We start from the raw sequence: 144,179 nt of genomic DNA, 5'->3' as shown, positions 1-144,179 counted from the left end.
TTAACACATGAACAACTCAAATCGAATACCTTGAAGCATGTGAGATAGTTGGGTTTGACACATGGGACAACATACTCTTAAACTATAAAGAAAATTGAGGTTTGGCCATGAAACCAATTGACAATATAGAAAGTCGTTCATTACTTATAAACACATACAAAGTTCAAAGAAATAAAATTATTACTCTCAACATAACTCCTTCCAAAAGCTGCAAGTGAGGCTTATTCAGGTGAAAAATGTTTATGAAATGAACTTTTTAACAATGCATATCAGCCCACGGCATGTGAAAACATCACCACATGGATGACCTGTGCAATTTTTTCATTGATTCGAATTGGAATTTATAAGGCCGCGTGACAATAATGTAAACAGATTTGTTTTGGGGAAACAAACCAAGAAGGGAAGGCCGCCAAAGGTGTGTCATAAACTTAGTTAGGAGGAAGCAATTAATCTCACCAGTCCCCAAACCGAGAAGGGAAGGCCGCCAAAGGCGTATAATAAACTTCCAGGTAGAACAACTGCATGTATAATATAAGTATGGTGAAGAAACCTGTAGAAGGCCTGGCTTTTTAAATCTTGAACGTTCTTTAGTCCTCGATACTGCAAATTTTCCATTGTTAATTAAAGAGTTCAACAACATATATATGTAAGATGGTATTCTGTTTATTTTTGGTTTCTAATCTTTGTTGTATTTCTCATTATTAATATTACAAGAAATGAAGGCCACTCTTATAGAGAGTCAAAAAGAAAGCTACCAGAATTGTAGGCAAACAGCTAAAACACATTCCCTAAAATCTGCCCTAACAAGTGGAAAAGTGAAAACTTTATTACAAGTAAAGAAGCTCCTACAAGCAACAAAGGTTGACAAAAGAGGTAAGGTGAATGACAAGGTATGGGAAGACATGAGAGTAGGGTTAAGACCATCACTTTAGCCAATGACTTACCTAAAGTGAGGATGACAACCCATCCTTGAGATCTATACAAATCGCCTTCAATATATTTCAACGTATGCGTGAGAGGGGAGATATATTCCAACTTATGCGTGAGAGAGAGAAGGGGGGGGGGGGGGGGGAGAGAGAGAGAGAGAGAGAGAGAGATAGTTGTATGCTATTACCTTTCCAAACCAAGAGCCGCTATCGATGATCCACCCAATGTGACTAAACCAAAAACCTCGAATGTGGCTATATCTTTCTGAGTGTCTGTATACTGGTGGTGGTAACGGTGTGAGCTCACCCATTCTATTGGACTACTCAAACATTTTCTCTAATATTATTGACCAAGAGAAAAAGCATTTTCTGTAATAATTTTGCAAGGAAAAACAACTATTTAAACACGAAATGATGCTAAAAAAATGAAACAAACCGTTGCTCAGGACGCACACATATATATAATGTACCTGAAGTGATAGAACTCCCATGTAGGCAAATAAGTATTCGAGCCATCTCGGAAGCCTGAAACTCTCGTGTGAAAGATTTCTATGGAAAGACACAGTGATTCCTAAAATGTTTAACTGATGGAGTACAAAGGCCACCCAAAATGCACCCCAAGTGAAATAAAAGGGTGCAAATAAAGAAAAAAAGTGCATAGACGAAAGGATAGTCGCTATTGTTAGAACCCATATGTGAGAAGTGAATCAAAACACCCAATAAAGATATGAAATAACATGACTAAAAGGAGATATAAAGTAATGAATCTTATACATGCTGATCAATGTATAATATAAGGTGAGAAAACTCTAAGTATTGTACAAAATGATGCAGAGGACAGTTATAAGGAGATGGAAAACTGAAAGTAACTGCAATCATGATAGGTGGAGCAGTTACATCCTTATAACAAGGGTTTCGACCCCCTTTCTTGGGTAAGTTACAACGTACTCATAGTGTGAATGCTCATCCCATTAAGAGCAAGAGTTCCAATACATTTCCAAGAGAAGGGAAGGTCTTAATCACTTCTCAGACATCATGGCTTCATCCTCGAGTGAGTACCTTCCATAATCGTTGATTGTAACCTGATGCATTTGCAGGAATTAGGGTTAGTAATACTGCATGCATTTATTACATTACATAGTTCATATGCAGTGCTATTAAAGATCTCTATATGCTTAAGTAAACATATATATACATCGAAAAGGGCCTCCATGTGGTATCAGAGCCATCAGCATTTGCAATGAACTCGAACAAGGAAACTGTATAAGTTTTACTTAAATTTTTAAACTGCTTTATTATGCAGCAACTCTTCTTTCACAATTCTTTCAGAAATTTTGTTGCTGAAATTTTGTTGTATCACATCTTCTTCGAATTGTCTTAATTTGTATGAATGAGTCACCAAAGTGATTTACATTCATTAATCATGGTTCTGTTATATCAGACATTTAATTTCAAGAGTGTGCTGCATATTGAAAATTCCGATCAGGTTCTATGGAACCGTGTTAATGTCTTTTGCAGACATTAGAAGTATAGTCAGTTATGAAAGATGATAGTTCATGTATTCAATTTTTCCCAAAGGCATGCAGATTACATTGATTATTGTATTTTGTAAATGTTTATACAGATCTGTCATTCATATATTTCGATTATAAACAGTTTCTTGCCCAAAGGTGATACTGATTCTATGAGTGTAAGCATGATTTCATGTCATTCCATATGAATTTACAAATCATTATGTACACCTTACGCAGATTTCAATATGTTGAGCATGATCAACATTGAGAAACTGAATGGAACAAACTTTAAAGCTTGGAAACAAAAAGTTGAAATGCATTTGGGAATGCATGAGTTCGATATTGCCATTAAGTTGCCTCAGCCATTAACACTTGCAGATAACAGTACTGCACTACAAAGGGATAGCTTTGCCAAATGGGAAGGGGCTAATCAAATGTCTGCAAAATGCTATGGAAGATCACATAAGGGGAGGGATTTTAGTCTATGATCTTGCAAAGGACTATATGGCAAGGATTGAAGAAAACTACAAGAGATCAGACAAAGTTGAAGCTGGTGTATATCTTTCTGAGTTAATTAATACCAAACTGTGCTTCACCAGATATCTTAGAACTTGTTGCAATAGCTACAATACCTCAACATCAACATACAATGGCTTTGAATCATCCTATGCACTCATCTGCATCAATTACAGAAGTACCAGAATCATCTACACAGTCTCTTGCACCTTTGTTGAAGAAATCAGTGAGAAACAAGAAGCTTGCTATTCCAAATGATTACTTATGCTATCTGCAAGAGGTTGAGTATGACCTTGGTGATGAAGATGATCCAATAACTTACAAACAGGCAATGGAGAGTACTAAAAGTGATTTGTGGTAGGCTACAATGACTAAAGAACTTACTTCCATAGAAAGTAATAATGTTTGGACTTTGGTTGATATTTCAGACACTAAGAAGGCCATTGGATGCAAAAGGGTATTTAAAACAAAGAGACATGCTCATGCGAAGATTGAAAGGCTTAAAGCCCAGCTTGTAGCTAAAGGTTTTACACAGAAGGAAGGGTTGGATTACACATAAACATTCTCTCCAGTTTCTAAAAAAGACTAATTCAAAGTCATCATGGCACTCACAACTCACTTTGATTTGGAGCTTCACCAAATGATGTCACAAGACTGCCTTTCTTAATGGTAGTCTCAATGAGGACATTTACATGGTACAACCCCCAGGATTTGTTAAAAGGGGGAAAGAAAATCTGGTATGCAAGCTAAATAAGTCTATCTATGGTTTAAAACAGGCTTCTAGGCAGTGGTATAAACGTCTTGATCAAATTGTGCAATCTTACTAATAATTGTATCTACATGAAGCAACACAAGTCTCAATTCATTTTCATGGTTTTATATGTGGATGACATACTGTTAGCAAGTTCACATATGTAGTTGCTCAATGAAACCAAGCAAATGCTATGTAATAGCTTTGACATGAAAAATTTTGGAGAGGCTTATTATGTTTTGGGTATTGAGATTGTGAGAAATAGGCAGCATAGAACCTTGGGGCTATTTTAGAAGAGTTACATTGATAGAGTCTTGAAGAGATTCAATATGGAAACTTGCAATAAAGGTGATGTTCCCATTGGTAAAGGAGATAAGTTCTCTCTTTCACAATGCCCTATAACTAAACATGACATTTAAGCTATGAAGGACAAATCATATGCATCTCTAGTTGCCAGTGTTATGTATGCACAAGTATGCACCAAACTTGATTTAGCTTTTGCATTAAGTGTACTAGGAAGGTTTCAATCAAATCCTGGAACTGCACACTGAAATGCAAGCAAAAAGGTATTGAGGTATTTAAAGAAGACACAAAACTATGTATTAACCTATCATCGAGTCCAAAACTTGGAAGTTGTTTGTTATAGTGATGCTGATTTGGGAAGCTACATTGATGATAAAATGTCCATGAGTGGATATATTTTCATAATGGTTGGGGGTGCAGTGTCATAGAGAAGTAGAAAACAAACCACAAGCGTTATTTCTACAATGGAGTCAGAATATATAGGATGTTTTGAAGCAATGAGGCATGGTGTATGGCTGAAAAATTTGATCTGTGATATGAAGATAGTTAAAAGCATTGAAGAGCCAATCATTATTTATTATGATAACACTTTAGCTATGTTCTTGGCTAAGAACAACAGAAGGTCTGAGGCTTTGAGGCTTGTGGACATCAAATACTTAAAGCTCCAAGATGAAATAAGAAATTGAACTATTGATTTGGAGCATATTAGTACATTTAATATGGTTGCAGATCCATTAACCAAGGCATTACATGTGACAGCATTTCAAAGGCATCTGCTAAACATGGGACTACAAACAACTACTGATAATGTTTGAATGTGGGAGTAACGTAACTTTTCACAACTTTAAGTATGTGTTTTGATAATAATTTGTGCTTATAATGAATACGAATTATATTACATGACGATGTAATACATTTGTGAAAGCTCAATACTAATCAAACATATGATGATGTTCGCTATTTTGCAGCAATAAAGAAAGAATGGCAGCTGCAATGCCATTCCTTACTTAACAAGCAATGTGGGAGTAATGCTTGTAATGAAGAGTTCTCTTGTCCAAATGTTTTATTCTCACATATGATCTCATTTCTATTCGATTAGTTTATGATTTTAGTACAAATGGTACTCTAAATTGTATTATACTATCTAAAGTTCAACCAATGCTTCTTTGAGTATGTTTGAAAGATTTATTTCAACATATTTATCTCAGTGGTAACTTGTTAGTTATTTCATTTAGATGTTTTGATCATTCTCATGTGGGAGAATGTTAGAACTCATATGTGAGAAGTGAATCAAAACACCTAATAAAGATATGAAATAACATGATTAAAAGGAGATATAAAGTAATGAATCTTATACATGTTGATCAATGTATAATATAAGGTGAGAAAACTATAAGTATTGTACAAAATCATGTAGATGACAGTTATAAGGAGTTGGAAAATTGAAAGTAATTGCAACCATGATAGATGGAGTAGTTACATCCTTATAACAAGGGTTTTGACCCCCTTTCTCGGGTAAGTTACAAGGCACTCATCGTGTGAATGCTCGTCCTATGAAGAGCAAGAGTTCCAATATGTTTCCAAGAGAAGGGAAGGTCTTAATCACATCTCAAACATCATGGCTTCATCTTCGAGTGAGTACCTTCCGTTTCATTGATTGTAACTTGATGCATTTGCAGGAATTAGGGTTAGTAATATGATGCGAACTAATTCAGCACACAAATTAAAACCCTCTTGTGACAATTGTAGTAAAGATGCAAGTAGGGATCGTTTTAGACCGGGGATTAGGAGGGATTACTAAATCACTTGGAAACTGACTCAAAAACGTAAAACAAACGTTAAAAACACTAAACTAGACTCAAAGAATGCAAAAATAAACAATAAAACACTAAAACAAATCAAAAGACTCAAAGAATACAAAGCACTTATAAACACAAACTAAGACACTATCTAACTAAATTAGACACGAAGGTAAAGGGGGATTGAGGTTTTGACGAAATTAAACTAAATACACAGATTGTAATTTAAAGGCAGAATGTAAATATGAATGTGATGAAAATATGGATGAATGCTAGCTAGAAGGTTCTTCTCCACACATGTCACACTTGCATACAAGATGATTTTCGGTTGGTCTTTCGATAAATTATGAAACTCAACACCCCGGGTTAATTAGGTCCGCTTAAATTAACCGTCAAGTTTTCCTCAAGTTAATGAATTGGATGATTGCATGCGACAACCCAAAGCATTCCCCACAAGTTCCCTACATGAATTGCATAATAGAGATACAAGCAAGAATCATTAAGCATCATGAAAACTATAAGTGTTGACGAGGCATTCGTTACTATGATTGCATGAAACTTATGCCAAGAATTTATTTAACGCGATTGTTTATAAGCAACCTCCACTACTTGTGAATATAAGTTCATAACTATTAGGTGAAACTCACTTATATTCTAGCGTCATATTCATGCATGAAAATTAAGCGTGCACTCTCAATAAACATACACAAATAAGTTATCGATCAAGCAGTTAAACAAATTGAATTCACCATTCATGAAATTCCAACCAAACGTAATCAAATCATATTGCAAGCATAAACATGGTTTCGAATCACCCCCTAGCTAAATAGGGGTTTAGCCTCTCATGTTCACAACAAGAAAAATAAAATTGAATTTAAACATAAAGAACAAAGGATGGATTACACCTAGAACGCCCAACGAATCCACTTGAATTTCTGCGCGTCTAAGTCCTCTTTCCTCTTCTCCTTGCTGCGGCAGTGAGGTTAAATGGATGATTTGGATGTTAATTTGGGTTGGGGATGGATTTAGGGTGGTAAAGGTGTGCGGCAAGATTGGTGGAAGGTGTGTGGAGGTGTGGAAAGTGGCTGGGAAGGTGGAGGAAGGCACGGCAATAATGGGAGGCTGCTGGAATTTTATGGGGTATGGTGGCTGCGGCACAAGTGGGAAAATTAGGAGTGAATGGGATAAAATCTGTGATGGTGGTTGCACAGTTTTTGGGAGGAAAAATGGGAGAGAATGGGTGATGCGGCTTGGTTGTAATTTAGGGTGAATGGCATCCAAAAAGGGGTGACGGCTTGAATGATATTTTATGTTGAATTATCATGGAATGCACGGCAAAGGTGATTAATCATGTATGGTGGCTGCACGAATGGGAAAGAATGGGATAGGGTGCTACGGCTGGGAATGGAGAAAAAGGGTTATATAGGCTACGGCTTAGGGTAGAATTAGGGTGATAATTAAAATGGGGGGGGGGGGGGGTGGCACGGCTAGAAAGGCAAAAAAAATAGGTTTTGTGGCTGTTTTGTTTCATTAAATATTGTTGCTGAAAAATATGAAAAGAAAAATAATAAGAGGTCCCTAAGGTGCGGCTAAATGGTGGAAACCCTAGGGTTTTAGAAATTTAAACCCTAGTTTATTTTTATTAACTAAAATTCACCTAAAGGCTGCTAGAATTTAGGAAATAAAATCAGAAATTAAAAAGGGAATAATTAAAGGGTGCGGCTAGGGTTAGGTTAGGAGAGGGAAATAGGGTTTAATTTCACAACATTGGACAAAAGTGCCCCCCTTGCACGGCAAGGGAAGGGAATTAGGGTTAAGGCACGGCAAGGTTGTGTAATTGGGCTAGGGCCTTGGTTTTGTGTCCTAAAGCGCCTACAAAGACTTCAAAGTGGCTAGAAAATACGGACGTTTAAGATTAGGAAAGGTTACCAAAACGGGAAACTTAGGATTAACTTTCCTAAAATAGGAAACCTTGTTTGAGTAGGATTCCTCGTTTTGGTAAGAATTCATCATTGGAGTAGGAATTCGTCGTTTCTTCAAGTCTTCAACTCATTCATTCCTCTTTCGCTCCAAAAGACTCCAATTTGCATCTTCTTGCACACTTTGGCCTTATAATCTGAAAATACACAAAAATGGCCTTAAACACTAAAATAGCTAAATAAACACAACATAAATGCACGAGAACAAGCTAATTAAGTCGCATGAATATGCTCCTATCATAATACTGCATGCATCTATTACAGTACGTAGTTCATATGCAGTGTTATTAACAATCTCTATACGCTTAAGTAAACATCTATATATACATTGAAAAGGGCCTCCAGCTATGACTAAGTCCTGCAACTTCCATTTTCTCCCCAAGAATTCTCCATAGGGCATCATCCCAATCTTCACCCAATGTTCCATAATATATGGTAGCAAAGCATACTCTCACTTATCCTCATCTTTTTCTTTAACTCGTTGAGTAGGAAGTAGAGCTACTACTTGATCTAAAGAATGTTGTATGAAAATGCTTTTGAGTTTGGAAAATGTTGGTCGGCGAAACATTAGATATATAGGGAAGCAATTTAATAAGGTGGTGCTATCCACACAGCTCATTTTACTTCTCACACATGCTTTATTAATTTTTGTCCTTTGATCTTCTTCTCTTTATTCGATCCAATGGCAAGAAATCGAGAGAGTTGTGTGAGAGGTAAAAAATGATGTATGGATAGCACTACCCATTTAATATCTCACTGCTTTGTGATGGTTGGGTACATTCTGTACAAATTTTATAAAAAAAAACAAGGGGCATAATTGATATAACTCTATTTTTGTGTTATTGTTGAAATAGATCCAATCACTATAAAAAAAAAATTAGGGGTTGCTCTACAAACTTTTGCCCGACGAACAGGTCTTCATCGGATAAAGAAATATTAAGTTTGTAGGGCAAAATTGGTCAACATTTAGGGTTTACTCAAAACCTTTACGGGATAGACGTTATTATTATTATTTTTTGTTTTTTTTTATGCAAAGAAATTCATTAAAGTACGAAACCTCTAGTACATCCGTTTCCAATACAATCAAAATTAAAGGCAGGAAGAGTAACATCAGGTAAATAGAAATCTTAAAAATGAGGATTTGAGAGGGAGAGACCAAGGTGATCTAAAGCATCCGCAACAAAGTTTGCCTCCCTCAAAATGTGCTTCCAATCAAAATGACTAAAAGACTGAGCCAGGACACGAATATCATTGATGATAGAACTAATTCTCCAAGGAACTCCCCAATGAACCTGCACAGCTTCAGTGATGAGTTTAGAGTCCCCCTCCACCATCACTTTAGTGAAACCCTTGCGCCTAGCACACTGAGACCCTCTCGTAAACTCATCGCTTCTTTTACCGAAATAGTAACACCATCAAGATTAAGAGCCCCTGCCCTAATCACCTGATAATTACTGTTACGGAGCACAAAGGTAGCAACAACACGGTTGCTCAAAACTGAACAATAAAAATTGAGTTTAACTTGTCCTTCGACTCTTGTAAAGGGCGGGGAATACAAGAATTTTTTCTAGGGAAATTCAACAAATTTTTCTAGTGATGTCACCATCAACTACAATAGCTAATTTAATACTAGCCCAATTATTATGAACTATGTTACTTTAAGATCCCAATCAATATTATTTCTACCATTCACGGGAATTATATGAAAAAAGAGGTAAGGAAAAACCCACTGATGGGTCCAGAAGAATATGTCTTCACCATTACCCATAATCCATCTCATTCCCTCATGGATGATGTTTCTATTAGAAAGAATGTATTTCCAAGCAAAGGAGTATTTTTGTTTAATCTTCTAATTTAAAAAATCAGACTTACGTAAGTATTTACTTTTGACTATTTCTACCCACCAATGATCTTTATTGGTTAGAACTTTCCAACCTAATTTGGCTAAACAAGCATTGTTAAAAGGGAAAATTTCAAAAAACCCCTTGTTAAAATGATCAATTTGTTTGATTCTTAAACCACCTTGATTCTTCAGGGAACAAACCTTTTTCCAGGCCATTGGTCTAAGTTTAGTATTTCTTCCCCAAAACAAATCTCTGCATTCTTTATCAATTTTAGTTGTTACCCTATTGGGGCACTTAAAGCAAGACATTACATAAGTCGACATCCCGGTGAGATTAGAATTAATAAGAGTTAGCATCCGAGCCTTGGAAAGGGTTTGCCCTTTCCAACTAGCAAGTTTTTGCTTCACCTATAATTATATCTCATTAACTAAATCCTTCCAGAAAACTATATTATGGATCCCTAAGTACCTCCCAATAGTGATTTTATGTTGAATGCTCAAGATATTCACAATATTGTTCCTATCCTGGTTGATAGTATTATTTGAAAAATAAATAGAAGATTTATGAAAATTTACCTGTTGACCTGCAGTCAATGCAAACATCTCAAGGGGATGATAGGATTCCTACATGAGATTTAGGGGTAGAAGCCAAACGATTAAAATGTCTAATAAGCGGTTCCATACATAAAATAAAAATGTAAGGTGACTAGGGGTCACCTTGTCATATACCATGTTTAGGATAGAAATATCCATGCGGAGAGCCACTAATTAAAATGGAGACAAAAGTTGATGAATGCATTCCATTATTAAGGTGATCCATTTCTCGTTAAAACCAAAATGAATTAGAACATACCTTATGTAATCCCAATTTAAAAGGTCATAGGCTTTTTCCAAGTCCAGTTTGATATACATGGTCCCCGTTTTGCCTTTCTTTACCTTGAAGCTAGAAAATGACTCATGGTCAATTAAGATATTACTGTGAATGGAATGCCCAGAGTAAAGGCACCTTGATTAGCAGAAATGCACAGGTCAAACAAAGGCTTAAGCCTTTTAACAATAATTTTCGTTATAATTTTATAACATTACAAAGACCAATAGATTTACAATTGGACACAGTTTCAAGATTATCCACTTTTGGGATTAAGGCAATATTTGTATGATTAATAAACCTTATTTGTAGGGCAAGGTTGGCACAAAGAGGGAAAAATGGTGCATAATATCTAAAGGTTCGTCGGCTAGGTTACCGTTGCTCAACAGCCCATTTCGTCATCTAAGTGTTATTGTCATTGGGCAAAGGTCTACAATTACTTTATTATTTATTTATTTTTTATATCAGTTTTTCCCCTTAAGTAATTAGTAAAGTAATTAAGAGCATCTCCAAAAGAAGTGTCAAATTCAAACCACCAAATTTCAATTTGATGGCTGACTTGGCAATTTAACATATTGTCAATACTTTCCTTCCACCTGATATGCCAAAATTTTGTTTCATTTATATTTTTATTAAACAAAAATAATACAAGTTGGGTTGTTGTTGGTTCAAAAATAAATAAACATTACTTAAGTATGTTAGCATTTAAGGTAAGGTAAGTGGAATGCCTTTGGAAATAGCGAAACCTTATTTATCTCCATAAAGTAATGGGGTCAATTTTGACATCTTGGTTGGAGTAAATGGTACGTCATTTGTTACTGTTATATGTCTATGTAGTATTTTTGACATCTCATTTGGGATGGTCTAATATTGTCTTTTAATTTTAGCATTATCTTTCATTAATGATAAGTTATCAAAATTAAAAATCAATCTCTATAATTTCTCCTCATTCTTTTTCTTCTTCCACTCGTCCATCCTTTTTCAAATTTCTTTTCAGATTGGGATTGATGATGTGCTTGTAAAAAAAAACAGCTAATTTTTGTTGTGCTTTAAGAATAATTAGCTATAAAATAAAGCAATTAAGCATATTATAAACTATATTTTTAAAAGTGTTGTGACTATGAAAAGCAGTGCAAAAGCGTTTGGCAAATTTTAACGTTGAAGTGATATAATTGTATATAATGATCAAAATGGATATGGGAATGAGTGGTGGTAATTGTGGAGCCAAAAATAATCCAAAAAATAATGGAGGCGACACTTGGACTTTATCCCGAAGAAGACAAGATTGCTCTCAGTAAATGGGCAGGGCACACAAATATTCCCACCCGCTGCCTCAGCATCCCTGGAAGTTCAAGCAGTGGACTACACTACTTAAGCTCCTATGCTCGTGGCATGGAAAAGTCAAAGGCATTAAAGATAAGATTAATTACCCGATCATATCTTTAATACATTCCTAATTGAAGATCAACTCAAACAAGTAATGAATCCTCATCACAAACAATCAGGCATACCTCCATCATCATCTTAAGATATTATCTCCTAACTAATATCTTGGGATATTATTTCTTCATTCATCATAAGGATAACATAACTTTGGCCAATAGGAAGTCGCCACGAATAGGGCAGAATCCTACATGTAGGCCCGCCACCTCCCTATAAATGCCTCATCTCCACCAAACTTTGGTAAGTTTTTGTTATGCATACAAACCCTAAACACTCATTCTTTTCAGAGTTACTGAACATAGGCAGTAGAGATCCATTGGCCAAACCCCTAGTGCGTGAGGTTTTGGTCTTTGATCAAAGGTGTTATTTGTTTTATAGGTACAATGTCGTCTAGACTAAAAACGACATTTTGCTAACACATTAATGGTGGTGGTGCTAGTGATGATGATAGCGACAGAGGTAAGGGTATCTTGGCGATGTCAATTGGGGTGAGGTGGTTAGGGTACAAATGTAAGAATGGTGGTAGAGGTGGTGTTGGTTGTGGTGGTAGTGGTAATGGTGGTGGCGATGGTGGTAGTTGTGGTTGTGGTTGTGTTGGCAGTTGTGTTTGTGTTAGCAATGACAGTGGATGTTGTAGTTGTGGTGGCGGTGGTGGCGGTTATGGTGGTAGTAGTGGTGGTGGCAAGGTGAAGATTGTGGTTGTAATGGAAGTGGCGGTGTAAGGTTAATGTCTGTAGTGGTAGGTGACGGCAGTCACTTTTCTCCAATGAATAAATGTGTATAGAATGAAAAATAATGTTATTTTAAAAAACTAATGCGGGTATTATAAGAATTAAACTATTCATTAAATGCTCAACTCTACTTTTTATTAAAGAAAATTTCAAAAGCAATCTGTAGGCTGCTTTAAAAGCTGTTGTTTGGAGTCCATAACTTTTAAAATAAGCAAGATATTTTATTTTTACCAAACACTTTTGTATTGCTTAACTTTAATGTGAGGTAGCTTTATTAAGGCTGTACCACATCTTGTTTTTAATCTACCCCTGCCACATATTCTTTTTGCTTCTCTACATTATCTACCTCAACAAGCCATTAAATAAACATATAACCAATTTATTATAGCACTGCTTGCTTATCATGTAAAATCTAAATAGCCAAGAACCCTTCTAGGTGGTGGAAGGTGTTATGTTCTTGCATGATAGCGTAGGTTCGAACTCCGTCAATAGCTATCTGACTTCTAACTTACTAACACTATTGCTTGACTCAAAACAAAAAAAAAATAAAAAATAAAAAATAAAGAACAAAAAAAACCCTTCTAGGTTTAAACAAAAACAAAAAATCACATCTAATACTTGGTAATATGTTTTTCCCCTCTTTTTTTCCTCAAAAAAAAAAAAAAAAAAATCTAATCTTATTACAGATTTTAGCCAAGAACCCTTTTTGTTTTATTTTTTATTTTTTACTATGTTCATAAGATATAAAATATGTAAGAAACGTTTTAAATTTTAAACAAAAAAATTATATCTTTTTTTTTTTTTTTTTTAACAAACGATTGCGTTATTGAATTAAATTATTATTTGTTAGAGGATGGTGGGATCTACCCGCACTAGGATTAATAATTTTCATTCATTATAACTTCCCAACCAAGTACTTGCAGAAAGTAAATTTTATTAAATGCTAACTATATATAGTACATAAGAGTAGGTAGACTGTTGATTTGAAGAACTGCTGAAGATTCTCCGCCACAACTCCTTTTACGACCCAATGGCTTGTTCTGCCAGAAAGAGGAAACGAGACACTTGCAGAAAGTAAATTTTATTAAATGCTAACTATATATAGTACGTAAGAGTAGGTAGACTGTTGATTTGAAGAACTGCTGAAGATTCTCCGCCACAACTCCTTTTACGACCCAATGACTTGTTCTATCCTTTTACAACCCAATGACTTGTTCTGCAGGAAAGAGGAAACGAGACACTTGTAGAAAGTAAATTTTATTAAATGCTAACTATATATAGTACGTAAGAGTAGGTAGACTGTTGATTTGAAGAACTGCTGAAGATTCTCCGCCATAACTCCTTTTACGACCCAATGACTTGTTCTGCCGGAAAGAGGAAACGAGTGTTGGAAATATGCCCTGAAAGTCAATCTTTGGAAGAAACCTTTCAGGACAATGAATTGATGTATATATGACTCTTATACATCGGAAGGCAAAGATACTAATTAGGACTATCTCAATGAACAAAATATGTCCTAAATAATGAATCCATGGACAATGGATTGATGAAAGAAGTAATCTAATGATGTTAGACTACAGAGACCTTCTTCCCATAACCATCATGTCCAAAAAAGGTTCCTGGTCATAGGATTGTCGGAGGGATACTGACAATGCATAGACTGGTACATACTATGTCCGCTTCAAATGGAAGGATGGAAAGTCTCATCCCATTCGTGTAGTGACACTAAGACAAGTATGTAGGTGCTCATTAAGGGAATGAGTTCACTGAACACAATCGAACGAGAGTACTTGCATGGAGGTCTACTCACATGTCAAGCAAGTAACTCTGAAGTTTGGAATAATGTAAGTAATCCTTTGACCTGAGACATCATAGATGTCTAATGGTTAGGTCCTTGATCTTTGATCATGTCAAACGACATTCCATTGGAGTGTCCACGGCATTGTTGGGGTCAAGTTATCTAAACATGTAGGCATGTGAATGATCAACAAGGGATCTCTGATCCTCGTTATGAGAGGAAGAATACTTTGAGATATGATTCGGGAATCTTCGGCCGAAGTCTCGAGCGTAATAAAGGAAAGCTTTCCTATGCGACTCAATTGAATCATATAAGAATGCATAATCACATTAGGGGTTTGACATAGTATATCCATACCCTAGTGATGTGATTGAGAGTATTGTTTTAGAGAATGATCGAATTACATTATAATTCCAACTGAATAGGTTCTCCGAATAAACTTTTACATTAGCTTGGGTAGCCATGATATATGTTTAGATGTCACTCATGGCTTGTGAGTTCTTCTAGATGATTAAATGTAGTCATCAAAGAAGAAGGTGAATTAAAAGTAAGTTTTAATTCACTAAGTGGTTGGATTAAATATAATCAATTGGATTGGTGCCAATCACCTCACTGCCTTGCTAATTAGAACCTAAAAGATTGTTCACCAATACACTCTTGTAGTGAGTAACTAATGGATGATGGAAATAATTAATTGGATTAATTAAGTGTTGTGATTAATTTAGAAAGTCTAAAGAAATCATAAAAGCAATAAAAGATCGTTTTGGGCTTAAAGAAATGTTCGGGTTTAATTGGGCCCATTGGGCCTAAACCCATTGGGCTTTTATTCAAGCATTGGATGACTTGAAATAATAAAAGCCCAAAGCCCAAACAACACAAAGAAGGCCGGCCAAAGAGAGGGAGAGAGAAGGTCAATTGTTGACTTGTTTCTTTATGTAATAAAAGGAACTTTATAGTCAAAGTTTCATTAGGGTTTTTTGTGTGTTCAAAACAACAAAAGAGAAAAGAAAATAACTCTCTCTAACACTCAAAGGGCCGGCCACCATAGGGGGATTTTAGCTAATCATTTTATCACCCCTTTGGTTATTCCTTCATCCTTCTCACTACACTAGTGGGTGAGGATCTTTACAGGTTTTCAATTTTGGAAACTTGAAGAGGACCTAGGAGCACTCATTCTCAACAAAGTGGAGGAGGCAAGGAGGGAGGCTAGGCTCAAGGAGTTCAAGGAGCAAAGAGCTTGGAGGTTGTCCATCCTTGGTCTAAGATCTAGATCAAGAGGTATAAAACTACTCCTAAACTTTGTTCTTCAATAAATTGTTTTTGATGCATCATAAATAAACCTATGAATCTTGAAGGGGATTTTCATGACTAGAGCTTTGATATTAATTGATGACATGCTTCCGTTGTTTTCGTATATAAATTTTGAATTGTATATGCATGCTAGTCAATAGAAATCCCACATAAATCTCATATTTTCCCTTCAACGAGACACTTGCAGAAAGTAAATTTTATTAAATGCTAACTATATATAGTACATAAGAGTAGGTAGACTGTTGATTTGAAGAACTGCTGAAGATTCTCCGCCACAACTCCTTTTACGACCCAATGACTTGTTCTGTCGAAAAGAAGAAACGAGACTCTCTTAAATATTTTTTATGGACTCTTTGTCATTTTACAGTTTAACATTAAATTTCATGTCAACGTTAAAAAATATTGTACCAAAAATATGAGGTGGCAGAAAGTTGCGAAGCCAGGAATAAATGAGGGAAGGGGAGAAATTTAAAAGCATTAATAATTAAAAAAAAAATACACAACCAAATCCTTTTACATGTTAGACAATATTAATGTCATTTATAATGTATCAATACAAAGAAATATAGTTACAATTCTGCGGCCGAGGTTTCAAGTCATAAAAACGTGGCATAATAAGTTCATTATTAATAAAAGCAAAAACATCTATTTCAATGTAAAAAACCAAGCTATCACTTAACAATGGATTTCCATTTTGCTACGCAGTGGTGTTTTAGAATATTCATAACACTGCTTCTTATAGTTTTGTTCCATTACGTAACTGTATAATGAAAAAAAAATAAAAAAAATCTTAGACTCTTAATATTATAGTACAGTCTACTACATGACTAATAACTAATTAAACTATATGACTAATAACTAATTAAACTAACAATTTAATTAATCAATATCAATAATCACATAAATTATTCGATAATCATTAATTCAATTCATCAGTAATAAACCATTTCATTCATGATTATAATTCATATCAATAATTAATAATTAATACCATGAGCTATAATTCCAAATCAATTAAACACATTTTCATATTACATTATCAATTAGGAATTTAAATTATAAAAACTAGAAATTTAACTTAAAAATTGGCTTTAAAATCCGGCTTTGAAGCAAAAGCTGCTGACTTGGTTTGGAACTGGAAGCCGCTGGCCTTGGCTTGAAGGCTGGAAAGGAAGGGGGTAATCTAGGTAGAATAATTGATTTGGGTGAGGGGATTGGGAATTTAGGACTGGGAGAATGAAGGATTAATGGGGTCGAGTGGTCCCCATATTGTATTATATAGTTTTTTTCATTAAATCAAAGGACACCGTGTCTTCCTTTTGTTTTGGGCTTGAACATTTCAGAAAAAAGAGCCACCGTGCATAGCAGCAGAAGAAAACATATCCCTCACCTACAAATTTTTCGATGGACCAGAGGGGCGGCTACTCGCTCCTGGGCTTCATTTCTAGCGAGAGGAGGGGCGACCACCCCTCTTTGCTCCTCTATAGCTTTGCCATTGGTGGTAGAGTTCATATAGAGTCCCACTTTTGAGAAAGTCTCTTTAGCATTTCTCACAATATTGTGTAATTATGCATTTTTGGTAAAATGGTCTAGAATTCCTATGTAATCTAGTAATTCTTTCTTATTAGGTTTTGTACTATTTTGAGAGCAAGTTTTTCTCTCCTCAAGGTTTACTATAAATAATGGTACTATTGTAGGGGAAATATCATCTATAAGTTCACGGCTTTTGTCTCTCTGATGCTGCACCTCCTTCTCTCCCTTCAAAAAATTGGTCACAACACGTTATCAAGTACGCTTTTGACACTACCTTAAGGAATTTGAAGGATATTTTCTATTATAAACCAGTTCACAATTTTCATCATATAATCTCAATTCTTCTAAAAAGCGATCTAAATTGTCCACATATTTTCAACCTTGATTGCATGAAACATTCACTAAGATGCATGTATCTCAACTTTTCATTTTGAATTATAGATTCCGCTTAAATTGTAGTCACGTTATTCTATTATATTATATTGGGAATTTAATGATTGTTTGAGAAACCAAAGAAAAGAGGCCCAAAGTCAAAATTTAGGGTTTTCTACCTTAACCGCGCGAGCTACGGTTTGAAGCTGTTTGAGCCGCGTCGCCGAGCCAACGAGCCATGGCCTGAAGTCATTTGAACTGTTGGAGCGGAGCCGCTCTTAACCGAGCTGCTGGGCTAACCTCAGCACAAACTCAAGTTTTTTTTAGCTTCGTCTACACTCGGCCTGCACCACAAAAGTTCCATTGGAATTTTCCCGCGCTCGGCCTACCAAGCCCTGGCGGCCTTCTCCTAGCTTGCATGCAGCAGTTCAGCCCAGTTTTGGGCCTGGGACCCCTAATTGTTTTCCTTACGCTCAACGCGTCTGCAACCCGGCTAGTTGTGGGCCTCTAAACTACCCTGCATAATACCTAGCCCAAGCCTTGGACCTGGGCACCAGCTTCTTCTTCTTTAGGCTAAGGCCTACCCTGAACCCAAACCAAAACAGCTCAGTTCTTGTGGATGGGTTTTCTGCCTGTGGCCTATCCTGCTAGGCTGCAACCCAACAGCATTCGTAAGCCTAATATTTTTTCGATTTTGTGATACATTTGCTTTGCTTGTACCGACCCATGAACTTGCGGTTCATATTTTGAACCCGAAGTTACGCATAAACGCCATAGAAATCCGAGATATTCTTAAAACACGACACCGATGGTTTCCCAAAGTTTTTATGTTAATTTAAACCAAACTATATCTAATAGAACCTGAATGCTTTATTCATGAACAATTTTTATCCATTGAGCTAACCATAATTTTGTTCACATTGTTACAACGACATGTCGAACTTGAACAAACTCAACTTTACTGTTTTGTTAGTTTCTAGAAGAAAATATCTAAAGTGGATTCAAGGTGATTTAACTTCATGTCTGTCGATAATGGAAGACTAAGTTGCTTTTAAATTAATATCATTAACGGTTTGTGAAAATGAAGAGGAGAAAGAAAAGTGGCCACGGTTAAAAGACGTGCTATGAGAGCTTGAGAATATTAATTTAATCCAATTACATTTGACTAATTTGCCCTTGATTAAATTTGTTTTTGTTTTAGACAGAAAGATGGAACTTGTTAAATTTGAATAGATATGTTTACATCCTTTGCCAAAATATTGAAAAGAAATCAGGACCGATACAATCCCACATCACATTTTCTTGTGTCTTGAAGACATCTGCTGCAACTACATGCGCAGTGTTGTTGGCACGATGAGGAGAGTATGCGAACTCCAAGACACCAACATCCGCAGCTCCCAATTGTAATTCTCTTGTGATCATGTTTAGGACAATCTTAGCATCAGATACCACAATAATTCCTGTGATCCCTTCCTTCAAACAGGCGTATGAGGTTGCTCTCACCGCAGCAACCTCCCCCGCCACTGCAGAAGGGGAAAACAGGCCTCCCGTGCCACCTGAGAAATGCCACATGCCCGCAAAAATTCGTACGACCCAACCAACTCCTCCTTTCTTAGTTTTTGAATCCCACGCTGCATCACAATTAACCTTGAGTACCCAAAAGCTTGGTTTCTTCCGGCCATTTCCATCCACATACGATTTTTCTTTGTTGGCAGGCATCATAGCAGTATGTAGGCCATTATTGGCCTGTGATTCCACTCCTATTGCTTTCTTAAACTCTTCAATCCTTGTTTTCCATATTTACATAGCCTCAACGGGATCACACTTAATCACTTTAAACACTGTATCGTTTCTGCATTTCCAGGTCCTCCATAGATCGAAGACGATTCCTTCTTTAATCTCGCTTCTTCTCTAATGTTTTCGAAACCGTTGGCATATATGATTCTAGCAAGAATAAAGTTCGTACATTCAAGATTGGTAAAGTTTAGTTGAACGTCGCAAGATAACCAGAAAGCCCTACAAAACTCGCAATAGAATAGGATATGCTCCACTGTCTCATTCTCCGTTTCACGGAACGCACAAAGGTTACACACCTTCATTCGTCATCTTTCCAAATTACTTCTCACCGTTGTGGCATTGTTACAACACTTCCAAATAAAAATTGTCATTTTGTTTGGGACCGACAAATGCCATATTTGCTTCCACATATAGCAGCTAGTTCGGCAGGTACTACTCACACCCATTCCCTTTTTATAGAGCTCATCGTTTTTTAAAAAATCCATTGCCACCTCATATCCAGTTTTGACGCTATACACACATTTATTTGTACAGTGTCAAATCAACTGATCTTCACATCCCTCATAGCTAATTGGGATGGAACAGATTAACTCAATTTCATCCAGATCGAACCATTGTTCCAGATGATAAGATATAAATCTCTCGGCCTTTAATCAGCCTGCAAGTAACACATAGGATAGAGAGGAAGAGGGAAGGAAGATGAAGGAGTAGAGCTCCAAATATTTTTGTATTTAATTTCTTTTGTGTAAATTCTCATCTCATTTGTTTTCTGGGAGCTGGGCTAGCTTTTATTCAAATGCCAGCTGGCATATTTAACAGTCCTTAATACTAAAAACTAAAGCATAAATCCCCCATTAACTCTCTAAATCATCGATTAAGACAATCACAATTGAGACCTATTATGGGTTCATAACAATACTTCCCCCTTGAAAATTAGCCTTGTCCACAAGGCTAAAAAATTTGAATGTGGAAACTTGTTTGAAAGCAGCAGCACATTCCCTTATGATGGATATGTTCTCAATTCCAGTTATGCTCATTGCAATCCCAATATTAGCGAGTTTCAAAACAGGTGCATCATTCAGTGGTTTCAAAGCACTAGTTGACATCTCACAAAAAGCTTGCACGATATAGTTCTTTGAGCTATCATCCAGTGGTACAACAGTGTCATCATGCAACTGAACCTTAGTGCTTTTCTCAAGCAAATTCTCTACAACACCCTTCACTAGCAATGACTTCTTTCTTGAAACAGAGTTGACCATTACATCCGTGGATTTCTTATCACGATCAAACTCAAGGGTTGCAATTCGGCGTTCAAATTCACTCCACTTTTGGCAACAACCAAGCAAATCCCTTCCACTTGATGATTCCCAAAATAGATTCACAAAAACGCCCATTCGCTTGCCGTCCTTGTACTGAAAATAGAGTACCAGCTTGACAGCTTTAGCCGATGTGTCTCCCGAATCCCAATCAGGCCAAAAATCAAATTTTCTAGTGAAAAACAAAGAAAAATCAGCGTGTAAATCAATAGCCAAAACACCAAAATTGCTTTCCAGGTGACCTTCGAGAGAGCATGCAAAATCCAGATAGGTACCCCTAGTGCATTCACTCATTCTCTTCAATGTATTTGTTATTCTGTCACCCTCAAAGTCATTGGTCTTGCTGAATACCTCTCTAATTCGTGCTTCACCAATAGTTCCAATGTCGTGTGGTAACTCAATAGCTCTGCCAAAATTGACTCCTTCATTCATAACTTTAGGACTACCACACTTATCTAATACGACATTCCTTCCCCTAGGACCAAAAGTAAGGCCAATAACACCCACAAGCTTGTCAATTCCACCTTGTAGTGCATATTGCAAATGCTGATCAAAAGCAATTTCTTTTGTAGAAGACTCCATAATAGAACGAAGCCTTGATTACCAGTAATTCACCCTACTATTTTGTTGCTAATTCACCCCCCTTCGCAAATTTCCAACAACCACAACTTTATTTTCAAGTGAATTCATAGAGTAGGTAGAGTACACCATTCGTCCATGGTCTAATGCACCCGAATGCCCGCACGCAGGTCTTACACACACACCCATTGCCGCATCCAAGTCATCTATAACCCAAGGTCGAGGGATAAGGTTTTGACAACTAACAAAAAAGGACATACCCTCCTTTGAGAAAACTTCTGCAAGCTGTGCAAAACCAAGATCAAACATATTTCCAGCAATTATTCCTCTAATCAGATCATCTACCTACTTGACATCGCCTTCAATAGCATCACTAAAGTCCACTACCTTCTCAAATAAGGATATGGCCTTGGCATTCTCTTCATCCACATGTCTAAACTAGTTCAAAGCCGTAATTCGTGACAAAGCTAAGATCACATCCCCAAAAGCTGGAAGAGATTTATTGATGTTTTGAGATTCCTTAAGGTTTTCCCCTTGAACTTCAGTTTTTGCTAGATGCTCACTGCCACCCAAATTCATAATCCAAAGCTTGCTCATTGTGGACCCTTCATCCAACTTAAGCTTAAGCTCATCGGACTGTGTAAGTGTAACCATCGCTGGAATTGTAGAAACCATATTGTTGAATTCGGAAATTACAACAGCAAATTTATGCACTTCAGTAAAGAGTTGACAATAGTCTTCCTCCCTCAACTTGGCTTTACTTTCTATATTATCAACAAGAGATATACAATATTCACGAGATAGAAACTGGTCAAGAGATTGAAATATGCCTTCACATATCGATCGTAAAGAAACTATCGAACTCAACAGGGAGGCTACTTTTATTTTCTCGATAGATACAATATCAATGTCTTGAGAATCAGCCAAGGGCCTAAGAAAAGTTTTTCCCATACGATTTTTTTCAAGTGGAGATGCAAAGGCACAAAATGCAAGTATCATAAGGGTAGTGTCTTGAAGGGCTTCCCACACATAAACAATAAATCCACGGAATGGTTTTTCAGTGAATTTATTAACTCCAGACATTTTGTTTCTTTTATGAAGCAATTTCTCAGAAGTAGAAATTCCATTGATACTTGAACATGATTGAGCTACCTGATTGCAGTCTTTGTTAGCCAAATATGCAGTAACTTATGTAGCAACCATTGTATCACTAGCAGAATTTGCAGATGTTTCAGCAGCTGATGAGTTTACAAACTGCATATGTCTTGTTTCAGACCACATTATGCAATTCGCACCACAGCTGGGACGTGCATCAACAGCCGCAGATACAAAATCTTTACCATACTTTTCCTCAAAAATATTTCTTAGAACGATCAGTTCTAAAATCTCAGAATACCTGGAAGAGGCAAAGATTAAACTAGCAAATCCCTCTTTGAGATTACGTAGACACTCCCCTTGCTTTGTGATGATAGAAAGTCTGGATACTACTAATTCACAGAAGAGCTCAATGAACTCATTGGTGGTCAAAATTTTTTGTGCTCTAAACACATGTTCAACCCAGATATCATGACCAGATTGTAGGAGCAAGGCAATCTCACGCCTCATTTGCTTCACCACCGCCTCCTTCTTGTTCCTCAACAACTTTATTTGAACCACCGCCATCTTCAATTACATTTTGTGGAATTTAGAGCCTCCACCCTTATCCCAAATGCCATTGCAGTAGCACATGTCCCGATCGAGAACAACATAGCAACTTCAGTCTGGAATTTCATCAAACAATTTCCATGCACCAAAATACTTCCTCACAAATTTACCCACAAGATACCAATTAACCCATCCAAATTTATCTTTTAGGGTATGCACGATAGTTATCAGTCAAAAGAGAAGGGAATTTAGCCTTCGAAGTTGTTGAAATGATACTCAAATTAAGAACTACCTCAGGTCTAGTGTCCGTAATATCGGAGAACGAGTGTTCATGAAGTAGGCACGGAGCAAAGGTCATCGTTGAAGCATGAATCCCTCTCTTTGATTCCGGCAAAGAAACTGTGGCTGCAGTGGAATCGTTCGACCGTGGCTTGACGACCAAAGTTGTCAGTGCTTGCAACAACAGTGAAGATGAGAGCAACGGTGGAGCTTGGATTGCTGCCGGAATAAGTTGCGATTGGGCTCCTCCAGCACAGATTGGGCTTCAAGGTAACTGGATACGCTCAATCGCGGGAGAAACTTGATGATCAGTGGCAAGAGGAACAGAGATGCCTTCCCAGGCACTGCGAAAGTGCAGCTCTCTACGAAATTTGTTGAAATAGGCAGGAAGCTTGGTTGAGAAGGCCTTTTCGATAGCAGCCTCAATAAGGGAAGGTAACGAGGCCATCGTAGCCTTCAAGGAAGCAACACGATCTTTCAGGGAAGAGAAATGAGGGGCAGCGGTTTGGCGGGTTTGTACGGGAGGGAAACCAGGATTCGAGAAGGATGATACCATTGATAAGATCCAAATCTCTCGGCCTTTAATCAACCTGCAAGTAACACGGAGGATAGAGAGGAAGAGAGAAGGAAGATGAAGGAGCAGAGCTCCAAATATTTTTGTATTTAATTTCTTTTGTGTAAATTCTCATCTCATTTTTTTTCTGGGAGCTGGGCTCCTTTGATACAGACTCCATCCCTTAAAATGCCAGTTGGCATATTTAACAATCCATAATACTAAAAACTAAAGCATAAAACCTCCCATTAACTCTCTAAATCATCGATTAAGACAATTACAATTGAGACCTATTATGGGTTCATAACACCAGAAGCTCCATCATCCACCTTCATGTATTCTAGTCAATTAGGTTATAGACCATTGGCAATACATTAGTGTTGAAGGATCGTACTTAAATGTGCAGGGCAATAGGATCCACGGGTCCAAGCATGTTCATTTTACCATTTCCTACCCGTTATCGCAAACCTTTCTCGATTATCCATCTCCCTTCCAATATTCCTTTCCACCCCCACGAGGTGACCATTTTTTGCCTCCAAGAAATAGCTCCCTGGATAGTACTTCCCTATTAGGACCTTGGACAATAACATCTCCTAATTGTGAATAAGCCGCCAAATCAGCTTTGCCAACATCGCCAAGTTAAAAAATTGCAAGTCCCGGAACCCTAAACCACCAAATTGCTGAGTTTGAGTTATTTTGCCCCAAGAGACCCAATGCATTCCTTGCTTGCGTCCTTGCCCTTGCCACTAATATTTTGCAATTAATTGTCTCATCTCTTTGCACAAAGAGATAGGCAGTTTAAAGCAAGACATAGTTCGACATTACCATTGCCACTACTTTGATCAGCGTTTCTTTCCCTAATGCTGATAGAAATTGTTCAGCCCAACCAGTTAGTTTTTCTTCGTTATTCCTTCTCACCTCTTCGAACACTGCTTATTTGGAGTGCCGAAAATCTGATTGAATCCCTAGATACTTCCCAAACGTCTCCTGAATCTAAATATTCAAGCATTTAGCGACCTTCCTTATATTTATTTAGTAGCCCGCACCAAAGAAAATGGAGGTTTTTTCCAAATTGACTAGCTGACCAGAGGTGCTAGAATAGCAATCTAGTACATTCAAGACTTATCGATCTTCTCCTTCAGTAGCACGGCAAAACAACACAGAATCATCCGCGAAGAATAAATGTGAAATCGTAGGACCATCATTCGGGATTTTAAAACAGTGAAGAAGACCCAAATCCTCACTTCTTTTTAACGAGGCTGAGAAACCTAGCTTCCACACAAATGAGAAAGAGGAAAGGCGACCGTCGATCACCTTGTCATAACCCTCTAGTCGGTTTGATGAATCCAGTATGATTCTCGTCGATTAGTACAATATAGGAGATGGATAAGATACATTCTTCAGTTCTAGCGGAAAACTCTCTTACGAAACCAATCTTCTCCATCATACTCGTTACAAATTTCCACTCCACCCTATCATACACATTTTCCATGTCAAGTTTGATGACCATGTCTTGGGTATTCTCATCACTTTGGCACTTCAAAGAATGTAGGATTTCATAGACCACGAATATGTTGTCATGGATTTGTCTTCTAACAATAAAGGGGGACAGGTTTTCACCAATCACCTTTGGCATTAATCCTTTGAGACGGTTTGTGATGATCTTAGAAATAACCTTGTAAGACACTCTAGAACCTCCTAGACTCTACATGATTGGGCAGAAGCATACAGAGCTCCAAAGTGTTAGACCACGATTTGGCCGATCCTAATCTCCTCTTCTTGCCAATTTCCCTAGGTGTCTTCCAAGCCTCGATCACAGTTTATCCTTCTAAGGTTCAAAGTTTGCGGTTTGCACATGAAAGAACTTAGTATTCTTATCGCCTTTTTTTAGCCATTGTGCCCATAATTTTGACTGACAGTAAATCTCCTCCGCCTTAATAGCTTTCCTTTAACTCTCTCTTTTTTCCTTACCCACTGCTAATTGGTCTTCTCTAATTGATATGCATTTTAAAGCTCTCCTTTAAAACCCACGATTTTCTTCTTTCTATTTTTCCCATTTTGTCTTCACTAGTTTGAGAAATCCCAGGGGACTTCCTTTAGTTTTTCACAAAAATTAAAAGCACACGATCCTTCAAAGCTTTTCTTCCATGTGTCACCGACGATGCTCTTACCCTTCGTACTTTTCCTCCAATGTCCATAGTACAAGAACCTTTTTATTCCTTTTGGTAGCAGAAGTTCGATTTGCAGGATTAACATGGCATGACCCGAGCCTTCTAATACTTTATGTAGAATTTTTGCTTCTGGATATAATTGGATCCACTTCATCGTTGCTAGTCCACGATCAAGTGTTTGTTGGATGAATCTGTCATCTCTTTTATTTTTGCATGTAAACGGAAAGCCCTCATAGCCCAAATCAATTAGGCCGTTTTTTGTAGTATATTCCCAAAAATCCCGCATACTAGCAGTTATTTTTTTACTCCCTCCATCTTCCGTTCTTCTAAAATATCATTGAAATCTCTAATGATAAGACGAGGGTCTTTTGCACTCAAAATTCTTTTACTGAGGAATTAACCACTGTTCTTTCCTTTTTTTCTCCTTCGTACTAGCATACACTGCCATCATTCTTTAAGATTATTTACATCCCCTAATACCCTGACAGTTCTAATATATAAGTTTCATGGCAACCGTGGAGTCCTCTCTAGGCTGGTCTCCTCCCCTACTTCAAATAAAGCCAAGTTTCTGGGATGAGGAATTCGCTGGCATCCCCTTTTAACATTCTCCTTCCACCCTGTTTCCATGCGTATTCTTTCCTCAATTTTCTCTCCTCTTCAACTGTTGCTATAATCAACTCGAATTCAAATGGATTTGAGTTTTGTGTCTTCACATTATCATTCAGTATCTGCTTACGAAAACATGTATTATCATCAACCATGTGTACTACAATGTTTAAATATATTTCCAAGCCATTCTTTTTTGAGACTTGAATTTCTCTACCAAGCTCCATCACTTCCTCATGCAGTTCAAGCATGACATTTTTCACTTCAGGGGCTATGGTTCCCCCAAGGTCAATGAAGCCCGTGTCAAGGCAACTTCCTTCGCACGCCTTGCTTCTTCCTCATCTTCTTTCTGTTTCTTCAGTTTTTCCATTAAGGCTTCCTTGTCTATGTATTTCTTAAGTGCAGTTTTCTTCACTTTGTAAGGGGATTTCACAGTATCAATGTGTCTGTATCTTCATCGGAGAAAGTTTACTATACTATAAACTTTTTCATCCCACTTCTTTCCTTCATCGCACTTTCTGCAATTAGAACTATTCAATCTCTACATCTTCCACTGATCCATTTTGATTTTTTCTCCAGACCTTTGGCAATACCTATGGCTCCATCCTTTTTCTGAGAGTTTACTACTGCCGAATTTGGGACCCACGTGATAGTGGCTTCCCAAGTAGATCAACTTCAGCATCAAGGCCTTTGAAAGCAAGTAGTTCCTTCAACTAGTTGTCTTCATTCTCATCCATCCATCTTTCCCCCAACATTTTTTTCTTTGCATACTCTCATTACATGCCCTAGTAAACCACAGATGAGGCAATATCTTGGTAGACATTCGTATTTAAAATCCAACCAGATCACCCCGTCATCAGGCACATTAGCAAAAGTTCCACGCGTAAGGGGCTCTCGTACATTGAAACGAATCCTCACTCTGAGGAATTTTCCAAAACAATCTCTACTAAGAGACTTATCAACCTTAATAATTGTACCCATCCGTCCACCTATTGATAACTCCACAGACTTCGTCATACTTCACATTATGAATGTGTACCCACAGCGTCCCCAGACTTAGGGGCTCCCAACAATTGTAGCCTTTCTTGGCTCGGTGTGCCACCATAACTAGGGCCTCCTTAAACGTCCATGGTTGCTACACATCAATAACCCTGAACATATCTTTTTGACTGATAAACCTAGCCATGAATATTCTTTGTTCTCCTACTTCACGAATTGATACACCATCTCTCCCTCTCCACAAGGAAATGAATCTATCAATGAAGGCCTCTTTATTAACTTCCTTGTCTGTAAACACTTTCGCCACCATACAATAATGAAAACCCACAAGGGCTTCCTGGATTTCCTTCCTCCCTATTGTAACGTCGCACTTTTCCTTCTATGAGAGTTGAAGCTTCGCCCCAAAACACCGCTCCAGGTCCTCCATGTTCATAGCCTTCCTCGTTGCCCCCATTTTTCACGAATCAGAGATCGGTATTCCGTCTCCTTCTTGTTGCCCAAGTCATGCGCCGTCACATTTGCATTAGAAGCCAAACCCTAGTACCGTTTTTTCTTTGTGTCTTTTCGTTTTCTCAACATCCTTTCGAGGACTATTCGGGATGAGAGAGGGTCTGAATCGGGATGTAGTGGATTGAAAAAGAGTCTCAACTTTGAAAAGGATGCCCTTGATTAATTTGATTGCTTGTTTCTTGCGTTTTTTTTTTAAAGCATGGGTAATGTAGGGGTTTTGGAAAAATTAAAGGAAACCATTTAATATTATGGTTTAGTGGTATTTCGCTTCAATTGTAAGTAAGAGGTCTTAGGTTCGATTCTCGTTAAAAGCGAATTTGAACCACATCATTGCTAACCCATTGTGAGACCTAGCCCACCTCCTCCCTAGTATAGATAATATCATTTGTTTTAAAAAAAAATTAAAGAAAAGGCATTATTTTCTTCCTTCCTTGTTTTATATATGTAATTAAATTAATGAGACCCATATAATACGTTGAATAATTAAATTCTTTGCATTCGATCAAATTTTATGGTTCATTGTTTGATTTTGATTCTAATATTGGTGTAGTCAAACTCGGATTTGAGAGAATTTTAAAAGACTTTAAAAATCCTAGTGTAGTCAATTAAAAGATTTTAAAGGATTTTAGAATCCTTTAAATTCTAGGTGTAGTCAATTAAAAGATTTTAAAGGATTTTAAAATCCATTCAAATCTAAGTGTATTAAAAAAATTAAAATTTTGGAGGATTTCTATAAGTTGTGTATTTTGTGGGATTTGAGAGCCAAAAGTATATATAACCAAGACTAAAAAGAATCCAACCTCACCACCCCCTAGGATTTCAAATCCTTCCACCACAATCCACCACAATCCATTCAAATTCTTTAAAAATCCATATGAATTTTGTAGAAGTCTCTAATCCTCTTAAATCCTATCAAATCTATCACTTTTAAAATCCTTTTAAATCTTAATTTGACTACACCCCCTAAAGAACCAAACTTGGATTTTAGCTTAATATCGTGGAAGACCTGATTTCTGGTTCACATATTTTTTTCTCTATCAATCAAACGCGATTGCTAAAGATTTATATATATCTTGGTCCTAATGCACTGCAACAACTTTGGGTTAACAATTTTTTTAAAAAAAAAACAATATTACCTACACTAAGGAGTAGGGGAATGGACTAAGTAATAATATAATTTAAATTCGCCTTTAACTTAATATTTGTGATATTTAGTTTTTAAAAATTTTAAATAGAATTTCTCTTTAAAATAATTTAACTTGGGTAGGTTCAACTTTAAATGTACTAGGATTAATGTTTTATAAAAATGAGTTGAATTGGTCCGTTCCATTTATTAAGCACATGAGCCGACTTTAAATGAGCGGGATGGTCTAGACCATCCCATTTGACACCTCTAAGACCAACTCCAACTTATGGGATAAAACTTAAATTATAAGCTTTAAAACCTTCTAAATCATCTCCAACTATGGGCTAAAATAAGCCATGTAGAGAAAATATATATCTGGGCTAGATTACTCCCAAAATAAAACTTAAATTATTTTAGACCCACCAAACTGTCATATTTCAAATATTTTTTTGTTTTTTACTTGTAATCTAACTGCTATGATAAAATGAGATCAAATTTAATAGTAAAAAAAGATTTGACGGCCTAAAACTAAATCTAACGTCTAAAATAATTTAAGAATATTTATTTAAATCAGTTTAACTTAAAAATGCATAAATACCTATGTGTTTGTATGATTTTTGAAAGTTCTAGGATGGTACTAGTTTAACCTAGAGAGGGGTGAATAGGTTCCAACTTAAAAATCCAATTCAATTTTCAATTTAATTTTCAGTTCTCAAATTAAATTCACATTCACATCACATATCAAACTATCATACTCATATGCAATTAAAACGATAAATAAAAAATGCACAAGGATGTAGGATTTAACGAGGCAAAACCCACCACTGGGAAAATCCTCGGGCTCCCAAGCCAGGACAAACACTAAGAGAAATAAGTACAGAAAGACTTACAAAACTCATCAACTAGACACACATACTAGTAGGCAGTTTTGTCTCCGCGCTTTGCTACTCGATCTCTCTTTAGTCTTCGAGTGGAAGTGGCATGACACTAACGCAGCCGTCAATCACTGTCTCCTCGAACTTTGCAAGATACTAACTCGATCATGCAAAATGTATGTAATGAAATGTTTTTTTGGAAATCAACCAATTATGAAAATCACAAGGCACATTTTCATAATTGATTTCAATTGAAGCGCATGAAAAATTAGTGAACAAAAACTAATATTTTCTTTGAAAAACACTTGGCAATAAACTGATTTTTCTGAAATGAAAAATAACTCTCATTGCACTTAGGGCTGCTAACAAACGTTTGCTTTCAAATGATATATCATGTGTTAAAAGCAAACTAAAAAACACTCTGATTCATCAAGATGAAAATATAAACCGACTTAACCCAAGGGCATGCGTCACATGAATTTTCTATCTGTTTAATGCATTGCTGCTAGTGTTTATATCATACGGAAACAACCTAAATGCATATGCAGCAGCAGTAGGAAAAACTCTAAACTGATCTAATGCATGCGGCAAACAAAACATAAAAACATATTCACTTGGTGCTGATGCTCTGTTAACCGGTCTGTGTTATGCGGCAGCCCCCAACCAGGTAACTAGGACTTCTATTTATATGTGCAGCAGCTAGACTCTCTTATCCCTATCATATACGCGTGAGCCACAAGCCTAATAAGACCTAATCACTTACCAGTTAAGATATAATGAGATAACTAGGTGAAGGGATATATATGCAAAACCCGAGACATTAACATCAAGTTAAATTCTTAAAAGTAAAACAAGGTTATGCGGCAAGACTAGGATCCCAAAGGTATATATGCATATATATGCTAGGGTTTTAAGCTGACTTAAAATTATGGGCTTAAACTAAAGCATAGTTAAACTAAATGGCCCATTGAATGCAAATTTAGACTATATGAATATGCATGCCAAATTTACCTGAGTGAATGTCTCTGAAAACGTTTATCATTTTGTGATCGAGAGCATGTGAGACAAACTTAGACTAAAATAATTACAACTGAAAACAAGCACTAGTCTAAGATTATAGACTCAGGCGTTTTGTTTAGGAATAGCCAATTTTATCCTAACAATTTTTAATTACTATAAATACCTATGTGTTTGTATGATTTTTAATTACTTATCAGAATTTCAATATTTTTAAATTAAAATGTTCATAAAAATAAATTAGGATAATCTTCAAAACTTTTATTTTCAAAAAAAGTTACCTAAAACAAAAAGTTAGGCTAAAATCATTATTTAATAATTTGGGCTAAAATTTTAAGCTACAAGGATTGGAGGAGAAAAACAGTTTCTAGCTTATGACTTAAATTTTTAGGCTTTATCTCCAAGGGTTGGAGATGGTCTAACCGTGCTGTAATGTACTATTGTTTCTCCATCTTTATCTGCAAGAAAAGAAAATAAAGCTTTGCATTGCCTTTCCAAATGGCGGCTATACAAAAATAATCAACATGCAATTTCTAAGGCTTTCTCCGTTATAAGTCATTACGCGGGGTCCTGAGTCGTCACACCAAACCCCTGCGACAATGGAAAAAGTTTTTTGCCTCAGCTTGCTTGATGGTGTCCGACGGAATGGCCCAGACCATTTCACATCGAACCCCTGCGATATTCAAACACTCAAGTTTACAGGTGTCAAACGGAACAGCCCAATCCATTTCACACCTTTAACCAGGGGTGGTTGTACATTGAGGCCAAAGTAGTATCAAGATCGCCTGGATTAAAGAAATATACATGTGAAGGTATTTTAAGGACTCTTCGAATGTTTGGTATGCGTTTTTTTTTTTTTTGTGCTTGTCAAATGTTTGATGTAATGTCTGCTAGGCATATCTTAACAGCTTGCGTCGACAGTAATCAACAAATTCTTTCGATATCACTCATCATATTGCTTCGGCATATGTCAATATCTGTTGACATGTGCATAACATTGTTTGGCTAATGACAACAAGCTCACAAGTGTTCGAAGAAACACCTCAGTGAATAAACTGAAATTTTTTGTTTGGGAGTTTCAAACTCTATTTCTATCTAGAAAGCTTGGACCTTTAATACTTGGACCTTCACTGACTGTGTCGTGGCTTTCTTCATTATCACCGAAGACATCCTGTTAGCCCTCTCCCACTTCTCAAACTTGCTCCTTTGGTCAGCAGTGTTTGCATCAGTGAGAGCTGCACGCTGATCCTCTCTTAGTGCCAGTCTAAGTCCATAACCCCTAGTACTATCTCTACATCGTCTTTCGACTTCTTAAAATTTGAACCAATCAATTTCTCAATGTTAATGAAATTAAGTGAAGTCATGTGAGGAGGTGCAGGTATCAAAACAAGCAATTTAATCAGTATTATTCTTATTGATCTTTTAAAAAACGATGAAAATCTTTCCTTAGTGCTTTTCCCTTAACCAAAATCATATAAACACTACAACATCTTTGGATTGAAACTATTTATACTAGGGTTGCATAATCCAAACACAAAACACAAAAGTGCAATTTATATATCTCCAACACATTTGAGCAAATGAAGTACATAATCTTGACAGTTTCATGCTCCATTATACACCAACTTATTTAATTGAACTTAAAATAATTAAACACTTTTGAGCAGATTAGCTAATCATGTTTTCATATAAGTCAGGTCCAATTGCTTGGACAACAAGCAATCTCAATGTTCTAAACATTTTTTAGCAGATTAGAAACTGCCATCCTTGTATTTGATTTACACAGCACTCATCAGTTCATTATTGATGAGTTTTATGGGAAATCCTTAAATTTTTTATCCATCTCGATGTCATTCTGATAACATCCTTCCTTCAAAAATAGCTAAATTGCAGGAAATCAACAAACGAGACTGCATGCATACATGAAATCATAGATTACATGCACACATACATACATATATATCTACACAGAAATGTAATATGTAGTTTATGATTCAAATCATCAATTATAGGATCGAAAATATCAGAAGACTAGTTTGAACCCTAAACACGTAAGTGGCTCTGATACCGCAGGTAAGAAGGCCACGGAATCGATCAACATGAAACTAGGATTACAGGCCTATTATTGGAAGGGATATCAACCCAAACTCTATTAAATCAATTAGAGACCCTTCATGATTCTAAATCTTTGTGTTTACTTAATAAGGATCCTTGTTGATTGCATATGGTTAAGACTCCATGATTCTTACTCCACTAGGGCACCGAGAATCCTTGAAAGTCCAAAGACTTTGTAAGCCAAGTCATTTATCCTTCCAAATATTCTCGGTATAACTCATTGTCCTTCATATTAGGATTTACAATTTGGCATGTTTAATATATATTCACCAACTTGAAGGGGATGTTAAAATAGGTAATTATTATAATTAGGGATTCCTTTCCTTAATAGGTTACCTATATTTTATATATTCGTCGCAATTAGTGTTTGTACTATTTTATATATATATATATATATATATATATATCCCTCCTAGTTAGACGAATACAACTAACGACCTATTTCAACTAGGAGGCCAAATGTTCTTTTTTTAATTAAAATATTTGCTCATATTCTAGCAAAATTTGCTCATTTTTTTAATGTGTTGTAATATTTGGGTTGAGGAAGCTCCTCCATGTTTGAAGCATTTCCTTGTTGATCATCTTCTGTAAACTCTTAGCATTTCGATGAAAATTTCTATCAACTATGAAAAGTGTTTCTTAATTCAATAATCACTCTCTTTAGCCAATAATCCAATCCAATTACATTTTTTTATGTCCCAAATTGAAGTTGCATTTCGGATTAAATGGGAGAGCAAAAGCGGAGGGTGAGAGGTTAATCAGTGTTTACATTGTCGATTTTGGCTCCTATAAATGAAGAAAAACTAATAGGCTTTGACGGAATGACTGATAAGACCTGCTTCAACCTCAACCTATAGCTCAGTAACAATGGAGGAAGGCGTGGGGAAGAAGAAGAACAAATGCTCTCAGATGTATTTTTGTATTATAATTGTCTAATCAAAATGACTGTTGGCCAACTTTGCCAGCTGGCAATTACAACCATATTTCCTAATTATCAGCAACCAACTCATTATTAACTAAGTAAAGCTATTAAGTATGATTAAGCTGAACTTAATTCATAACATTACCCACTCCTCGAGAACAACCTTGTCCTCAAGGTTATAATTTAAAACTAAAAAGTAGGAAATTTCAACACAAAATCTTCATAATCTTCCCAAGTGACATCCTTCTCATTGCTTCCTACCCATCAAACCAACAATTGCACTCCAGCTGCATTCCCTTTCTTGTACATTCCTCTCTGCAATATTGATAGAGGTTTTGTTGGCACCATTCCAACATCAGTACTTGTGGCAGCACTGGTACCAGAGAAGCTTTAGAGCCAAGGTGCTTTTTCAAACAGCTAATATGAAACATTGGATGAATCTTGCAACCCTCTGGCAATTGGATCATGTATGCAATTGAACCAACTCTTTGTTTGACTTCAAAGGGACCATAGAACTTAGGGTATAACTTATGGTAAGAATGTGTAGCCAAAGATTGTAATTTGTATAGTACCAACTTCAAGTAAACCCAATCCCCCACCACAAACTCTCTTTCACTTCAATGCTTATCTAATTGCTCCTTCATCCTATTTTGAGCAACTACCAAATTTGTTCTGAGCATTGACACAACTTATCTCTAGCTAGCAACCCTTGTTCCAGAAGTTCCAATTTAGCAGTTCCCAACTCATAAGCTGATAAGTGTGGAGGGGGATAAACAATCTCAAAAGGGTTAAATTGTGTAGAGGTACGAAAAGAGGTATTATAGCTCCATTCAGCCCATGGAAGCCACTGTAACCATTTTCTAGGTTGATTGCTAGTGTAGACCTCAAATAGGTTTTTAGACACCTGTTGACTACCTCAGTTTGACCATCACTATGAGGATGGTGTCCAGAACTCATGCATAGCTTGGAACCATGAAGTTTGAAGAATTCCCTCTAAAAGGTACTGAGAAATACATAATCCCTATCACTAACTATGGTTTTGGGCATACCATGTAGTTTGAAAATGTTCAACACAAACTCCTGAGCAATTGATGCAGCAGTGTAGGGATGGGATAATGCAATGAAATGTGCATATTTTGATTACCTGTCTACCACCATAATTACTGATTTTCCCTTACTCAGAGGTAAACCAACCACAAAGTCCATACTAATGTCAAACCACACTTGTTGAGGAATAGGAAGAGGTTGCAGTAATCCTAGGGGTGCAACAGTTTCATATTTATTTTGTTGACAAATTATGCATTCAGCAACCTAATTCTTAACATCCTTTTTCATTCCCAACCAATAAAAACCCTTTTTAATTCTGTGGTAGGTCTTTAATACACCTCGTGTCCTCCCATTTGGGTACAGTGGTGCTTTTCAAAGATCTTAGACCTCCAAGGAGATGTAGGACTCACTACAATCCTGGAACTGTATTTGAGAAACCCATTCTCAAACTGGAACTTTGGTAATTGGTTGTTCAAGCTGGTATATGTGTCTGCAGTTTGGGAAATAACCTTCTGAATTATTTGCAATATCCACTCATCTTTCTCATTGGTTCTTCTTAATTCATCCTTCCAACCACAATATGGTAAGTAATTGCCTTGCACTGTAATTCACTCCCCAGTTGATCATTAGAACCCTTAAAATTATCACCAATTCCAGATTGTCTTGATAAGGCATTTGCTTGCACATTGTCATTGCCATGCTTGTATTGTATTTCATAGTTATAACCCAGCAATTTGGTAATCCATTTTTGTTGAAAAGTGGTGTTAGCCCTCTGATTGAGAAAGAACTTAAAGGTTGTTATGGTCTGATTCAATCACAAAATGATTTCCGTACAGATAATTGTGTCATTTTCTCATTGTATGGGCCACTGCAATTAATTCTCCCTCATAGGTTGATAATGCTTGATTCTTTGGGCTTAATGGTTGACTGGTGAAGGCAATAAGCATGCCCTGCTGTTGTAGAACTGCCCCAATACCCTGACCAGATGCTTCATATTCAATCTCAAATTGCAGGTAAAAAATAGGTAATGCAAAGACTTGTGGTGACATCATAACCTTCTTGAGCTGCTAGAAAGCATCCTTAGCTGCTTGAGACCAATAGAACCCATCTTTCCTAGTTAGCTTTTACAAGGGTTTGCAAATCTTGCCACAACCTGGAATGAACTTCCTATAGTAATAGTAAACCCTAGGAATCCCCTTAACTCCTTCACATTGCTAGGTATAAGCCAGTCTACAATAGTTTTTAGTTTAGCAGGATCTGCAACAACTCCCTCACTTGATACAATGTGACCAAGGTACTCCACTTGACTTTGCCCAAAACTGCATTTCTATTTTTTAACAAAGAGTTGGTGATGTATGAGTACTTCAAAGGTAGTCTATAGATGGCTTAGGTGATCACTCTAGGACTTGCTATATACTACGGTGTTATCAAAGAACACCAAGATGATTTCCTCACGTGGGGTTTAAATATGTCATTCATTAAACTTTGAAAGGTTGCAGGAGCATTAGTTAACCCAAAGGGCATAACTAAGAACTCATAGTGGCTTTCATGGGTTCTGAAGGCTGTCTTTTCAATATCCAATGAATCCATCCTTATGTGATGATAACCAGATCTTAAATCCAACTTGGCAAGGTACTTGGCCCCAAATAACTTATCTAGCAAATCATCAATCAAGGGAATTGGATACTTGTCTTGGATGGTGATTGAATATAACTCTCTATAGTTCATAAATAGCCTTTAAGTAACTTCCTTCTTCCTTACTAAGAGCACAGGGAAAGAAAATGGGTTATGACTAGGCTTAGTAAATCCAGCCCGCAACAACTCATGAATAGCTTTTTCAATTTCAGCTTTATGCAGAGGTCCATAGTGGTAATGCCTAATTGCTAGCAGTAAAGGAATTATGTGATCATGCTCTCTTTGAGAATGAACGGCATTGGGAATCACAAATATGTCTTTGGAAGTTCCCTGGTAACTTCTGCAATTCAATGGGCTGATAACTATCCAAATCAGAAGCCTCAAATTTACCAGATTCCATAGAATACAAAAACATACCCAAATTGGAACTGTAAAATTCCTTGTCAAGTTGTTGGAATGACATCTCCTGCATTGGTGATGGTACATGATCTGTATGACTGAGCTTGTAGTGCACATTACCTTTGGTAAATTCCATAGTTAACAACTAAAGTCCTATAAGACATGACTGATGGTGGATAACCATTACACTTCCAATACCACATCACAACCACCTAATGGTAGAGAGTATAAATCAGATGAACAAATATAACACTAATTTCCAAGGATGCATTCCTGCAGCAACCCTGACTTCTTACTTTTTTCCCCATTCGCAATCATGACATCAAAAGACTTGGTGTGTTGCGGTTGCCAACCTAATTGTTTAACCAGTCTTGAATCAATGAAGTTGTGAGTACTTCCAGAATCTAGCAAATTTTTCACAGGCTGTTTGTTCACTAACCTTTCAACCTTCATGGTTTGTATCTTACTAGTTGTAGTACCATAAAAGGCTACTTCACTTAGAGACATTTGTTAGAACTCACCCTGAACTTCTTCATTGATCTCAACATCCTCATCCTCCCCTTGAACCACATCTAGCATGAGTAATTGGTTTTGGTTGCATTTGTGACCACTCACCAACTTTTCTTCACAATACCAACATTCTCCTTTTTCTTACACTAGACTTCAATGGGAGTGAGTTTCGTAAATGGGAGTACTACTTGTCTATTTTTTGGGTAGACAGCATGAGGTAAGGCCAATGGAGGAGGTTTAACACTCTGTGATGCAACATATGTAGTGGTTTTAAGCTCAGCTAATTTCTCATCTAATTGCACAGAAATGGCAATTGCCTCGTGAACATTAGCAGGCCTAAACAACTTAACATCATACTTCAATTCACATTTCAAATCCCCTGAGAAACAACTCTTAAGTGGACGTGGACCAACTTCTTTAGTATGATTAGCAAGACGTCTAAATTCAAGTATGTAGTCCTTTAGAGTACCTAATTGACGGAGTTTGAACAAAGCTTCAGAATTATCCTCAAATTCAAATGGACCAAATTCTCTACAAAAGGCTTTGGTGAACTCTTCCCAACGTGGGGTGGTTTGAAGGCAATTCATCTAGCGGAACCACTGAAGTGCCTCTCCTTCCAAGTGAAAGGAAACTGTCACTACTTTCTGGTGCTCAGATGTGTAGTAGTAGGCAAAAAATTGTTCTGCCTTGTAGATCCAGGCGAGAAGGTCTTCTCTTTCAATGAAACAGGAAAATCAATGCATTGTTGCCACTATGGTTGCAGTGATTGACCTTCACTGTCATAGATCTCGCGATGAAAGCCCAATTCTTGTGGTTCAACTTCATCAGATGCACCAGTTGGATTAGCATGAACGGTCTCCGAAGAAGAAGCTCTACCTTTCCCATAAGGGAGCTCGCGACGAAATTGATTAAGCAACCATTTTAGCATCAAGAGCGTTAGGAAGGGTAGATATGACCTCAGGAATCACAGCAACAGAAGATTCAATCGCAACAACATGAACGTCCATGGTGGAAAAATGTGAAGTGTTTGTGTGACGGGGCATACAAATCAAGGGAAATCCAAGATCGATTGGGTGATCCCAATGATAACACTTGCTTCAACATCAACCTATAGCTCAATAAGAATGGAGGAAGGCATGATGAAGAAGAAGAAGAGCAAATGCTCTCGTTTTATTTTTGTATTATAGTTGTTTAATCAAAATGACTGTTGGCCAACTACACACACTAGTGGCTGTATATAACAACCCAAGCAACTATTGCTAGCTGGCAATTGCAACCATATTTCCTAATTATTAGCAACCAACTCATTATTTAACTAAGTAAAGCTATTAAGTATGATTAAGCTAAACTTAATTCATAACAAGGGCGGAGGTGACGCGCCATTAAATTTGGAAAAAAAAGTCAAAATTTAGACCATAAATAGAATTTTAGTCAACCGTTGTAACATTTAATAATTCTAACCAAAACATGGCGTGAAAATACTACAGTACCCTTTCTTAACTAAAATAATTATAAAATTATATCTTCTTCATTCATTGTGCAGTATTTCCAGCTTTCTTTCTCGTAACATAGTTTTGCTTCTGTATCAATTACAGGGTTCAATTCACCGTAACTCGTTTTCGCCCCCGAGAAATCAAATTTGAATTCTTTTATCCTCATGATGACGTAGTCATGTATTACGATTTTCAATTCTCCGTTTTGAGGAATGATATTAAGTAGCTCCAATTTGAGGTGCTACAAGGAGAGCGTGAGATGGCTTCTACCAACAAGATGTTGGGAGAGTTTGAACTCGTAGGCATTCCTCCAGCACCAAGGGGCCTGCCTCGATCGAAGTCACGTTTGATATTGAGGCCAATGGTATTGTCACTAATTCAGCCAAGGACAAGGTCACCAACAAAGAGAAGAAGATTACTCTCCGCTCATCTGGAGGTCTTACCGACAGGGAGATTGAAAAGATGGTCAGGGAAGCAGAGCTGCATGCTCAGAGGGACAAGAGAGGAAAGCATAGATTGACTCAGAAATAGTGCAGAACAACCTTCTACAGTATTGGGAAGAGTTTGAACGAGTATTCTGACAAAGGTTCCGAGTGAACAAGATTTAAGTATTTTTACATCAAGTTTTGGTCAAAATTATAATGATTGGTTACATTTTGACCATTTTTTTTTCTTTCCAAATTCTGTAAAATCCAAAAATCAGAACCAAAAACAAGCTAAGCAGTGATGAGAAGCTCAAGAACTCCACAATCATTCTTTTTATCTTTTTGGTTGAAGACCTATCGATGCTATTACCATGTTTTCTGCAATCAGGTACCATACAAACCGACGCTATTCTAAAAATCCCCACCTAGCACAGCCTAAGAGCTAGGCTGCTAATCACCACTCCGATTAACTCTTAGGCATTTGAAAATTAAGAAAATGCGCCTAGACCCGCCCAGGCTCCTGCCTAGCTTGCCCAAACTCCCACTTAGTCAGCTTAGGCATCCGCCTAGATCATGACTCACTTAGACAGAAAATAAATAACGTTCATTTTGCATTTTACTTTTTTCAATAAATTGTAGGCTTGTTCAATACTTGGACGAACGCACATTAAATGCTCATTCTCCATGTTTTCATTATGTTCTAATATTTTATAATTATATATCATTCTATGTTGGAATTTATGTATCTCAATGCAATTATGTAATTTTTAAGTATAAACAAACACTTATTTATACGATATATATAATAAAATTACTCAAATCCACGTAGTCCTATTAGGCCCCCGTCTAGCCGCCTAGGCACTAAGCCCTATCCTGCCGCCCGACAAGCGCCTAGTGTCTTTTAGAACCTTGCAAACCGATTAGATAATAAAATTGTCTGCGTCACCTTAGGACAATTATAAATAATTGTCGAGAGAAAGAAATCGAAAAACAATTCCAATATAATGTTGAAGGCAGAAACATCAGAATTAAAAAGGTACTCTGATCAAACAACTGGTCGCCATGACACACCTGCGTAACATCTAACTTCGTGTCCAAAAGCAGAACATTGTAAACAGAACAAAATTAGTTCATCTACGACTGGAAAGAGCTCAATATGACTTCCCACAATGTATCAAGCTTCCAGCACCTAAGAAAAGACCGAACAGAGCCGCACTCGACACTGTTCTTTGTCCAATGTGCCTGATCTTCAGAAATCCTGGCACCTGCAACACGCAGTACATGTGTGTTCAATTTTTCATTTGGACAAGCATAATTACAACAATAAAATTAAATGCATGGCAGACTATTAACAACAATGTTTGATACTTTTAACATGTGAAATACAATTGCAATGATATTTGGTCTTATTGCATCCTAATCACAAATGATAGGATCGTTAACAATTTGTGTTCTGAACATGGATACCACTAATGTTAATTGAATCATCATAAATGTACCATTCGAAGTTTTCATTGATCTCATGCCACTAGCATAACCATCACATAGATTACGGCCAATACTTTTGTTGGATGAACCTTGCATTACCTAAAGGAGTAGTGGGTATAAAACGTTTTCTTTATTTGAGGTCGTTGGTTGATGCCAGATCCAGTGGGATTGTTACTGGCTGGGTGACATGGGTTATTTCTGAGCAAAAATTGAAGGTATTTCTGGAAGGTCACTCCATTGTCTCTTTTGGCGTTTGTGGCTTCAGAAAGTCCGCAAACTTGAGAATGGTTGTTTTTCAACTGGTTATTTCACTGACTTCGGACTCCAATCACATATTTTCTCTCTTTGATTTCAAAGTTAACCCGCACCCCAAACAATACCTGACTTTTGTCTCTCACCATCTTAGATATATATATTGATCTCAAGCACATAGTTTTTAGATAGACATTCCCATATGCTCAGTTTTTATACATTAGTCGTGGCAGCTTAAAAAAGTATTAATGAAAAACCATGAGACAAAAGATGAAAATAAGTAGAGACAAGATCTGAGGATGTACCTTAAACCTTAAAGCTTCGTACGTCCCATACACTGAACCTGAACATATTCAATACATTATGATTAGGCAAGGCAAAACAAACATCCATTTCTTCTCAAACTAGCTGACTAATTTATCGCAAGTGATTCTGGATCTATCATGTTCCAGATTAATATAATCAACAACTCTTATGCTATTATGGTCCCGCGAGAAATCTGTGGACTAAAGTCATAATGACTCATCAGATTTAACAAGAAATTGTTTTCAGATGAAGCAAAATGTTATTTGTCAACATAATATTACATAACATGCCAATATCACACATTACTTGTACCGTCTAGAAGTGCATGTTATACAACAAACTCGTTACCAAGGTAGTATTGAAAACTGATGACTGACTACGTGATAAGGCTGTCTTTTCACACAATTTCAGGGTTAGCTGTATAAATACTGTCTGGAAAAGAGTTGGTCAAGATGTCTCTCAACTCAACTTGACGATAAGAAAGGCGAATACTATTAGCAATAGATAACAAAACAGGCTTGGAGAATAACATGAGACAACGAGAAAGACATATTCTATCGGTACCAAGTGAAGGATTCATGAGAGATTTGTTAAAAATCAAAAAGGGAAATAGGTGATCAGCTTTTGACAATTTCAGGCCAGCTAAAGTTTGCTAATAATAACATGTTGGCGTTTCCCATTCCCTTTTTTTTTCTCTCTATGCATATCTATGCATATTTTGTCACTTAGCAAAGGATAATGAGGTATAAAGAATCTTGAGCCTAAAATTCTTTCTGATCCCCGTTGAGGGACAATAACTTGTGCCGAAAATTATCTTCTAATTCAAAGCACAAGCTCAGCATAAAACAAAAAAGCTTAGTCCTTCAACTTCTACATATGCACCAGGACGACTTGGAAACTTGGCAACATAAATTGAGCTATAGTTTCTTTCTACACGAAGAATGTGCACATAATTCAAGTCAACCTATTTACTGAAAACCCCAAAAAAGTGATAGAAAGAAACCCCAATTAACCGCTGTTCTAAAAATCCCCACCTAGCACCACTTAGGCCCAATCTAAGTGCTAGGCAGCTGACCAGCGCTTCGATTGATTCTTAGGCGTTTAAAAATTAAGAAAGGGCGCCTAGACTTGCGTAAATGCCCGCTTAGACCGCCTAGGTGCCTGCCTAAGTCAAGACTCTCACTTAGGCAAAAAATGGATAACTTTATTTTTCATTTTATCGTATTCAATAAATTATAAGAGAATTGTTGATTACTTAGATGAACACACATTATATATTTGTTCCCCATATTATCATTCAGTTCTAATACTTTATAATTTATATGTCATTCTATTTTACAATTTATATATCTCAATACAATTATATATTTTTTAAGTTTAAATGAACACTTATTTACACGGATATATAATAAATTAACTTAATCCGTCTAGCCCACTTAGCTGCTAAGCTCTAACCCACCGACTAACTAGCACCTAGCGTCTTTAACAACCTCACAATTTACAAGCTGCATCAAAAATTAGAAAACCCAAAACAAAATTCCTTTTAGTTCCACATATGCTCGTCAAAACAAACCGAACAAGAAGCATTTAAAAGATGGAAGAGTAATCGAAGAGATGAAATAAGAACATCAAAGGATTATTCCACAACAAAGCCAAGATACGGTAGGGAAGAAAGCGAAAAGTAGAACAAAAACAAGGGTCTTGAAGCAAATATGAAAAGTGGGTTTTGGAGAAATACCGACGGCACCGCCGATAGCTCCGCCAATTACAGCGCCGGTGGCAACGCGAGTCAAGCAGCTGTTTTCCTTAGCCATCTGTGAATCCCTGTGTCAATCGTTGTGCGGATTCTGCGCGATGATGGATGAATGAAAATTGATATGCAGAGAAGGAAGTGGGTAGGGTAATGATTTGGTGAGGAAATAATTAGGGGAACAGAAGTGGGGGCACACGTTGCTTGAGGCAGACTCAGAAGCAGAGAGCAGGGTTTTGGGCTTTTGGCGTCCGGCCGTCCGTCATTATGTATAGTGTCGTAAACTTTGCTTTTATATTAGAATAAAATCTTAACTTTCATAGACGAGAAAAGGATTAGATGGGCCTTGTGCCTCTACCAACTAAACATGATGACACTATTACAAAAGCACATCTTCCCATGTATAAAACAGGAACCCACCAACGCTTAGCATTACGATTTAGTGGATTCTTATATATATATATAATGTTTGTTTACCTTAGCTTAAATCTCCCACTCTATAATGTAAATATATACTTGCATACTTTCATTCATAGTAAGTAAACATGTCATTAATATTAGTATCTTTAATTCTTGTCAACGTCTTTTATGTACAGTTATAGTTTATAGAAATTCAATAAAATAAAATGAATTTTCTTTAATAAATTATTTTTAAAATTAAACCCTATTTTTGAACTAATTAACATGGAACTTGCCCGTTAAACTCCCTTCTTCCTATTCAACACCACAAGAAAGCTTCCCCTTCCCCAAACAAGTACAAAAGGTCATATAATTCCTATTGCCATTGAACCAAAAAATAAAAATCATTGCCCTCGTAACCACGTAACACTTTATTTCTATAAAGGTTCTAAAAGACGTTAGAAGCTAGTTGTGCGGTGGTTGGGGTCTAGCGCCCAAGGCGGCTAGCTGGATTTGTAAAGTCTATACTTTAGGTTTGGCTTTCCTTATCAATATTGTAAATGGGTTGTGTTTGCTATGAAGAAATGTACAAGGATGGGACGCACCTCACTTCAAAAGTTTTGTCCATGCATGTGCATTTCACGTCTACATTCCTACTTCATTTTCACTAGCTTAGTTTTTGAGTCAGGCTTGAGTGCTAATTTCTAGCAAGTTGGGCAAACAAATTAAGACCTACCCACATGGGCTTCCTGATAGCTTCTGCTGATAGTCAGATCTCAACCCGTAATCTTTTCTGATCAGTTTGTAAGACAACATGTGTCCTTTGTAGGTGAAAAACAAGCCAAAGCTTTTTGGGTTAAGATCCCCAGCCAAGGTTCTTTGTTTTTGGGGGTTTTCAAATTATATTTCTAGCGAGAAGTTAAAGTGAGAAAGGCCTTAAGACCTTACTTTCCTCTTTGTTCTTCATTTATGAAACCTTAGTTGCAAAACCTTCTTTCGTGCATTAAACACCCAATCATTGAAGAATGGGGTTGCATTGTCTTTGGTTTTGCATTAAATTAGTGGTTAAGTGTTTCTAGTTTCAAATCTTTAAAACCGACCCACTGTAGGAATCTCGTTAGTTTCTTCCTTCAACTATTTGATTGGAGAAACTAACTAGACATCTAAATCCAGATCTGCATATCATTGTCATATCATCATGTGCATAGTTTGTGAGCTGGTCTCGGTGCCACAAGGTCAAGAGCTCAGGATGAGCTGCCACTTCATGAAGACCGAAGGAATCTATCTTGTGTGAGGTAAGGTTGCACAAAGGTAAAGCTGCTCCATAGATAAGGTTCTAGGAATTGAGCTTTACGTGGTACTTTGTAAGAACCTTGATTATACTAGTGGATTGGACTCAGTGGTAAGTCTGCGGCTTTTTAACCTAGAGGTGGGTTTTTCCCGCCAAAAACATCTTGTGTTCATAGTTACTTATATTGTGTCACATACCTCACATATACATGCTACATGTATCACTTGAATATTTAGTAAGTATGTGCTCACAATCATGCTCACTTGACATGCTAATAACTTAGAACAAACTGAGAGCTTACTGACTAAGATAACTATTGATAATTGAGATTGGTAATTTAATCTTTGGTTTATTAACTAACATATCTATCTTAGTCGACTAGCTGGCTTAACTAGTTAGTCCAACAGATTATTATTTTTATATACCGGATGTTCTGCCTAATACCAATTTTAGGATTTAAGTAAATTTATTATATATTGTGTAAATAAGTGTTTATATATAGTAAAAAAGACACATAACTGTATCGCAATATATCTATTGCAAAATCAAATGACATATAAATTATAAAGTATTAGAACATATTGAAAACATGAGGAAGAAACATATAATAAGTGTTCATCCAAGTATTTAACAAGTCTCTTACATTTTATTGACAAAATAAAATACAAAATGAAAGTTATCGATTTTTTATTTAAGTAAGAGTCGTGACCTAGGTAGGTTTAGGCAGGCAAAGTGGGTGCCTAAGCGAGCAAGGCAGCCGCCTGAGCGGGCTAGGCAGACGTTTAAGCAGGTAGGCAGACGTTTAAGTAGGTCTATGTACACTTTCTTAATTTTCAAACCCCTAGGGACTAATCCGGGCGGTGACCTGCTGCCTAGCACCTAGGCCAAGAGGGGATTTTTAAAACAGTAATTTTTATCAATAAGGTAATATACAAGGCACCACCAGTGTAGGTGATGGGAGGTGACTTTCGGCCAAGCTGAAATGTGACGGTCAAGTGAATTTCGTCGACAATGGTTGACAGGCAAAGTTTGGTGACTGGTAACCCATGTCCACGACATGGGCATAAAGGAAAACTTGAAACAAACTATCATGTCCACAAATGTCATTGCCCACATGAAGTCTTCAATTGTGTCTTAACTGATGCGAGAATTATACACACACAAATTAAACCCTATTTGTGACAATTGTAGTAATGATGTAAGTAGGGATCGTCTAACCGGGGATTAACTAGGGGTGCTAATCTAATATAAATTTACTTAAAAACACAAAAACTAAACTTAAAGGGCGTGTTTGTTTGGCCGGATTAAGTTTCACTGGATTGGACTACTTAGCTAGGATTTGTAGTCTAGTGTTTGGTGTAAATTAGGATTGTGTTTAATGGGATTAAGCCGGACTCGTGCCGACTAAATCCTGCCGTAGGTGGGCTTAGCGAGAGCCACCAAAAACGAGGGGATTCGTAGTCCCGTTTTTGTTCTTCGCTTCACCTCGTGTTTCTGTTCTTCGATTCACCGCTTCACCTCCTTTTCTGTTCTTCACCTCAGGCTTCACCTCGTGTTGCTTGCTTTGCTTCTCTCCTCCTTCCTCTTCTCCATCTCAGAGGATCTCCAAGTCTGCAATATTGGGTTTGACAGAAACGGATCCAAGAAATCCAAGCCATCACCATCTCTCACTTCCCTAACTCCACAAATCCCGACTCGTCGCCGGTCAGCTCGCCAGGCATCGCTGCAGGCCGGTTTCGCCGCTCCACAGACTTGCGGCTCCAATTGAATCCACAGACTTGGGAAGCTCTCTCCAGTTCGAATCTTACACCGAATAAAAACCTTCAAATCTTGCACCGAATAAAAACCTGAAAAATAAGGGAGGGAAGGAGAGCGTGGGACGGAGAGAAAACCTTGGAAAATGCTCTCCACCACTTCCCTGTGTTTCCCCTTTCCCCAATCTCTCAAACCTCAATCCGAGGGGAGGGTTTAGGCTCTTCTTGGTCTTGTTCAATGCTCACGCTGATGTGTTAAGTGCTAGCTTTCTTCACTTTGCTTGAAATCTTCACGGGTGCATTTGGTGTGAAGCCAAGTCCAGCCTTGTTGTTGTCAACTCCATAATCATGCTCCTTCAACTTCTTTTGAGTCTCGGTGAGGTCGCGATCTTTGTCGTTGACGGTGTTTGAAACCTTCTTTCCAAGATTTGAAGAGGAAGCAAAGTCATGCCTAGCCTTTGACATGAGTTCGTAGGCATTTGGGTTGAAGCCTTCTTCGGTCCTCTTAGTTGGAAGAGAGCTTGGTTTCACTTTAACGCCATGCTGTGCCTCCAGACGGTTGATGAGTCCGGCGGTTTGCAAGTTTTTCTCCTCTGCAGTCTTTATCAGCCTTGCAATTGTTTCCTTCATCTGAACCAGCTGTCTTTCAATGGAGGTAGTGCCGATAGTCATGACTTGTTCTTTGTTTGAAGCCATGAACTGTGCTTGAATATCTTGAACGGAGACAGAAATGAGAGGTAGAGATAGTCCCACTGGGCGTGCCAAATTTGTAAACACGGAAAAGTTCCTGAAACACAAGAAACAAGAATACGTGTACAAAATATATTTTTTGTGTTTAATGATTTTGGTGTTACAATCTCTTTGTAATTTGATCCTCTGATTCTATCTTCGTAGGGTGTAGGTTTGTGGATGAGCTGTTGATCCAAAGGGTCGTCGGGGCTTGATCTAAGGATGAACAGTTGATGAATGGATCTTCAAGGGGCGTTGGGCTTGATCTTGAAGAATGGGTGTATGAGTTTGTTGAGGTTGTTGATCCAAAGGGCCGTTGGGGCTTGATCTTAGGATGAACGGATGATGAACACTTTCTTCAAGGGGCCGTCGGGGCTTGATCTTGAGTTGGTTGTGTGGATTTCTTCAAGGGCTTTTGGGCTTGATCTTGAAGGTTGATGGATGAGCGGATGGGCTTTTGGGCTTAATCTTGAAGAACGATTGGATGTGTGGATTTGTTGAGGTTGTTGATCCAAAGGGCCGTTGGGGCTTGATCTTAGGATGAACGGATGATGAATGATCAACACTTCTCTTCAAGGGCCGTCGGGGCTTGATCTTGCAGAATGAACAGATGATGAACGATGAGCACTTCTCTTCAAGGGCCGTCGGGGCTTGATTTTGAAGGAAGATTTGACGAAGAACGAAGATAGCTTTCTTGGTCCTTCGAGATTTGCTTGAGAGCTTTAGAGTTTCAAGGCTTCAAGGTTTTGGTGTGATGTGAATTCCCTTTTTTCTTTCTCTTTTTCCTTTCCCCCCTCCAAAATGAATGCCTTGGCTTCCTATTTATAGAATTCCAAAACTTGATTTTTTTGGATTTAAATAATCAGATGAAATAAATCATTTCTGCCAGGTATTGACACGTGTCCTATTTGATGACTTTTCCAATTTATTTCGATTTTTCGTTGAGTCACACGCTACATGTAAAATTTATGTAACACGTGAGCGTTGAAATTTTAATTATTGGTCAACATTCATTTCACCGAAATTTCGATGTCCACAAATGCCCCCACTTCAAGGCGCGTCGTAGACATGTGCTTGTCACGTGTAGAAGATGCGTTTTGAAGTCCCTTAATGTAGATGTCAACCCAAGGGCCGTCGAGGCTTGATCTTGAATTGAGCTGGAAATTTCTTCAAGGGCCATCGAGGCTTGATCTTGAGTTCGACTGGAAGATTTTCTGGTTTCCTCCAATCGTTGATTTTCCTTTGTGCTACTCTTGAACTGGGTTGGAGATTTCTTCAAGGGCCATCAAGGCTTGATCTTGAGTTCGACTGGAAGATTTTCTGGTTTCCTCTAATCGTTGATTTTCCTTTGTGCTACTCTTGAACTGGGCAGCAGGATTCTTTTGGTCTCCCCCGAAGGTCTGAGCTTACTCCTTTTATCTGTTTCTTTGTTCAATCTCTCCAATTCGTATTGAAGAGGGTGAGAGGATAGCTCAGCATATGCAGTTGTTGCTTGTCTCTACATGCTTCAATGTATCATTTTCACTTGCCTTACTTGCTCCCCTTTGCAGAAGTGGTCCCTTCTCTGGAAGTGTATCAACTGTTGAAGATGACTACTCGAGAGCAACGCTAGGTAAGCAACCAGGGAATAGCTTCCAGGCAGTCGGCTCCAGATCGGAAGACTGACTCCAAGTGCCGGCTGATTGCTTCTTTCACTTTGCCATGCGAGTAAGAACAAGGACAAAGGAAAAGACAGGGAAAAAGCATGATATGAGATACCTTTGCTTTCAAAGAAGCAGCGAATGAATCAGCACATATATTTGTTGTGCTTGTCTCCACATGCTTCAATGTATCATTTTCACTTGCCTTACTTGCTCCCTTTGCAGAAGTGGTATTTCCTTATGCAGGTTTGGCATCTTCTCTTGTAGTATTTGTCCTCTAATGCAGGAGTTGAATGCAAACCTTGCATTTGAATGGACCATCACTTCTTGGTGGCAGCGCAAGTTTGAGTGGAGGTTCCGCCATATTGCTTTCTCTGTCCTTATCCTGGCAGGTGAGAACAAAGGCAAAGGAAAAGACAGGGAAAAAGCATGATATGAGATACCTTTGCTTTCGCCCTTGATGATATGAGATACCTTTGCTTTGGAAGAAGCGGCGAATGAATCAGCACATGTATTTGTTGTGCTTGTCTCCACATGCTTCGATCTACCGTTTCCTCCTGGCTCATCTGTACTCCAGGCATCTGGTATCTTCTTTGGGGAAGAAGAAAAAATTGAGTATTTCGAGAGGCTTTGCTGGGAGTGCGCCCTCAGAGGTGAGGAAGAATTGGGCATTTTTTTGCAGGTCTGCCTTGCCATAAAAGATGAAGGTCGACATATATAGGGATTTCTCAATAGCAAGTGGTGGTACTGTTCTTTTACCCTTGTCGACAAACGTCTTTTCGATATCTGAACGACGCCTCTTTGATTTCTGAACGACGCCTCTTCGATTTCTGAACGACGCCTCTTCGATTTCTGAGCGAGCGCCTCTTCGAAAAAGTAGTCACAGGTGCGGCTCTGTCACCACGCTTGTTGGCCAAGGCGCGTAGTTGGGATGATAACCTTCACGTGTTTTCAACTTTGTCAGAGATCTTTTGACAAAGTTGAACGCGTTATCTAAAAAGCCGTGAAAGCGTCGCCGAACTTCACGCAGGAAAATCCGGTTTTTTGAATCGGTGGTCGTGTCGCCTTGGCTTTTTATAGAGGTATCGATCACCTCCAACATGCACACTTTGAAGATCGCCCGTTTGTGAAAATCGTCTTCGGCCCTTTCTGATTTTACTCCATCCACCTTTCTCTTTTAACCCTTTGACAATGGCTAACCCGTCTAACATTTGCTTAGATTTGAGTCTCAGCACTGATCCGAGTGCGCCGCGTCAGGTAAATGTATGGTGCCCTTCTTTCTTATCTTCTAATGGCCCTTTGACATGTGAAAATTCTGTGATGAAGGACGCAACAACAGCTACGATAGTAGCTAGGAACCTCCTCACTCCGAAGGATAGTAGGCTGCTTTCAGGACGGTCCGATGAGTTGGCCGTTCAAGAGTCCCTCGCTCTCAGTGTTCAGTGTGCAGGCTCTGTGTCCAACATGGGCCAACGCCTACTTGCTCGATCCCGTCAAGTGGAATCATTGATGGCGGAGGTGGAAAGTCTTAAGCAAGAGATCAAGCAGCTTAAGTACGAGAATAGAAGTTTGCACGTGCTTGCAAATAACTATTCGACGGGCATGAAGAGGAAGCTTGATGAGCTGCAAGAATCTGAAGGTCGGATGCAAAGTGACCGTCAAAGGCTTGCGGCTTATCTCCAGAGGCACCTTTTTCCTGGGTCATCCAGCATTCCACCAAGTATTGTGGCCTCGAATGATCTATCTTCGATGCCTCCCGCTCTGATGCCTCCCGCTCCTAGAGTTTTGCCAAGTAATGGGGCTTCACGTGAACATCCTTTGTGAAAGCTCCATTTTTTTTTTTTTTTTGTACGCACATATCTGTAATTTATCCGAGATATCAATAAATAAACTTTATTTTATTTAGCGTAATGTGAATTACCCGAGATATCAATAAATAAACTTTATTTTATTTAGCGTAATGTGCTAAATAGAGCGCGTATATATATATATATATATATATATATATATATTTTTTTTTCCACATGGTGCCGGTGCACCAAGATCCCTTTTTTTTTATTATTATTATTTTTTTCTTTTCTTTGCTTTTGGTGGTGCTGATCCACCAAGATAGACCCTTTTTTTTATTATATTTTTTTTTTCTTTGCTTTCGGTGGTGCTGATCCACCAAGATAGATCCTTTTTTTTTTTTAATAATATTTTTTTATATATATATTCCCCACATGGTGCAGGGAGGAAATGCAAAGGAGCTTGGAGTAGTAGGAGGTAAGAGACGGAGAAAGTCTTTGGATGTGAGTTGACAAACTTTGATTTTGTTAATCACATTCAAAGGCAGCAGCAGAGGCAAGAAGATGGATGAGGTCTTTGGGTGTGAGTTGACAAACTTTGATTTTGTTGATCACATTCAAAGGCAGCAGCCATGGCAGAGGTCGATGATCGAAGGGAGGCTAAAGAGCTGAGAACGCCATCCGTGAGTCCAATGACTGCAGCCTACTCCCTCTTCTCAGCCAACAACAGCAGAAGGGAGTCCCCAGGGATCTAAGACGTGGCGAACCGACACCAACCCAAGTCACAACCTTCAAGTCAAGTAACCGAGCTTGAAGATGGAAAGGATGAATCCTCATGTGCAACATCAACAACCTCTACAAGGTCCTCGACCTTCGAAGCACATAAACTGCGCAAGCCTTGCACAGCCACTACACACCCGTTGTACTGCCTATCGTCGATGTTGAGCTTGAAGTGGAGGAGGTGCAGCAAATGGTGGCGATCCTCGTCGGTCTCGCGGCGCCGGTGGTGATCATGAGCTGTTGTTGGCGAGATGAGAAGGTGACTTGAGAAGCGAAAGGTGACGGGATCCATGCTGTGGACAATGAAGGACTTGAAGTAGATGTCGAAGATGCTGAGCATGTAAACGGCATAGAGAACTACGTCAAGCACTACCAGCCATTTCTCTTTCCTCTTTAACCATGTCCGTCGTCTTCTCCGCACGCTTGCTCTGTCGTGGACAATGAATAGTGCTGGAGTTGTAACTGATTGCGCAATTTGAGCTGCACAGGTGGAAAGGGACTACACCTGCAGTAAAGATAGAAGTGGTGGGGACACATCTAGCTCCGCAGCAGCTTCGTTTTAACGTAACGGCGATGATCGGCCGGCTAGAAAGCCAAGAACAATTGTCCCGAGACCACTGGTGCTCCGCGTGAGATTTGCCAGTTCCTAGCCACATTATGTAGTTCGTCATCTTTGACCCGAAGTGTCTCCTTCATAATTGCAAAATCATTCATTGGACCATCAGTTGGCTTATTGGTTATCACTCCCAAAGCATTTCTCAAAGAAATGTGCATTGCTGCTTCGATTTCCTTAGAACTCTCCGAAGCAGTTGAATTGGTAGCAGCAACTACTGCTGCAACCGTTCCTAGTTTTGCAGAGCCATTGCCACTCAAGGAATTCACAGCTTCTTTATGGGCCTTTAGAACCAAATGCCGCGACTACTGGAGATGGCTGGACTCCGACTTTTGTCCCCTCGAATAAAATCGTGGCGGTCGGGTTCGGATCCGAGAATAAATAGCTCTTGATGACGTCGCTGTTTCTCTGACCCACAGACGTGGCCGGTAACAAATGAGCGTCGGCCACCAGTTCTTCGCCGTTGAGGAGGGACTTGAGTTCCACCGACGACGAGGAGTCTGACTCGTCCTCATCCCCCGAGATGCGCCACACACGGAGGAAATCGCTGGAGGTGGCCAGCAGGTCTGGCTTCTGGCACTCCTTGTCCGGGATGAAGATGGTCTTCATGTGCACCTTCTAATCGGACTGCACTGCGTATTTCTTGGAGCACTGCTCGCACTGCCACTTCTTCTCGCCGTGCTTTCGACAAAAGTGCTTCTTAATCCCCGTCAGGTCGCCTAGCGCCCGGGTCGGGTTGTTGTGTACGCAGGAGGTCTCGGGGCAGACGTAGACCCGCTTCCGTACTTCTTTGCTCGTCCGTTGCTTCAGCTTTCATGGTAGGTTGTGGCCCCGCCGGTGGAGCTGCAGGTTCTGGTCCTGTTGGAAGCCTTTGCTGCAGATCTCGCACACGAAACGGTTCGTAGCAAGCAGAGTCGTCGGCGACAGCGCGATCTCATCCGCTTCGGGATCTGGCATTCCGGGAAGGTTTCGCTTTTTCTTTTGCGGCGGCTCCGAACGAGTCATGGCTTCGCGAGCGGAGGAAGTTAAACTGGCTTCGCCGCCGGAAGCTGTTGAAACCTTCGGTAACGGTGATGAGGAATTATCCAGCTCCCCCATTTTCCAATTTTTAAATCTCTGAGCTCAAAGCCTCTCAAACAAGCTATAAAAACAAGCTGACTACTTACGGTTTTAGTTCTGATTGATTAAAATAAACAAAAACTCTCTGATTGTTCCCCGGGAAAAGAGAAATTTTTTCGAGAAAAACCGACAAAATTGCTCGAGCTAAATTAATGGACTCTTTTCCCCGGAACGCCGAGTCAACTCAGTCCTCGAGGTCGCAGACGGAGAGCCAAAGTCCCATTAGGCGGCGCGGCTCCATAGCTGGAAATGGAAGAGAGGGGAGAGAGAGAGAGTGTGTGCGGCTGATGATGATGTTGTGTTGAGCGACATTACGGCCAAGCGGACGACTGAGAAGAAGATGGAGGAGGAGAACGACGTGCCCCTTTCGGATACCTATGTCGAGAATGATTTAGAAGATAGGGCTCGAGCTGGGTGCTTCAATAAATGGGTCTTCGTCTTCATCAATCCAGCCCACCATGAGAGATTTGGGCTTGCCTTGGATCCGGCCGAGACCAGTGTAGGCTTTTGAAACATGGCTGCTTGGGTTGGATTTGTAGATGGGTTTGTTGGTTTTGGAAAGGAAGCAGACCACAACTGTGTGAGCCAGAAAGTTGAAGCGAGAGGACAGAGACGAGGCTTTGAGCTTGTGGTGTATTCCATTTGGATCTGGTGGATGTTTTGTCACGGGCCTGGATTTGGGCTGCTCCTTTTTGTGGACTTCAACTTTTGTTTCTTCGAGTTGGCATGGGTCTTAAGTGTAGGCAAACCCACTTTAACATGTATATATATATATATATATATAATTTTTTTTTTTTGGATAGAGAATATATATATATATATTTTTTAATACATAGTAACATATGTATTTTTTTTTTCTTTTCTTTTCTTTTGTAATAAAATTGACTTTCTTTAATGAAATATTTATTTATTTATTTTGATGTGACTGTACTTGAAGTTTTGAAGTTTCAAGTTGCCTACGTACTCTTCCAAAGAAGAGATCAAGTCATAACGTAGTTCGAATGAGTGATGGTTTTGATGATGATTTTACCGTACACAGTTTATGCTCTTGCGGGCCAGGAGCGTTTGTTGTCACCTTTTAGGCTCGTGCAGACCAGGAGCTTTTGGTGTCGTTTGCAGTTTTAACTCGTGCAGACAAGGAGCTTTTGGTGTCACCTTTTAGGCTCGTGCGAACGAGGAGCTTTTGATGTCGCCTTTTATGCTCGTGCAGACCAGGAGCGTTTGATTGTCGCCTTTTAGGCTCGTGCGAACGAGGAGCTTTGGTTGTCGCCTTTTAGGCTCGTGCGAACGAGGAGCTTTTGATTGTTGTTGTTTTGTCAAGCGATCTGGGAGAGGCATTCCTTGCAATCTTCATAGCAAGGAGTCTTGACTGAGTGATTGAAGAAGTCTTTGGTGAAGAAATCGCGCATCGTGATGGCAACGGGCGATCTTTGTGTCATAATTTCATCATCCTCAACATTTTCATGTAGCTTTGAAGGTTGACGGTAGCTGCTTTGCCCCCTTTCCGATTGGTGAACTTGTGGAGGAGACCTATGTTTCTTGTGCATTTTCTTTGGAGTGACATAAGTCCATCCTTCAACTTCACTTGACTTGACTGACATGGTTTTGGAGCATGCCCCCAGCGGTTGAGGTGAAGATTTTAAGTTCAAAGAGCCAGAAGTGACGGTGGTATAGTTTGACTTCACCACATCATTAAGATCTAGCTCGATGATCCCTTTCTGAGCCAACTTCATGATGAGATCTTTTAGCACAAAGCACTTTTCCGTCGGATGACTAATGAAGCGGTGGAATTTACAGTACCTTGGACTGTCAGTACGGTTCATATCTTCTGGTCGTTTGCACTCAGGTAGGTCGATCACCTTTTTGTCAAGCAAGTCTTTCAACATGGCAACCACGTCAGAGTCGGGGAATGGATAAGTCTTTTCCTCAAGCTCCTTCAAAGTGCGTTTACGTATCTCTTGATCACGAAAAGCTTCGGTTTGAATCGCCTTGCTTCGTGTATGGATTTTGACTGGAGTTGTGTTGACCGTCATTGCTTCCTTGGTGGGTTTCCACGTAGCCTTATCCACCTTTGGCCCCAAAACTTTGTCATTCTTGTAGTCGGCGATCTGTTCTTTCTTCCCATGACGGGTGATGCTTAACTCCATATCATGGGCGCGGGTGGCTAACTCCTCAAATGTTCGTGGTTTGATGCCTTGAAGGATGTAGTGTAGTCCCCACTGCATGCCTTGAACGCACATCTCAATGGCAGAGGTTTCAGAAAGCCGATCTTTGCAATCCAGACTTAAAGAACGCCATCTATTTATGTAGTCGACGACAGGTTCATCTTTGCACTGTTTCGTACTGGTCAGCTCTAGCATGCTTACAGTACGACGAGTGCTGTAGAAACGGTTGAGGAATTCCCTTTCTAGCTGGTCCCAACTGTTGATAGACTCAGGTTCGAGGTCAGTGTACCAGTCAAAAGCGTTACTTTTCAGCGAACGCACGAACTGTTTGACGAGGTAGTCTCCCTCTGTCCCAGCATTGTTGCAAGTTTCAACGAAATGGGCGACATGTTGCTTTGGGTTGCCTTTTCCATCGAACTGGATGAATTTTGGGGGCTGATAACCCATTGGCATCTTCAAAGCATCAATCTTCTTGGAATAAGGCTTTGAGTACAGTACTGAGTCATGTGAGCTTCCCTCGTATTGTGTCTTGATGGTGCTTGCGATCATCTCTTGTAGCTGCTGGATAGAGAGAGATTCCATGAACGCCGTTGCTTGGTCTAGCTTCAGCTTCTCTTCGACTTTCTCCACTGGAGGCTCCTCTTCTTTGTCGACTTCTTTCTTTAATGGACCAACATTTGGGTCGACTTTCATGTCGAGCCGCGCATCTAGTTGGTTGATGAGTGCGGTAATCTGCAAGTCCTTCTCTTCCACAGTCCGTGTGAGCTTTGCGATTGCTTCATTCATCCGAGCTAGCTGCTCCTCGATTGAAGTTACTCTAGTGGTCATGACTTGCATGGTTGTACTGCCACTTAGATCAGGGTCGGAGAGTAGGGACTCTGAGTATTTCCTCGGGCTTTCGTCTTCTTTACCTTCTTGAACCGTGATGTAGAAAACATCTTGGATCTCCTCTTCAGTGCCGTTCTCTTGGGTTTGTTGGCATGAAGATTTGCCAGTGTGGACGATGATGCGCCTCCTTACCTTCAGTGGTCCTTTTGTGTCGACCTCTAGGATTGCTTGGCACTCCATCCTTGAAGGAATCAAGCTTCGAGCGTCGTCTTTTTCCCCTAACCCATCGAGCTTTTCTTCCTTTGGTGTTGTCTTCCTCTTTCCAAAAGGCTTACCATTATCTTCAAATCTTTCTGAAGCTGATCGTCGCAGAGGAGAGATAGCTGTGTTGCTTTGTTTCTTAGGCTTTAACAACCTTTCAAAAACAGAGCTTTGGGATGTCGGCGCGTTAAGCCTCTTGAAGACAGAGGTTCAGTCTTGACCACCAATGCGATTAAGCACTGAAGTTCTGGAGCTTGAATGGCTCATCCTATCGAAGACCGACGTCCGAGGGGAGGGTTTAGGCTCTTCTTGGTCTTGTTCAATGCTCACGCTTATGTGTTGAGCGCTAGCTTTCTTCACTTTGCTTGAAATCTTCACGGGTGCATTTGGTGTGAAGCCAAGTCCAGCCTTGTTGTTGTCAACTCCATAATCATGCTCCTTCAACTTCTTTTGAGTCTCGGTGAGGTCGCGATCTTTGTCGTTGACGGTGTTTGAAACCTTCTTTCCAAGATTTGAAGAGGAAGCAAAGTCATGCCTAGCCTTTGACATGAGTTCGTAGGCATTTGGGTTGAAGCCTTCTTCGGTCCTCTTAGTTGGAAGAGAGCTTGGTTTCACTTTGACGCCATGCTGTGCCTCCAGACGGTTGATGAGTCCGGCGGTTTGCAAGTTTTTCTCCTCTGCAGTCTTTATCAGCCTTGCAATTGTTTCCTTCATCTGAACCAGCTGTCTTTCAATGGAGGTAGTGCCGATAGTCATGACTTGTTCTTTGTTTGAAGCCATGAACTATGCTTGAATATCTTGAACGGAGACAGAGATGAGAGGTAGAGATAGTCTCACTGGGCGTGCCAAATTTGTAAACACGGAAAAGTTCCTGAAACACAAGAAACAAGAATACGTGTACAAAATATATTTTTTGTGTTTAATGATTTTGGGGTTACAATCTCTTTGTAATTTGATCCTCTGATTCTATCTTCGTAGGGTGTAGGTTTGTGGATGAGTTGTTGATCCAAAGGGCCGTCGGGGCTTGATCTAAGGATGAACAGTTGATGAATGGATCTTCAAGGGGCGTTGGGCTTGATCTTGAAGAATGGGTGTATGAGTTTGTTGAGGTTGTTGATCCAAAGGGCCGTTGGGGCTTGATCTTAGGATGAACGGATGATGAACACTTTCTTCAAGGGGCCGTCGGGGCTTGATCTTGAGTTGGTTGTGTGGATTTCTTCAAGGGCTTTTGGGCTTGATCTTGAAGGTTGATGGATGAGCGGATCTTCAAGGGCTTTTGGGCTTAATCTTGAAGAACGATTGGATGTGTGGATTTGTTGAGGTTGTTGATCCAAAGGGCCGTTGGGGCTTGATCTTAGGATGAACGGATGATGAATGATCAACACTTCTCTTCAAGGGCCGTCGGGGCTTGATCTTGCAGAATGAACAAATGATGAACGATGAACACTTCTCTTCAAGGGCCGTCGGGGCTTGATTTTGAAGGAAGATTTGACGAAGAACGAAGATAGCTTTCTTGGTCCTTCGAGATTTGCTTGAGAGCTTTAGAGTTTCAAGGCTTCAAGGTTTTGGTGTGATGTGAATTCCCTTTTTTCTTTCTCTTCTTCCTTTCCCCCCTCCAAAATGAATGCCTTGGCTTCCTATTTATAGAATTCCAAAACTTGATTTTTTTGGATTTAAATAATCAGATGAAATAAATCATTTCTGCCAGGTATTGACACGTGTCCTATTTGATGACTTTTCCAATTTATTTCGATTTTTCGTTGAGTCACACGCTACATGTAAAATTTATGTGACACGTGAGCGTTGAAATTTTAATTATTGGTCAACATTCATTTCACCGAAATTTCGATGTCCACAGAATTATGAAACTCATCACCCCAGGTCAATTAGGTCCGCTTAAATTAACCGTCAAGTTCTCCTTAAGTTAATGAATTGGATGGGTTAGCGCAACGCAATTCACAACATTCTCCAAAAGTCCTTTACGTGAAAAGCACAATAAAGATACAATCAAAGATCATTAAGCATCATGAAAACTATAAGTGTTGACGAGGCATTCATTACTATGATGAGCATGAAACTAGTACCAAGAATTCATTTAACGCGATTGTTTATAAGCAACCTCCACTACTTGTGAATATAAGTTCATAACTATTAGGTGAAACTCACTTATATTCTAGCGTCATATTCATGCATGAAAATTAAGCGTGCACTCTCAATAAACATACATAAATAAGTTATCAATCAAACAGTTAAACAAATTGAATCCACAACTCATGAAATTCCAACCAAAGGTAATCAATTCATATTGCAAGCATAAACATGGTTTCGAATCACCCCCTAGCTAATGGGGGGGGGGGGTTTAGTTCCTCATACGTACAAGACAAAGATAAGTAAATTTAATCATTGAAATCAAGGAGAGGAAACACCTAAAAATTCCAACAACTCAAACTTGAATTGTATGAACGTTTAGGCCTCTTCTCCTCCTCTTTGTTGTGGCACAAGGTCTAAGGAAAGGTTTTGGGGTGGTGTTTGTATGTGGAATGGAGTGGGGAGTGGTTGGAATGGATGTGTGATGCACGGCTCTCTTTGGGAGATGGTGTGAAGTGTGTATGAATTATGCACGGGTTCTATGAATGGAATGGGAGAGAATGGATGAATTTCTGTGGTGAATGGAGGTGTGGAATGCTGGAAAGCTGGAGTGGGAGTGCACGGCACAAAGGGAAATGGTTTTGGTTGGAGTGGTGCTTGCGGCTCAATGATGTTTGATGGTGTGTAGTGTGTATGGTTTTATAGGGAGAGAATGGGAGAGAATGTGAGAGAATGTGGCTGAATGATTAAAGAGGGAATGCATGTGGAATGACAGCTAGGTTGGTTGGTGGCTGCAAGGAAAAGGGGGAAAGCTGGAATGTGGAGATGCACGGCAAATGATGGTTTTTTGGGATTGAATGTGGCTGCCATCATGAAGAGTGAATATTTAATGCATGTAGGGTGCAGCTAGGTTGGAAATGTGTGGAATATGGCTGGAATTGGTGGTGAATGCACGGCAATGGTGGTGGAAAGTGTATGTTATATGGCTGCAATATGAAAAGAATGACTATTTAATGCATGTAGGGTGCAGCTAGGTTGTAAAGGTGTGGAAGATGGCTGGAATTAGGGGAAGGAAATAGGTTTAATTCAGAAATAAAAGGGCAATGTGGCTGCAAGGAAAAGGATTAGGGTCTAGGTGCATAGAATGGGCCTAAAATAGGGTGGTTTGCACGGCAATGGTGGTGGAGAAGGGATAAGCCCATGGCAAGGTTGTGTAATTGGGCTAGGGCCTTGTTTTGTGTCCTAAAGTGCATACAAGGCCTTCAAAGTGGCTAGAAAATACGGACGTTTAAGTTTAGGAAAGGTTACCAAAACGGGAAACCTAGGGTTAACTTTCCTACTTCAAGTCGGAAACCTTGTTTGAGTAGGATTCCTCGTTTTGGTAGGAATTCATCATTGGAGTAGGAATTCGTCGTTTCTTCAAGTCTTCAACTCATTCATTCCTCTTTCGCTCCAAAAGACTCCAATTTGCATCTTCTTGCACACTTTGGCCTTATAATCTGAAAATACACAAAAGTGGCCTTAAACACTAAAATAACTAAGTAAACACAACATAAATGCACGAGAACAAGCTAATTAAGTCGCATGAATATGCTCCTATCATTAACCATATGGTCCATATCACAGTGCGCAGCTGAAACGTCATGAATTCTAACTTTATGTTTAAAACCAGGACTTAGTAAACAAAACAAAATTTTGTTCATTTTAATTCAACAAAGTAGCTTGAAGGCTTCTGACAATGTATCAAGCTCCGAGCAACTAAGAAAATACCAAAACAAGCTGCATTACCACCATTGTTTCTCCATTGTGCCTCCATCCACCTTTTGCCAGAAGTAAGTAAATGCCTAATCCTACATTGTACAAATTAAGATGCAGGAATTATACTCTATACCCTAGCTCGTACAATTAAATAAAAAAAATAGAGAAAATGCTAATTAGGTGACCACGAAAGTAACCAGAAACCCTAGATCATCACTAATAGAGAGGCAAAACCCCTTACCAAATCAGCTAACCCTTGGACTGAGCACTTTCTACTCATTTTTTGGGTTATTGGGCTGTACTTTTGAAGGAGTTTTATGTTTCCCCAAAAAAGGAAAGTAGAGTATTGCAGAAGCACAAAATTTGTGCTTAGTGCTTCTTCCAAATTACCTTCTTGAAGACAATTGTTGGTGACACACCCTGACCCGGAATGTCCACTAGGACCCCGAATCGAGGTGTGCTGGCTGACACCAGGAAGGTGATGAAGCCATAAGTTTGATAATGTATAAAATGTGAATAAATTAAAATTAAAAGGTGCCTAAGTACACGAGTGCACGGTGAGAGGGTCTGGACCCATTTCACGCGTGGTATAGAGCATAAGTAAAGTACAGTAAGATAAGATAATGATTATACCATCAAAAGAAGCCACCTCTACTGGGAAGTGCCACAAATCCTCGTCGATATGGAAACTCTGCTGCTAGTACCTAGAGGGGTGCATAAATAGAAAATGTGAGTGAGTGAAACAAAACTTTTCAAACCAATTTCAATTACCAAAGGCAGTAACCCCTCGCCGTAACACCTGTATACTTTTCTAGAAAATAGAATATACATATATATATATATATATATATATATCTCAATACCATGCTCAGAAAAGCAAAATTCATAAATATGCCATGCCAAATATCTCACTAACACAGAATAAGTAACCCAGGTGAAATAAATTAATATGAAATGGTATGTCAACCGAATCCACTTTTGGTGGCCTGTACAGCTGAACTAATAGCTCATCAACATATTAGCCGGAGTCATCTCACATGACCTGTATGGCTAAATCCATATCTCATCAATTATCTCATCAATCATTGTTAGCATATAAGTCAGAGTCACCTAAAGTGACATGTACGACTTATCTGTATCTCATCAATCATGGATAACATATAAGTCAAAGTCACCTAAAGTGACCTGTACAACTTATCCATATCTCATCACATATCTCATCAATTAGCTCATTTACCAAATCCTGCACACGAGTTGGAACCACCTAAAGTGGTTTGTACAGCATGCTGGGTTTAAATAAATACGCTCAACTGTTACGATCACGTGAAGGCTGTGCGAAGTATCGCAAGTTACCTATGAGTCGGAACCATCTAATGTGGTCTGTACGACAGGCTGGCACCTACCTTGGATCCAAGGTGAGCGTGTGGTGCAGGAGGTGAATGATCACGTGAAGGCTAGGCCCTGGCCACGGGCGGAGCACTAACACCGAGGTGCAGGATAATGAGCATTAAATTCATCTCAACACAATCATACTCACTACCATCATTATCATCAACATGTACTCACCTGAAGCTTACCTGGGCGTCCGCAGCGTCATTTGGCACTTCAAAGCATTCACAATAATTAGGTTCATGTAATATATATAAGAATATGCCATGATGCAAATCTAAGAATCAAGCATTTCATAGTATTCCCAAAATATATAATACGGCATAAAATATACAATCAATAAAGCCCTACTCCCAAACTATTTACTTTCAGGAATAATTATCGGTGAAAAGGCCAACTAGACACTAGTTTAATTAACTATCATTACTTACGTTTTGCTTACTTCAATTTTCTTGCTTTGTCACTCTTTGTTTTATGACCAACATTTATTCACCAAAACATAAGGTTAAATCTCACATTTTCCACCAATGTCCCTCACATTGCTCAATTCCTCAAGCAAGGCTATTGTCCCAATTATTTAGTCTCATTTATTTTATGGCTGTATCTAACGTCTTGTTAGGCTGCCTACGTACCCTAAACAAGGATCAAGCCATTCATAGTTCGCACTGTGCCTCAAGGTATTCATAATAATTACAAGTGGGTAATATGCCTAAATCAATTTAATAACGTTTGTGGAATTATCAATCATATGTGTGTGTGTGTGTGTGTACATACACGATAGAAAGGAAAAGATCCACTCACCTGGAGTCTGTGTGTTGACCCTAAAAATTACAAAGCCTACTTGGCGTGCAGGTCGAGTAACTAATGAGCTAACTACGTCATTCGGTTGATACGGAGCGTGCCAACTCGTCGACCGAGCTTGGCCAAAGAGTAAAATTTGTTGATGTTGCATTGAGCGTGTTGCTAACTTCTTGATCTTGTGATTGCGGTCGAGGAAGGAAAAAATCTTGGCCTTTGGATTCTTGAGCCTAAAGACAAGGTTGTTAGTTCTGCGAAGTTCACGAATCGTCAGTCCCGGATTTGGTCACAGTGATTATATTCGTGAAAGTATAAGCATGTTGAATCGACACCAGGCTGTATGGACATAAATACTCAAAGGTGATGTATGTCTTAATGGTAAATATGGTTCGGCCGCCAAAATGCTGAACTCTGAAATTCACTTGCGAGTATCCAATCATAGAATCACTTGGCGTACAATGTGCCGAATGTCGTAACTCGTAACACCTTACTTCGCCAAGAAGGCTAATAAGATGACCTCTACCAATAAGGATTCGGAAACCCTTCTCGACCGAGACTTGGATAGGTAACTAGTCAGCCTTGACTCAATGTTGTTTATCCAAGCTGAAGGTACTCCTCGGTCGGCTGATTCTACACCAATAATGTTGTTTATCCAAATTGAAGGTGTATTGGTGGAAAAAGAAAATAAAAATTCTCAAGATGTTTGAGAGGTTTGCGCAGGGCAATTGTGTGTTGAATTTGAGGGGCCCTAATTATTGCAAGATGCCTTGTATTTATAGCAACAAATCCTCCTTAAGATTGAGCTGAAACCATATCTAGATTAGGATTTCTTATTTTGCTCCAACTCTATCTTGACCAATCCTACTCCTATTATGACTTTGATCTCACCCCCTTTTGAGGCCATATTCATTGCTGGTCGAGAATCCTTATTGCATTAAGACCCCTTATCATATTAGGACTTCTTTGACCCAATAACATTTTGGGCCCAAACATTGCCCTTTCGCTTCTGAGGTATTCGACATAGAATCCCTTAGCCGATTTCAGACCTTGAAGAAGCGATCCCCAGAAGATAACTACGGGATAACGAAAAGCCTCATATGTCTTAACCGTCGAGTGCATTTATGACACACGATCACATGATCTGAATCTTCTCACACGTTTTGCTGCGTGTCAACCTCTTAGTTAACCTAACAGCCTTTAATCATGACCTTCGAAAACGTGCGCCAGTCGAAACGTCTCTTCCTCATCAATGCATTAAATTCGTTGCAACATGCAATCGTGCGTCTTTAAACTTCAAAAACCTCGATCCTATCCTTGGAGATTTCCAAGATATTCGAAATGATTGGTGATTTCCCGGTCGATTTTTCCCTCAAATTCGAAAATCAAACGCCTCAGATTATAAAATGTTTGGCCTTCCTCTCAAAATGCCTATAAATATTTGAGTCACTTCCATCTGCATTTCACGCTTCCATTAGGCTTTTAAACATGGAGCTAGTCATAGACAAGGAACTTCTTATGGCAGCGCTGAGTCTCTAGTGCTCGGCTACCAACACCATGGTCCTTCCCTTTAACCCTTTTAGGACTTCTCATTCTGGTACCCCGATAAATGTCACACTCTTTGGATGCATGTCGAATCTCGACCTCAGGGCGTTTTTTGATGAACGAGCCATCCAGACGTTGAGTCGAGACAGCCAAAAGCCTTCGAATGAAAAGGTTCAGAAACTACACAAGAATTTCTTTAACTACAACACTCTCATCCTCCACTTTGCTGGCCGAGGAAAGGCAAGTATTTGGAAGGAAAAACATGAAGCCTTCTTATTCTACTGGTACGACAAATTTATTTGTTGTACCCAATCAAACAAATGCCTGGTCGAGAATATGCCAGTGGCCGAAGCCCTGGCTAGTGGTTATACCCTGGCGCTCAGTTCGGTCGTTCTCGCCAATCTTCTTCGCTGCCTGGCCAAGGTGACCATTGGCAAAATTGACCCAAACTAGAATGGTCCCCTCTGGGTCTTCCAACTTTGGCTACAGATCTATTTCGCCACACTTCAGCCAGAAATCTCCAATTTCTAACTGATAGGAGCATATTCATGCGACTTAAATGGCTTGTTCTCGTGCATTTACGTTATGTTTCTTTAGTTATTTTAGTACTTTAAGCTATTTTCGTGTGTTTGTAGGTCCAAAGGGCTAAATGAGCAAAAAGATGCATTTTGGAGACTTTTGGAGCACTTTTGGGCTAAGGATGGATAGCTTATGCTTGGAGCCAAAGTGTTGTTGGACGAAATTGAAGACCTAATTGAAGACCAAAGTGTTGGAACCTTGTTCCCTTTAGTTTTAGGACATTTAAACCTTCCTATATCCTTAGCCGTGCATAACATTCCAACATTCCACTCCTTCATTTCAGCCACACTCCCACATATCATTACTTATCATCACCACTTATCACATATCATTCACCACATATCATTCACCACTTATCATATCATTCATTTATCTTATCATTCACTTATCATATCATTCACTTATCATATCATACACTTATCATAACCATACACTTATCACTTATCACAACAACAACCTTGCACATGCACATTCATCCACCTTTCTCCCAAAACATCCACATGCACCCATAATCATTCACTCATCTTTAATCCACATGCATTCATCATCATTCACTCTAGTTTTAATTCACATGCAAAACCACCAACACATGCACCCATCACCAAACACTTACCTTTGCCGTGACTCTTCACTCCCATTTCCAGTTTTTCCTTTGCATTTCCCTTTTCATTTCAGCCACATGTATTCATCATTGCAGCCACCATTCATCCTAGTTGTCAATCACATACTTTCCCATTGTATATTTCATCCACATGCATCTTTAACCAACAAACAAATCAGCCACACATTCATTCACTTTCCTTTGCCGTGACTTCCCCTTCTCTCCAACATAATTCACATGCATTTCAGATTGCATTCCCATTCTTTAATTCAACCAACACAACCATGCACTCCACATGCATTTCCACCCTTACAAGACCCTAATCATTCATCCACACAATCTGCCATCATTCACACAAACACCATCATTGCCGTGCATCCCATTCCATCTCCCATTTCAGATTGCATTCCATTCATTCCACCCTTTAATCACATGCATTCCCCTTTGAAATTCCAGCTTTCCACCTCACAACCACCAGAAAACATCCCATGCCGTGCATTCCCTTTCATTTCTGTCAAAGCACATGCACTCCCACCCTTTAATCACATGCATAAATCAGCACATGCATCTCCCATCACCATTTCAGATTTCCACCAAGTTCCTAGCTGTCATGTTCCCTCTTTTTCACCTATAAATAAGCATCCATTGCAGCCACAAAACCTCAATTCTCATTCATTCTTCCATTTCAGAAAATCATCCATTCACACACACAAACTCCCATGTGTGCCGTGAGTTTCCCTATTTATCCAAACACCATCACCCTTCCATTTTCACCACTCCCCAAACCATTCACACCATCAAACTATCCTTAGACCTTGTGCTACAACGAAGAGGAAGATAAAAGGGCCTAAACGTTCATACAATTCAAGTTTGAGTTGTTGGAATGTTTAGGTGTTTCTCTGATTTCAATGTTTAATTTCAATACTCTTTGTTTTGTACGAATGAGGAATGGAAGAGAAGAGGGCCTAAACGTTCATACAATTCAAGTTTGAGTTGTTGGAATGTTTAGGTGTTTCTTTGATTCCAATGTTTAAATTCAACTAAACCCCCCTTGGCTAGGGGGGAATTCGAAATATATGTTTATGCTTGCATTTTGATTTGATTACTTCTAATTGCGTTTCATAAGTTGTGGATTCAATTCGTTTAACTGTTTGATTGATAACTTATTTATGTATGTTTATTGAGAGTGCACACTTAATTTTCATGCATGAATATGACACTAGAATATAAGTGAGTTTCACCTAATAGTTACGAACTTATATTCACAAGTAGTGGAGGTTGCTTATAAACAATCGCGTTAAGTAAATTCTTGGCATAAGTTTCATGCAATTCATAGTAACGAGTGCTTCGTCAATGCTTATGGTTTTCAAAGAACTTAATGATTCTTGCTTGTATCTCTATTATGCAATTCATATAGGGAACTTGTGGGGAATGTTTTGGGTTGTCGTATGCAATCATCCAATTCAATAACGTTCGGAATCTGATGATTAATTAGTGCAATTCACGGTTAATCTGGGGCGTTGAGAATTCATGGTTTATTGACAAGCAATTGGAAATCGTTTTATATGCAAGTATAACATGTATGGAGATGAACCCCTTAGCTAGCTTCCCATCCATTCAATTCCATCAAATTCATATTTACATTCTGCTTTAAATTGCAATCTGTGCATTTAGTTTATTTTCGTCCAAAACTCAATCCCCCTTTACTTTATTGTCCAATTTAGTTAGAAAGTGTCTTAGTTTGTGTTTATAAGAGTTTTGATTCAATTTGTTACACAAATTCGTCCAAATTCACCAAAGTGCTCAAAACTGCCCAGAAAGTGTTTTTAAGGCAGTTTTGAGTGTTTTTGGTGATGTTTGAGTCTTTTGGTTTGTTTTAGTGTTTTAAGCGTTTAGTTTCGCATTCTTTGAGTCTAGTTTAGTGTTTTAAACTTTATTTTACGTTTTTGAGTCAATTTCCAAGAGATTTGCAATCCCTCCTAATCCCCGGTTAAGAACGATCCCTACTTACATACTTACTACAATTTGTCAAAAAGAGGGTTTAATTTGTGTGCGTATAATTCTCGCATCAAATTTTGGCACCGTTGCCGGGGATTAGAAAATTTGCTAATCCCTTGGATTGTTTTATTTTCATTTGTTTTTATTTTATTCCAGATTCTTAATCTTGTTTTGTTTCTTGTTTTAGGTACTAGTTTATGACTCGGAGTTCTCATCCGATTCGTGAACATATCCTGGAGTGATTGGGTTCTTCGTCCGGCTGCAAGACGTAAAAGAAAGCGCTACTTGGGAGGCAACCCAATGCACTAAATAAAACAAAGCATGTTCATAAAAAAATAAATAAATAAATAAATAAATAATAAATAAATAAATAAAAAATATTTATATATTAAATAAAATACTAAACATGGAGAAAGATGGAGCTTCACAAAGGTTGTTTATGTGAAGCCCCACTACGAGGCGTCGGAGCGGAAGGCATCGGAGCTAGAGCATTCCAGGCCTCAATACTTGGCCAAGCGCTAGATGACCCAGGAAAAAGGTGACTTTGGAGATAAGCCGCAAGCCTTTGACGGTCACTTTGAATTCGACCCTCAGATTCTTGGTATTCCCCCCAAGAAGTCACTTCAGCCTTCGTAAGTAACGTCGATTCTTTTTCCTTTGGCCAATCTCCTGTCTTTAGAATTCTAAACCAGGAAAATATTAAATGTCAGGTGCCTACTTTCTCATTTCACCAAAAAATTTATGCACCGAAAGGTGTTATCTACATTTCCTGGCCACCTCAGTGACCGTCAAACGTGATAACCTTCATTGGCCATGTGAATTGAGAAACAGTCTAAAGCACTGGGCTCGGCCATTAAGCTCTCTCGGTTTGAGCATTGAACCAGGGGACATGGCCGAAGTCTCCTCCCGACAAGTCTAAAACAAATTTTCTTGGTCAGTTCTTCTTGTTTTAAAATCTCCATGTGCCTAAAATCTTTTCATGTGCAGCCTTCATGAGAGGTTGAGTTTGATGCCCTTATCACGATCGCATCGGGAGTGATTGGCTCTTTAACGACCACAACCAAACCCTCCGTGTCAACAGTCGAGTTGGACTCCCTTGTCAAGCTGCAGGAGCTGCTATCCCTTTCAGCATCACAAATTCTTGAATGTCAGGGGCTCGATTTCATAGAGGCATATCTGAATGATCTTGCAGCTGATGGTCAATTGAGCAATAAAGCCATCACTCCAGCATCTTCTACTCTGGAACGAAGTCAAGAATATATTGGTATTTTCGAGAGAGGTCTTCGGGCTGAAGATGACTTGAAAACTGCGATGGTCGTTCAAGAAGCTCTGCATCCAAAGGTCGAAATGCTGAAAATGAAGAAAGAAACGCTAGCCGACCTCGATCATCAAATTGCCGAACTTCAAAACCAAAGATCGACAATTGCTTCTGAGCTTGCCAGAGATTTCGAGTCGGGCAGCAAATCCTACCTAACCGAATACTCAGCTAGTGTATGGCGGGTCAAGCAGCTAAAGATGGACAAGAGGAATCGTCAAGCCGGGGTCACTATGGGTGAGGTGAGGTGGTTGGAGTTGAAGGCTGTCCTTGAGACTCTCCTTCCTTCCTCACCTTAGGGATATTTAGCTGTAAATGAATCGACCATCTGTATTTGTATACTTGTTTTGCGGGCTTATTAATGAAATAAACTCTATTCTCGCATTTCCCACGTGACCGGATAATACTTCTTCAAAAATTTCCCATTGATTGGTAGTTTGTGAATTAAACCGGTTCGATCTTGGAGATGGTATGCCCATTCCCGAAGACTTTATGTATGACGAACGGCCCTACCCAATTTGGCAACCATTTTCCAAACTTAGGGTCTTTCATTCCAACCGATAACATGGTTTGCCATACTAATTCTCCTTCGCCGAACGTTTTTTGTCTGACATGCCTATTATAAGCTCGCTCGGCAATCTTTTTCTGTGCTATTAACAAGTTATAAGCGTCAAACTGAACTTCTTCCAAGTTTTCCAACTCTTATCTCATGGCTTGACTGTATTCGGCACTAAACAAACTACTTTGTTCAATCACCCGTAATGAATTTATACTCAGCTCAATTAGCAGCATAGCGTCATGTCCGTAGGTTAGAGTGTATAGGGTTGTTCTGGTGGCTGATCGGGGTGAAGTTTGATAGGCCCATAATGCTTCATTTAGCTTTAAATGCCACATACCAGGTTTTTCTCTTACTATTTTTTCAAGAATGCCGATCAAAACCTTATTACTTGCTTCGGCCTGGCCATTCGCCTATGGATAATACGGCGTAGATTGCTCGAGTCAAATATTTAGGCTTGCCATGTACTCCTTAAACCTATCGGTTGTAAAGATTGTACCGTTATCAGTTATGATTGTTTCTGGTACGCCGAATCTGGCCACAATATGATTGTTTCTGGTACGCCGAATCTGGCCACAATATGATTGGTCGTCTACTCGACGTATGATTTTGCTTTGACCCACTTAGTAAAATAGTCGATTGCCACTAGTATCCATGCCTGTTATGCTGCTCCGGATGACAGCATGATTTTGCCGATTACGTTCATTGCCCATCCTCTGAACGGCCATGGTTTGGTAACTGAGTGGAATAATTTGGTTGGGGCTCTCTGTATAGGTCTATGAATCTGACACTATATGCATCCTTATACGTGTTCGATGCAATCCGTCAATATACTCGGCCAAAAGTAACTGTATTGGCGAAGCAACCAACGCATTTTACGTCCAGATTGGTGAGGCATAATAACAATAAACCGTCTGATACAACTCATTTTGGTACGACACGTAGTTTGTGGCATGTACTCTCGTTCTGCGGTCATGTTTGTCGCTAGAGTTGTCGAGATATCGTATAATTACCATTCTCTAATCGATTGGCATTGTCTCAATGGTGCATATATCTACAGGGTCTCCTCGCTCTAGCAATGTTGGTAAAGACATCACTTGTGTACATATCACTTGATTGCGCTGGAAATCTTGTTGATTAACCAAGGCTAGCTAAGACAGCCATTTTGTGGGTGTTGCTCGGCCTAACTTGTCCCCTAGGAGTTGTGCTCCAGAAGCTATTTGGGCAAGTTCATCTGCGTCAGTGTTTCAAACATGCAAAATGTGTGCTAATGTAATTCTTTCAAACCACTTGGCCAAATAGGTGGCACCTACGTGATAGAGCGCCAAAGTACAACTCATGCAACGAAAAACATCGTTTAGTTGGTTAATCACTAGTTTAGAATCACCGAGGATGAGGACACGGGCTGCTCTTAAGTCATGGAGGATGTGAAGGCCAATGATGAGAGCTTCATATTCCACCTGGTTATTCGTACAGTCGAAATCTAACTTGAGAGAGAAATACCAACGGTGGTGGTCGAGAGATTGAATGATGATACCAACACCAGCTGAGGTGGAGGTGCTAGAACCATCAAAATGCATCGTCCAGTAATTGTCTCGTGTTTTGACTAAACCGATGTCGATTTCACTGCCCCCCAAAACCATAAGGAGAGCGATGTTGGGCCAGAAAATCGGCTAGGCTTGTCCTTTGACGGCCTTTTAGGGTACATACTGCAAACTGAACTCTGATAATGTCATTGTCCATTTCCCAATTCGGAATTTTACGATAGGTCGAGTAAGCATGTAACTAATAACATCTGTTTGGGCAATGACCTGTGTAACTGATGGGAGCATATAATGCCGAAGTTTCGACGCGACAAAAAACAAAGCTAAGCAAAGTTTCTCAACGGGTGAATAATTGATCTCAGGCGAATTCAGATTTCGACTGAGATAGAAGATAGCTTGTTCATGCCCAGCACCGTTATCTTGCGCGAAAAGGCAACCAATGGACTTGTCTGCTACCGAAATGTACAGTTTGAGAGGCCTACCGCGACGAGGCGATACTAGTACTAGTGGCATGGTAAGGGAGACCTTGATAAAAGCTGCTTGATGTTCTTCACGCCACTCAAACTTATCTGAGTCCTTAAGTTTCAAGAGTGTAGAGAATGCTTTCATTTTACCTGCCGAGTTAGCTATAAAACGAAGGAGATAATTTATCTTCCCGAGTAGCGACTAGAGTTGCTTCTTGGTCGTCAGGGGTGGAGCGTTAATGATTGCACGGGCTTTATTTTCGTTGACCTCGATGCCACGATGGTGCACAAGAAAACCCAAGAAGTTACCGGCCGATACAATGAAGGCGCATTTAGCCGGGTTCAATTTTAGACTATGCTGACGCATACAAAGGAATGCTTGCCGAAGATCATCCAGATGCGTTCGACAGCTTTTTGATTTCACAACCACATTGTCAATATATACTTCTACGACCATACCAATCAAATCATGGAATATCGTATTCATAACTTATTAGTATGTGGCACCGGCGTTCTTGAGGTTGAATGGCATGATGACCCATTCGTATGTATCGAATGCTCCCGGGCAACGGAAAGCGATCTTGTGAACATCAACTTCAGCGATAAAGATCTAAATGTAACCTGCATGGCCGTCCATGAAGAAAAATATTTCATGATTGGCTACGGCATCAATTAACGAATCCGAGATCGGCATTGTGTATTCATCCTTGGGAGTTTCTAGATTCAAATTACGAAAATCAATGCAGATGCGTAGGGCTTCATTTTTCTTTAGCACCGAGACGATATTGGCCAACCATTCGACGTATTGAGCAGTCCAAATAAACCCGGCTTTCAAAAGTCGAACTAATTCATCCTTTATGCCGAGCTATACTTCGGTCGAGAACCGGCGAGGGGGTTGTCAAAAAGGCTTACTACCAACTTTAATGCGTAATTTATGTTCGATGAGGTTTCAGTCAAGGCCTGACATCTCATGATAATTCCACGCGAAACAATCTTTAAACTTATTGAGTAATTTCCTAAGTTTAACTTTCATGGGGTGAAGCAACAACACACTAATAACCAACGACCGAGGCTCATCGGCTGTGCCAACATTTATCTCTTCCAATGGGTCATTGACTTAAGGCTGATTGTCTTTGAGTTCGGCCGATGCGGCCTGAACTTTGTTTAACGATAACACTAGGTCGTTATTTCCTTCAGCAAAAAATTTGATTAGGTTTATGCCCGAGTGTGGTTAATTGGCAATAACATACCAATGAGCCAGCAGACGTCCCATGGTACATGAAACCGCGGCCCGACGCCTTTCTTGTTTAGCGGCGTCAGTCATCAATGTTGGTAGTTAGGTCTGCCAAGCCGAGTCTCGCCGAATCCTGGTGTACAGTCTCGGCGCCCATCTCGATGGCTTTCTGAACTGAGATCCGAGTCAGCCGGCCGTCCTCGTTAAAACCTTGTAGGGTAATGTAGCCGATGTGATTGTCATAATAGCGAGCCTTAATCATGTTGGTCTCAAACGGCTGATTGTCGGCTGGATGGTCTATTACCGATTTGCCGTCCCAAAAGATAAGAACTTGGTATAGCGATGAAGGAATGCAACTTGTTTGATAGATCCAATCGCGACCAGGCAATGCATTATAGTCAGTCTTTGAGTCAATGATAAAGAATGCAGTCATGTGGTTGCGACTTGCCACACTTACTTCTAACGGGAGCACTCCTTTGGTTTGGGACTTGTCGCAGATAAAGCTGCTCATGGTTATTCCTGACGGTATGAGCTCGTCATTGGAGCGACGTAATGCCTTCATGATGGAAATCGGCATGATGTTGACTGTGGCTCCACAATCGATAAACACCTTGGAAATGAGGTATCCTTCAATATGAGCCGTGACGTATAACGGCTTTAGATGTTGGAGATTAACAAAATGAGAGCGAGGAAACAATTCGGCCAGGGCTACTTTAAGTTTATCGTCTTTACTAATTTCCCAATCCTCCTCAGTAGCGATGAAATCGACTTGTGTTGTTTATTCGGCAACCACATCCCCATCCAAGAAATTTGACTGGTGAGTGGTCGGTTGAAATTCAGCCGGTAGGACATGGACCATGTTGATTTCCATGTGCTCGATGATCGAATGACCCATCGGGTCTTGGTTGTCGTCTTCCAAATGAGCGGGTGTGGTATCAGTTTTTGGAGTGTCTTTAACCGGATTATCGGTTCTATTTTGGTCGTCATCCTCGAGCTTGTTTATTGCCAAAGGGTGATTTTGTTCTTGTAGTGCTTTACGGGCTCATTCTTCATAGGCAATTCGGGCGTTCCTTGTGTCCAGGTATGCATCTAAACGTGCCACACGATTCTCTTCATCAGCCGTAAGGCCGAAAAGAGACACGACCGAGAAGACTTTGAAATGATATCGCAAATGCTGAAGGTCTTCGAGGGAAAAAGGTAGTTCGGCGGTGTCTATATCTGTGTATCGGTCGACCTCAAAGCCAACGACTCGAGCCTCGCGTATATGCTGGAACCTAGCTTTCATTGTTAGATCAATGGTTTTCTAAATAATCTATTCAGCATCAGGACAAGTTAGTGCTAGGTCGAGGGCTTCCTGACATGCCTTGGGTAGTCCGTATAAGTCATTGGCGGAATATTTCTTATGAAATTCTCGTATGTACTCAAAGGATTCACCAAGAAATAGAGGGTGCAAATTGTGTTGTACTTTTATTAACGGTTCTTGTGGTGGTAACGGGGGAAGTTTACTTTCGGCTTCTCGTCTGAAATGTTGAAGACGAGCTTTCATATCTCCAGGCCGAAGAAGGAGCTTGATGCGTTTTTCGGACTTTTCAATGGTGGTTTCAAAGTCACGATCAACTGCCTTTTTCTCTTGAAGTAATTCGGCCATAATGGTCAGGGTAGGTAGGTCGGTCGTCACCACTTCATGCTGCTTCTTTTGGCTGCCACCAGGTAATTGAAGGTTTTTCGACCCACCGATGAACTCGAACTGCTGGAGTTACACGAATAATAATCTTCATTATAGAATGGCGCGTCAAAGTCAAGACGTTGCCTGACTGGGGTTGGATCTTTTGCTTGTACATGTGGGCCGAGTCTCTCGAACACCTGCCGGCGTTGGCCGACACCGAGTACCTTCAGAGGTTTTGCTGTGGCCATAGATAGCTGACATGAAGTTGGAGCCTGAAGTGTTCTCTCTTTAGGTTCAGTTAGGGCAATTCGTGTTTTACAGCGATCGCACAAAACCATTGATTCATCAGTTTCTTCGAAACTAAAACCTAACATAGGTTCGACGACGATCAGCCCTGAAGACTTCGTGGGTGGTACATTTGAAAATAAATCAATCTTGAGTCTCGGCTGACCAATCTGCTTACGGACATGTTGTCCTGGGATGAATTCGGCCTTCCCTTTTCCTTTGTTTTTAGGGAGATGAGCATCCACCATGCCAATTGTCATCGAGGGGAAGGGATTGACGTCAACCGCCATCTGTTTCTCAGGAAATTTTAGCTTACCCTTCTCAATCCAACTTTGAATCGCATCACGGAACACGATGCAATTATTGGTAGCATGCTTGTTCGAATTATGGTACTTGCAATATGTTTTGCCTTTCAACTCTTCGGCCTTAGGAATGTTGTGTCCTGGCCGAAGTTTTATGATCTTTGCTACCAACAACTAGTCAAAAATTGCATCGGCCTTGGTGATATCTTACACTTTCGATGTTTTAATCATCTTGTCAGAGGCCAAGCAGGTTTTGGCATCCTTGGGACTGATTTAAGCTAATGCCTTACAAACATATGGTTTGTCTATTACTATTTCAGCCGCGTCCACACTGGCGTATTGGGGATCCTCACTTTCGGCCAATGCATAACTGACAGTGGGATTCTTGTATATCATTCCCTGGGACGGGGACTTTGAGATTTTTTCCTCTCGGAGCAATAATCATACTGCTTAACGTGCTGAGCCAATTCGTACATATCTCGTATATTTTCCCCCAGGAATTTTTTTTTGTATTCTACGTCCAGGTCGTTTAAAGCGATTATGACGAATTCAACTTCAAGGAGAGGTACTCGGCACCAATTCCTAGCCGACTTGAACCTTGTTAAGTATTCCATTGGCAATTTGTCTGAAGCTTCAGCCATCCTAGCTAATGATGAAACTGACATTTCCATCCCTGGTCGATAGAATTGTTCATGGAATTTCTCGACCAATTCCTCACAATTCTGGACGAAGTTTGGTGTGAGGTTGTGATAGCAACATATTTATGCTACTTAGCTATGTTGTTTCCTTGCATTTAGTTAGTTAACTACTACTTATTAAAGTCTTTTAAGCTATTTTCGTACGTTTTTAGGTCCTAATGGCAAAAGGAGCAAAAAAGTGCATTTTGGAGCTATTTGGAGCGGTTTTAGGCATGGATTGGATAGCTTAACCATGGAGCAAAGTGGATGGACGAAATTCAAGTCAAGAGAGGCTAGGAAAGGCTACAAATCTAGAGAAAGAAGTTCTAATGCAAAGAAGATAAGGAAAGAGCAAGAAATAAGGAACCTTATCCAACCTTATCTTATCCTATCCTAACCAACCTTATCCTTTCCTAAATCTAACATTATCCTATCTTATCCTATCCAAATCAAGTTGTGCCTTAAATCTAGCTATTTAGAAGGGATTAGATATACATTTAAACACATAAACTCAGATTCTAGAAGCCTAAGCCTTTATGTGCCGCATAAATGCCATTCCTTGGAGGTTTAGGAGTTGTAATCCTTCTCTTACAAAGGTGCCGCACCCCTTAGTCTTTGTTCTTCTAGAAATCTGACCTAAACATCCTTTCTAGAAGCCTATACCTGATCCTAATTGAATGTCGCAGGTTAGTATCCCTTTCCCCCTAGGTTTCTGCCAAACCATAACCCTTTTCCCATTAGATTGTGCAATCCTTTTCCTTCAGAAACTGTGCATAAATTAGCCTATAAATACAACCCTATGCCACACCATTCAATCCATTCATTCACTCATTCATTCATTCATACTTTCAGCCATCAAACACCACAATTCACCCTACACCACCCTAGTGCCGCAAGGAAGGAAGGAAGGAGAAGAAGACTTGTGCAATCTGCCATCCAAGGGAATGCCGTGCATGCCATTGGAGTGTGGAGTGTTTCTAGGTGTATTCTATCCTTAGTTTTAGTTCAACGTTTATGTTAATTTGGTTTTCAATTATGATGAATATGTGGAACTGATTTCTTTTTAGTTAGAGGTGAATTCAAAGCCATGATTATATGTTTTATATGAATTGATTACGTCCAGTTATTGTTTCTTAAGGCATGAATTTGATTTGCTTATCTAAGTTATTAAAACTTGTTTATGTATGTGGGTTGGGGGTCGACACTTAATTTGCATGCATGAATTTGATGCTAGAGTATAAGGGGGTTTCACGTAATAGTTATTCACTTATATTCACAAGTAGTGGAGGTTGCTAGTCACAATCGTGTTAAGTAAATCCTTGGTATGAGTCTTATGTGTTTCATAGTGATGAATGCCTTGTCAATGCTTATGATTTTCACAAAACTTAATGACTTTTGATATGTATCTTTATTATGTGTTTCATATAGAGAACTTGAGAAAGATAATTTGGTTGTGATGCGTATTCCATCTAATTCAATGAAATAAGGAAAATCTGATGGTTGATTGTGCGATGCAGTTAACTTAGGGCGTTGTCATTCATAGTCTAAAGGAATAATAACTGGAAATTGGTTTATATGCATATGTCATGTGTGGAGAAGGACCCTCTAACTAGCCTTTCACCCATTTATTTCACTTAAATTCGTTTTTACAAAGTGTTTTCTACAAAGTTTTTGTTTTAAGTTTTAAATTCGTCAAAAACAATCCCTCTTTCATTTACTCTTGTTATTTGAGTCAAAATCTGTTTTGGTTTAGTCTTTTGAGTGAAGTTAAGTCTTATTTTTGTCAAAATCACTTGTTAGGTCTAAAATTGAGTCTTTTTTATTGTTGGTTGTTGTTTTAAGTGTCTTAAGTTAATTTTGAGTCTATAGAGTCTAGTTTACTGTTTTTGAGTCTTATTTGTATTGATTAGCATCCCTGGTTAATCCCCGGTCTAGAACGATCCCTACTTACATATCTACTACAATTGTCACAAATAGGGTTTAATTTGTGTGTCAAGTTAATTTTCACATCAGGTTGATGTACCAAGAAAAGGCTAAACCCGTCAGTGAAGAGTTGAATAGCTGTAGTTTATGGAAGTCACTATTAACGTCTCCACATTGCGCAGTGAACCGAGCTACATGTTCTAACGAAGATAAGGACAATTCTCCGGCGAAAAGACTAAAGTCTAGGATCTTGAAGCCTTTAGGGTATTCAAACTTTTCCACATAAGCTGGGTATGGATGGATGAACTTTGGGAACTTCGGCCTCTTTTTTAAGGCCGAATCGATCATTCTTTGGACCTCGGTCATATTGATGGATGCTGCTTCCACTCCCTGGTCAAGTCTATCACATCTACTGCTTGATCCTCCTCTTTTTTCCAAGTCAATTGGTTGGAGCTGAGCGGATCCTTTCTCGGCTTGTAATGGAACATTCTTAAAGGGAAACTGTCGAGGTTGGCCGACGTGGCCATCTTCGAAGGCTTTACTGACCAATAGTTCAAGCAACTTGGTTTCTGTGTCACTATTGCTCTGTATTGCTTCAAGCAAATTATTCATTTTCTGGCCAATCGACTATTCGACTTGCCGAGATTGTTCATCAAGTCGTCTTCGAAGAAACGACCTAGTTGGGGGATCAGAACCTTCCCCACCATCTTCGTCTCAATCTTCCACTATTCCTTCAATGAAAATGCATGCCGTTTGGTTGGGAATGTCTGGGTTGTGAAGCTGTCAACCGAGACAAACTTCCTTCTCTTAGTGTGTCATACTTCCAGCCTCGGTTGGCACAACAATAAGGGGATTTTGTACCTGAGACAAATCTTGTCTAGGGCCTTGTACTAGCAAGTCGGTTGTTGACTTTCCCATGATTGTTTTCTTCTTTACGGACCGTGTCTCAATGGTCATGAACTCTGAAGGTTTAGCACGAGGTCCCACGAGGTCTTCTTTACAAACAAGACTAGTATTAGGAAAAGATCTATGAAATCTCACTCGTGTGTGGAGCCTAAAGCGGTTGGGAATGAGTACCTATCCCTTACAGGAATCGAATCCGTGTCTACAAACCTGTAAAAAAAAAAAAAAAAAAAAAAAAAAAAAAAAAAAGTCGAAATTACCTAAATCCTGAGCACAGCAGGCTATTAGCTTATTGGTAGAGTGCACCCCCTGATAATTGCGTCATTGTGTCTGGGCTATGAGGGCCCCCACAAAGAAGAAGCAAGTAAAACCTTTTTATCTTTTGTGGAAGTAAAGTTTCCACATTTTATTCAATAACACAGCATATGGGTGTACTCTTTGTTGCTCAACTTGCAACCAAGTTGTTGACTTTATAGTGAATTCGCCATTAGCAAAAGGAAAAATCAATAAGGTCTTCTTCCAACTGTTGTTCTCAATAAAATCACACTCACAAATTCCAATAAGTATTCCCTCTTTGGGATTCAGGTAAGAGATGGAAAAGAAGGAAAGGAAAACCCTAATTATGGGTCAAGACCTGAATGTCCTTGCCTTTTCCCACAATCCATCTCAAACCTATTAAAACAATATCCCTAGAATGTAGGACTCCCTCTAAGCCAGGGAATGATGTTGTTTTACTTTAGTACTTAACAGCCTCCCATTTCTTAAATATCTTTGCTTAACAATTTGGACCCACCAATTGCCTTTATGATGAATAACCTTCCAAGCAAATTTTTTCAAAGGAAGCATTATTAAAATGGTCAACCCTTCTTATACCAAGGACTCCCATAGACTTAGGAGTACAAACATCTTTCCAAGCAATGGGGGCCAATTTAGTTTATTTACCTCAATGAAAAGTTCTACACTCTTTGTTAAAGCATAAGTTATTTTGTTAGGACCTTTAAAACCAAACCGAGCAGCAAACCACCAACAGCCACCAAGGTCACCACTAGGGAGGAGAAAACACAATCAAGAAATCAAAGAAAGCAACACAGCACCACAACAGCCCCAAAACAAAAAAAGCACATAAACCAAAAAGTAGATTTGAAAGTGTTGTGCCAAATCAAGACACCCGCCACACCATCCACAACTAAAATTGCAAGGGAGGTCAAAACAAGCAGCATGAGGAAGGGAAGGACAAAGGCAATGTGTAAAACACCCTTGTTACAACGTGAGTCGTACCACAGTTCGCCTAGTATTAGGAAAGATCTATGGAATCTCAATCTGTGAAAACTTCTTGAGTACTTATCCCTTACGGGAATCGAATCTGTATCTGCATACCTATAAAAAAACGAGAAGTCGAAAATACCTAAACCTCGGGCACAGCAAGCTATTAGCTTAGTGGTAGAGTGCACCGCTGATAATTGCGTAGTTGTGTCTGGGCTGTGAGGGCTCCCACAAAAAAGAAGCCAACAAAACCTTTTTATCTTTTGTGGAATTAAAGTTTCCACATAGCATATGGGTGTACTCTTTGTTGTTCAACTTGCAACCAAGTTGCTGACTTTACAATGAATTCGCCATTAGCAAAAGGACAAATCAATAAGGTCTTGTTCCAACTGTTATTAATAAAATCACACTCACAAATTCCAATAAGCATTCCCTGATAGGAGCATATTTATGCTACTTAGTTATGTTGTTTCCTTGCATTTAGTGAGTTAATTACTATTTATTTTAGTTTTTTAAGCTACTTTCGTATGTTTTTAGGTCCTAATGGCAAAAGGAGCAAGAAAGGGCATTTTGAAGCTATTTGGAGCAGTTTTAGGCATGGATTGGATATCTTAACCATGGAGCAAAGAGGATGGACGAAATTGAAGTCAAGAAGGGCTAGGAAAGGCTAAAAATCTAGCGAAAGGAGTCCAAATGCAAAGAAGATAAGGAAATAGCAAGAAATAAGGAACCTTATCCAACCTTATCTTATCCTATCGTAACCAACCTTATCATTTCCTAACTTTAACATTATCCTATCCTATCCTATCCAAATCAGGTTAGGACTTAAATCTAGCTAATTAGAGGGGATTAATTACACATTTAAACACCTAAGTCAGATTCTAGAAGCATAAACCCTTTGTCTGCCGCATGTAGGCCATTCCTTGTAGGTTTAGGAGTTGCAATCCTTCCTCTATACCTATGTCGTGTGTTCTTGTCCCTTTAGGTTTAGGAATCTGCCCTAAACACACTTTCTAGAACACATTATCTTCCCCCCCTACAAATGTGCCGCACCTATCCTTCTAGAACCCCTAAAACCATGCCGTGCACTACCTATCCCATTCCCCTTTGGTTTCTGCCTAGACTTAACCCTTTTTCCCATGGGATTGTGTAATCCTTTTCCTTCACTAATTGTGCATAATTAGCCTATAAATACAGCCCTATGCCGCACCATTCAATTCATTCACTCACTCATTCATTCATTCATACTTTCAGCCATCAAACACCACAATTCACCCTACACCACCCTAGTGCCGCAAGCAAGGAAGGAAGGAGAAGAGGACTTGTGCAATCTGCCATCCAAGGGAGTGCCGTGCATGCCATTGGAGTGTGGAGCGTTTCTTGGTTATTTCTATCCTTAGTCTTAGTTTAATGTTTATGTTAATTTGGTTTTCCATTATGATGAACATGAGGAACTAATTTCTTTTTAGTTGGAGGTGAATTTGAAACCATGATTATATGTTTTATATGAATTGATTACGTCCGGTTATTGTTTCTTAAGGCATGAATGTGATTTGCTTATCTAAGTTATTAAAACTTGTTTATGTATGTGGGTTGGGGGTCGACACTTAATTTGCATGCATGAATTTGATACTAGAATATAAAAGGGTTTCACGTAATAGTTATTCACTTATATTCACGAGTAGTGGAGGTTGCTAGTCACAATCGCGTTAAGTAAATCCTTGTATGAGTCTCATGCGTTTCATAGTGATGAATGCCTTGTCAATGCTTATGGTTTTCACAAAACTTAATGACTTTTGATATGTATCTTTAATATGCGTTTCATATAAAGAACTTGAGAAAGATAATTTGGTTGTAATGCGTTTTCATTCAATTCAATGAAAGAAGGAAAATTTGATGGTTAGTTGTGCGATGCAACTAACTTAGGGCGTTGTCATTCATAGTCTAAAGGAATAATAACTGGAAATTGGTTCGTATGCATATATCATGTGTGGAGAAGGACCCTCTAACTAGCCTTTCACCCATTTATTTCACTTAAATTCGTTTTTCCAAAGTGTTTTCTATAAAGTTTTTGTTTTAAGTTTAAAAATCGTCAAAAACATCCCCCTTTCATTTAGTCTTCATATTTGAGTCAAAACCTATTTTCCTTGAGTCTTTTGAGTCAAGTCAAGTCCTATTTTCGTCCAAAACACTTGTTGAGTCTAAAATTGAGTCTTTTTTTATTGTTGGTTGCTGTTTTAAGTGTATAAAGTTAGTTTTGAGTCTATAGAGTCTGGTTTAGTGTTTTTGAGTCTTAATTATGTTGATCAGCATCCCTAGTTAATCCTCAGTCTAGAACGATCTCTATTTACATATCTACTACAATTATCACAAATAGGGTTTAATTTATGTGTCAAGTTAATTTTCACATCATTCCCTCTTTGGGATTCAGGTAAGAGATGGAAAAAAAGGAAAGGAAAACCCCAATTATGGGTCAAGACCTGAATGTCCTTGTCATTTCCCACAATCTATCTCAAACCTATTAAAAGAATATCCCTAGGATTTAGGACATCCCTCTAAACTAGGGAATGATGTTGTTTTACTTTAGTACTTAACAAACTCCCATTTCGTAAATATCTTTGCTTAACAAACTCTCATTGTGTGGTTTAGTCCAACTCCCCTTCCCCTTTAGCTAAAATTATTCTTTTTTTTTTTTTGGTCGAAAATAAAACTTCATTAATGTTTGGGAATATTATAACCCTTCAAAAACAAAGAAGACATAAAACAAAATAAAGAGGTCCAAGTAATAGGAGAGCAACAATCCAAAGCATAAAAAGAGCCTCATACTAACTTAGGCCCAGAGAAAGTAAAGATAACAAAGAAAACCCTAAAACCCAAAGCGAGCAGCAAACCACCAACAGCCACCAAGGTCACCACCAGGAAGGAGAAAACCAAATCGAAGAAGTCGAAGAAAGCAATGCAACACCACAACAGCCCCAAAATAGAAAAAGCACATGAACCAAAAGAGTAGATTTGAAAGTGTTGTGTCAAATCAAGACGCGCGCCGCACCATTCGCAACTACAATTGCAGGGGAGGTCAAAACAAGTAGCAGGAGGAAGGGAAGGACAGAGGCAATGTGTAAAACACCTTTGTTACAACGTGAGTCGTACCACAGTTTGCCTAATTTTGCCAGCAAGCCGGTTCGGCAACGGGTAGAGGGGATGGGTCAAGTGGCAATATTGGATCCAACACTCTAAAATCTAAAACTTTGTTATGGGAGGGGAAATATGAGGGATAGCAAGGGGGATGAGAAAATATGAGGTGAGGGTATGTTAAGGAAAGGGAACAGGGTTGGTGGATAAGGAAAAGAAAATTGAAAATAGAACTTAGAGAGAAGATGACAGAGATGAGGAAAATGAGGGAGACCTCAAACCAGAGGAAAGGGAGCGGCGATGATCGCCGAAAAGGCATGCCAAAGACGCACAAACCGGCGTAGCTAATTTGAAGCGGTGAGAGCCAAAAGAGGGTGGGGGAAAGGAAGAAAGAAGAGAAGGAAACAAGAAAGATGATTGTGGAAGGTGTGTGAGGGCATGGAAAAGGCTAGGAGGAGGAAATGAGAGGGTGCCACTAACCCAACCCTTAGCAAGGGCTAGCAACGCCATTGAAGCTAAGGTTTGGTGCTCTTTCAATAAAATAACCCTTGAATCAAACAAATAAAGTGCAACTGAAGCTAAAAATTATTCTTTGAATGGAAAGGCGTGATAACCGACATAACGATGTGATTTTATTTTTATTATGAAGTCACACTCTAAAAGGTAGGATCAATTCACAATGGGGCTCAGAAATGCTAAAGGTATTTCAGCCTATTTCTAGTCACAGTTAAACGACACACGTCCACCCAAGATTTTCAACCAAAGAATCACTTATGTTTTGTCAACTTTGTGCCTCAAACCTAAAACCAGAGAACAAACCTAACTTGGAGTTCTACCACAAATTGCGTTGTGTAGGCGTTGGGCATTATTCATGGAGTGACTACATCAATTGACCATGTTGGGCTACTTTGCTTATTGGGCCGTATTGAGTTTAATGTAGTTATTAGCTTTAGCATGCCGATACGTGAGTCCAACTGAAGAGGCTACTTTGCTTATTGCGCCATGTAGACTCTGGATGCAAGTAGATCATTTCTGTTGAATTTCTAGTGTGTCAATGTGTCATATAGCGATTAACAAATCATGTGTTAAACAAGGCTTTTTAGCAAAAATGGTCTTTGAGATTTGCATAACTCCTCACTTTGGTCTTTAAGATTTGAAAGTGTTGTGCCAAAACAAGACACCCACCACACCATCCATAACTACAACTGCAAGGGAGGTCAAACCAAGTACTAAGAGGAGGGGAAGGACAATGGCAATGTGTAAAACACCCTTGTTACACCGTGAGTCGTACCACACAGCCAAATTTTGCTGGCAAGCTGGTTCAGCAGCAGGTTGGGGGGGATGGGTCAAGTGGCAAGACCGAATCCAACACTCGAAAATCTAAAACTTGGGTATGGGAGGGGAAATATGAGGGATAGCAAGGGGGATGAGAAAATATGAGGTCGGGGTATGCTGAGGAAGGGGAACGGGGTTGTGGGTAAGGAAAAGAAAATTGAAAATAGAACTTAGAAAGAAGATAAAAGAGATGAGGAAAATGAGGGAGACCTCAAACCAAATTGAAAATTATTCAAACCCAAGCCTTAGCAAGGGCCAGCAGCACCATTAAAGCTAGGGTTTGGTGCTCTTTCAATTAAAATATCCCTTGAATCAAACAAATAAAGTGCAATTGAAGCTAAAAGTTATTCTTTGAATGGAAGGCGTGATAGCCAACATAATGATGTGATTTTATTTTTATTCTGAAGTCATACCCTAAAGGGTAGGATCAATTCAGAATAGGGCTCAGAAATGCTAAAGGTATTTCAGCCTATTTCTGGCCACAGTTAAACAACACACGTCCTCCCAAGATTTTCAACCAAAGAATCGGTTATGTTTTGTCAACTTTGCGCCTCAAACCCAAAACCAGAGAACAAACCTGACTTGGAGTTCTACTACAAATTGCGCCGTGTAGGCGATGGGCATTATTCATGGAGTGACTACATCAATTAACCATGTTGGGCTACTTTGCTTATTGGGCCATATTGAGTTTAATGCGGTTATTAGCTTTAGCATGCTGCTACGTGAGTCTAACTAAAGAGGCTACTTTGCTTATTGTGCCGTGTAGACTCTGGATGCAAGTAGATGATTTCTATTGAATTTCTAGTGTGTCAATGTGTCATATAGCGACTAACAAATCATGCGTTAAATAAGGCTTTTTAGCCAAAATGGTCCTTGAGATTTGCATAACTCCTCACTTTGGTTTTTGAGATTTGAAATCCATAAAAGTGGTCCTTAAGATGTCCACCATCAATCATTTTGGTCCTTGGTTGAGAAATTATGTTAAATAAGAATCAAAATGACAAAATTACCCTTAATTTAATAAACAATAGGTCAAAATGATTTGACCATTTTTATCATTTTATTCTTATTTTATGCAGATTTTCATGAAAAGACTAAAATGATTAATAGTGGACAAACTCAGGGTCCAAAATAAGGAATTATGTAAATCTCAGGGACCAAAATGAAGAATTATGTAAATCTCAAAAACCATTTTGGCTAAAAAGCCGTTAAACAAAACATGAGATACCAATAAACGTTTATGAAGCATTTTTCATTTAATTTTCTGTAAAACAAAGGATGTAGGGCCTAACGTCTCCCCCATGGAAATTCAAGTGATTGCCCCAACCGAGAGGATCGATTCTACAATTGCTCCATTATTCCAGTACAGAACATTGTGATTGGTGAATTATGTGCACTTCACATCATATGGCAGCGTAGAGAAGGATATATCATGTACAATACGCGCTTGTTAGCGTAGGCGATGCCTCGAACATACACGTTACGAACCATTGCGTAAACACATTTAGGAATTTACATTTCCCACCCTCAAACCCCCACACAAGGAACATAGGGAAAAATTGGAATACAACAAAATTTGAGAAAAATGGAAAAAAGTAAAAACGCAATCAAACCCATTTAAAATCTCCCTCCTATACCAAACCTTTGCTTCTTCAAACCTTTATGAGAATGAAAGCCAACGCTAATTAACGAATTAGACCTTCGTAACCCAAGCTTGAACCTGAAAAAAATATCAATTCCATTTACAGATGACTGCTCCCACATGTCAGCGAACCAAGTCCTCGCTCCCAATGCCTACACTAGACTTGTCTACCATGCGCACATTGTATTGTTCATATACTCTTGCTCGGTTCTCTACCCACCACTGTTCTGCTTGTTTCTCACTAAACTGCTTCCAACTGCATTCAACAATGATATAAATTGGGAATACAGTCTGAGTATGCTAATGATATGTTAAACTTCTATAGTGCATATAAAATTCTCTCTCTCTCTCTCTCTCTCTCTCTCTCTCTCTCTCTCTATATATATATATATATATATATATATATATATATATATATATATATATTGTTGTGAATAATATGTGGATGGCCCACATGAATAATTTGTTACTATTTATGCACAGTATTTTCACTATTCATTTGTGGAAAATTTGTTAAGTGAATAGTGTTCTCTTTGCTTGTAAAATGAATGAAAGATGAAGAAGAGGTTCACGGAAGAGATTGTGAAAGAAGGAAGAGGAAGAGAGAAAAGAAGAGGAAGAGAGAAAAGAGAGGAAGAGGAGAAGGGATAATAGAGTTATTTTGTACTCTTATTATTCTAAATTATAATGAAAGCACCATTGCTCCAAGGATGTACTCCAGTCACACTGACTGTAGAGGAACCTCGTAAATTTTGTGTCTTATTTTATTTATTCTACTGTACACACCATCGATTTTACAATACGTTATCAGCACGAGAAGTTCTCGTGTCAATAGAAAGCACAACGCTACAAATCATGTTCACCTCTGTCGCTTGGAATCTCACAGATAAGAAAATCTTTTCATTTCAACTTAAAATCTTTGTACTGCTGATTTTCTTGAAGCAAATATATATATATATATATATATATATATATATTGTTGTATGACTATATATCATCCTTTGCAGAGTAAAAGAGTACAAACTCAAAATTCGTAGAGAATCTGACAACCATGTAAACAGCCTCGGAACTCAAACTTGCAGACATCGGATTGAAATACTTTCTTCTTCAAAGTTGTTCGTCCGCCCAGTATCTACAACATATCAAATTTTCAAAAAAATCCAACGGTGCGATCATCGCAGATGCCTGAAATACCAAACCAGTTTCCTATTTCCGCAGAAAATTGGACAGGCACCTTATGAGTACTGAAACTCCATTTCGGTAACTCAAATTGAAATTGTTTCTTCATGAAAATTGTTCAGTATCCTCTTATCCATATCATACTAAAATTTGAACTAAATGTAACAGTTTGATCTTCTCATAAGTTGCAGACACTCTTGACTCCAAAACTTATGGGAATCGTTTCGAAACAGACACTCTTGACTCCAAAACTTATAAGAACCGTTTCGACTTTTTCGAAACTCACTGGAGGAGGAACACCAATTGGAACTTATTGTTACTATTACTTCCTGAATAACTAAAAAGACTTAGAGTTGTGAAATGAAAACAAAAATAAAAAATAGAAATGAAAAGCAAAGGAATTGTACAACATGTGAATGAATAAGAAAAAATAATAATAATAAAAGGGGTAAAGGTTTTTGGATGGTGTTACACCATCTGAAAAGAAAGAAGGAAAATATATTGATTTATGTGAATGGTGTTGGCTTAAAACACTTTCACACGTTCTATTTACTTTAAAGCAATTTATTTACCATGGACAGTTTTATCGCCTACTGCTTTAAGTTTTGATTTATGTGAATGGTGCTGAATTAAAACCCTTGTCACAAGCTTTATTTACTTAAATGTAATTTATTTACTATGGCTAGAATTACCGCCTATTGCTTTAATTTATTTATTGTACTTCTTTTGTTACAATGAGTATATATAGGACCCGAAGTTCCTTGATCAAATCAGAACCTGCAGTTTCTTGATCCTCATCATATAAAATGATTGGATCCGAAGTTCCATCATACAAAAAGATCGGGCATGAAGTCCCTTGATCCTCAAGATTAGGACATAAAGTTCCTTGATGAGTACAGTAAGTTTGAAGTGTCGCAGTGCCTCAACTTAATTGCAATAAAAGCCACAAGAGTCTCAGTCTACAGACTATTAAATAAGGACCAGAAGTTCCTTATATCCATACTCAAAATGGTTTAGCAGCAGTATTTATTAAATGGATGAAATTGATTACCCGCGCTCTACTAATGAAAATGAAATTGCCAAGTTTCTACATGGGGACATGTCATTTTACATGATGCAATATTAATTCGGTTGAGACATGTTACCAACCATCAATATTTTCAATACAACTCGTGTTTGGACACTAACCAAACATTACACATCTACGAGTTTTTGATTGTATTATCTTTGTGCCTATTGCACTGCCACAACGTACTAAAATAAGGCATCATCGCCAATTGGGCATTGACGTTGAACACCATCTATCATTCAATATTTGGAACCCTTGACTGAGGATATGTTTACCGCATGGTTTGCAGATTATCATTTTGATAAGATAATTTTCCCGCCATTAAGGGGAGAAAATAACTTCGTTTCAAAAGAACGATGAGAAAATATCATTCTAGAAGAATGATGAGAAAAGACCGTTCCAGAAGAACGAAAAGAATTTATCTTATTTTGATTCATGAAGCAATCAATATAAAAGCGAAGTGAGAATAATTGAATGATGCAACGATATGCAAATCAAATGCCAAATGCATTTAATGATGCAACGAAAGTGATGAAATCACATATAGTAGCTGCAAATGTCCCTGTTGGACAATATAGTGAGGTAGCAAATAGTTTATCTGTTGCGCGCCTGAAGCGTGGCAGACCTTCAGACTCAAAAGGTTTAGTCATTTGAAAGAAGAAGAATATGACACTACTAAACTATTGCATTCCCGAAGCATAATTGCAACATGCCGGAAGCATGACAGTCGCTGCATGGATATACGTCCCAGAAAGGACAATCCACGGACATGGGAATGTTGATGTCTCATGCATGTAGTATGATAGACGTATAGGTTCCAATGACTCAACTCCCTAAGTGGAGATTAAAATCTAAGCTCTATAATTCTCAAGAGGTTATGATCCGCATTCTCTAAACTATGACTATCCTGGAAGAGATAGTGTAATACCCTTGAAAAGGTAATGGATATCCAAAGAAATGAAAAGATTTTATGCATGCGCATGCACATGAGAATATGGGATCACAGATTGATGATAACTAATGGAAATTTTGGTTTTTTACAAGTAGCTACTAAATTCATCAATGAGTTGTGCTGATATTGAGTCCCATTCTTTTTCCGTCAACAAAATTATTGGCCAAAAATGGAAAAAGGCAATTCCATTACAATTTTGTAAGAACGTGGAAAAATGGACATATATACTTGAATACAATACAAATAGCCAAAGGATGTTGAACCAATGAGGTTACATTGGGCATTTGTAATACAGTGAAATACACTCACATGATATGACACAAGGTTACTAATTGAAACCTGAAATTATACTCTTGTAAACAAGTTCATATGAATGGAGAATTATATACGAAGGGTTGTGGGTCGCCTGCATTATATCTTCATAAGTAAATCCCTTAAGTATATATGGGAGAAAATTGCTCTGTATAAATTCCAAAGAAAAATATGTCATGAAGTGTAGAAAATCCCTAAAGAATTCAAATTGCTTGAAGTAAGCCCCAGAAGAGTAAAGCATAAAATATGTACTCAATACCAATGGATGGTATAAATTTCCTTAGTGAGTACTGTCATTATGATATTGTTGCAGCATACTAAAATCTCTTTCAAGAGTTGATGATATTAAATTGGGACTCCTGAAGAGTCTAGAAAGATTATAAAGTGTTGAGAGAAATATTATCTCGAACTGCAGATCGAACAATATGTCAACACGAATCTTATCCATGATGTTTATGATATTAAAGAATCATTTGGATTGAAGATTATGAGTTGAATACTCAAAGGATGTCAACACTAAGAATGATCATTTATCTTCGTGAAGGTAAAGATAAATTGATATTTGGTCCAGAAGTCCCACATCTTAGTGAAGTATATGCTTTATTATATTTGGCACAATACATTGAATGAAATAAAGCTTAGCTATTAATATCTCCGAGAAATTACATACACATGAGTTAAAACAAAGAAACAGAAGGGAACATTCACAAAGGTTGCTCATGTGAAGCCTCAGTACTCAGCAGTACCCCGTAAGGGGGAGGCACTGGAGATTGATCATGTGGCACCCCAGTACTTAGCAAACACCAGAAGGGGAAGGCATCAGTTGCCTTAGGAATCTAGCCACGAATCTTTGGTGATCATTTTGAATCCGACTTTCGAATTCTTGAAGCTAGTCAAGCTTTCTTTTCATGATCGTCGAGTAATTATTTGCAAGCACGTGTAACACTCTATTCTCGTTCTTGAGCCCTCTGATCTCTTGCTTAAGACTTGCCACCTCAGCCATCAATGATTCAACTTGGTGAGTTTGAGCAAGTAGGTGTTATTAGCCCATGTTGGATACAGAGCCTGCACATTGAACACTGAGAGCCTCTGAGCATACTCTTGAACACAATTGATGTCTCTATAAAGGAAGAGGTAACAGAGCCACTTGTTCAGAGATCGAAGAGACACCGCTCTCCGAATTTCAAAAGCCAGATTTTTTTTAATAAAGTTGGTTGGCATTTTTCAGACGCAATCTCAGCTTTTTCGGATATCGCGTGCAACTTTGTCAAAGATCTCTGACAAAGTTGAAAATGCGTAAATCTTACTGTTCTAATTACACCATAGTTGCTGACAAGAGTAAAGGCACAGCATCACTACTTGCTATTGAAAAATCTCTATATATACATATACACACTCTTACCGGAAAGGGAAAACACACCCCCGCATAGGCACGTACTGTTATGTAGGCAAGTACAGTATACCTGAAACGAACTCGCTTGAGATCCTTGGCACCTCCTGGTAGGGAAGTAAGTGTGATGTATACACTAGGCTCATCTTGCTCAACCCATTCAGTTTCATGATGAGATTCGTTTTCTTTAATTTTATTCCCATTTCTGGTTGCTACATCTAGATGTCCTTGTTTGTTGTGACTTGAACTGCGGTTACTGGTGGTGTTGGACCCATTGGAAAGCAATTGGCTGTTTGATCCATAAATGTCATCGCCCACATGAAGTCTTCAATCGTGTCCTGACCATATGGTCCATATCACAGTGCACAACAGAAACGTCATGAATTCTAACTTTATGTTTAAAATCAGGACTTAGTAAACAGAACAAAATTTCGTTCATTTTAATTCAGCAAAGCAGCTTGATAAGACTTCCGACGATGTATCAAGCTCCGAGCAACTAAGAAAAGACCAAAACAAGCAGCACTGCCACCATTGTAGGCAAAACCCCTTACCAAATCAGCTTACCCTTGGACTGAGCACTTTGTGCTCATTTTTTGGGTTATCGGGCTGCACTTTTGAAGGAGTTTTATGCTTCCCTCAAAAAGGAAAGTAGAATATTGCAGAAGCATAAAATTTGTGTTTGGTGCTTATTCCAAATTACATTCTTGTATAAGGGTCTTCTTGCAGCCTAATGTACTCAACTTTTTGAAGATGTTTAGCTTTAACAGTGTAGAAATCTAATATGTCATTACGGAAACAAAAAGAGAACAAAACCAAGATATGCAATTGAGCAAAACAGAACATAAGAAGAAAGAGTGAAACACACATGGATTATATTATGACCCGAACATTTGCATCAAAGCACTTTATTGTTCAAATAACGTATTGTATTGTTCAACGTTGATAACAATTAGTCATGTTTCTATGACATAATCATTTGATATGTGCAACCATACCTACAAAGAATTTATCATAACAAAAACTGGCGTGGCATACCTGCCCGATTTAAGCTTTGTGGTAAACGAACAATATTTTTAACCCTCGAGGGCTTCATATTCATCTAAAGTGTCCAGTGTTTTAGGCTTCCCAGAAGATGTCTACGGGAGTGAATTTCTTTTCTCCATTCCATCCAGTCCTTGCATGATTCCAACTTCTTCAAGCACAAGACAAGATTTGTTATACATTCCTCTTATCATTTCTGCACGAAGGTGCAAAATATATTTGAAAATCGTTGGCCACTCATCTTAAACCCCTACCACATTCCTTTCCAGCAGTGTCATTATCAATAGTTTCACCCCCACCTTTGAGTTAGACCGAAGTACCAAATCTGACAATAAATCAGAAGCAAAGTTCCATACTACATCTCCTTGCGTCTGAAGGAACACGAAGTTCCATGAATCCTATACCAGGGATTCTTAACATATGTCTTAAGTTCTCCAGCAAGAATATACAGATTGCTTTCTCTATCGTATATCATATATCTGCTGCTCTATTTGGAAACAACTCATCTCTCTCCATGTGACTGGCAAGACTTGCGAGACATTCATATACCATTTCTGATTGTGAGTGGGACTTGTCTTCAACAAAGAAAGGCTGGATCCTCTTGTTAATCTCAATCCAGCTACAGCCCGGATTTTTCCTTAATCCTAATTCTTTCATCTTTAATCTCACCTTCCGCACTTCATCCCATTTCTTTACAGAAGCATAAATATTTGACAACATAATAAAAGTTGAAGGATCATCGGGATTCTTCTCCATTAACAACCCTGCGATTTTCACACCCAAATCTATATCCTTGTGCAAACGACAAGCGGAAAATAGTGTGCTTAACAAGTCAATGTCCTCCCTAATTTCTGGAGTTCTTTGCAAAAGTTGATATGCTTCATTCAACCTTCCAGCACGTCCAAGAAGATCCATCAAACAAGAGTAATGTTCCACTCTAGGTTTAATTCCATAATTGGTGATCATCTGACTGAAATAGTGACAACCTTCGTCAACTAGCCCCACGTGGCTACAAGCAGATAGAACCGCAAGAAGAGTAACTCCATCAGGCTTTGCATAGGACTGCTGCATTTCACCAAAAAGCTTTAAAGCTTCTAAAGCTTGACCATGAGCTCCGTATGCAGTGATCATGGAGGTCCATGACACAAGGTCTCTATCTGGTAATCTATTAAAAACATTAAGTGCTTCATCCACCACACCGCATTTAGCATACATATCAAGGAGAGCCCCCATCACTATTTCGTTGGTTTCCAACTCACTATCAATGAGAGTTCTGTGAATCTCCTTACCCTTTTCCAGTGCTGCAAGTTGCGAACAAGCCGATAAAATACTAGTTACTGTGATGGCATTTGGCCTTACACCAGCTACTTTCATTTCATCATACGTGGCCAGAGCCCCAAAATAATGACCCACTTTCACATATCCAGAAATCATAACATTCCAAGAAGCTGTGTTTGTCTTCGGCATCTTTTCAAAGACATTTTTAGCTGATGAGACACTTCCACACATGAAGTAGAGATCTAGGAGCGAGCTGTAAATGTAGATATCAGCCTCAATATTGTTTCTTATAATAAACGCATGTATGAATTTTCCGTGCTGTAGTTGGGCTGACCTTGAACCAGCCAACAGTATGCTACTAAAAGTAGTTAACGTGGGACTCGTTCCTTCATCATTCATCCTTCTAAAAAGTTGGATACAGGATCTACTGTCACCTGATACACTGTATGCTGTGATCATAGAATTCCAAGAAATTACATTCTTTATTGGGATTTGCTCAAAAACCTGTTTTGCCATATCTAAACATCCGCATTTTCCATACATATCCACAAGAGCAGAACAAACAAAGGAATCCAAAACCAAGCGACTTTTTATCAACTCCTTGTGAATCTCCATACCTCTCTCTAAATCTGAAAGTCTTGCACACGATGAAATAACAGTCGTAAGTGTTACTGAATTGGGTATAAATCCAGAATTCCTCATCTTTTCATACAAGTCTATTGCCTTACGAGCTTGCCCATCTTGATAATAACAAGAAATTACAGTATTCCAACATGCCACATCTCTCTCGGGCATTTCATCAAACAGCCGTATAGCACACTCAAAAATGTTGCATTTAGCATACATGCACACAAGAGAGCTGGCAACAACAATATCTGATACAAAACCGATCTTTATCAAATGGATATGGATCATTTTTCCCAAACTAACTTCACCCAATGCACCACAGGCTTTAAGGACACTTGGATAAGTGTAACTATCAGGACAAAGATAAGGGTAGCGCAGCAAACCGCCAAAGAGGTCAAGAGCTTTGTTGAACATGAAGTTCTTGGTATAAGCTGTCATGAGGCCATTCCACAGGGAAATACTGGTTGGGTTTTCAATGGATTGGAAAACAAGCTTTGCAGAGTCATAAAAATGGCAAGAGAAGTAAAAGTCCATCAGGTTTTTGCAAAGAGCAGGGTCATTCTGTAAGCCTAGAGTGAGAATCTTTTGGTGGACGAGCTTGCCTTGCTTCAGCGACTTGGAACTAATACACATTCTTAAGAGACATAATAGTTTTGTGGTGTCCATTCAAGGTGTAGTAGAGAAAAAGTGATGAGTGTAGAAGAATATTGTTTTGACCGAAAACTCAAAAGTTGAAGTTCAACCCAAGATGCTCCTTAAACCTTACAGCATTAAACCATTGAGCCTCATATGTACCAAACTCTGCACCTGAAGATAGAAATATGATTAAATAAAACTTTTAATCACCCCAATCAAACTTTTAAATCATGAACCCGAAACATAGTTATACAAAAACATAAGTCAACCCATTTTTCTCGACATAGCGTACAAATAGCATTCAGTTTATTAATTCCACCCTGGTTTCCATTTAATCAAAAACGATCTTGCAAGATTAATAATCCAGAAAACTCTCAAGGTAAAACAGTACCGCAAACGACGCTTGTTTAAAAATAAAGCAAAATGATAGTCATTGTACAATGTCTAGTTGAAGAAATGTATAGTTCACTGACTTGACAGACTCCAATCACATATTTTTCTCTTTGATTTCAAAGTTATCCCGCACCCCAAACAATACCTGACTTTTGTCCCTCGCTATGTACTGTCTTTTCACACAATTTCAGGGTTAGCTGTGTAAATACTGTCTGGAAAAGAGTTGGCCAAGATGTCCCTCAACTCAACTAGACGGTAAGAGAGGTGTATACTATTAGCAATAGATAACAAAACAGGCTTGGAGAGTAACATGAGAGAACGAGAAAGACATGTTCTTTCGGTAACAAGTGAAGGATTCATGAGAGATTTGTTAAAAATCAAAAAGGGAAATAGGTAATCAGCTTTTGACAATTTCAGGCCGGCTAAAGTTTGCTAATATTAACACGTCGGCGTTTCCTATTCCTTTTTTTTTTTTTTTCTCTCTCTCTCTCTATGCATATTTTGTGTTTCACATGGCAAAGGATAATGAGGTACAAAGAATCTTGAGCCTAAAATTCTTTCTGATCCCCGTTGAGGGACAATAACTTGTCCCGAAAATTATGTTCTAATTCAAAGCACAAGCTCAACATAAAACACCAAAACAAAGTCCTTCAACTTCTACATATGCACCAGGACGAAACGGAAACTTGGCAACATAAATTGAGCTATAGTTTCTTTCTACACAAAGAATGTGCACATAATTCAAGTCAACCTATTTACTGAAAACCCCAAAAAAGTTATAGAAAGAAAACCCAATTTACCACTATTCTAAAAATCCCCGCCTAGCACCGCCTAGACCCGGTCTAAGTGCTAGGCGGCTGACTAGCGCTTCGATTAATTCCTAGGCGTTTAAAAATTAAGAAAGGGCGCCTAGACTTGCTTAGACCGCTTAGGCGCCCACCTAAGTCAGACTCTCACTTAGGCAGAAAATGGATAACTTTATTTTTCATTTTATTGTATTCAATAAATTATAAGAGAATTGTTGATTACTTAAATGAACACGCATTATATGTTTATTCCTCATGTTTTCATTCTGTTCTAATACTTTATAATCTATATGTCATTCTATTTTGCAATTTATGTATCTCAATGCAATTATGTATTTTTTAAGTTTAAGTGGACATTTATTTACACCAATAGATAATAAAGGGTAAATTACATTTTCATACATCAAGTTTGGGATCTATTTCAATTCCTTACAACATCTTCAAAACATTTCATTTTCATACATTAAGTACTATTTTATTTCAAAATAATACATCCGTTACATTTTTCATCCATTGATCCGTTAAATACTGATGTGGCTGCTACATATATACCACGTGGCTGCCAAATGTCTGACACGTGGCAAAAAAAAATTTAACTTTTTTTTTTTTTTTGAACTCGAATTTTCTCAACACACACAACAAAAAAAATTGAAACCATCCCATCTCCCCGCAAACACCCCCCACATCCCTAAACATGCAACAACAACAAGAAGAAGCAGGAGGAGGAGAAGGAAAAAAAAAAACAAAGCCCAAACCGAGGTCTCCCCTCCACACCAAAAAACCCGCAACCTAGAAGAAGAAGAAGAAGAGTGCAACTGCAGCTCCCATTCTCCCACCCCAACCACCAACCAGTCCCTATCATTTGAGTCAAAACTCAGGTCCACTTTCGTCCACCCAAGAAACCCCCACCCTTCATCTTTGTCCGAACGCCACCCAAAACCACCAAAGACAAAGAAGGTGGAGTGAGACAAAGAGAGGAGAGTAAGAAATGGATTTCAATTTCAACTCCAACAGAGCGGAGGTGGCTGGTTCGCGGTCGCGCGAAAGGGGGGGGGGGGTGGGGGGAAAGGCAGCTGGGTGGCGCACTAGAGGGGGGAAGGAGCTGGGTCTCGCACCGGGGGGAGGGAAGGCAACTGGGTCGAGTGCCGGCGGCTTCTTCTTCTTCTTCGACTAGGTTTGGCCTGCTTTTTTTTTTTTTTTTTCCTTCCTTCTTCTTCTTGCATGGTTAGAGGTGTGGGGTTGTTACGGCGAGATGGGATGGGTTTTTTTTTTTCTTTTTTTGTGTTGAGAAAATTCAGGTTTTTTTAAAAAAAATATTTGACACGTGGTATATACGTGGCAGCCACGTCAGTATTTAACGGATCAATAGATGAAAAATATAACAGAAGTATTATTTTGAAATAAAATAGTATTTAAGTTATGAAAGTGAAATATTTTAAAAATATTGTAAGGAATTGAAATAGACCCCAAACCTAATCATGATGTATAAAAACATAATTTACCCTATAATAAATTAACTTAATCTGCCTAATCCGCTTAGCTGCTAAGCTCCAGCCTGACTAGCGCTTACCATGTTTAACAGCCTCACAATTTACAAGCTGCAACAAACATTAGAAAACCCAAAACAAAATTCCTTTTAGTTCCACATATGCTCGTCAAAACAAACCGAACAACAAGCATTTAAAAGATGGAAGAGTAATCGAAGAGATGAAATAAGAACATCAAAGGATTATTCCACAACAAAGCCAAGATACGGTAGGGAAGAAAGCGAAAAGTAGAACAAAAACAAGGGTCTTGAAGCAAATATGAAAAGTGGGTTTTGGAGAAATACCGACGGCACCGCCGATAGCTCCGCCAATTACAGCGCCGGTGGCAACGCGAGTCAAGCAGCTGTTTTCCTTAGCCATCTGTGAATCCCTGTGTCAATCGTTGTGCGGATTCTGCGCGATGATGGATGAATGAAAATTGATATGCAGAGAAGGAAGTGGGTAGGGTATTGATTTGGTGAGGAAATAATTAGGGGAAGAGGAGTGGGGCACAAGTTGCTTGAGGCAAACTCAGAAGCAGAGAGCAGGGTTTTGGGCTTTTGCCGTCCGTCCGTCCGTCATTATGTTCTTTTCTTTCTGACCACCTAAAACTTAAACCACCCAACCCTATTTTTATTTATTTCAGAGTACAAATAATTTTAATAAAATTAAAAAATTAAATTAACTAAAATTTAAAAAATATTCCGTTGCCGGGAATCGAACCCGGGTCTCCTGGGTGAAAGCCAGATATCCTAACCGCTGGACGACAACGGACTACTAATCAAAATGGTAAACTTTTATTTTATATTAGAATGAAATCTTAACTTTCAAAGACGAGAAATGGATAAGATGGGCTTTGTACCTCAACCAACTAAACGTGATGACACTATTACAAAAACACATCTTCCCATGTATAAAACAGGAACCCACCAATGCTTAGCATTACGATCTAGTGAATTATATATATCAATCCTTAGCATTACGATTTAGTGGATTATATATATATATATATATATATGTATGTATGTATGTATGTATGTATAATGTTTGTTTACCTTAGCTCAAATCTCCCACTCTATAATGTAAATATATACTTGCATACTTTCATTCATAGTAAGTAAACATGTCATTAATATTAGTATCTTTAATTCTTGTCAACATCTTTTATGTACAGTTATAGTTTATAGAAATTCAATAAAATAAAATGAATTTTCTTTAATAAATTATTTTTAAAATTAAACCCTATTTTTAAACTAATTAACATGGAACTTGCCCGTTAAACTCTCTTCTTCCTATTCAACACCACAAGAAAGCTTCCCCTTCCCCAAACAAGTACAAAAGGTCATATAATTCCTATTGCCATTGAACCAAAAAATAAAAATCATTGCCCTCGTAACCACGTAAACTATAGACAATTATGAGGTTGGGGTTCAAATCTACCAAGTAACACTTTATTTCTATAAAGGTTCTAAAAGACGTTAGGAGCTAGTTGGGTAGCGGCTAGGCAGATTTGTAAAGTCTATACTTTAGGTTTGGTTTTCCTTGTCAATATTGTAAGTATACCACATGTTCAATCTAGCTTTAGGCTTTTCTTTATACATGGGTTGTGTTTGCTATGAAGAAATGTACAAGGATGGGACACACCTCACTTCAAAAGTTTTGTTCATGCATGTGCATTTCACGTCTATATTCATACTTCCTTTTGGCTACCTTAGTTGTCGAGTTAGACTTGCGTGCAAATTTCTAGCAAGCTGGGCACACAAATTAAGACTTACCCACATGGGCTTCCTAATAGTTTTTTGTCAATAGTCAGATCTCAGCCCTTAATCTTTTCTGATCAGTTTGTAGGACGACATGTGTCCTTTGTAGGTGAAAAACAAACCAAAGCTTTTGGGGTTAAGATCCCCAACCAAGGTTCTTTGTTTTTGGGGGTTTTCAGATTATATTTCTAGTGAGAAGTTAGAGTGAGAAAGGCCTTAAGACCTTACTTTCCTCTTTGTTCTTCATTTATGAAACCCTAGTTGCAAAACCTTCTTTCATGCATTAAACACCCAATCATTGAAGAATGGGGTTGCATTGTCTTTGGTTTTGCATTAAATTAGTGGTCAAATGTTTCTAATTTCAAATCTTTAAAACTGACCGACTGTAGGACTCTCATCAATTTCTTCCTTCAACTATTTGACTGGAAAAACTAACTAGCCATCTAAATCCAGATCTGCATATCATTGTCATATCATATATGCATAGTTCGTGAGCTGGTCTCGGTGCCACAAAGTTAAGAGCTCAGGATGAGCTGCCACTTCGTGAATACCGAATGAATCTATCTTGTGTGAGGCAAGATTGCACAAAGGTAAAGCTGCTCCATAGATAAGGTTCTAGGATTGAGCTTTACGTGGTACTTTGTAAGAACCTTGATTATACTAGTGGATTGGACTCAGCGGAAAGTCTTCGGTTTTTTAACCTAAAGGTGGGTTTTTCTGGCCAAAAACATCTTGTGTTCATAGTTACCTATTGTGTCACATACCTCACATACATATACATGCTACATGCATCACTTGAATATTTAATAAGTATGTGCTCACAATCATGCTCACCTGACATGCTAATAAGTTAGAACAAACTGAGAGCTCGCTAACTAGGATAACCATTGATAATTGAGATTGGCCATTTAATCTTTGGTTTATTAACTAACATATCTATCTTAGTCGACTAGCCGGCTTGACTAGTCAGTCCAGCATATTATTATTTTTATATACCGGATATTCCGCATGGTACCAATTTCAGGATTTAAGTAAATTTATTATATATTATGTAAATAAGTGTCTATTTATACTTAAAAAACACATAATTGTATTGCGATACATCTATTGCAAAATCAAATGACATATAAATTATAAAGTATTAGAACTTATTGAAAACATGAGGAAGAAACATATAATAAGTGTTCATCCAAGTATTTAACAAGTCTTTTACATTATATTGACAAAATAAAATGCAAAATGAAAGTTATCGATTTTTAATTTAAGTAAGAGTCGTGACCTAGGCAGGTGCCTAGGCGGGTTTAGGCGGGCAAAGCGAGCACCTAAGCGAGCAAGGCAGACGTCTAAGCAGGTCTAGGTGCACTTTCTTAATTTTCAAACTCCTAGGGACTAATCCGGGAGGTGACCAGCCGCCTAGCGCCCAGGCTAAGAGGGGATTTTTAGAATAGTAATTTTTATCAATAAGGTAATATACCAGGCACCACTGGTGTAGGTGACGGGAGGTGACTTTCGGCCAAGCTAAAATGCAATGGTCACGCAAATTTCATCAGCAGTGGTTGACAAGCAAAGTTTGGTGATTGGTAACCCATGTCCATGACATGGGCCGAAAGGAAAACTTGAAACAAACTATCATGTCCATAAATGTCATCGCCCACATGAAGTCTTCAATTGTGTCTTAACCATATGGTCCGTATCACGATGCGTAGCAGAAACATCATGAATTCTAACTTTATGTTTAAAACCAGGACTGAGTAAACAGAACAAAATTTTGTTATTTTAAGTCAACAAAGTAGCTTGAAGGCTTCCGACGATGTATCAAACTCCGAGCGACTAAGAAAAGACCAAAACAAGCTGCACTACCACCATTGTTTCTCCATTGCGCCTCCATCCACCTTCCGCCACAAGTAAGTATACGCCTAATCCTACATTGTACAAATTAAGATGCAGGAATTATACTCTATAGCCTAGATCGTACAATTAAATAAAAAAATGGAGAAAATGCTAATTAGGTGACAACGAAAGTAACCATAAACCCTAGATCATCACTAATCGAGAGGCAAAACCCCTTACCGAATCAGCTAACCCTTGGACTGAGCACTTTGTGATCTTTCAAGGGAGTTTTATGCTTCCCTCAAAAAGGAAAGTAGAATATTGCAGAAGCACAAAATTTGTGCTTGGTGCTTCTTCTAAATTACAGTCTTGTACAGGGGTCTCCTTGCAACCAAAGGTACTCAACTTTTTGAAAATGTTTAGTTTGATCAGTGTAGAAATCTAATATGTTATTACAGAAACAAAAAGAGCCTAAAACCAAGATGTGCAATTCAGCAAAACAGAATGTACGAGGAAATAGTGAAATGCACATGGTTTATATTATGATCGGAACATTTGCATCAAAGAACTTTATTGTTCAAATAACGTACTGTATTGTTCAAAGTTTCTCTGACAAAATCATTTGATATGTGCAGCCCTACCTACAAAGAGTATAACATAACAAAAACTTGCATGGCATACCTGCCCAAATTAAGGTTTACGGTAAACAAACAACATTTTATCCCTCGAGGGCTTCATATTCATCTAAAGTGTCCAGTGTTTTAGGCATTACAGTGCTGCAAGTTGCGAACAAGCCGATAAGATACTAGTTACTGTGATGGCATTTGGCATTACACCAGCTTCTTTCATGTCGGCCGACATAGCCAGAGCTCCAAAATAATAACCCACTTTCACATATCCAGAAATCGTAACATTCCAAGAAACTGCGTTTGTCTTGGGCATTTTCAAAGACATTTTTAGCTGATTAGACACTTGCACATATGAAGTAGAGATCTAGGAGCGAGATGTAAATGTAGATATCAGCCTCTATATTGTTTCTTATAAAAAAAAACGCTTCTTAAGAGACATAATAGTTTTGTGGTGTCCATTCAAGGTGTAGTAGAGAAAAGGTGATGAGAGTGTAGAAGAATATTGTTTTGACTGAAACCTCAAAAGTTGAAGTTCAGCCCAAGATGCTCCTTAAACCTTACAACATTAAACCATTGAGCCTCATATGTACCAAACTCTGCACCTGAACATAGAAATGTGATTAAATAAAATAGTGCAAATCACCTCAGTCAAACTTTTAAATCATGAACCCGAAACATAGCTTACAAATAGTATTCAGTTTATTAATTCCACCCTGGTTTCCATTTAATCAAGGACGAAAATGCTCTATGAATTCTGCTAGAGGCAAAATAACAGAAATATGAAAAACGATCTTCCAAGATTAGTGATCCAGAAAACTCTCAAGGTAAAACTGTCGCGCGAATGACGCTTGTTTAAAGATAAGGGAAAATGATAGTCATTGTGCAATGTCTAGTTGAAGAAATGCATATTTTTTTGTTTTCTTTCAGTTCGATCCAACTACTTCTAGGTTTGAACTTGACACAAATGTTAAACATTATATAACATTTCGATACCACATATAAATTGAATTCCACTCCAGGTTCGAATACAAAAAAACTTGTTATCATCGAATTAGAAAGCTGATAAGACTTGAATGGGTTATAGAAAGTGCTTATGCAAGATTCTTTCATCTGCATATTCAGCAAAATGACAGCTAAACTTGACAAATTAAATTGTTCTACAATAATCTCATGTTCTTGAACCACAAACCAAAATGGGATCAAAGTTAGACCATAAATGATGAGGTTAGTAACCCTCTATTAACTCTCATCCTTTTTTGTGGTTCCTAAGGCAGTGTGCAGGATTCATCAAAGATTTGTGAAAACATAAAAAACAAATTCATTCAACAAGAGCCTACCATCTGAATATCCATCGGGACGATGCGGAAACTGAAGAAAATAGATTTAGATATACTTCCTTCCTACAAAACAAGAATGTGAGCATGTTTCAACCCCACTCACTGAAAACCCAAGAAAAGTGACAGAAACAACCCCAATTTACAAGTGACAACAAAAAATAAGAATACCTACAAAGCATGCTCATCTGAAGAAACCAAACAACAAGCATTTACAATGTCCAAAATTCTCCTACAAACAAAATTTCAAAACCCCAAATGAAAAAATATTGTACAGAACAGAACAAATGAATGATTCCACAAACTCAAGATATTCAACAGAGAAAAACAATATTTAGAATATATAAGTAAGGGTTTTGGAGATGATTTGTGAAGGGTGTTTTAGAGGAATACCGACGGCACCACCTTCAGCGGCGACGGTGGACACGTGTGTGAAGCAGCTAGTTTCCTCAGCCATCTCCCTTCGTCAGTGTTCAATGTTAGAAGATTGATCCAACAAACATAAGGGCTTGACATTTAAATTAAAATTTTAAAAATTTAAATTTAAATTAAAATTTTAAAAATAAAAATTTAAATTTAAAAAAGTTCCATTGCCGGGAATCAAACCCAGGTCTTCTGGGTGAGAGTCAGATATCCTAACCGTTGGATGACAATGGATTATTGATTCTACGTCTAAACATTTTCATTACTAATAGTTAGTCGTTTGAATGGGAAGATGTGATAGACGATACAATTAAGAGCACGTATTATCTGGTTGATTAACAGTGTTACGTATTATATTCATAGATTAACGACCCCACCAGTTAGCCTTGTTGGGCAACTTTTCTTAGGTTATACAGATCTTAATCTGGTGTTTGGGCCATGCTGCTTCTTAGAGCATCCAATGGTGGCTTTAAGGCCTGGTTTGGTACAGAGATGATTTGAAAAAAAAGATGGTATAAAAAAAAGCTGAGAGCTATTTTTGTGTTTGGTAAACATTCAGCTTCAGCTTTTTTTCACATCTGTTTTACATAAAAGTTTACCAAACACTATAATACTGCTTTTTTTTTTTTTTTCAAAAGCACTTTTACAAAAAAGTTTACCAAACACTCTACTGCTTTATTTCACAATTGCTTATTCTCACAGCACAGCAGAAGCAGTTTTTTTTTCAAAGCACAGCAATACCAAATCAGCCCTAAATAGAGTCCCTAAATATAGGGACCTAAGACTTCTAATGGACCGGAATTGAAGCCCTTAAAGTATCCCAATGTATAAGGACTCGCTGTATATCCCAAATAAATCCTCAAATGTGAGGACTGTGTATAGAGACTCAAAGAGTGGGACCATGTTGATTTTGAGTGGGAATGTTGTGCTCAACAACTACTTTTTTTTATTTGTTTTCCTTGTCGACCACCCACGTGGGGGCATCTTCTCATTTGGTTCTCATGTACCATTTTTTTTATCTCTTTAAAAATCAATGGTAGAGATAGCTTTTGGTTTTTAGCATTCATCACAATACTCCAACGAAATAAACAATGATTTTTAATACTTTAGTCTCTATATTTAGCAATTATACTATAAGGACTTTTTGATCCAGACAGTATTCTTTAGGGACTCGAATATTGCTTTAAAGCCCCTAAACGAGTCCTTTAAGTTGGTGGTGGGATCCTCAAAGTAGGAGTAGGAGCATTTCATTTAATGATGCAAGGACATGTATGAACAACATTGAGATACGAATTGAACTTGGGCTTCTATTAGTGTTGTAATACTCTTTACCAACTGTAGCGGCCACCATTGAAACTTTGGCAGGATGGACCCTTACTATTTCAAAATATCAGATTGTTTCTATCATTCCATATTTGCTAGCAAAGGAGGAGAACCCTACTAAAATCAAACAACTCCACCTCATCGCTACCATTCAACTCTGAGTTATCCAATTTATTAAATGCATCCTAACATTAACAGGAGAAGGGCCACTGGATATTCTCCAAACTTCTTGAGCAAAGTTGCATCTTATGAAAATATGTTGTTGATCTTCTTCACCAATATTACAAAAAGGACAAACAAGACTAGTATTAGGAAAAGATCTGTGAAATCTCAATCGTGTGTGGAGCCTAAAGCGGCCGGGAATGAGTACCTATCCCTTACGGGAATCGAATCTATGTCTGCATACCTATAGAAAACGAGAAGTCGAAAATACCTAAACCCCGGGCACGGCAGGCTATTAGGTTAGTGGTAGAGTGCACCGTTGATAATTTCGTCGTTGTGTCTGGGCTGTGAAGGCTCCCACAAAAAAGAAGCCAACAAAACCATTTTATCTTTTGTGGAATTAAAGTTTCCACATTTTATTCAATAACACAACATATGGGTGTACACTTTGTTGCTCAACTTGCAACCAAGTTGCTGACTTTACAGTGAATTCGCCATTAGCAAAAGGACAAATCAATAAGGTCTTGTTCCAACTATTATCAATAAAATCACTCATAAATTCCAATAAGCATTCCCTCTTTGGGATTCAGGTAAGAGATGGAAAAAAAGGAAAGGAAAACCCCAATTATGGGTCAAGACCTGAATGTCCTTGTCATTTCCCACAATCTATCTCAAACCTATTAAAAGAATATCCCTAGAATTTAGGACATCCCTCTAAGCCAGGGAATGATGTTGTTTTACTTTAGTACTTAACAAACTCCCATTTCGCCAGGGAATGATGTCGATTCTACAACTGTTCCATTGTTCCAGTACAGAAAATTGTGATTGGTGAATTATGTGCACTTCACATCATATGGCAGCGTAGAGAAGGATATATCATGTACAATGCGCGCATGTTAGCGTAGGCGATGACTCGAACATACACGTTACGAACCATTGCGTAAACACATTTAGGAATTTACATTTCTCACCCTCAAACCCCCACACAAGGAACATAGGGAAAAATTGGAATACAACAAAATTAGAGAAAAATGGAAAAAATTAAAAACGCAATCAAACCCATTTAAAATCTCCCTCCTATACCAAACCTTTGCTTCTTCAAACCTTTATGAGAATGAAAGCCAACGCTAATTAACGAATTAGACCTTCGTAACCCAAGCTTGAACCTGAAAAAAATATCAATTCCATTTACAGATGACTGCTCCCACAAGTCAGCGAGCCAAGTCCTCGCTCCCAATGCCTACACTAGACTTGTCTACCATGCGCACATTGTATTGTTCATATACTCTTGCTCGGTTCTCTGCCCACCACTGTTCTGCTTGTTTCTCACTAAATCGCTTCCGACTGCATTCAACAATGATATAAATTGGGAGTACAGTATGAGTATGCTAATGATATGTTAAACTTCTATAGTGCATATAAAATTCTCTCTCTCTCTCTCTCTCTCTCTCTCTCTCTCTCTCTCTCTATATATATATATATATATATATATATATATTTATTATTCTCACAGACACTGTAGCAACATAAGCAATCTATGAATCCAACCCACTTATTAGGTAGATTCTTGCCTGAAAACAGTCTAGAGTTTGGCAAGAGAACATTATACTATATATATACATATACACACTCTTATCGGAAAGGGAAAAACACACCCCCGCATAGGCACGTACTGTTATGTAGGCAAGTACAGTATACCTGAAACGAACTCGCTTGAGATCCTTGGCACCTCCTGGTAGGGAAGTAAGTGTGATGTATACACCAGGCTCATCTTGCTCAACCCATTCAGTTTCATGATGAGATTCGTTTTCTTTAATTTTGTTCCCATTTCTGGTTGCTACATCTAGATGTCCTTGTTTGTTGTGACTTGAACTGCGGTTACTGGTGGTGTTGGACCCATTGGAAAGCAATTGGATGTTTGATCCATTGGAGTCTGGTTCTTGGAATGTTACTTGACCGTTCAATCGGTCAATCAGAGGAATAGAAACTTCATTGGAAGGATCAGAACCCCAGGAAGAAGCTAGAGAGGGTGATTTGATATTCCGCACTGCTCCAACAGGCAGCCTTTCAGCCATGTCCTTCAACTGGTCAACATATACAAAACACAAAATTAATATCAGCAAGACTTGGCCTACAAGAGCACAAGTGACAATATACAGTAAGGATTTATTTGTCTCCGGCCACTTAAATAGATCACCAGAACTGACTTAGGAAAATTATTTTAGCACATGGCACAGTAGATAATTATCGTTGACAATTCGATATGGTTCAACATGTCATACACATTTGTTGTGGGATAGGAAAAGAATCTCTACAAACATACTAAGCAAGCAGTCGCCACATGTCAAATGACAACCAGAATCAATCTGAGAAGCCATTTCTTCCCTGTTTCTGGTGAAGAAGAACTCTTAAGTACATTTAGTAACATTTTCGAAAGATAGCAAACCTTACAACATAAAGAACAATTAATAATCCCTAACTAACAAATTACATTTGAGACAATGGTTAGAAAATAACAATGAAGTATTATACCAAAGCACGTAAACATCCATCGTATTCTTACTTGGGCAGTAAGTGACTGGATCACTTCCTTTGCTGCTTTGCATTTTGCAGTCTCCGCACCTGCAATTGCTATTGCTTCCTTCAGCTGTTTAGTTGTTCTTTCCAGCTCAACTTCTTTTAGTTGGGCTTTTCGAGTAAGACTTTCAACCTGAAAGATAATACTAGTCAGACAAAACGCTCAAAGAGAAAACTGAACAGGTCTAATATGAATAGTTGGGTCTTGGTGAAGGGAATGGACAGCCAACACTTCTTCGAACAAAGTAGATTCATAAAATCAATTATCTATTAAAAGTCATATTTCTAAAAGTAGAAATAGAATAATAAATTGAAACAATCATGTTATTTTCTCTCTCTTGGTACGTTTCTTTTTAATTATCCCTGAAAACAGTTCTTTTTCACCAGTTGATTTCTTTCTTTTGCTCTCTTTATTCACTCTTTACTACATTTCCTACTCAGCTAAACACGAAAACTCATGCAACGTTGTCTCCCACTCCTTTGAGAATATTCATCTTCAACTCTGTTGATCAATTTTGCCCAAAAAATTATCGCTAGTTGTTTCCTCCATTCATTTGAACAACTCGGTAATTGAATTTTAATTTGGCAATAATTTGACCAAAAGGAATATTTAATGTTCGTGTTGAAAGATAATTTCTTTTGTTGGAGGGGGGAGCGATTTTGAATTCTACCATTCCATTGTGTATAATTCCTATCCTGAATTACAAAAAGAATCAGACTTGTGATTTCTTAAAAATTCTCACCAATAGCTAAATTATCACGAATGAGGATACTCTTCAAAACTCCAAAATTAAAATAAGTTGTAGGGGTTTAATTTCCGTCACTACACAAATAAGGAGTCACACTTTAAGAGGGCTTTGAATATCTTTTTTTTTTTTTTTTTTTAAAGTTTGGTAAGGGACTTTTTATTAGTTCTCCCATACTTAATTCCATGAAATTAAAATTGGTGAATGGAGAAGAAGATATCAAGTAAAGTAAATTTTCCACTAGCAGCTGACTTGCAAGAGAGCCGTGCACCTATACTAGTTGAAAAACAAATAAGGAGTCACACTTTAAGAGGGCTTTGAATTAAAAAAAAAAAAAAAAAGGTTCGGTAAGGGACTTTTTATTAGTTCTCCCATACTTTATTTCATGAAATTAAAATTGGTGAAAGGAGAAAAAGATATCGAGTCAATTTTCCACTAGCAGTTAACTTGCGAGAGAGCCATGCACCTATACTAGTTGAAAAATAAAAATATGTAGTGAATACCTGTGATCTTAGTTTGATAACCTCCTGGCTAAGGCTTTCATTTGTCCTTTTAGCATCATCTACAACAATCTTTGGCGATGTGAGTCCTCCCAGAGTTGGAGTTGGTGTTGTAGAACGAGGTGGGCTGGGGCGCCTTGAAATTGGGGATGTAGCTCGAGAAATGATTCTTGATCCAGGAACAGAAGCTGAGAAAAACTTCTTGGATGACCCAAACACTGGATTAAAAGTTTTAGAAATATTAAGAGCTCCCCACTGTGAGCCTCCATTTGGAACAGGTGAGACTCGACCACTGTTAAATTCTAGTTTCTTATTTTTCTTTGATGAACGGGTTTCCACATGCTTCAGAGATTCCATTGAAGAAAACCTGCAAAGTTGCACCCGAGATCTGGAGTCCAACTTATCATCTTTATCAATAAGCTCATTTGACCCCTGATTCATACTTCCTCTTCTGCTTACAGAGGTCTGTGATGAAGTGCCAGTTTCAGCAGCTTTTCTCAGTTTATTAAAACAATTATCACAGACACGATAAGGTTTGCTGGGATTTGGGGCCATGGAAACCTTGAGTGATTTCTTACTGCTGCAAGAATGACAAAAAACAAGCCCACAATTATAACAATTATGGCGTTTTCTTTTAAAATTAAAAGGAAGCCGGCAACCCGAACACATTGACTGATCAACTCCTGAAACCCATTTATGAAGGCAAATAACTGCAGTAAAATTAGCACCACAAGCAATACTCTGGACTTGCTTATCTTTCAGAGCTTCAACTAGTGTTGGGGAGTTCCGGTCATCTATATTTCCATGACCTAAACGACCATTTGCTCCTTTTCCCCAAGTATACACTTCAGGTCTTGAAGTTAAAACTGCAACATGATAGGTACCACAAGCAATCTCTTCCACATAACTTTTGGAGAGCTTTCCCTCAACTCGAGTTGGGAGCTTTCCATCAGCTTGAGGATTTCCTAACTGGCCATAAACAGGACTTCCCATTGTGTAGACATGACCAGATGTTGTAAGAGCAACTGTCATACTATGTCCACAAGCAACTCGACAAAAATTGGGTTCAACAAGAGCAGCAACACAGGTAGGCACAAGTTTTGCTTCCTTGTCACCATGCCCAAGCCTACCATTATCACCATCTCCCCAAGTGAACAGCTTTCCTAATGAACAGTTGCTGGCACTTGAATTCCCAACCATGACTTCTACAACTGCAGCAGTATGCCAAACGCCACAAGCTGCTTGTACAGTGCGAAGGCCCTTTAGGGATTCTATTTCCCTGGGAATTGAAACACTTTTCCGATCACCATGGCCCAGAACACCAAATGTGCCATCACCAAAAGTAAACAACTGCCCAGCGGATGTTACAACTGCTGTGTGCCAGGGTCCACAAGATATGGATGAGACATGTATAGCCTCCAAGGGTCCATTTACTCTTTTGGGGACCCAATGGCTCACTTCATTTCCATGTCCAAGTAGACCAAAATTGTAAGTTCCATCACCCCATGTGTACAGATCACCAGAAAGGGTAACAGCACAAGTATGGTACTCACCACAAGCAACAAGCTCAATGTTGATATTACTAAGTGCATCAATGAGCTTTGGTTGCAAAACATCAACATCTACACCATGGCCAAGCCTGCCCCCTGACTCCTCTCCCCAAGAAAAAATCTCCCCTTGCTTAGTTACTAAAGCAGCATGACGACCACCACAGGCAATGTTTTGGACGTCAAGTACGACTTTAGATTCTAAGGCTTTGGGCAACAAAGAATCCATTTTGGCACCAAAACAGCTTCCAACTCTGTGAGAACCACCACCCACAACACCATCTCCTGTGCCTTCTCCCCACATGAAAACATCTCCCAAGGCATCACCATCATCATGACCAGAACCTTGGCTTGATGAGCTAACAGCACTGGATAGACTAACTCTAAAAGCATCCATTGCCATTGCCTTCATCTGCCCAGGTGCACCATCTGAGCCACCAGATGACACAGAATGTACTGAAGCACTAGCCGAATCTGGAGGGAAGAAACCCTTGGGAGGAACAGCATACAGTATCACATCTGAAAGTGCCTTATCCAGACCATTTTTAGGAGGACTTTCATATGGACTATGAAGGCGAAGGTGATCTGCACTATCCTGAATTGAACGAAATAAAAGAATATAATTTACATTTTGAATGCAAGTGAAGAAGAGCATACAAAGGAAAAAGAAGCCATACCTTCTGTAAGCTATCGTTGCTACCAAATGGAGAATGTAGAGGAGAGCTTCTCCGCGTGTATGTTCTAGGGCTATTTGCTTCAGATGGAATTCCATCACTCCTTGACTCTGTTCTCCATTTTCTATGATGGCTTCGGGATATCAATGCTTTTAAGCCACTAAACCAAACCTCAGCTTCATCTTTATCTTTGCAAATCTAGTACAGAAGAATCATATCACTGAATATATATACTTTAAAACAATAGTAAAACCATTCTACTATGACCATAGGGTAGAATGAAGGACAAGATAGCAATCAAAGAGAGTAGATTGAAGCTTACCAAATCTAGTGATCTGTCACTATATATTAAGGAAAATGACTGGTACTCCTTCTCAGGCCGTGGATACCTTTGAAAGATTGGCTGGAAGACATAGGGGCCATGTTTTATCAGTACAAAACAGAAAAGTCTTATCTTTTAATTTTTTACTCATACATTAGCATCATGTTGCTGCAGATGCATAAAGATATGGAGCTCCTGATTAAATTAAAAAGCAGAAAATATGCAAGCACAAATGCACACCCACTGAGGTATGACAGTTATAATGAGAATCACCAGTATCACAATTACCACACAAACCAAAATACTAAAAAAAATCATCCTTAAAATTAGTAAATTCAAGGAGGAAGGAGGAGAAATGGCACAAGAATAGAGAAATCCAAGGCTTCTTATGATCCAGAATGGCACATGACAGATACCAGTACTACACACACAGTGGTATATATTTAAAGATGGAAAAGAAAAAATAAAATACAAACAGGTAACCCATGGCCAAATACGGTCAAAATATCTAGCTTGTCCACAATCAGTTGTTTCTGGTTTAAAAGTTAAAGTTACAACTTAATCATTTATTAAACGCAAACCAATTTTTTTCCAGCGTCATCTTTCAATAAAAAAATCATCAAATGACATAGTCATGCAACCACATTGTAAAAAAAAATTAGTAATATAAATATAGTCAAAATCATGTGACTGGAGATATACAGATGATGCATCTTCGCAGTTAGACACTTACAGTGCGTTGCCCAGAAATAATTCTAGACACATGGCTTAGTTTAAGGTGCTTTTCCTCTTTCCCAGAGAACCATATTAGAACGGATTCATCCTGAAAGTAGAAAGCAATGATGAATTATATCTATTAACAGGAAAAATTATGTATGACAGTGTCACGAAACTACCATATTGAAAAGTACAAAAGCTTGTAGCCACAATTACATGCCTCATGAATAAATATCATAAAAGATTGTTGATGAGAAAGGAATCAGATGAAACTGTTGAAGAGGATCTAGGTAGGTGTACTTAATTAGTTTAATAGGATTTTATTCTGCCTGATGTAGGTGCTGAATATGATCATGTAGTTAAATCTTTCTATGTTTAAGTATGGGTTAAGAATGGATGGAAGAAAAGGATGCATATGGTACTCTTGCAAGGAAAAGAAAAGAACAATATGGATATGAAGAAAGGCAGACACAAACACAAAATTACAATAGTAAATCAGAAAGAAAATTCAGGATCAAACTTACATTGGAAAGACGAAATGGACAAAACTTTGGCTTCCCCCTTCTTCCATACTTGAGCAGGCATGCCCCTTTCTTTAGAGCAGTAATAGCCTGTCATAAGAAACAGTCAAGAGTCTAACATATTCAGCACTTTCGTGTATGATAAGAAAATACTAAGAAAAGAATAATAGAGAAGTACACGAAAGGATAAGTAAATTATTTATTCATTAAACACCTAAATAATAAAAATATGAAAAGGACAAAGACATTTTAAGATAGACGTGCACAAATACATAAGAGCGAGCATTCAAACTGAGTTCTAGCATACAATTCCTTTTAATAATTCATACTGAGTTTTGCTATCATTTGGTATACAATTCCTTTGAAGGATCAGCACACTTAATTCAACCAATGAAAAATCAAACTGAATTAAGCGAAAGATTACATAAACACTCATAACAATTCAATCTATACTTGTATTAATCCCGGGAAGAGGTGCTCCGCAGGTTATGAATGCAAAATTCCTAAGCACCAGTTTGAAGTGTTGAAAGAAGGAAGTGAAACCTATCAGCAAGGTGGGAATAAGAAAGAAAGTTCCTATCTCCAAATGTTACAAAAGCATTCAGTTCCATCATATTATTCAATTATTGCCCCAGATTATCTAATATTTTTACATTTTAATTTTCATCAAAGAAAATTCGAGATTATATTGCCAACATCCTCCACCTCTACTACATTAAAATCAATCCCAAATTGACATGTTTCTTTGCTTTGGAATCCTATGGTCCCAAACCCTCCCTTTTGAATGAATATAATTACACTGCAACCACTTAAAATCATTCATATTTCTTGTTTTCCAAATTATGTGCATCAGCCATCATCATTTGCTACTTGCTAGGAACAAATACTGCTCCTGATCCAGTTTTGGTCCCTTGATTTATGTAGATTAAATACGTTGTATGTGATAAAACAACAATCATTTTTTTTTGAAGAACAATCAATACATTGTATGTCATCAAACAACAATCAATTAAATTGGTCTTTTATCAAGGTAACTGCAACTCGATTGCTAAACACATACGTGAACCCCAAACAGCTGTCATCCCTAATCTTAGAGCAACCAAAATACTTCCCTTCAACTACCCAACCCCCAAACCCATATCGCAGAAAGCAGTGGAAAAAAAAAATAGTGAATTTCAATAATGTGACCCGAACAAAATATACAATGCATAACTAGCTAAATCAGAATCACGTGTATAAATAAGAAACCCATAAACCCAGTAGTCAATTGTCTTTCACTCCATATGAGCAACACCCCCAAATATCAATGTTAGCAAACACTAAACTCCACGACTTCATCTAAATGTAGTCCTACAAAATCCACAAGCTGCAACCGCTGCACATCCCATGAGTTACAATCTCATTCAAATAATCCTTTCATCCAATAAGCAACTCATTGCCACTTGATCACATTGAACAAAACTCGCAACATCATTATCGCCATCATCACCACCACCACCAATATAGCGTCTCATACAACAAGATAAACCACTCAATTTTGGATCAAATAACACCTCCTAACTAGTTTAAGGAAATTACAAAGCATTCAACATTTACAGCAACACCATTAAACAGCAGAAAATAAAATTAAACCCAAAAAATAATCGAAACCAATTCGTAGAACAATACCTGCTCGATGTCTCTTTCAATGGGGCCGGTCCTGCTAAGATCCGAACCCATCCTCTCGGTCCGCGACATTTCTTCTCCTCCTCAGAAACCCTAAACAAGTCAAGGTTCTAAACCCCAATTCGGGACTCAACCACTCTCGTACCCAAACACCGCCATTCACAGACTCTGAACTCAGCCGCCAAGTGGAACCCCATATCCTCGTCCCCAAACAGGGCGCCAATCTCCACCGACACTCAAATCCACCATCGTCGCCACCTTTAGTCCAACTCCAATCCAGCTCCCTCGGTCCGTACAGAAGCCAACACCCTCAGAGTCTTGGAGTCTTCACGTCTTCAGGTGAAGTCCAGAAGCTTCGTCGTCCGGCGCCGAACGAAGCCGAGAGAGAAATGGAACGAGAGTTCAGTGATTCCGAGAATTGAGGAAGCGGCCAGTCGGCGAGTCACCGAGTCGCTGACTCCGGAGATTGTGAGGGAAAGGGAGAGACAGAGAATCTAGGAGTAGTGGAGAAAGTGAGGGAAAAGGAGAGGATGATCTGATATTTGGCTATGAGTTGCAGAGGAGGAGAGAGAAACAGCTTTAATCCAGAGAGAGAGCAGAGAGAGGAGAGAGAAAAGAGAGAGAGAGGTGGAATTTTTTTTTTTTTTTTTTTTCCGCAGAAAAAGTGTAAGAAATTATATGATAAAATGATGGCGAGACCTCGAAGTAGAATGGCTGAAGTGAAAAGGAGGTCAGGAGAAAACAGGATACCCGAGTTAATTTTCTAATTTGAGTCATCTGACGCTTGGGAAAAAAAATAATATTTTATCATTGGGCACTGGATTTTTGGTCTTTTTGTCCTTTTCTTCTCTCTAATTTGTTGTTTCAAATTATTCTTTCACGAAATTTGAATCTCAAAATTTCTATTTATAAGTAATAAAAAATATCACTAGATTTCTAATTTACTGTTATTGATGAAATGATGCACATTTTTATTTTTATTTTTGTTTTTTATTGGTGAAAAATTAAAAAAAAGTGTAGGAAATAAAGAAAAAGATGTTCATTTCTCGTATATTTTCAATCTCAACACAACAAATCTATATTATCTATTAATATGCATAATTGAAAGAAAATATCATTTGATCAAAGTGATAATAAAATGCATGAATTTTTAGAGCTATAGTGCATGTATCTTGCTTTAAATTTGTGGCTTATGAGATTTCTAGTATTAATTGAAGTCTTTTAGTTTTCTAGGAATTTTATTGTAAGCTTTATTTTATTTGTCTTTTCATAATAATTGTCACATTCCGGCCCGGGTCCCCATCACATCCCGGGCTCGACTCCACCATAGCATGATATTGTCCGCTTTGGGCCCCGATCACACCCTCACGGTTTTGTTTCTGGGAACTCACACAAGAAATTCCCAGTGGGTCACCCATCCTGGGATTGCTCTTGCACGAACTCGCTTAACTTCAGAGTTCCTACGGAATCCGAAGCCAGTGAGCTCCCAAAATGTCTCATGTTAGGTAGGGATGAGAATATACATATAAGGTTTACAGGATCCACTCTCCTGGACAATGTGGGATGTTACAATTCTCATTGTAAGTTGTAAGCCGATAAATCTTGTATTTGTAAGGCAGAGAAGGAGTCGAAGTTGTTTGAATTATCATATTGAAATTTGTGTTCTATACTTATTTTAAGTGTTTTGCTCTTGTTTAAGAGTTTGTTGCTTAGTTCTTCAAGTTGTCCACGTCGTAGGCTGGTAGTAGAAGTGAAGTTTTTAGGATTTTCAGGTCTCTCCTCACACTAGGAGATAGTGGACTCCTATCTATCCTACCATATTCATTTTATTTCAATTTATTTTCTCACCACGCTGCTAGTCAGTAGTGGTGTAACTAGAATTTTAGCTTAGAAATGATCTATGAGGCTCAATCTGAAACGCTCTCATAATCTTACAAAAATTACTATGTCATGTGATGAGTAATTGATCACCATCTTTGGTCTGCTATGGTATCGTCCCCCATCATTATCATCTTCCTTAAACCCAAACCCCAAGTCTCTATGACTTTCTTCCGTTCTCCCTCCTCCTCAAAGCTCACAAGAACCGGATTGTTTGGACTCCATAGGAGCCACCAACCTCAAATCAAACTCAATCAAAGAAATTAAACTAAAAATGTCGGATTTGGGTCATGAGCCTACTGAAAAACCTTGAAAATCATTAACATAACCCTAAATTTTTACGCGTGAAAAAATGTTGGGATGGAGTTGAGACTATCGTGGTCCCTTCATAACTTTGCCTCAGCATGTTGTGCCGTGCATCAAAAAAGAGAAAATGAAAAATCGAAATGTGAAATAAGATAACACTTAATAAATACAAGGGTATATTATATTTTGCATATATAGGTTTGTGTGCAATTACATCTTCATACAACGTCTTTAAAACATTTTAATTACATATTTTACTTATTATTTCATTGTAATTAGAAAATATGTTAAGCTACCCGTTAAATAATTACGTGGCAATTGCGGATCCCACTTTTTTGTTGAAGTGGAAGTAAAAGAATATATTTTTATACTAAGAAGGGGAGGAGTTTGGTAAAGCCACAACCTAATTTGGTATCAAATTCGCAATCCACCATATTCGAACCTAAGACCTCTCACTTTAAAGTGGAGATGAATACCACCAGACCGTACTACTGAGTGACAATATTACGAAGAATTTAGTTTAAAAAAATAAGCTAAAAAATTAAAACAAATAAAAAAATAAAATATTACGAATAATTTATTTCATTTGACAAGTGTCTTTTTGTACTTGTTTTGCAGCAATCAAAGGTTTTGATCAATATGGTTGGAGGATTTCATTTCCTCTCGGGCTGAGATAGATTATTTTGAAAAAGAGTCTTTGTTTTTTCCTCTCTAACTTAGATTCCCTAGGAGCTCAAGCATTTTTTTCTAGGTAAAGTTCTTCATTGCAAAACCGTTTTCATGCATTAAACTCCAAATCATTGAAAAATAGGTTTGCATTATTTTCATGGTCTAGCCTTAAGTTTCAAATCTTCATTTAGAGCTAGTTTTCCGGTTCACGTTGGTTTCTTCCTTCAAGTATTTGATTGGAGAATTGACTGGTCTTTTGAATCCATATTCCATATTATCATCATTATCATATCATTTTGCATTGGACATATTGCTCTTCGTGCCACAAGGAGAAGAGTTCAAGGTTAGAGTTGCCTCTTCGTGAAGACTGAAGAGGTCTCCATCTCGTGCAAAGTAAGGTTACACAAAGGTAAAGTTGTTCCTTAGATTAGATCTAGGAAATAAGCTTGATGTGGTACTTTGTATGAACCATATTTGCACTAGTAGATTGGACTCCATAGAGCTCTTGGTTTTTTAACCTAGAGGTGGGTTTTTTTTTCTTGATCAAATCTTCTTATGTTCCTTCATGCTTAAACTTGCTTACATATCTAGATATGTTTATGGTATGTTGTATGAGCTACTTAGTTGATGGACTATTGTGAGAAGTTGTTTAACTATATAATGCTGCATTGTGAGATATAACTGTGTTGTTGTTGACTAGGCTAATGTACTAGTCTACTAAGTTTGTTTCGTGAATCTGGATTTTTTGTTCTAACAAATCTGTACTTATTGACTAGTTCCTGTGTCTACTCCTCATTGCATGTTTTAGTTGTTAATATGTGTATTGAACTGGACTATTGTTGACTAGGATAACTTATAGTAAACTAAGTTTAGTTGATTGATTTGTGTTTCATTTACTAATAAATTTGAACTTTGTTGATTGGTGACCTTGACTAATTAATCTAGCATACTTTAATTTCTAATTACATGATATTGTCTCTTGATACCAATTCAAATCCATTTATAATGAAAATAACGACCATGCCAAACATATGTGCGTTGAAGGAAAAAAAAAAGAAGAAGATGTGCAAGAAAAATAGAGACTTATATCTACTTTACTATATAATATTATAAATAAATAAAATATTTTGTTCAAAGTACAATCTCATGCCACTTTGTTGTCTATCAATCAAGTTGGACGCCTCGTTAAGTGAATTCTATACGATGAGAGATATTAATAGTTTTTAAAAAAAAAACAAACTAATGAAAAGGACATGAAAACTTTAAGTTTTAACGATAAAGATAAAATAATAGATAAAATAAATAGTATCAGAATTGACTTTTTAATGTAAAAATGTAATTTTTTGTTAAAGTGAATAGTACCGGAAACTTTTCGTTCCCTTTTAAAAATAGCATGCATGTCAAATACATATTTAGCAATAGAGATACATGATTAATTAGGGACTTTAAAATAGCCAAAAAAATGAAGTTTGCTAGACGATATTACTTGTTTATGGGTAAATTATTACCATGCATGTGTCCTTAACAAACGTTCATGCATGATGCTCTTAACAAGAGCATTTGGCTTTTCCATTGGTTGACATCAACAACATGGGAAAGTTGTTGAGAATGAATTTCGTATTATGAGAAGAGGAATCTTGTATGTATTTATAAATATTTGGGTTACTCCTCATATTGCCAATTGGTTTTATGGTGAAATTCCAATTTTCTTTAAGGTATCAGAGCAGGTTGTCTTATGTGTGAAGTTCAACAGTCACACGTGCTCCACGTCACTCCGTTATATTATTTACGTGTTAGACTTGAAAATTCGTCATGCGTGAGGGGGCATATTGAGAATGAATCCTTCATTGATAAGAAGAATGACCTTGTATATGCTTATAAATAGTTAGGCTATTCTTCATATTGCCAGTTGGTTTTACTGTGAAACTCAACTTTAACTTTCTTCAAAGGTTCACTTTTTACAAAAAGTGGCTTATACTTTCTTCCTGGCAGTGGTCCAAACTCCAAATCTTTTCCAGTCTCAGTGGGATCGACGGTGTTCTTATCTATCCATGATCTAACATTCCTTACCACATAAACCCTAACTAAGTACTATTGTCCAACAAAAAAGAATTGCTAGGTTAGCACAAGTCAATGTTTTACCAACGTGGGTGAGGCATCCCTCGTTCTGTCGGTGTTTTAAAGCGTGTAGTTCGTCATGCCTTTCAACTTTTTGACGATCTGTGAGGCTAAAAGCTATAAGTGGTCCAAGAAAAAAAAAGAACGAGCTTTGTTTGTGCAATTATATAGATTGTAGAGTTCAGGTTAATGATTCTGCCAAATGGAGAAATGTGAAAAATAGCAATGGATCGGATAACTGAGGCCAGCTAGCATATGCATGAAGTTACAGACGATGTAGCAGAGCATATATATTAAGTTTACAAAGTTCATGTTGTCTACAGTGTTTGTCATGTTTACTCAAATAACTAAAACTGCTTTCGAATCGCCAAAAGCACTTGGAATCATATTTGGCACAAGTTCTTCTAGGTTCAAAGAAGCATTTGAAGTGTTTTTTCGAAGAATCACTTATTTTATGTTTTTTTAAGAAAGTACTTCAAGTGCTTTTCTATAATGCACTTGCATTTTTGTTAATAATTTCAATGTGCTTTAGAAGCGTTTTTACTAGAAATGCTTCTAAGCATAAACGCTTTTTTAAAGAAGTTCAAAATGAGCCCTTAATTAATACACTTATATAAACAATAGTTTGTAGATGAGAAATTTTTCATTGTCATTGGAATACGAGTGGTATACCACATGTTTTTATATAAGGTTCTTAACTTTTGAACACACATATCCCGCCGTTTATATGATGATATGTAGTATATCATCCCATATTACGATCACATTAAAAAAATCTCTCCTCAAAGAGCCAGATATGGTTATCTAGTAGTTGACACCAATATGAAAGGGCAACACGCGAACACGGATTGCAGTGATACATTGTAAATACGTTAATATGCTTAGTACACCCTGGAGGCTCCCAAAGCTAAACCCTTAAAAGCACATTTGGTACACATGGTTGAATTAGAATAAAGTTCTTGTATTTCAAGGCATATTGAAAGTGGAAGTGATTGTTTTTCATTTGGAATGATTAGAAGAGGATTAGTTGTGAAGGAAATTCATCATTTCTAATTTTGTCATTTTTTTGTACAAACGACACTAATTTACACTAAAGAGGAGGGAGAAGCTTCGAACTTAAAATATAGTACGTTAAAAAGGAAGACCTTAACCATTAGGACAATCCACCATCTACCGTAATCCTACAATTTTAAGAAGGAAGAAGTTAAGCATTGGGCAATGGAGCCAGTGGAGATCTTTATTAATAATTTTAATTAGGGCAATGCCTTTTGTTGCATTTTTAGTCTCACTGCTGAGTAATTAGGCGTCTTATTGGATCTCTAATTACTTGTTAAAGCACTCTTGTAAATTCCTATATATTCTTGTACATTGAAGAAAAATAACATCTCAGAAACTCTCCATTTTCAATTGAACTTGACATCTGAGCATTACACTCAGAAATCTACTGTGTTGGTACAGTGATCTATTTAATCCAGCTGCGTATTATGACGTTATATCGTTGTTAATTTTACCACGCATCTTTCTTGGACTAAGACGTGGAGAATTGACCACCACTAATTATATGACTTGAGTGATTAGGTTCATACTCCTCGCATTACCACCGGTGCCGATGGCGTGCCTTCACTGTGGCGGGTAGAGGCATTATCTCCTTTACTCCGACTCTAGCTTTAATTTGTGCTTTTCTTGTTCCTAGTCTTAATTGCAACTTATTAACTGTTGCCTGTTGGGAAACTACGTATGCCACTTACTGTTTCTTCCAATACCTCAACACAGCAGAAGGCGACTGAAGATGATAAAAGGGTAGGGAGGTTGTAAATCATGTCAATGGACATGGACGGAGTCAATGAATGCCCACTAAGGGCAATACCCCAATCAAGTAATTCGTTGGTTAAGCTACATATTGCAATTATATATACATGTGTATGTGACGGAAATATGTGTCTAATATCAAGCATATATTCATTCTACTTATACTCTATATCAAATTTAATATGAGCAAAAATGCTCTTGTTGTGTCATTCAAACAAAAAAACTCTTCTTCCGCCTCTCATGTATTAATATTTTTCTCATAATTTGCCACTTTCCACTACTACATTGGAAACTTTTGTAACATTGGAATTGTGATACATCTTCATTTAAAATCATCTCATTATCATATTGGGTATAAGTCATACTATAATAAAGTTTTCTTAATTGTTTTTCAGGTTACCCCCACCAAAAGAAATTTCTAGCTCTGTTGATTTGCTATATTTACAAAAACCAAATAAAAAGTTGTTAGATTTTATGCCTTCATCATGGAAGTTACGTACCCTACAATATTATGTTAATTGGAAGGAGCCATCAGCCAAATCAAAAGGAGGGGAATGCATGACAAATAAGTCTAAGGAATAGACATCCCACGTTCTCTCAATGTCACAGCTATACGCAAAGCATCCCCTTTACAACTACGTTGATTGATCAGCTGCCTCTGCCCCAAATAAGAAGCATATGACTAGAATCGCACAATATATCTCCCATCCTAACCACCCAACGAAATCCACCACTTTGTTTTTACACTTTTTTTGTTTTTGTCAGCAGATAGATTTTGTTAGATTAGATATTAGATTAGCTAACAACAGGGTTTGAATCTACGCCATTATACAAGTGCTCAACACCTTTCCACCACTATGGCTAATGGCCACTTGCATTTTTATACTATTTTCTTGATACAACAATATAATTACACTAACAGGTGAAGGAATAAATTAGTATCAAGCTCACTGTCCACGAGATTCAAACATAAAACACCTTACTTACAAATGAAAAAGAATACCTCTAAATGTAGTACTAAAAGGCTGCTTTCTTTCACCATTTTAATACACTATGTTGGAGGTTTGAATATAAAATACACAAATCCTTTTGTCCCGCGTTGATCAAAGGAGGTTTTCCAACACTAGTTTAAGAGCAACTCCATCGTTGGAGTTTGCTCGGGGGACAGGCCAGGAAAAAGGCCCCGAGAGCCCGGCTTCAATGCTCTAGCGTGGGGAGCTCGATGGACAGGCTAGGCCCAAGCTCTGGGCCTGTGAGGAATTGCCAGCCCGAGTGGGACGCAAGGGCTGACGTCATCCTGGCTTCAGCCCAATTTTTTATTTTTTTCTGTCAGGCGCATGCACCTCACCCGCATGTGGGGGCGCGTCACCTGACACGGTTTCAGCACCTAGGGCCCGCAGCGCAGTTTCGAAAAGTTACCGTTGGGAAGCCACGTGGCTTCCCATGGTCCGTTGGATCTCAACGGCTATATAATGTGGATCGTCTAATTTGCAACGGTAATTAAAAAAAATCTTATTTAATATTAACCGTTGGATCTGAGATCAACGGTTGATATTATTCTGCTTTATAAATAAATAAAAGAAAAAATAGTTTTAAAATTAAGAAATGTTAACGTTGTGACACGTGGCCCAATCTGGAGTGTTGGAATTCAATTTTTTTTAAATCCAATGGCAGAGATTAATTAGTTCAATAAAAATTAAAAAAAATTGTAAAAAATCTGAAAAAAAAATCTGAATTTTTTTTTAAAAAAATTGTTTTTACTTTTCTATAAATACCTTCTCATTATCATCTACCTTACACCACAATTTCATATTTTCTCAACTACTTTCAATCAAATTCCTATCTTTCTCTCAAAGTTTCAATCCAATTTTTTTTTTTCAACAAAATGACTACTAATGCAGGTACGAATTGGACACTTCTTGAAGATATTGCGTTGTGTACTAGCTGGGTTGAAGTTACTCATAGTTTGCTTACAGGTAATGAGATGCAGTTGCGAGAAATGTGGAGTCTTATTCATACCAATTATCTTGAGAAAATGGGTGGGAAAAGAACCAAAGAATTGATGTCCAGTCGTTGAAAATTACTTAGCCAATCGTTTAATACGTGGAGAGATGCCTTGGCAAAAGCCAGTAATAATATGCGAAGTGGGGAAAGTTACGCAGATCAGGTAACAATATATTATTTATTTGTTTGTATGATTTATTTGTTAACTACTTTCATTATAATTATTTGTTTGTATTATTTATTTGTTAACTACTTTCATTATAATTAGTTGTTTGTATTATTTATTTGTTACCTACTTTCATTATAATTATTTATTATCCCGCATTGTGTAGCAACTTCAAGCACAAGCTTGGTATGGTGCCAAAACCAAAATAAAAAATAAATCATTCAACCGGTGAGAATGTTGGAATATTGTCAAAGATTGTCCTAAATTCAAAGTTGTGCATGTCGGTCCAGAAGTTTTCATGAACAACACCCCTCTACACTCTACACATGTTCATGGCTGGCATGTTCATGAAGATGAAGCAGAAGAAGTGCCCGAAATGCCCCCCTGAACAAGCGTCGGGATCAACCCGTTATCCAATTAGGCCTGAAGGTAAGAAGGTTTCAAAGAGAAAAGGGAGTGCTTTGAACAATGATTATGCAAAGTATATGGAACAACTTGCTCGCCAAGGTGAATTGACTTTGGCGCGGGAAATGGCGAAATTTGAAGTTGATAAGGCTAGAGAGGAGGTAAATGTTGCAGCTGTTGAGAGAGTATTTCAAGCTAATGAGAGAGAAAGAGAGTTACTTAGGCAAGAAAGTGAACAAGTTAGAGAAGAAAGAATGACTCAACGAGATCGTGACATTATGAACAAGCCTTTAGAAGGGAAGTCTCCAAATTCTAAATATTTTTGGAAGTCGAAGAAAGCGGATGTGGTGCGAAGAAGGCGTGCAAGAGAAGCGAGAGCAAGAGGAGATGGTCCTAGCACGACAAGAGAAGATCATGCTAGCACCACAAATTGGTTAAGTGATGATGAATATAGTACTTTTTGTAATCTGAGCCCATAATTTTCCAATCACTTCGGGTTGTAATTTCTTATTTATTGAATAGAGTACTTTATGTTGTTTCCAATTTATTGAATTTAGTACTTTATTTAATTTGGTAATTTATTTATACTAAGAGAATCTTTATTCAAAAGACATTTAAACACACCAAATAAAATTACATAAACATACCAAATAACAAAAAACTCACTAAATGAACTAAAAGAAACACACCAAATAAAATTAAATAAACACACCAAATGTGAGGCTCTTACCATTCTTACTTCGTCATCTCTCCTTCTACGTTCCTCATAATCTTCCTTCTCATTTTGGACCACCTGAAGATTGAACATTGCTTCTGATTGGTTAAACAATTCTTCCTCTTGTTGATCGATTTCCCACATCATCCTTGAGGAAGAAGAAGACATTGTAAGAAAGAAGCAGAAACTATGAATAATAATAGAGATCTTGAGAAAATTGATGTGAGATTTGTAACGATGGATGGTGGATTATATGGAGGATTCAGAAAGGATTAGGTTGTAGATAATGCCACGTGGCATGCCGTCATTCGTTAAAAATTTAATGAAAATCTATCCTCAAAGATTGTAAACAAATTATGACAAGTGGCGCAACGTGATTGGTTAATAATCTTATCGGAAATCCATCACCAATAATTGTATTTTCGGATAATGATACGTGGCGCAACGAGTACGATTAAAAATCTTATTGGAAATCCATCACCAATAATTGTCTTTTCGGATTTTATGACAAGTGACACAACGAGAATGATTAAAAATCTTATCCGAAATTACAAATAAAATTATTTTGTATTATTTAATAACTTTTCGGATAATGATACGTAGCGCAACGAGAACGATTAAAAATCTTATCCGAAATTACAATTAAAATTATTTTGTATTATTTTATAAATAAAAAAAATACTAATATTTTATTGCCTATTGCCAGGGCTATTGAAGTGTAACGGTAGAGATGCAAAAAACGATTACTGTTCATTAAGGGCAATTACTGTTCACTAGGTGGATATCATAGTGTATTGCCTGAGGGGAGGTTTCACACACTGAAACTGCTCTAAGCATATGCAAATATAACTTGGTAAATTGGATTGTACACATTGAAAAGGTTGGGGCTTGGGCCTAGCTATACATCTTAAATGTCAAAAGATGGGCCTTGGGGCTCTACTCCTACTGCTACAATACAAATAACTACTATAACTTCTAGGTATATTTCAAATGGATCTCAAAAGTTCAAAACATTCCAAATAACCATTTAGCATTTAAAAAAATATACACATGTATTAGAGCTTCATAAATGACAGGAGAATGAAAACTCACTTCGATTTAGGGTATTTATTACCTATGTTAACGCTATTGGCTTGCCAAATGTCTAATTTTAAGGCAATTATTTAAAATGCTATAACCAAGGTTTTAAAATATGTTAGCCACTAGTTGGGCAGCGAACTAGAGCCTAGCGGTGGGACCTAAGTTGGGGGCTTAGACGGCCTAGCCGGATTTAATTAAATTTATTATATAACATATAAATAAATGGCTACTTACACTAAAAAAAAATAAAACTATACTTGTATTGAGAATCTAAAAAAGTCAAAACCTAAAACTTAAAGCCATATTGTCATCATCACATACAAATGCAACAAAAGTAAGAAAAACTTAAAACCAAATTTGAGAATTCACTAATTAAGTAGGTTATTCAAAAAAACCTTTTAACCTAATTAAAAAAACATTAAAAACAATGGAACTGCCTAGCACGCCTAGGCGGGCTAGGGCCTTTAGGCCGTACCTGATTTTTCTTCATGTTTCAGCCTAAATTGCATCGGTCCTCCATCGCCTAAGCCACTTTTTAGAACACTGGTTATAACAGGTTGAAACCAATTTGGAATTTTACCCAAAAAGTTGCGTGAACCGGAAACAATTAACAAGTGACAATCCCTCTGTTCACGTCAATTAAAGCAAGCCGAATATAGTTGCTGAAAGCAATGCCATCATTTAACCAACAAAAAAAAAAGTAATGTGAGTTTGATCAGCTTTCTTCCACGAAACAAACCGGTAACAATTAAAGCAGTACACAAAACTACTTTCTACACATATTAACAAATGATCACTGAAAGGCCAAAACCGATTCCCGCCGCCGACAAGTGCTTAAATAGAAGTGCTTAAATAGAATACATGTTCTCTTCAACTGTACATCCCTAGGGCCTTGTGAATCGCTTACGGCTTTCCATCCTTCAACTATGGGGACCTCAATCCACAGAAGAATTGGTTTCTGCAGTTTCATCCTCACTGAAGCTAGATGGCATCTCCATGGCAATTCTGAAATAGACATGTATGATCATCCGTCAAATATTTATGTCAACAAGTTTAATCCTTGATGATGCTACATTCGCAACACAGACATAGTAACATTTAGTTAATCCTCGTAATGATATATTCAAAAGAAATTTAAAAAAAAAAAAAATTTATTTTGTACTAGGACAGAATTAAAGTTGGGAACTGTTCCTATTTCATGCAACTAAATGCAGCTAAATTCGTGTAAAAACTACGATTAAGTGGACTATCAAGATTCCATCTAGCAACAGCTTCATTCTAATGGCATTCCAACCATCCGTAATCTGAGTTTAGGTCATACAGAAATCAACAAGACGAAGAATCCCCTCTTCAAAGTAAGATCCTTATTTAGAGCAAATACAATTAACTACAAAATAATAGCATGTCACCCCGGTAAAAGGAAATGGCCCGGTAACTGAAACAATAAAGTGAAGCAATTCAGTATGAACTCTAATGCTAGTCGGGAAACAATAACAGCCTAACCTAGAAAAGATTTTGCCATCTACTGTATCTGCAATATTAGCTCTGACATGTAAGTTCGATGCCAAACATTTAACATGCAGACATTATTTAAACTGACTCTGGGGAAAATGTGGCATTTGCAGATTTAACTTAAGCATTCAATAGAGGGAAAAAAGCCCTAATACGTGTGTGTGTGTGTGTGTGTGTGTGTGTATATATTAGTCATGTTTTTTTAAGAGGCAAAAATTGATGATCAAAATCAAAGAGGTAAAAAGCACACGTGCACAATTGAAAGGATGCCCCTAAGTTATACTAACCCTTTAATCTGATGTTTACGAGGTCGAATTTGAGCAAATGAATTTGGTGCATAGTCTCGTTGAGGGAGATTAACTCTGGCATGTTTTGTAACCTTTGATCAGTAAGAAAAAAAGGATGTCAACCTAATGCCAACCACCATACGTAAATAAGTAATTGTATGTAATTATGTATCAATGCCATGCATGCCCTATTAACATTGTCCCACTAAAGTTCAAACTCACCACCAATTCATCTGTAGAATTCATTTTTGCTCTAAGTGGATTGTGATAGTCCTTCATGGCCTTACATTCTCCATCAAACTTCTCCTGGAAAAAAAAGCAATTAAAAAAAGTCACAAGGCAAGTACTTTTGGTATGAGAGTCGTTGAATAATAGAGCATATAAGTCAAAGGGCAGTCTCAGAATGCTTAACTATAGAACTTGAAGGCCTTGACTTCAAGTAATCATTCCTTTGGACAGTCTTGGTGTTACTAAATTTATCATACTCATCTAAGCGAGGCTCTGTTTGTTCACTAGTAACTTTCCTACCGTAGTAACCCTTAGATCTCATTCTATCTTTCTTATTGCTATTATAAGCAGAAATCCCTCCAGAAGGTTTATCATAAATATCCAAGGGAGAATTTTTTCCAGGGGAAGGATTGGTATCGTTGAGAAAAGTCGACTTTTGTCTCAATTGCTTGCTTGATTTCTTCTCCTGAAGATCAAACCCATGCATGATGCTAGGATTTTCCTGCTGTAAATATGAATCCTGGGAATTCAACCTGGAGTTGTATACTTCATATCTCTGCAAGAGCATTAAAAGGCGGAAAGAGTATCATAGAGAGAGAGAGAGAGAGAGAGAGAGAGAGAGAGAGAGAGAGAGAGAGAGATTGTTTATAAGCATTTCAGTAAGGCAGGGGTGGGAGTGAAGACATCCTAGAAGAGTTTTATTTTGCTTCCATGAAACCAAGTATTAACAACCAATTATTTGCTTCAAGGACACAAATTAGGAGAAAGTTGTGCTAATCCCAACTTTCTATTATAATTTCAACTTATGGAACTGCAATTTGCTTATATGCCAAGACAATGATGCAAGAGATCAAATGGTTCATAAAAATGTGGCTGGTTGACTGCCATTACATAAGTCAGGCGACCTCCTCTCACATCCAGGAGATAATGAGGAGGTGAGATCCAGCTATAAATGTTTTCTTGCCAGATTTATGTTGCCATACTGAATCTGAACCATACATTCATGCAATAGCAATTGACTTGATAAGTTTTCCTTGCTGTGATTCGTATATAATGAAAATAAACCAATAAATTAGCCCCGTCACAAAGTTCACACCCTCCCCTCCACCACATCTGTCAAAGTGTAACGAAAATGCATCAGGTCCACTTACAGTGCTTGGACTTAGTTGCCCTTTCACTCCAGATATGTCAGGAGAACGGAGGACAGGATTCCCAAGAGTGGATGGTTCTGCATAGCAATGAACAAAACGGACATATAAGACTAGTCTGCAAGAACCTAATATATAAGTATTCAAACAGTACAGGTTAGTACTGAAAGACTGAAGAATCTGAATGGAAGCCAATCACACACTGTTAGAGTATAACGTCAAGATAGAAGAGAGGAGAAGCAATGTTTAGCATTTTTAACAAACATGCTCAGAAAATAAACAACTCCCAAGTAGGTGTCAACTAAATATTTTTTCGCTTCAGAATACCATGTACATCCAATATTTCAAGAATTACAGCTACAGGACTCAACTGCTAATGCCAACCCAGCAACTTTATTCTTTTTAATTTATAAAAGTAGGCAGCTGGGTGTTTTCATGAACAATATATTGTTATTTATTTTTATTTTTTTTTACTTCCCACTACATTCCTTCTTAACATAATTGTCCATAATACCATATTTCCCCAACAATATTCTGTCTTCATCAACATTAAAAAAAAAAAATATAAAGAGTTAAGTAGAAGCAAAATGAAAATGATTTCAGTTAAAGCTACAGTTTCGCATTTGCATACACACAAAAAAATGTATGCTATTAGTCTAAAAGAAATAGAAGTTCTTCAATCTACTAATCATCATAACTACCAAGATCAAGACAAATCAAACATTGGAAACAAATGAAAGAAACAGTTCCAAATGCTACATCTGAGAATGCACAGCAGAAATCAGACAAACAAGATGCAATAAGATAAATACTGACATCCAAAGCCAAAGGAGTAGGGGGGTTCAAAGGGAGAAAGAGAGAGGGCAAAAACGTTTAGTGCCAGCTAAAGGTAGATAAGTTGGATGGTCATATTTAAAGAAAGAAGGTACACTAAATATTAAGAATATTTCAATCCACAAACTACTATCTTCTAAACATCTACGGTATTATGGTATGAGGATTCCCTCTCCACTGCATTTCTTCCTACAATGTCCACTTTCCTCCCAACTACCCATGCATTAAAAATAAATGCAAAAAATAGGAAAGCAAACACAAGCACTTGTGTTCCACTGTTCAAAGGCCTAAATTTTATCTTTGCGAGCTTTTTATAAAACAGTATATTAAATTAAAGGCTCCATCAAGTTCAAATTTCCATGTCTATGCTACTTCACTGAACAAGGTCCAGTGCCAGCAGATTAACGTAAGCCTTCCATATAGAATAACTTGCATAATAAAATTAAATGTCACACCTTAAAGATCTTGTTTCAATGGGTTTTTTTTCACTCAAATTAACAATATTTATGTTTACACCTTATGCACAAAGCAGATTAAAATTATACAGCAAAAATAAAAACTTCACACTAATCACTTGCACAAGAAAAATATGAGAGCATCAATACAAGCTAAGTAACAAGATCCGAAAAACAATTAGCAATCTTTCTGTTCTCAGACAGACTATTTCATGGAATATGAAATTTGTTCCTATGAACAGAGTATATTATGACGTACCATGGCCTGAATCCATAATCGGTGATTCAAATGCACCAGGAGGAAGCAAATCAAATTCTACACCTAATAGAGGACCATCCTCCAGATACTGCCTCCCGAGTTGCCTCTTAACAGCTGTAATAGCAGCATTTTCTGCTTCACCTTTCACTTTCAAAAACCCTGAGGGCTTATATCCCATGTTTTCCATGCCCTTGGTATGTGTTAGGTATCTAGAAGTTTCCACATCATACGGATCCTCATTTTGAGTCAAAAGCCTATCTTGCAAAGACCAGCTACTTTCTGAAGATGTATTATCCATGTCACCAATTCTTTCTGTATAGTGACTCCTATAATTGCGGGTGATATCTGCAGCTGCGAAATCATGCCCAGAAAGCCTTCGACTTTCAACTTCCCTTGGATCAATAAACCTATGCTCTCCATGTTTAGTGCTGCCACAAGAGTCCTGCCCAAGTCCACTAGCTCGATCCTGAATAACACCACTTGAACGATCTTGCCGTCCATTACCTTGTGTTTCATCTCTCGACAATCTTTTGTCTTTTAACCTTCTGTGGCAAAACCATCCAGATATCTGCTTTTCTGACAATCTTAACTGCTCTGCAAGTTGTGATTTCATTTCCTCCGTAGGATATTTATGCTCTGGAAAAAGTAAAAAAGAACATTCTTTTGAGAAATTTGATGGCTCAACACTGAGCAAGACAAAACATAAGCCAAGAGAAGTATCCTTACCATTATAAAATTTCTCCAAAGCCATAAGCTGGGCTGGTGTCTTGAGCTTTCTTTTCTTATTATTGTCTTGGGAATTTTTATTCTCCTCAGAATGCAGTTCATTTGATTCTAAATATCAACCAAAAAGTGAACGAGGATACATTAGTCACAAAATGAAATCAATGATTTAAGATAAATAAACATCCATCAGGGCATAATTGTTATCGAACCAGATTCTATGTATGAATATAATGCTTCATTTGTTGAACTATAAATTGTGGTGGTAAAGATAAACATGGCTAATATCAGGGCATGTCAATGACCCGTGGAATATGATAGAACTCGACAAGAACCAAACCCTGTTTACTTGAGTTCAGTCATAAAAATCCTTCACTATTTCAAATAATGCACTTCTGATCTTCTAGAAAAACCCTTTCAATTTATTGGCATCTCCACTTAATTGGAAACTAAAGATGCTTTCCTCCTAGTTAACCCAACCCAGTTTTTCTCTATTTAATAGGAAACAGGAACTTTACTGAAAACCAAAAAAGGCACGACATAGGGCACAGATAAGAGATCTCCAATCCATTTGTCTCCACAAACGGATCATCTCTCCATTCCCTGCAACCAAATCAGAAAACAAAACACCAAAGCCTTGAGAAATGTCTCTCCAAGAATATCTCCTGGCATGATATTCTATTATGTCACCAGTGAAGCCAACTCTTCCTTGCTATTATGAAGGCTTTTGCTATTCTGTCCCTACCACAACACCCAAATAGAGCCAAAACAGCCGATCGCCACAGGCTGACATTTCTATTCTTGAAATCCCTCCCCATAATGAATAAATATAGTCAATAGTAGCATTTCCCACAAACCACCCATTCCAAACCAAAAGCCAGAATTGATCTAATCTAGATTTGTGACGTGGCAGAACAAGGAAAGAACGACATGGTCAGAAGATTCTCCCACAGGTTTTCTTAGTGCACACCAAGGAGATAATGAAGAGTACTGTCTTCTCTTCTGGCATATTACATGTGTTAATTCACCAAGAACCACCAGCCAAGCAAGTGACTTAAGATTTTGGTAGGCACCCAAGGCTTTCCAACCGAAATTACAAGGACCAAAGTGGTCGGTTCTTCGGATTATCTAGCAATGAAAGACAAAATCCCCCAAAAGAAGGGGTTCCAAGAAACAACTGAGAGAGTGAGAAACACACTAAGAATGGTTGCTTCTGGATTCAACAATATCAAAGATTTCAAATCTGAAACTGAAAACTCTTACAAAGTTATTCTAGCAATGATAGTCACAAGAATAACTTTCTTCATTACCATTATTATGATTATGGTTATTCCCATGAACTTTCTTTCTCGTTTGAGACAACAATAATAAGACAACCACCACATCTAAGAAAGACCTTCTGAGAGAAATATAAAATGGTGGAAAGTTTATGCAATTCCTTACTGGGTTGCAGGAATCTGCTATATGATTACAGGTTAAACTAAGCCTATCCAATATACATTTCCAAAACTAGTCACCCAGTGCTCAAATTGGAAAACTAGGGGGAATTCCCTGTAAGCATTCATAAAGGAAAATGAGGGTCATAAGTGCAAAGCTACATCTCCCATGCAACTTCCTGCTTCAAAAGCTTATGTACTGTCCAAGTCCCTTCCACAACCTGGACCAATGAGTCAAATGTGCGACTTGAGTAAAAGTACGTAGGTCATGGTAGCATGCCTAACAGCATCCTGTTTCACAAGAAATTTTCCACACATTTTGTACATGGAAGAAGGTCATAGTTGCATGCTTAACATTATCCTGTTTCACAATCTATTTTTAAACCGGATCAAGCTTTTTTATTCTTATTCTTTTACTAACTTCAGCAAATCTTTTGTGATACATTGTGAGGCCGGCTTAAGATTTTAATTTCAATCATCATAATTGCTTTTTTATCCATCATTCAAAGATCATGCTTGCAAAAAATTAGACAAATCGAAAATCACTAAGACATCCAATTACAATGAAGAAAATACACAAGCACATTATTTCAAGAAAACAACTAAAATGACAACCATTTTATCAAGTGGTTAAATGGTTTCGGATTAGAGCAATTTTTTTGAAAGCATGATACTTGATGAAAGACCTAAAAACTAGATGGTTCAGATCATTAAAATACACCACAAAGCCCCACAAGAGTGTCCCTCAAATAATCTTATTGGAGGGATCCCTCAATTGAAGCTCCCCAAAATAATCGGCATTTACCTAACTTATCCATATTAAACTTTCTTGTTTCAAAACAGATTTTCCAATACAATCATAGAACATTTGGACAACATCTTAAACATAGACCGTATCATTTACAGAAGAACTCATATAGTACAACCAACCTCCCAGGTTAAGTATTAGCATCATCTATACAAACATTCAAGAATTTCCTGAGATCCCCCTAACGTGGTGCCTAATGCCGTCACCAGAGCTTCTGTGCCGGAAGACCGAAGGAAATCCAGAAAGCAACTAGAAAATTAATAACCCTAAGCCCGAAAATCGTGACGAAAGGCAAATGTGGAAAACATAAACCATTGTAAATACATGAAAAAATTATTAGGCTAAGTATTTGTCCTCAAATACAGTAGGAAACACAAACCATCATGATCAAAATGCCATTTTCCTTCACCTTTAAAAGTTTCCCAGCAATCAATTACCCAAAATTAAAGAACCCAGATTACCCTCATCACCATAAGAACCAAGCTCCCCATGCATACAAAATAGTCAAATTCCCAAATGGCAAATACAACAAACAATGCAATACCAGAAATTAACGTAAATCAATCAGAAAACAGAAAACCCATATCTCCAAAACGATCCGAGATGGAGCGGAAAACGACGATACCTTCCATGGTGTGAGTTTCCGGGGAAACTATCGGTTTGTTAGTTTTTGACTTCTATACGGCTAAAAAGCGTAGTCCATTAGAACTGTTTGGGCAGATTGATTGAAGCGAAGGAGTATACAATTGAGCCTGCATGTTTCTGGTTTGCACCCAATTCAATTTTGATGTTGGAGAGAGAAAGGGAAAAGGTTGAAAGGCAGGGGAATTCTCTTTCTTCTCTTCTCCCTCTCTTTTCCCTTTAACTTGCTAACTCGGTTTCGCTTCTCTTCATCCTAATTAACTATTTACAGTTTTTTTTTTTTTTTTTTTTTTTTAGACTTTTTAGTCAAAACAGTCATTGAGATTTACTTAACTCTTCACTTTAGTCTCAGAGATTTGAAATCAACAAAAGTTCCTGAGATTGTCCACCATCAATCATTTTGGTCATTCGGTGTAAAATTATGTAAAATAAGGATCCAAATGGCAAAATAACCCTCAATATAATAAACAATAAGCCAAAATGATTTGACAAATGTTGAGGGTATTTTTGTCATTTTATCCTTATTTTATGGAGATTTTTCAATAAATGACCAAAATGATTGATTGTGGACAAAAAAAAAGGTAATATTAAGAAAAGGTAATATTACAGAGACTAAATTTATAAATAAAATTAGCAAACTAAATGATATGTCACCAATAGAAAATAAGCACAATGCTTAAGTAATAATTCAATCATCAACTTCCATGTCATTTAGTTTACTAATTTCATCTACAAATTTAGTCTCCTAGCATAACCTATTAAGAAAATTCTTAGCATCGACTAAAGAGGTTAAAATGACGTTCACGTCTTTCTATTTTTTTTTTTTTTTTTTTTTTTTATAAATTCAGTGTGTTTTAATATTAATTTTCATTAAGGAAATAATAATTTTTCATTTATTTTTCACTTACTTAGGCACATCATATTTTTTTCAATTTGGACTATTGAAATAAATTTTGAATTTGAGTGCTTTTTTGCTCATCCTCTAATCCAAAGTGACCGTCACTCTTCTCCACAATCGTGTCATTAGGGGTGGGCAAACGGACTCTTGATTCGCGGGTCAAGATGGTGCTCGTGTACGTTTGACTAACCATGATTACCTTATATATTTAATTAAAAACTTTATAGACAATAATAATTAAATGATACCATTTATTTCTTGCTCAATGTCCAACTCAATGAAGCCCATACACTATGTGTGTATAAACAGAAAAATTAAAAAAAAAAAAAAAATTATATTGTCACTTAGTACTATGGTCTAGTGGTACTCCTATTTACTTGTAAATGAGAGGTCTTAGGTTCGATTCTCGCCAAGGTGAATTTGAACCACGTTATTGTTAGCTCATTGTGAGGCTAAGTCCACTCCCTATTCCTTAGTGTAGATAATAACGTTTGTTAAAGAAACTATATTATGGTAAAGAGGAGAAGACTGCTAGCGTAGGCAGCTGTGAGAAATCCACTAAGCCTGCTTCTGATGAGGCTGCTGAAATCTGTGCATTTTTTAAACCAAACCCGCTTGAAGAAGTGGATGTTTATGCCAAGTTTGTCGATGACGTTAGATGGATTGTTTGCCCAAGTTCTTTTACGAAGCATACGATCGAGTATAGGAAAATTGCCTACTTGCCATGATGTAGAATATGGCTAAAGGCTGTGGCAGCTGAAGCTTATTCTCATATTCAAGATCTTGAGCGTGCCATTTCTGAGTTTTGTTTTGCTGCTTTTGCAAAGGATGAAGAGTTGATTACTACTTATAACCAAGTGATCCACTTCAAGAAGGTCATTGATAGGCTTGAACCCCAAGTGTTGGAACTCCAAGGTGTACTAAAGATTTCTCCGAAAAACTTGCTCGTCTTTACTTTTGAGTCTTCCATTGGTGAAATAGTTGGAAAAGTCAGCGCTTAGGCTGGGGCAGCTAAGGGTGAAGCGCTGGATGGTGCCGATGCTGAGAGTGTCGTGGCTACTGAAGGTATGACGTAGTCGTGAGATCTCCAGGCTGCTGAAGGGTAGCCTTCTAGGTTGCCTTTAGGATTTTCTTTGTTTTCCTTGTTGTTTTTGCTTGAACTTATTCGATCTTCACTAGTTGTTCATCAATTTTGCTAGAAAATTTAATAAACTTGTTTCCTTCACTTTTCTCTATCTTTGCTTCTTTTGTTCATGCCCTAACCTTTAGACTTTATAGACCAGTGTCAGGTGTGCTACTTTTCTATAAGCAGACAACCCCGCATAACCTATGTAGCCATCAGTGTTGGTGTAGAACTTTGTAAAGTTGTTAGCCATAGGGTTGGCAGCCGGACACTTCACTTACAGAAGCAGACAAGTCAGCATAACCACTAGGCTTTCTTCAATTTCTGTAGGTTGCGTAGCAAGTATTGCAACACTTTAGGACTTGGTGTAGATTGTTTCGCGCTTGGCAGAGGTGAAGCTTATTGACTACGTAGCATGTTAACAGTGGATAAAGCTTCATATATGCATGCTAGCCTATCTAACCTTTCATAAGAATGTGTGGTTGTATAAGTCTAGCGCGGCTTTACTTCTTGAAGGGCAAGCCGTAGGCAGTTTTCCGAAAACCGTAAGCTACGTTAGTGCACTCGGTAGCAGCTTTAAGGTTCTAGGGCATCCATCCATATGGTGTACTACATTATGTGCGTCATCTGTCTCTGAGGCCCGGTTCCCCACAGATTAGGCCAAGAGACCCAAAATCCTTTAGTTAGCTAAGCCTTGAAAAATACAATTGTGGCTACATCTAGGAATCCCAGCGCAAGCCATTGTGCACCTAGCTATACTAGGGCAGCCCGACTCATCCATTTCTGGATATTTAGAGTGTAAGTTTATCCTCTTACCTTAGAGAGTAGACCCATATAGGTGTTAGGGAATTGGTTTACCCTCTCGCACTGAAGAGTATGGTTGGTCCCTCGGGGGGCTCAATTCCTGCGATAAGTCCCTAAGAAGGGCGCGATCTTCTTTTGAAGTGTAAGAGTGATCAGTTATTGTGAGCATGCATCCAAGCCAAGTTATAGATTACTTCTGAATTCCTCATTGAAAAACAAGTGAAACGAACGAGAACTTAGCTGTAAGGTAGGAACTGCATAACAAATGGATAATGTTGAAGGAAAAATTTTGTCCTAGCTAAGAACATGTGAGAACATTTGAACACATAAGCAAACTAATAACACTTTAAAGTAGGCATGCATTAAAAAACAATTCTAAAACCCATGACTTTCAAAGCTTAGTGAATGGTGAACCACAAAACTCTTGAACAACATTAAAGAGAAGAAATGATGTTGAGATTCATTACCCTTGAAGCTCATCCTTGTTTACACAAGGGATTCACCCAAGTTGATGGCCTTCAAGTCACCTAGCTCCTTAGATCTTCCTTTTGATACTCATTTGCTCCTTAAGGATGTGAGGAAATGATTTCCAAGAACACCAAAGGTTTAGTGTCTTTAAGTTTCCACACCAAGGATGAGGTGTGAAGATGAATGGATGACTTAGAGGAAGAAAAGATTGCTAGCTATTTTTCCCCTAAGTGATCGGCCTTTTTAGAGAAAAAGAGAGAAAAAGGTTTCTCTTTTTTGCCTCAAGAAAACCCTAGTGAGAGAATGGCTATAAAGATGCCTTTATACCACCTCACATGTGAGAAGTAAACTTGCAATTAACCCAAGTTTGCTACCACTCACCCTATGGCCGGTTTTGACTTTATATTTGGATTAATATCCATTTAGTTTTAGTTGTCACATAACTTAAACTCAATGGGCCTTGTGGACCAAAACCCTTTTGGGTCCTGAGACCCAAAACTAACTTAAAAGCCCAATACGAACCTTTAGTATAATTAATTAACTAATTAATTAATCTTGACCATTCCCAATTAAACAATTTAATGCTTATCCATCTCATTTAAATTTCTTCATTTTTATCCTTACTCGGTGTACGATCCATTAGGTTCTAATTAGCAAGGCGGTGGGTGATTGTTACTCTTAACGCTCGATTGTGAATTGAAACTACATTTCAATTCTCCCTTTGATGAAGATTAGTGTTTGCTAATCTTTAGGGCTTCCCCAAACCATGAGTGACACCTAGCAATATGGCATGGCTACCCAAGCTAATTAAAAGTGGTTGGAGAACCTATCCAGTTACAATTACAATGCAATATGGTCATTCTCTAATACAATATTCTTAATCTCATTGTTTGAGTGATAGTTTGTTTCATGTCTACTATCCAATGTGATACTTCTCTATATGATTCAATTGAATATGATTTGGAACAAACTTCCTAAGTCATATTCGAATGTTTTGGCCAAAGACTCTTGAATCATATCTCAAAGTATTCTCCCTCTGTCACTCCTCCATAAACAAGGAACATGTCCTTAGTTCTTCTCAAGTACTTAAGGACTATCTTGACAGCTGCCTAGTGTTCTGATCCTAGGTTAAATTGATATCGACTAGTAATGCTCACAATATATACGATATCAGGCCTTGTGCATATCATGGCATACATGAGACTTCCTATGGTAGAAGCATAAGGAATAGCACTCATCTGCCGTATTTCTTCAAGAGTCTTAGGTCCCATGGATTTAGAAAGGTGAATTCCATGTCTCATAGGAAGAAAACCTTTCTTAGACTGTTCCATCTGAAACCTATTTAGCACCTTATCTATGTACATAGATTAGGATAATCCAATTAATTTTCTAGATCTATCACAATAGAGCTTTATCCCAAGCACATAATATGCATCTCCCAAATCTTTCATGTGGAAGGTTTTGGACAACCACACTTTTACAGAAGAAAGTACTGCAGTATCATTCCCGAATAGTAATATGTCATATACATTTAACACTAAGAATACAACTGCATCCCTAATAACCTTTTGATAAACACAATTGTCATCTTCATTTTGAGTAAAACCGAACGATTTGATTTCAATGTCAAAACAAATGTTCCAGCTCCTGAAGGCTTTCTTAAGTCCATAAATGGACCTCTGAAGCTTGCATACCTTAGTCTTTTCAGACTTGGACATGAAACCTTCGAGTTGAGTCATATAGAACTTTTCCTCTAGGTAGCCGTTCAAAAAGGTCGTCTTCACGTCCATTTGCCATATCTCATAATCGTGGTACGCAGCTATAGCAAACAAAATCCGAATGAACCTAATCATGGCTAAAGAAGAGAAGGTTTCTTCATAGTCAATCCTTTCTCGTTGCCTGTAACCCTTGGCCACTAGTCTAGCCTTATAAGTCTCCACATTCCCATCAGCATCTGTTTTCCTCTTGAAGACCCATTTGTTTCTAATATACCTTTTAGAGGGTCTATAAGAGTCCATGCCTGATTTTGATACATAGAATCCATCTCGGATTTCATATCCTCTTGCCATGTCTTTGAATCAATGTAGGACATTGCTTCAGTGTAGTATTTAGGGTCCTCATTTGTGTCAGTGTCACCTAGAAGGTGCAATTCCCCAAAATCATTATCCAAGCCATACTTCTTAGGTGGCTTGCTGACCTGTTCAGATCTACGTAGAGCTAGGTGTTCAGGAACAAGGTTGTCCATCAATTGATTGCATATTTGTGGCTCACCAGGAATTTCCTTCAATTATATCATTCTTTTGCCAGTTCCATTGAGAATGATTCATCCTCAAGGAATATAGCAATTCTGGCGACAAAGACTTTCTGGTCGTCAGAGTGATAGAATTCGTATCCATAGGTTTGTTTAGGATACCCTATAAAATAGCATTAACAGATCTTGCTTCAAGCTTTCCTGCATCTTGTTTCTTAATGTATACAGGACAACCCCAAATCTTAAGATGTTTAAGACTTGGTTTCTTCCCATACCATATCTCATATGGTGTTTGTGGAACAAATTTACAAGGCACTGCATTTAGCAAATAAGTTGTTGTGTGTAGTGCATATCCCCATAATGATATTGGTAGATCAGCGAAACTCATCATAGAGCGAACCATGTTCATCAAAGTTTGGTTTCTCCTTTCAGAAACTCCATTATGTTGAGGAGTTCCTGGTGGAGTCCACTGTGATACTATTCCACACTCCTAGAGATAATCTAGGAATTTAATACTTAGATACTCACCCTCTTGATATGATCTTAGGGTCTTTATCTATCTCCCAGTTTGCTTATCTACTTCATTATTGAATTCTTTGAACTTTTCAAAGGATTCTGACTTGTACTTCATAAGATACACATAGCCAAACCGAGAATAATCGTTGGTGAATGTGATATAGTAGGAGAAGCCTCCCCTTGATGCGGTGGACATAAGTCCATATACATATGTGTGGATTAACACTAGTATATCTTTGGCCCGCTCACCTTTCCCAGTGAATGGAGATTTAGACATCTTCCCTAGTAGACAAGGTTCACAAGTGCCCATGTGGTCATTACCCAATGGGCTAAGATATCCTTTTGACATCTTGCGAATCTTATCCTAGTTTACATGTCCAAGTTTAAGATGCCAAAGTCTAACTTGGTTAACTTCTTCTATAGCCCTTTTGGGTTTTGAGGTATTCCCGCTCTCAATAGACTATAGACATTTGAGAATCGTAAATCACTAGTCTCAATGTCATGCATCTTATACAAACTGTCAACCATGGCACAAGAAGTGTCCATGTGCTTATGTAGCTTCTTAAGCTCTTTACTAAGTGAAGTGAGGATTAAGCATTTGGCTTGTAAGTCATCCTCATAATGTCTTGCATAATTTTGACAATCCTCATTCGAAGCTAGTTTCGTACGAGGTACATGAGAAGGGGATTGCTTGAGCACATATGATATGTCATTCATCTTTGAGACATTCTCGATGTGATGATACCAAGCAAGGAAACGTTGACCCCTAAGGCCCTTTTTGTCAAGTACAATGGTAGGTGTAATTTTAGGCATGTCGTTAACTACATAACATAATAGAAATCGTATTAGATTGTTGATTTTAAAACTACTTGATTGAGTCTTAAATCAAATAGTACTACCCACTATTTTTTGGAAAATTCCACATCCCTCTAAATGGAATCCGAGAGTTATGTTGAACTCTTAGTGGGGTATGGGAGACTCACCATTACCAAGCCCACCTCAAAATTATATCATTTTGGCTAGCAACAATAATGATGTGAGGATAACTCTTAGCCATTTACAACTTTTGTAATTACCCATCTGTTTTGGCCTCTTGAGAATGATTGCCTCAGAATTATATCATGTTGGCATCATTGCACTTAGTTAAGTCATTCCTACCATGCTAGTTTATATAGGGGTTCAAGCACAACCTCAGAATTATATCATGTTGGTCACATTTGTTGTATACACTCACTTCATCATATATTTTTATAGACTCATCCTAGGTGTAAGCACATAATTTGAACTTCCCCATTATAGGGTGAAGTTGTTGTATGAGTCATAAAGGATTGGAGCCTACCACGGTGGAAGGCCCACAAAGAGATATTCAAAGCATATCTCGCTTATCAACTTAATATTTGTTTTGAGGGAGTAGTATTGGGCTACATCAATTTCATTTTAATCTTATTAAAAGAACTTGGGTCTATCACAACCATTGGTCCAAGTTTATACGAATTAGTAGTATATAATACTCCTACTGTTTCGATGAAACAAGCGAGACTATATGGAACTACTAACGAATGCATAGCATCCTCATATGGACTATATAGTTATCTTAGGTCTTAGGATGATTATGACTAGTTTGATTTGATCCAACACCAACCTTGTGTTGGACCTTGGGTCTAAGGTAGGTTGTTGTTGATTTTAGTTACGCGTCTAATCTAATTAAACCGTTATTTCCTATTGGGCGTTGGTTCATAATCACCATTTTCTTAATCAATCACATTAACTAAGAAAGCAACTTAAACAATTGCTAAAACATAAACTTTTGGGGTCACTTCGTAAAAACACAAGAGTCCACAACTTCATGTAATTACAACTAGAACCCAAAAATTTCAACAATTACAAAAACTTCATTAAAGGAGCAAAACAATTTGACCTTTAGTGATTTTGGGCCTTTACGTAAAAGCGTAAACTTTTGGGCCAAAGTACAAATACACAAAAGTGTCAAAACTTTATGTAATTGCATAAAAGCCCCAAAAGTACCCCCACTAAGGGGTGGCCGGTTTTGGTAGTTGAGCGATGGGTTGGTTTTGTTGAAAATTCAAAATTTCATAAAGAGTGTTGAAAAAGTGAAAGGTATGGGTTGAATAGTTGATTGGCATGGTTGAAAAGTTTTATTCGTATGGGTTGTAAGATGTAGGTTTTTCAAACAATAAGGACACAAATCATCCATCACCAATCAATAACAAACCAAAACTTTATGAAAAACAACAAACACATTGAATCAAAACACCAAACCTTTTTGTTCTTGGTAAGAACATCCAGAACTTTGAAGAACACACATGAAAACTCATAAGAGCTCCATGAATGTTTTCACTCAATAAAACTCAAAATTACACTACTCAAAAGAGGGTTAATATCCTAGGGTACTAATGGGGTTCCTAATGTCACTTTAAAACACTTTTAACAAGACAAACATGAACCCAAAAATCCACCCTTTGGATTTGGCCAAATTTCCCCACATACATGGCACCAAATTTTAGTTCCAATTTTCATGCTTAAATGAACTTCATATACAACATTTGAGATGCTAAATTTTCAAGCAAAATTTATATTCAAAAAGCAAGAACAAAGTTTGTAACATTTACAACATTTAAATCACAAACCATGAAAAACACAAAACCCAAAAGGATTCACCATACACTAGACCTAGGCTCTGATACTACTCGAAGGAAAAATTTTGTACTATCTAAGAACATGTAAGAACATTTGAACATATAAGCAAACTACGAACACTTTAAAGTAGGCATGCATTCAAAAACCCATGACTTTCAAAGCCTAGTGAATGCTGAACCACAAGACTCTTTAACAACATTAGAGAAGAAAGGATTTTGAGATTCATTACCCTTGAAGCTCATCCTTGTTTACACAAGGGATTCACCCAAGTCGAGGGCCTTCAAGTCACCTCCTAGCTCCTTAGATCTTCCTTGTGATTTTCTTCCTTTTGATACTCCTTTGATCTTTGATGATGTGAGGAAATGATCTCCAAGAACACCAAAGGTTTAGTGTCTCCAAGTCTCCAAGGATGAGGTGTGAAGATGAAATGGATGACTTAAAGGAAGAAAAGACTGCTAGCTATTTTCCTCCTAAGTGACCGGCCTCTTTAGAGAAAAAGAGAGAAAAGGTTTCTCTTCTTTGCCTTAAGAAAACCCTAGTGAGAGAATGACTATAAAGATGCCTTTATACCATCTTATATGTGAGTGGTAAACTTGCAATTAACCTAAGTTTGCTACCACTCACCCTATGGCCAGTTTTGACTTTATATTTAGGTTAATTTACTTTTAGTTTTAGTTGTCACACAACTTAAACTCAATGGGCTTTGTGGACCAAAAACCTTTTAGGTTTAAGACCCAAAACTAACTTAAAAGCCCAATACGAACCTTTCGTATAATTAATTAACTAATTAATTAATCTTGACCATTCCCAATTAAACAATTTAATTGCTTATCGATGTCATTTAAACAATTAAACAATTCCTCATATTGTAGGCATTCCACTGTTTTTCGATTTCTTTGCCATTCATGGTGGCTAGGGTGTAACTACCCTTGCCGCCTACCTTGCTGATCTTGTACGGACCTTCCCAGATGAGATCCATCTTTTTGGAGCCTTCTCTGCGGGTAGTGATGAAGGCTTTTCTTAGGGCTAGATCTTTGGGTAGAACTGTCGAATCTTGGCCTTTTTGTTATAGCTAGAGAAAAGCTAATACTTATAGGCTACGATGCGAGTGATGGTCTGCTCGCACTTCTCCTCTACCAGATCTAAGCTTGTGGCCATCTCCTTACTGTTCTACTTAATGTTTGGCAGTAGAGTGCTGATACTTGGCATGATAACATTTGGGAGGAATGATTGCTTCTGAACCAAATGCCAAAAAGAAAGAAGTCTCACTGGTGGCTCGTCATTTGGTCATGAGATATGCCCATAGACATCCGGGAAGCTCGTTTGGCCACTTTCCATTCTTGTTGGAGAAGGATTTCTTGAGGCAGTTGAGAATCATCTTGTTGGATGCTTCAGCTTGCTCATTGCCTTGAGGATATCTCAGTGTGGACATATGCTACTTGATGCCATACTTTTGGAAGAACTTTGTCAAATCTTTGCCCACAAATTATGGGTTGTTGTCGGTGACGATGGATTAGAGATGCCAAATCGACGAATAATATTCCTCCATATGAAGCGCTCTATGTTTGCCTAAGTCATGGTTGTCATGGGCTTTACTTCTACTAGTTTGGTGAAGTAATCAGTTGCCACGATCATCATGCCTCTGCCTCTAGTAACGAGCAGCATTGGCCTTACGAAGTTGATTGCCTACTACATGAACGGCCAAAGACTCGTCTGTGGTTGTAGTTCGCTGGCATGCAGTGCTGGTACCAGTTTGTAGCGTTGGCAGCAGTTGTACTTTTGCACAAACTTCTTAGCGTCTTAATGCATGGTAAGCTAATAGTAACCTGCGTTAAGAGCCCTTTGCACTAAGGATCGGTCTTCGGAGTGATTTCCACAATGCCTTCGTGGATTGAGCTTAGAATCTTTAGGTTGTCGGGAGGCGCTAGGCAGTTAAGATGTGGTCCAATGTAGGATCTTCGGGCAAGAATGCCGTTTAACATGTAATAGTGTGCTGCCTTTATTTGGAGCTTTCTAGACTCCAACCTTGCCGTGGAGAGTGTGTCATTAACCAGGTAGTCTATAATATAACTTTGCCAGTTTGGAATTGTACTAACCTGTGACATTTCGGCTTCTGGCTCTGCCTCTATGCTTGGCTTGTCTAGATATACCACCAGGATAGAGCGTTTGAGTTGGTGGT

General features: G+C 38.1%; 5 protein-coding genes, 1 non-coding gene and 1 pseudogene across 7 annotated transcripts; all 7 read right to left on the bottom strand.

The window, feature by feature from the left end:
- The window catches only part of LOC137714396 (palmitoyl-monogalactosyldiacylglycerol delta-7 desaturase, chloroplastic-like), a 9,121-nt pseudogene extending 906 nt beyond the window's left edge, over positions 1 to 8,215 (bottom strand).
- A 14,352-nt stretch (positions 8,216 to 22,567) lies between these two features.
- On the bottom strand, positions 22,568 to 23,041 carry LOC137714395 (uncharacterized). The gene has a single exon (XM_068453624.1). The coding sequence runs from the start codon at positions 23,039 to 23,041 to the stop codon at positions 22,568 to 22,570; it is 474 nt and encodes a 157-aa protein (XP_068309725.1).
- Positions 23,042 to 40,688: 17,647 nt separating this feature from the next.
- LOC137715441 (uncharacterized) lies at positions 40,689 to 43,699 on the bottom strand. The gene is made up of 3 exons (XM_068454776.1): positions 43,490 to 43,699; positions 41,751 to 41,788; positions 40,689 to 40,970 (listed from the first exon to the last, which is right to left on the bottom strand). The coding sequence occupies exons 1-3, from the start codon at positions 43,563 to 43,565 to the stop codon at positions 40,857 to 40,859; spliced, it is 228 nt and encodes a 75-aa protein (XP_068310877.1). The 5' UTR covers positions 43,566 to 43,699; the 3' UTR covers positions 40,689 to 40,856.
- Positions 43,700 to 91,304: 47,605 nt separating this feature from the next.
- LOC137716442 (pentatricopeptide repeat-containing protein At5g27110) lies at positions 91,305 to 97,662 on the bottom strand. Its single transcript, XM_068455900.1, has 2 exons — positions 97,376 to 97,662; positions 91,305 to 94,516 (listed from the first exon to the last, which is right to left on the bottom strand). The coding sequence occupies exon 2, from the start codon at positions 94,373 to 94,375 to the stop codon at positions 92,276 to 92,278; it is 2,100 nt and encodes a 699-aa protein (XP_068312001.1). The 5' UTR covers positions 94,376 to 94,516; positions 97,376 to 97,662; the 3' UTR covers positions 91,305 to 92,275.
- Positions 97,663 to 97,772: 110 nt separating this feature from the next.
- Positions 97,773 to 97,844, bottom strand: TRNAE-UUC (transfer RNA glutamic acid (anticodon UUC)). The gene has a single exon. It is a non-coding gene; the product is annotated as a tRNA-Glu (tRNA).
- A 7,478-nt stretch (positions 97,845 to 105,322) lies between these two features.
- On the bottom strand, positions 105,323 to 114,470 carry LOC137716441 (PH, RCC1 and FYVE domains-containing protein 1). Its single transcript, XM_068455899.1, has 9 exons — positions 113,804 to 114,470; positions 112,139 to 112,225; positions 111,631 to 111,720; positions 110,898 to 110,978; positions 110,579 to 110,773; positions 108,358 to 110,496; positions 107,095 to 107,241; positions 106,230 to 106,615; positions 105,323 to 105,875 (listed from the first exon to the last, which is right to left on the bottom strand). Exons 1-9 carry the CDS (start codon positions 113,870 to 113,872, stop codon positions 105,743 to 105,745), a joined length of 3,327 nt encoding a protein of 1,108 aa, XP_068312000.1. The 5' UTR covers positions 113,873 to 114,470; the 3' UTR covers positions 105,323 to 105,742.
- Positions 114,471 to 125,583: 11,113 nt separating this feature from the next.
- LOC137716540 (homeobox-DDT domain protein RLT2) lies at positions 125,584 to 133,500 on the bottom strand. Of its 2 annotated transcripts, XM_068455993.1 has the most exons (8): positions 133,266 to 133,500; positions 130,400 to 130,507; positions 129,674 to 130,309; positions 128,129 to 128,205; positions 127,162 to 127,533; positions 126,972 to 127,055; positions 126,750 to 126,841; positions 125,584 to 125,955 (listed from the first exon to the last, which is right to left on the bottom strand). In XM_068455993.1, the coding sequence occupies exons 1-8, from the start codon at positions 133,270 to 133,272 to the stop codon at positions 125,886 to 125,888; spliced, it is 1,446 nt and encodes a 481-aa protein (XP_068312094.1). In that variant the 5' UTR covers positions 133,273 to 133,500; the 3' UTR covers positions 125,584 to 125,885. The 2 variants fall into 2 exon arrangements, with proteins under 2 accessions (XP_068312094.1, XP_068312095.1); XM_068455994.1 differs by lacking the exon at positions 126,750 to 126,841.
- Between the last annotated feature and the right edge of the window lie 10,679 nt (positions 133,501 to 144,179).

Source organism: Pyrus communis, chromosome 14 (genome assembly GCF_963583255.1).
Source record: "Pyrus communis chromosome 14, drPyrComm1.1, whole genome shotgun sequence".
In the NCBI taxonomy this organism is placed as follows: domain Eukaryota; kingdom Viridiplantae; phylum Streptophyta; class Magnoliopsida; order Rosales; family Rosaceae; genus Pyrus; species Pyrus communis.
The sequence above is the reverse complement of the archived record's forward strand: the minus strand, read 5'-3'. Positions and strand labels throughout refer to the sequence as shown.

Coding starts and splice junctions, on each gene's coding strand:
- LOC137714395 (XM_068453624.1), bottom strand. CDS start 23,041: ATGGCGGTGGTTCAAATAAAGTTGTTGAGGAACAAGAAGGAGGCGGTG.
- LOC137715441 (XM_068454776.1), bottom strand. CDS start 43,565: ATGGCTAAGGAAAACAGCTGCTTGACTCGCGTTGCCACCGGCGCTGTA. Junction 41,789..43,489: donor AGCTATCGGCGGTGCCGTCG/GTATTTCTCCAA, acceptor GAATATGTTCAG/GTTCAGTGTATGGGACGTAC. Junction 40,971..41,750: donor ACGAAGCTTTAAGGTTTAAG/GTACATCCTCAG, acceptor TGCGTGTTGCAG/GTGCCAGGATTTCTGAAGAT.
- LOC137716442 (XM_068455900.1), bottom strand. CDS start 94,375: ATGGACACCACAAAACTATTATGTCTCTTAAGAATGTGTATTAGTTCC.
- LOC137716441 (XM_068455899.1), bottom strand. CDS start 113,872: ATGTCGCGGACCGAGAGGATGGGTTCGGATCTTAGCAGGACCGGCCCC. Junction 110,979..111,630: donor TTATTTCTGGGCAACGCACT/GTAAGTGTCTAA, acceptor TATGTCTTCCAG/CCAATCTTTCAAAGGTATCC. Junction 105,876..106,229: donor CTCAAGCGAGTTCGTTTCAG/GTATACTGTACT, acceptor TGTTGAATGCAG/TCGGAAGCGATTTAGTGAGA.
- LOC137716540 (XM_068455993.1), bottom strand. Junction 127,534..128,128: donor GGCAACTAAGTCCAAGCACT/GTAAGTGGACCT, acceptor ATGCTCTTGCAG/AGATATGAAGTATACAACTC. Junction 125,956..126,749: donor CGTAAACATCAGATTAAAGG/GTTAGTATAACT, acceptor TGTCTATTTCAG/AATTGCCATGGAGATGCCAT.